Source organism: Mytilus trossulus, chromosome 13 (genome assembly GCF_036588685.1).
Source record: "Mytilus trossulus isolate FHL-02 chromosome 13, PNRI_Mtr1.1.1.hap1, whole genome shotgun sequence".
Taxonomy (NCBI): Eukaryota; Metazoa; Mollusca; class Bivalvia; order Mytilida; family Mytilidae; genus Mytilus; species Mytilus trossulus.
In genome coordinates this window covers 27731748-27875926 of record NC_086385.1, presented here as the reverse complement: position 1 = coordinate 27875926, position 144179 = coordinate 27731748, and the positions used below count along the sequence as shown (strand labels likewise).

Below are 144179 nucleotides of genomic sequence, written 5' to 3'. Positions count from 1 at the left end.
TTTTTTTTATTGTTATTCGAGGCAAAATGAATAATCGTAATAATGAAGCATTGTCAATTTGTATTGCCAGACAGCTACAATGTATTTGTTTATAATTTTTTCTAATTTTTATATCCAAGCTGTGATATAACTAGAAGAACAATATACAGTTTTATCTCATTCACAATGATTTGTTTGAGTATTATCAACTTGTACTTTCTCTCTCATCTGAAATGCCCTTTTTATTTCATTTTTCTTTTTTAAGTTATTAAGGTTAGCACATTTGTTTCCCTTAACTTATAAGTTCTTCTCTTGTCATAATCATCCATATTACAGGATATTTTATGTACTAAAAATATATGTACGTTGTTCATCATCTGTAACGCACTTTTTGTGTTTACTTTATTTTGTGAGATATTCAGACGTCGATCATTCTTTATCTTTTTAATTATTATCATTCATTTGTAACATTCTATAATCTGTGTTTTATCTATTTGTGTCTTCTCTCTCATCTTTTTTTTTCTTTGTTTTTTCGTTAGGTAATAAGACTTTTACATACATTCTTTTATAATATTCATTACTATCATTATTTTGTGTTGATATATATTGTAACAATCTTCAGTATAAATTACATAAACAGCTTCGCGACAATGCCACTGTTCAGTTAATTAAAGATGTTACACATGAACGTTAAAACATATGTATACATATAAACATTTCCAACTACATTAATTATACAAAATAATTCACAGAAGAATAACAAAGAAAAACAACCGTACAGTCATATCAAACATATAGCATTACAGGTAAAAAGAAAGATATATCTTAAGCAATCAAAATTTAACAATAATTTTTAAATTGACGCTTTGGCGCTTTCGTATTGATTAAGCGAAAACGATGATGATTGGAATCTGATCGGACGATAGTTTCCTTAATAAATAAAAAGAGAAATAAATAGACTCGAATTACCTGCGTTCATTTGTATGAAATTATTTCTCTTGTGAAAACATTCAGTCTGTGATATTTACTCCAAAATTACTTCAATGCAAAGCGACTGCGCTGCCAAATAAAAGACAAGATAGTTTATAAGACTAGGAATTTATACAAAAATAAATCTAGAGGCCTACATGATTGAAAACTTAGATTTTGTTGGGAAATTATTCCCAAAAGAAACTTATTTCGCAGTTTCCTGTTTCCATTGTCTATGTACTTAAAGCGATATATCCATCATATCCAAAAGATTTCAGTTTTACAGATTCACTGGCTCTCATACTAGGGAGATTAAATGATTTGATATACTAGTACAGCCCAAACAAAGTGAATTGATATACAATGCTCATTTTTGCTTGTATACGCAAATGATATGTTGTCTTTACAGAAATTAAAACTATACTTGTAAATCTATTTCGTCAAATTCCAATTTTTTGTTAACAAGTATCAAAAACAATCTGTTTGATTATAATTCATTTTCAAATTTATCTTTGAATTTTTTACGTGCCCCATGTCAAAGACTTAAAATGCTATTAATAAAGGTAACAGTAGTATACGTTTCCCTTCATTAAGTGGCAAGCGACAATTTTCGTTTGAACTTATTTTGGTTAATTGAGGATGTTCGCTTTTCTGTGTCATATTAAAACGCGTTTATGAATATAAAAAAGAAGATGTGGTATGATTGCCAATGAGACATTATCCACAAAAGACCAAAATGACACAAATATTTACAACTATAGGTCACCGCACGGCCTTTAACAACGAACAAAGTCCCTACCGCATAGTAAGCTATAAAAGGCCTCGATAAGACAATGTGAAATAATTCAAACGAGAAAAATAACGGCCTTATTTATGTAAAAAATGAATGAAAAACAAATATGTAACACCTAAACAAACGACAACCACTGAATTACAGGCTCCTGACTTGGGATAGGCACATACATAAATAATGTGGCGAGGTTAAACATGTTAGCGGGATCCCAACCTTCCCCCTAACCTGACACAGTGCTATAACAGTACAACATAAGAACAAAATCTGTTAATGACACTACATGGATAAAACCTGAGCAGTCCGAATATCCGCAAACATCCAAAAACAAGAGGAGCGAATATATATCCCAAAAATTCTTACTGTCTGTAAATAGGTCTTTCCATTTTTTCTGTGGAAAGACCTATTGTTTTTCTTCTAATTATTAGGTCTTTCCACTTTTCTGTGGAAAGACCTATTGTTTTTCTTCTGATTATTAGGTCTTTCCACTTTTCTGTGGAAAGCCTATTGTATTTGTTCTGATTATTTTTTTTTTTCTTCCGCCTAATTTTGTTCTTGCGATAAACATTTGTTTCGCAATATGTCGCTTAGATATTTGGTATATGATATCGAACAGTTTATGCGCTTTTGAAATTACCCTGCGTAAACGAATACTTTTCTTTGTAGGAGTTATCTCCCCAAACACTGTTTTCCTTGTTAGCTCAACTCCTTCGCAACCGTAAAATATTATGACAAATTTATTTTACAAAATTGCTCGTTATATCCTTCGCATGATTTGTCCTATTTTGACCGAAGTTTTCTCGCTTCTTGTATTTAAAAATACACGTATGGTGATATAACTGATTAACCAAATATAATTAAGACCTATGGTCTTTTGATTTGAGGTCCGTGGTTTATGACCTTGAAATTGATCTCAAGGTCATAGATTAATTTGACGTTCTAGTTTTTGATCTTTGCTTTCAGCTCATATGTATACATGATATAGCCATGAGACTTTTGGCGAAAGGTATCAAACCATTTAACCTTGAAAAAAACAACCGGAAGTGACATTTTGTAAACCGGAAGTAGCTATTTTTTTAACTTTATTAATAAAAAAGTATTTAGAACCAGATCTTTTTGAAATCAGTGTCAATTAAATATTCAAATATTATCGAAAGTAACATTTTTCGAACCGGAAGTAACAAATTATCGCCCTTATTTAAAAAATATTGTATAGAAACCATATATTTCTGGAATCAGCGTACAATAACCTATCAGTTGACGATTGAAATGACATTTTAAACTTAATTTCATAACTTTCATATTAAGATACATTGTTTTCAGTGGAAAGACCTTCAATTGTTCTCTGAACAATTGGTTTTTAATTAGGTCTTTCCACTTTTCTGTGGAAAGACCTATTGTTTTTCTTCTGATTATTTTTTTTTTTTCTTCCGCCTAATTTTGTTCTTGCGATAAACATTTGTTTCGCAATATGTCGCTTAGATATTTGGTATATGATATCAGACAGTTTATGCGCTTTTGAAATTTACCCTGCATAAACGAATACTTTTCTTTGTAGGAGTTATCTCCCCAAACACTGTTTTCCTTGTTAGCGCAACTCCTTCGCAACCGTAAAATATTATGACAAATTTATTTTACCTAATTGCTCGTTATATCCTTAGCATGATTTGTCCTATTTTGACCGAAGTGATATGAACGCTCCATATGAGAGTTATTTCCCCTTATGCATTTGATATAAGTGATATGCATTTCTATCTTGTAAACCATAAGTGCTTGAGACCAAGGATCTTTTGATTTGAGGTCCTTGGTCCAAAAAATGAAAATTAGGTCAAGGTCAAAGGTCAAAGTCAAATTCTAAATTTTGATTTTGGCTTATTTTCACTCTTTTTCATTAACTTTATAAGATTTCGACAAATTATTTTTACTTTATTGTTAGTTGCAACATGTCGTAACTGATAAATTTTGATTGGAAGAGTGCGTAGACAATAAATGGGAGTTTTTGCCCCTTTTATATTTAGAATTATGCGTAAAGGGATATTACTCATGAACCATACATAATACAGACCTAGGGTCTTTTGATTTGGAATCCTTGGTTTATGACCCTAAAATTGAGGTCAAGGTCATAGGTTAATTGGACGTTCTAGATTTTGACCTTTGCTTGAAATTCATATTTATACATCATTAAGCCATAGGAACTGACATTTTCAACTGAATTTTAATATGTTCATATCAAAATAGATACTTATTGATGGAAAGACCTTCAATTGTTCTTTGAACAATTGGTTTTTAATTTTTTTTTTCTTCCACCTAATTTTGTTCTGGCGATAAACATTTGTTTCGCAATATGTCGCTTAGATATTTGGTATATGATATCGAACAGTTTATGCGCTTTTGAAATTTACCCTGCGTAACCGAATACTTTTCTTTGTAGGAGTTATCTCCCCAAACACTGTTTTCCTTGTGAGCGCAACTCCTTTGCAACCGTAAAATATGATGACAAATTTATTTTACAAAATTGCTATATCCTTCGCATGATTTGTCCTATTTTGACCGAAGTGATATGCACGCTCCATATGAGAGTTATTTCCCCTTATTTATTTGATATAAGTGATATGCATTTCTATCTTGTAAACCATAAGTGCTAGAGACAAAGGATCTTTTGATTTGAGGTCCTTGGTCTAAAAAAATGAAAACTAGGTCAAGGTCAAAGGTCAAGGTCATATTCTTATTTTTGAATTTTGCTTCTTTCCACTCATTTTCAGAAACCGTATAAGATATCGACAAATTATTTTTTCTGAATTGTTATTTGCGACATGTCGTAACAAGAAAATTACAAGGGTACGTTGAACGTAAAAGGGAATTTTGTCCCCTATTGTATTTAAAAATATGCGTATAGTGATATAACTCATTAACCAAACATAATCAAGACCTATGGTGTTTTGGTTTGATGTTCTTGGTTATAGCTTAATTTGACGTTCTAGATTTTGACCTTTGCTTTTACCTCATGTGTATACATGATAAAGCCGTAAGACTTTTCACAAACGGTATCAAACCATTAAACCTTGAAAAAAACAACCGGAAGTGACCTTGTGTTAACCGGAAGTAGCTACTTACTGTACTTTATTGATATAAAAGTATATAGAACAAGATATTTTTAGAATCAGTGTCAAGTAAATAGTCAAATATTATCGGAAATAGCATTTTTAAAACCGGAAGTAAGAACTTATCTCCCTTATTTAAAAATATTGTATAGAAACCATATATTTTTGGAATCAGCATACAATAAGCTATCAATTGAGGAAATGACATTTTAAACTTAATTTTACACCTTTCATATTAAAATACTGTTTTTTTGGTGGAAAGACCTTCAATTGTTCTCTGAACAATTGGTTTTTAATTATAATTTGTGTTTCTACAATGTCATTATGATTCAAAATTTTTAGTGCGTGTTTAAGGAGTTTTAAATGACTTTGGTCATGGCTGATTCCTTTTGAAACAAACGACACACTGTTCACGTATTAAAGGAATAACGTGACTTTGTGAATGAATAAGCTACTATAAAAGGTAAGTTTATGTATTTGTAACATTATATCAAAGAAATTAATTGAAAAACTTGTGCTTCACTTTAAACGAATATTTCTGTCTTAACTTTGTACTTGAAATGGAAATTTGAGTGACAAATATTCTCTTACAATTTCTTATTTGATCACTATATATAATCATTCAAATACAGATGTTATAGTCTCTTGTACTTCTGTACAGAATGGCTCTCTTTTTATATTTATATATTTTTTACATTTAATGTAATGTTGTATTAAATATTATTGAGAGATGAGACTTAAATAAAATATTGAATTGAATTGAAATTCAATATACAGAATTTGTAAACGCGTTAATTTACTATAAAGAATGTGATAATGCTTAGTTCTAATGAAATTGAATTTAAACATGATCATAGTTTGTGTCTAAATGTAATATGTATTGCTAATTTAATTTTTACAAATATAAGTTTGATTTATCTCAAATCGAAATTCAGTCATTTAATAAAAAAAGATCATCGTATGCCTATATTTAATATGTATCGTAACTTGTATTTTAAGAATATGATTTTGTTTTATCTGAAATCTAAATGCAGTCATGTAAAACCTAATGTGTTTGTACTTTAGTCCTGCTGTCATCAGATAGCACATAAATGTCGTACCTTCCCGAGGTTAGATATTATTGACTTATTTTGTGAATGCAATAACTGTGTAATTTAGTCTTAGTTATTTTGATTTTAAAGGTATTTTCTTTTTATTTACACTACACTACACTAACACATACAGTTTGTTCATCTATTTCTAAATAAAATAATCACTGTTTTGCAATATAAAAATTAATCGAGATTATATTTAATTTTCTCCATGACAATGCAATATATACAGGTAAAGAATTGCCACACTGTAACCATGGTAAAGTTACATTTATATTTGAATTTTTATGACACGATTTTATTCTCTGTATTATAAATCGTTGTTTACATTTAATACCAGATAAAACACACAATATGTGCATTTGTTGAGAACCTTCCCATGGGAAATGTTTTGAGTTATAAGTAATAATGCCATATGTACTGACTTCAAGGATTTCATGTAATACCGTTTTAAGACTTTGTTTACTTAATATTTACCTAGTACATTTTTGTACATGCATAAATTGATTGATATCACTTCTTATGTATTTATGTCATTGGTTTATTCAGTAAATTATGTCTTTTTTTTCTAGTTTCGCATTGTAATAGATATAAACACGTGACGCCTAAAAAATCTTGTCAACATTGTTTCTGATAGCTTTTACATTTACTGACGAAGAGTTATGCCCCTTATTTAGCTTTAGAAATAGCAGTGTTACCACTGGATCAAACCAGTTTTAACACACTGATTTTGATTTTGATGATATTATGAAAGTTTAAACTTAATTTTCTATAGTAACTATGGCGTTGTTAGTTGTTAAGTAAAAGGAGAATTCCATTGAGTGAAATCTTTTCAAGTTTAATAAAATGAGATGAAAAATAAAAAAATATATATAAATCACACTCATTCGGAATTTAATGTGTTTATTTTTGTGCTTTAAAATTTGTAAATGATTATTGGAAATCAGTTTTAGGTTAAACTCTATAACTATAGCGTTCATTGCTCATGTGACTATAGAATGCAGTACAAAAAACACGTGTTTGTTATCTAACTATAGATTCTTTTTTTTATTGGAACTACATTATTTATATTATTTCCCTTGTAGAGTTAATCATGCAGTTATCAAAAGAGGAAGACGATGGCAAAATAGAAGATATTGATATAACAACTTGGGAATCATGGACATATAAAAAACTCCGGCAAAATTACAAGCTGGTAACGTTTTGATAAAACTAGTATAGATTATAAATTGGAACAAATTCAAACAAATACAGATTTTTGTAACAAATTTATTCATAGATATTCATAAATACTCTTGAAAATAAAACAGATTATAGATATAGCGAGGAATGCAGTGATACATGATATCAGTACTACATAATTGAAAAACATATATTGACGTCGTTATATGTCCTATTTGTTACAAAATCGCTGTATTTTGCTTGTTTCATGACATAAATGAACATTTTGAAATAAATTCCTGGGTCGATCTCGAAAAGCTTTTAATCGATATCTGCCTTTCATGCAATTTCATGTGGTAAGTCGTTTAAGCGAGTGAAGTTTATATTGCCCATTTTCTGTTTTGGTGAAAAATAAACACTATGCAATATTGTAAGTTATGTATAAATAAGGATATGTGGTATAATTGCCACCGAGAAAAATATCACCCAAAGAAAACAACTGACTTAGGAGGGTAACATCAATGAGTCATCTTACAGAATTCAACAATGATAAAAATGCCAGTTAAAAAAGGCTCCGAAATGGCAAATTGAAAAATATTCATAAAACTAACAAACTGATTTATGAAAAATAGAAATAAAACGAAAAACAAATCCAGTAATTAGCATTAGAACAGTGAATATTGATTTAAAACACTGCAAAATGACACCACAGATGACGTCCTCTTGTAGCTAAAACTGAAAGTAGTCCCCCCCCCAAAAAAAAAAAACGAAGGGTGTACGGTTACTATTAAATTAAATCAATCATGTGAACAATTTTTTTTAATAAATTTGGTAATGATCTGTACTGATGTAATCCGTCTACACACACATTAAAAAATAAAAAAAGGAGTGATTGTATGATTGCCAATGTGAATTACTGTAACGAATACGGGAAATCTAACCGAACGCATGTAAACATCTTTTTTCAAATGTAAATTTAACTATTGATGAACACGGAATCTCCACGCTATTATAAATGTAATACTAGTAAACCTCTTGCACTAACCAAAAATAACAATAAATCAATAGTAACCTCATTGAGGACGTTTTTTTAAATGTTTTCAGTATATGAAAAGTGATGACAGCGCGGGGATTCTTTTAAGGTCAAGACTACAATATCATACAAAACGGGTATGTATGCATACCTATTTAAGTGACCTATTTGCGACAACTGTTCGCCATCCTATAGCCTTTGGTTATTCGGGACTTAAACCCTGCTTAACATATAATTCATTTTTTATTTAGCACAACTATGAAAAGCTGCAAATAAGCAAATGTTCCTCATTATCTTAAAGGGATTGTACCCCAATAATAAGAATTCTTGGCAATACCACCTAAACCAACTAGATTAATATGGATGTTTATCAGTCGGCGTTATATATGGTTGTAACACGAATTATCAAGCATAAAGTAGATACCTTGCAGATCAGCTGATTTGTGTATTATGTCAAGAAATATGTTATTGTTTGCCATGCCATCAAATTTAATTAGTATATGGTAAACCTGCATTGCGCCAATCTGTCTATCATTTCATTTGACGACTTGCATTTGATTACCAGTTGACGCAAATGTCATATACATGTTTCGCATATCCCGTTTGTTATCACATTTCATTGGCATGTTCTTGTATTAAAACATTGATCTTGTCATGGATGGTCTATTAGATATCACATCTCCCTTTTAGAAAATGCCTGTACCCATTCAGGAATATGACAGTTTGTGTCCATCCAGTTGATGTGTTTTATCATTTGATTTCACCATTTGATAAGGAACATGCCGTTTTGAATTTTCCTCGAAGTTCAGTATTTTTGTGATTTTACTTTTTTAATTGTAATAAGAATAATAAGTGGACATTCTGACTTTAAATTTATTTAATTTCCATTCGGCCTATTTCATATTTTTCTTAATCAATTGCAGTAATATAGAAATGCACAATTATCATTTAAAAATGCAAATATATTTTAAAGCGGAATGATGAAGTAAGTCTGAGCTCATGGCAGTATGTTTTACTTGGTCAATGAGGTTAAAATAAGATTAAACACAACTCAAATACATTATTCACTTGCAAGTCAATATTTGAACCTCAGTTGCACCCGTTACTATACCACCTTTATCGTTTTTAACATGTTCAGACCATGATTTACATAATTTTTGTTTTAAATCAAGCTGACCTGGTTATACAACCTTTAAATCTATGAGATGAGTTCAAACTAATCATGGATCCAGTTATTCGACGGATATTGCTCCTTTAAGTAATTCGCGCAACGTCAATGATCTGGAAAGTTTCATCCTGTCACAAAATTTTGAATTTTTCGAAAAACTAAGGATTTTCTTATCCCAGGCATAGATTACCTTAGCCGTATTTGGCACAACTTTTTGGAATTTTGGATACTCAATGCTCTTCAACTTTGTACTTGTTTGGCTTTATAAATATTTTGATATGAGCGTCACTGATGAGTCTTATATAGACGAAACGCGCGTCTGGCGTATTAAATGATAATCCTGGTACCTTTGATAACTATCATTACCTCAGGTAATGTATGTATTTATTCAGTTCGTCAGTGTACTATATACGAAACTATACAATATATAATCAAATGATTCAACCCTTTTCAGACAATTATATTTTGTAACATTAAAGTATTACAAATATGCATTTTTTTTCAAAATAGAAATGGTGTTGCGGGCGACACACTCGAGATATGATATATTCTGACCAAAAATGTGTAAAACGTTTTTTTAGAGACATTGGTAAACTCCTGAAACGTATCTTAAAGGACGAATCGTATGATGTTTACATAGGTGAGTAGCCGTTTCAAACTTAGTCTAATACTTAGCATACAATTGTATTGGAATTTTACTATAAACATGGTATTCCAGTATTTTGATATTCCAGTGTATTGTATAGAGTTTACGAACTGTACGTGTATATCAATTATCTATCATCAGTGAAACCACCAATAGCACGTAAGGGGGCTCGCGGGTCTAAATCATTTTTTTTTTAATTTTATATAGGATTTCGCTATATTTTTCACACAACTAACACAAATTCCCAAAAATTAGGGCATTGTAATATATATATGTTATATGTAACTTATTCATTAGCGGTATTCGTTTAAGAGAAAGAACCTTATACAACAACGACATATAACATTATGTCAACTCACAGTGCCTTTACAAAAAAATCAATTGTATATCTTAGAAGGTGTGGTATGAGTGTCAATGAGACAACCCACCTTTCAAGTAGCCATCACGTTTAAAACGTTAACAATTATGGATCAAAGTATGGTCATCAACGAGCTACAAATGTTCCAAAACGACTAGTGTAAACCAGTTCAAACATAAAAAGATAAACTATTAATTGGTATATACTAGTTGTTTTGATGATAACAAAGTATAATAACATATGTAGTTAAATACAGATATCTACATTATCAACAATAATGATAATGCCCTAGTCCCACTAGACGACCGCGTCACGCTCACCGCGATTTGAATTAAATTGAGATCGTGGTGAGGTCGCGCTATGAGCGGCATTCAAGTGTAGATGTTCATTGTTTCGACGATGCTACTACGTCTGCATTACGATTCAATAACGATCCTGCTACGATTATACCACGTTCAAACCATGCTTATTATCTTGCTTCATTACGATTATCATCATCTTCTAACTCGATCTTATCACGCTGTTACCATGATCTTACCACGTCCAAACTGACCGCGATCTAACTACGCTCTCATAAATCACGACAACATAGTGTTCAATATAAAATACTGTTCCAATCTTTCTACATGTCATTTATACGTAGTATTATCGAAAACAACACAGGCATGCCATTAAATTCTATAAGAACTCGTGGGCGTGGTGGTAGGGGTAGAGTCAGATTGGCCTCTGATACAAATCTTGATCCATTAGAGATGTTGGATCAATCAATCCAACTTGAATCACATTGTATTGCTGATCCATCAAGATCAAATGACGATATCTTATGAAAAAAAACATGGTGGGAATACTACAGATATGATTGAACTGTTGGAAGTCATGCATGGACATGAGGTCCACATAACATACAAACAAAAAACCTGGAGAGCTTTCATTTAATTATTGTGAAAATAACAATGAGCAAAACTAGAACTCTACATGGTTGTGGAATGAACGTAGTAAGGTCATATTATGAGCGTGTAAGGAAAGCATGGTTGTGCAAGAATCGTTTTATGGTCTTTAATAGTAGTAAAGTCGTAGTAGGAGCGTTATAAGGTCGCGGGGAGAACGTGATGGTCGTAGTGAGGTCGAAGTAACGTCGCTGTGAAATCGTAGTGCAATCTTTCCGACAAGAATCGCGATTTGACTACGATTGTACTTTGATCTTACCACGAACTTGATACGACCTCACTGTTATTCCCCACAACCCAATTTCGCCACGACAGCACCACGATTGTTTTGTTCACAGCTGGACACGCTCAAAGCAATCAAAAAGACCAAACCTCGCCCGTACACTAACCTTACTGCAACCTATGCGATCGTTCTACGATCGTCAAAATTTGCATTTTTTTTAAAGATCGTTGTGTGATCTTGGCCTAGTCTGAGTGCGGTAATTAGCGCGAAAACGGAAAATTGTTGTTAATAAAAAAAAATCCAAAATTTACATGTTTATCAGTATTACGAAGGTATATATCAAAAAGAAACATTGTAAAAGTAACATGTTCTCAATCAGTCTCATTTCATTAATATCGTTTTGAAAGGGCATCGATAAAAGTACTCATATTTTAAAATTTTACCACAAAGTTTCAAATATTGACCTAGTTAACGTTTCATTAATTTGCATATTTTGAAAAAAAGAAAATAAATGCATTCGGTTTCTCTCATATACAATTGATTTTATACTTCAATAATGAGGCTGTTTATAGCTTAGCGTGTGGTTTGGACTTTTCTCTTTGCGAAAGGCTTTAAGGTGACGTATAATTTCTTACTTCAATATAATGTGGTCATTGAAAGCAATGTATCACATTAACAATCACACCACATTTTCTTAGTTCTATTTTGTGTGTGTAAGAGTGTTCTGAAATTCTAGAAGTACTTCAAGCCATCAAAGATTTGAATAACTTTACAGAACTTTTGACAAAGTGATTGATGTTTCGAAAAACTATACCAACACAGTTTTATCAATATTACATTTCAATTGTGAAACAAAAACAACACAAGGTAAATATTTCATATTTGGTCTAAAATAAATTAAGTTCAATTGTATTTACAAAATAGATCTGCAAGGCTTATACGCAAAAAAAAAAAAAAAAAAACGCCGACAAATTAGCATCGATCGCAAATTGTCTTTCATTGTGCAAGTTTCGTCTTAATCGGTACAAGAACGATAGTGACCCGAATTATTGATTTTTTTATATTGATTTTCAATCTTTTGAAAGCACTTCCCAAAAAAAGGTCAGAATTAATTACATTGAATTTTTCTATTCTTTGTTGATAATTATCAGCATATATGATTTATATTTCCATTTTGTTATTTGTCCTCTTCAAAGATGACATCAAGTAAACATCATTAACCTTTTGCAGATATAGAAGAGAGCGATGAAATAAAAAGAAGAGACGTAATTATTTGGTCTGTCATACTTAATAAACGTGACGATGTAATGTTTTTATTGAAAAATGGATTGACAGAGGATGCCAACCATACCAAAGGGACATGTTTATGTAAGTATGCTTAAATATATTCAACATTATCGGTGCAATATAGATTAAAAGCATCGTCAGTTTTCTAAAACAAAAACAAAAGAGGTTGATGTGGTACACAATATTTCACCCTGAACCGTAGCAAACCAAAAACACATGAGGATGGAACAATAAAACTGACCCCAATACAATTGAGAATCGACATGCGGAATGTGTCAAAGCGACAACAACCCGACCATAGAATAGACAAGCGGCGAATTTATTTTTAAGACATGATCAGTCCTTGTTAAACCTTTTCGAGTGCACAACCCAGTAGAATACATCTGAAGGAATTGCAATAACTTCCTATGATGCCAAACCATGCACATCATCTATCGATATAAATACATCAGAATTCCAGACAACAAATGTCGCGGTAGCAATTAGCGAGTATAGTAAATGGAACATCTCATGAAGTATTATGTGTTTTGATGAACAAATCATTTGTTGTTTACAAACAATTTCGAATGCAAATGGGGATTTGGTCAAAGAGACAACACACCGACCAAAGAGCATATAACAGCCGAAGGCTAACAAGGTACGAAAGAATGCACAGATACACAAGTGTGTATATGTATATTGTAGTATTCATATATGATTATCATTATTCGCTTGACTTTTCATGATCAGTGTATTCTAAAACAGATGCAGCTTTGTTTGCTAGTGCGATGTTGAAGGTGTTATCCAAGCTAGCAGATGCTGAAGAAAACATGGATCTTGGAGCATCATTTATGGAAAATTCGAGGTAAATTAACAGGCTTTGTTTAGTGAGTTTCTTGTCATTAGTATAATCTTAATTAAAAAAATACAGTGCAAGCTGAAATGCTTGATTATGTACATGTACTTTATAGACTGCAATGACACATTATAAAAAAGAAATAGTTGTTTTGATATTTCAAATCCATTTATTTGTGAAATGAAGCCGATACTCAAATTTGTGTTATTCAATTTTTTAATATATAACAAGGCCACGCACAACTAAAGGAGCTATTTCACAGCTTTTTGTTGAAACTTTGCCCATTGTTTCGCCTTAATTATCAAGATTCTGGTAATACGTTTATGCTACAGCATATAGTGAGGTTATTCTGTAAAATGTTCAATGAATAATAAAAAACATGACAGTGTTCAGTAAAACAAAAAAAAATACAGGGTCAGCTATAAAGGAATAACACTATATAAAGCTATTATCATTTACTTGCTCCTTCATTTAGGTTTTCACATTTTAAGATTCACAGACAAAAAACTGTACTTGCAAATTTTTCAGTTAATTGTAATATTACAAATTGACTATCTACCTGCATTGCCGTTTTTTTTTATTAAATCAAGGTTTTTTGAGATTTTAGCCTGCAATGGTGTAGCACAAATGTATTCGAATGACAGAGTCCTGACACAGAAAATACTTACTCAACCTGTAAAGGAATATGGTTGTTCAATGAAGACTGTAATGAAGATTTCTGCAAATAATGAGCTAATGCAGTTTATGGGTACAACTGCATGCCAAACGAAACTTAAAAGTATTTGGAGAGAACACATGTCTATATTAACGTCTAGAGAAATGGTTTGTGTACATTTTGTTTTATGTTTATCTTTTTTCTTCGTGCAAATAAAATAAAATGATATTCAGACATTCATTATGTGTATCTTTAAAAACTGGCAGGACAAAAATTATATCGAAATAGGGTTATTTTATATAATTCACAACCTTGTTAGAGTTTTAGAATTTCACAAATGGGGCTGTGATTTGCATTTGTGATCGCATAAATGAGAATGACACACATAATCCAACAGATTTATACCGAATACAATGTCATCACAGTGATAGATAACTTGATCAATAACATTATTTGTTAATATAAAAAAGAAGATAAGTTATGATTGCCAATGAGACAAATCTTCACAAGAAACCATATGTCACACAAATAAGCTATACGTTTTTTATTTTAACAGACCTATTTTTTAGTATTTAGATACGAAACCTGCATTGCCTAAAGGAAAAAAAGAACATCTGTAGATTTTCTTTATTTTCTCCTTCAGTTTTAATGATACGCAATAACACATAATTCAGAGAGTGATTGAATCAATCGTTTACATAGAGCAAACTTGATTTTAACTTGGTTAAAGATTGGACACGATTGTTTGCTACATACCTTGCTCTTTTCTTTGGTATTCAACAAGAGTCGACTTTCACTCTTTTGATTGTAATCAGCATCAAGATATAACATGGCTGTATCTTAATTTGCAATTGACATGCATCTTTTAAAAACAAGAGTAGGTGTTAGATTTGGGAAACGCATAGTGGGTGATGCATGTATATCAAACTCGCTTAATAGTAAACGTATGCATTACCGCTACATCTGGACTTCATGCTATTTCCGCAATGTCTGCTTCCTTTTTATCTTCGAAATCGATTTATTTGATATGAGCTTTATTAGCTTTATTTAACTACTGTTTACTCGATTCAGTCTCGTTGACTCAACTAAATATTTTTTTTCAACAGAAGAGTTTCAAAGCAATTTTGATTACTTCATGCATCACTGAAATAAATAGACAAATAAATGTATATCAAAGAAATAATATAATACAGTAATAATACCAAGAAACGTTTTCGTTTAAAAAGAGATAATACCTAAGATCTTTTTAAGCAGGATATGTGTAGCCTTTTCACTTACTCGTTTTATGGAAAATATTTCTGTAAATGATTTCATTTTTATATAAATTTGTATGTTATAATTTCAGATCCTTGCCTGCATTTTCTTTCCTATTTTCATACCATGTATTAAATTTGTTGCAAACAAAAGTAGAGACAAAAATAATTATAAAGAACCATTTTTAAGAATTGACTGGTTGGGTTGTAGAGACTCATCAGAGGATAAAATGTACTTGATAAAGGCGTTGTATTGGTTCTATGGTGCACCTGTAACAAAATTTTGGACAAATTTGGTAAGAACTCATTAATATTTTATTAATTCATGATAGTTATACATATATATTTAGAAACACTGATTAAAAAGAATAACATGACCAAATGTCTATTTTAAAACAAAATCGTGTCTACTAATTCGCTTAAATTGAATAACGAAATCAGAAATCAATCAGTGAAATTTTTGACAACGAGCAATATTTATGATAATTTAATGCAATTTTAGGAAATGAGTCATGTTTTTAACACACACATCATTAAGGTACGACATGATATATCCAATAATTGTGATGCTGTTTTATATGGGAATTGTAAAGATGAAATATCGATTCAATTGATTTTTTGATTTTGAACGGATTATATTTTCCAGAAATATTCAAAAATAAAAAATACATCGAGAGGATTGCGTATTCCTACAGTGTATGTATACGTTTTAACAATTTTTATCACTATGTTCATGATGTAACTTTCATTGCTATTTACTTCATATCTATTATTTTACAAGAGCGGACCCTGAAGGAATAATTTTGACACAACTTAAGTAAAGTTCTTGTAGAATCTGAACCAAACCATTGAACTCTTTTTGGAATTTTTATTAAAAATTAATGTTTTTTCGTTTAAAATTGTATTTATTTCATCAATGTTTAAATGGAATTTACCGTGTAAATTCTTTCACAAAGCGATGACATTGATTGTTAACTGTTCTTGGACTTAATATCTTTTATCTCATATTTCGATTTCACATAATATAAAAACTGGTTTCGAATATTCGTTTCATGCGTTTGCCTGCATGATGAAAGAATTAAATGGATCAACATAATCTTTTTTATACGATAAGTTAGAATATTTGTTTATTAACATTGTCAAATGTCCTTGTCTTGATTCATAATTATAATTTATTTGTAATATCTTTTCTAGATCTCCTATCTTTTGATGCTTTGCTGCTTCAGCTTCTTCGTTCTTACAAATCTGCACCCAATTTCTGATGGTAAACTCTCGTCTATGGAATTCTGTATTTTCTTTTGGATTTTGACTTTGTTATTAGAAGAACTTCGACAGGTAAATATATCAATATACACAAAATGAATAAATAAATACAATCGAATTGTCCCTTTTAAAGCCTACATGTTGACCAGGCGCATTTTTGGTGGTGTTACATCTTACGAAAGGAGTGGGTTCAGTAAGACCCCTTTTTGGCCCCAAAATATAGAGTTTTACAAAATTGTGATAATGTAATCATGAAGCTATTCATTGGAAAGTAGAATGATTCTGCTATATAAATGTTGGCTGTTTTTGACAATACAATGCACATATATCGGATACTAGCATTATAAAGTCATGCTAAACGACTAAAATCTTCACAAAATTAGAATTTATTTAAATTTTAGACGGTTTATGTCTAAAATGAAAGTGGCCGCATTCGTGTTCATTCATTATATTGAAATGCAAGTTGTATTTGACGATAATACATAACATATATATAGGTTGAGGATGAACGCGGATGCGGCCACTTTCATTTTTGACAAAAATCATCTGAAAAGTGACGATTTTTTGCAAATTTGATAGATTTTGCATATTTAAGCTTGAATCGGAGCGTTTTTAATTACTTAATCAGATAAAATCTTTCACAAAAACTATTTAAAACAATTGAAATAGACACTTGAGTGTTTAATAAGTGTCTAAAATATTTCGTCAAATGAACTTGAAAATTGAGGCCAAAATCGGCCCTTACCGGACCTACTCCTTTAATTTAATTATTTTTGCAAAGAATTCCGCTCAAGCTTGTGCTAGGGGACACCTTACATTTGCTGTAAGGTGAATTATGTTATAGAAAAGATATGCAACATTTGTAGAGGCTGACCATTTGTTTACCTTACTCACCATTGCGTCGTTATTTATAATTGGTTACTTATGATTAAGAGTACACATAAATATAAATCAATAGTCAACTTGATATCGAATCAGTCTTTGTTCGATCGAGAATGTATTCTGATTAAAAAATCGGTTTCAATACATAACGTTGATCAAATATGTGTTTTCCAGATATGTCAGAGAGAACAACGCCTCTTATGGCACAGAATATGTAGCTGGTGGTCAGACAATTGGAACAGATTTGACGCAGTCATGTACATTATGTATTTATTGTCAGTCTTTCTAAGATTTTCAATGAAAAAGGATGATTTTGTATGGGCACGGATGGCGTACAGTGTAACCCTTGCCTTCTTTATCTTGCGCACATTACAATTCTTCTATGTTGCAAAAAATACTGGACCGAAGATTATCATGATAGGTAAAATGGTAGGTAAAATGTACTTGACATAATGTTTATTACCTAAAGATGTTAGTATCCTAAATTTGTTATGTATGCATTTATGTGTACTATTATCCGGTCATGCCATGTAAGCGAGAGGTTTTGCTAGCCATCGAACCAAGTATAACCAACAATTGCTTTCTGAAAACATCCCGTACCAAGTCAGAAATACGGCAGTTCTCATCACATTGTTCGTTTATATGTATGTTGGCTTTTATTTTTGTAGCAGTTTAGTGGTACTGTTGTTCCGTGTTTTTTCATCGTATCGTTGGTGTGTTTCCCTTGGTGTTGGTTTTGGTTTTGACTCAAATTTGTTTAGATTTAATGGATTAATGAATATTTAACAGCGGTTAACTACTATTGCCTGTATCTATATATATTTCCGATACACATATCCTTTATCCGTCATTAATGAGACTTTAGGATTACACGAGAGTTGTACGGGTTTTAAAGTATAACAGTTACTGTAAATATATTGAAAAGAAATAATAGACGACGACATCCTGAAATATCGTTCGTGTTGTTTTCATACTTTTTTGGATGCACTCAGCAGGATTTAAATTAATCAATTTGCTCTCAAATGAATAAATGTATACGGACGCCATCACAAGTTGGTTGACCGTTATGTATTAAACGTTTCACAAATGTATTAGTCGATTATAACTCACAATGAAACACTAAATTGTGAGTTTACTGTATAGATCTATTTCTTTCAGATGACTGATTTGCAATTTTTCATCATGATTTTTGCGGTTGTTCTTGTGAGCTTTGGAATAATTACACAGGCTAATTTGTATCCTAATTCGGAACCAACATTTCAGCTTTTAAAAAATGTGGTATATCTACCATATTGGCAGATGTACGGTGAATTATTTCTTGAAACAATAGAAGGTAACCACTTGGAACATTCATAATCATTATAAAGTTATATTAAATAACAATATGATGTTTATATCTTTATTCCTTATAAGTCGATTTGCATCTTTACACAGTTGTTTAACAATGTTTTATGAACAAACAATTGAAAAGTTCAAAATATCAATTTAAAATAGACGTTTATTTTTGTCAAATGAGTAAAGCCGTTTATTCCTCATAGCCTCTAAATAATTTTCCAAGTGAATTTATTACCCACAAGATAAGCACAGATCTATGTACTTTATTTGCCCTTAAGAACTGAAATATGTGTAACTATAGAAATATAAGAACCAAAAATCTACATTTGCATAGTATATGATACTTTAATACTTACATGCGTTGTATGGTTACGCTGATCTTTTTTAATTTTTTTTTAAATTTCTATCGTGCATATAAAAAGTGAAAAACACTTAGAATTGTTCAACATGATGTTATTTTCTTTTCTTTTCTAATCTTATTTATGGAAAGTTTTCTTTAAATGTTTTCCACACGATGTGCTTATAATGGTATTATAACAACATGTTTGTATATAAACCTGTATGGCAATGGTTTTATTGGTTTCAATTGAATAAGCATGAACACATTCACTAGTAATTTATAAATCAAATACGTCGTACAACAAAGCTATATTATTTTTAAGTCCTTATAGCAAATGACTATTTCTTTATATTGATTTACCCTTATTTAAAACAACGTAAAAGTCTAGTAATTTAGTTCAAATATTAAAACACATTAATCAAGTTGGATATATAGTTATGCAAATTGTATGATTGATGATTGAAATACATTTCTTGTTTATTTTTTGTTGTTGACAATTTGGAACTGCGACTCGAACAAATGTATGTACTGATTATACATCTCCCATTCCATAAAAATGTATTCGAAGTACGTTACACACATTTATCATTTACTTCTAGTGTTCATCAAAAGCAAACTAAATATTACTAGTATGTCATATACATATAGACATTCATGGATCTACAATCGATCGATACCTGTAACTGGCATTGCACAGGTCATGTTTTTCTCTGACTATTTATGTCTTTACACTAAATCCATGTGATGTGAACGGATTGATAATTTTGTCTTAGATGCTTGATTTTTAATTAGTTGTTAGTAGCTTTGAACTAGCTGTTAGATAACTGTGAGTACTCTCAGATATGTTCCTAGTGTCTTTGTATTTCCGGAATGTACAAGTACCCGGTCACATCCACTTGTATTTTTGTCCATATGATTAGTTAAGCCTTTTTCAACTCATTTTTAAAGTTCGGTCTTATTTAGTACTAATATACCATTGTCACAGGTTAGGGGAGGGTTTAGATCCTACTAACATGTTTAACCCGCCACATTATTTATATATTTGTCTGTCCCAAGTCAGGAGTCAATGGTAATTCAATGGTTGTCGTTTATGTGTAACATATTTGTTTTCCGTTCTTTTTTTTTATTCAAAAAATGCCGTTAGCTTTCTCGTTTAAATTGTTTTACGTTGTCATATCGGGGCCTTTTATAGCTAACTATGCGGTATGGGCTTTGCTCATTGTTGAAGGCCGTACTGTGACCTATAGTTGTTAATGTCTGTGTCATTTTAGTCTCTTGTGAATAATTGTTTCATTGGCAATCATACCACATATTCTTTTTTATATTATAATTTGATATATGAATATTTAGTTTTAGCAAACTGAAAGTTTAAAATTTAGCCCTCTCAACTATAATACTTTCGCAAATTGTCAAATTATATCACAAGGAGAATAGAGCTACTGTTCACCAGCTATGCTTGTGGTTCATCGGGAAGTTTGCAGTGTCCGACCATAACGTATTATCAAACTTCTGAATGGCGACCAACAATCCATTGACGGACTCCAAAGGAATATCTTATGTTTGTTCAGCCTTTTTTCAAAATAAGGAACTTAAATAAGTTTAGTTTGAAAATTGAGCTTTCAATTGTGACTGTTTGTGTACATAGAAATATAATGAACCGTGGTAATAAAAAAAATGCTAAAAACAAAATGATATTCGCACAGGAATCTGCATATGATGTGCAAAAGGAAAACATATTAAGGTGAACACATACATTTTATCAACGTATGTAACACGCAACTAAACTTTTGGTATTACCTTAACCTTTTTCCCCTTGAATACATAGGCTATAATAAAACAAAACAATATATTCATATTGCCGATAACCCAGACAGCTAGACTGTTGGGTAGAAAGTGAAGGCTTTCGAAATATTTTCCCGCACATGAAAATTTTCACGTGACTAAATAAGAAAATTCATACGCATCGTTAATACAAATGTTTCCCGCTATTCGTTGAAACGCGGGAACATGTAAATATTTTCTCTTTTACACAGGTCAGGAATCATCAACTTGTACAACAGAATCTTCAGTTTATAGAAATGGTACTTTACCTAGATGTCCCGAATCAACTGCAATAGTTCCTATTGTGCTAGCTGTATACATGGTGTTAACCAACCTTATGTTATTGAACTTGCTGATTGCTATGTTTTCGTGAGTGATACTTGAAGTCTAATATCTTTCGGTCCTCTTTTACACGTATATATATATACGTATATGCAACTCGTCTAAAAATCAACCCAACAATGTGAGATCTGTAAATTTGCTTTCGCAAATTTTTAGTTCTTCCCTCGCCGGGATTCGAACCCATGCTACTGTGATAACGTGACACCAAATCGCCTGCACTGCAGCCGTCCCGCTAGACCACACGACCACCTGGGCTCTCAAAAAAAAAAGCTTTCGGTGGGCATGTGTTACCTTTCCACGTCAGTTTTAATCTAGCGTACTACAGTACATGATATATAAGGTATGAATATCTTATTGTTACAGATCAGCTAAATTATCTATAGTAAAGGATCCTACAAATAAATGTAATATACAGTCACAGAAAAAAATTATATTCATAAGTACGTCTGAGTCAGTGACAACTCTAAAACAGGTGTATTCATCGGATCGCCATCAATGGTGGTGATACATGGCTGTGTACATAATGTATATACAACTCGTCTAAACATCAACCCAACAATGTTAGATCTGTAAATTTGCTTACGCAATTTTTGTTTTGTTCTTCCCTCGCCGGGATTCGAACCCATGCTACTGTGATATCGTGACACCAAATCGCCTGCACTGCAGCCGTCCCGCTAAACAACAATATATACGAGCCCAGGTGGTCGTGTGGTCTAGCGGGACGGCTGCAGTGCAGGCGATTTGGTGTCATAATATCTCAGAAGCATGGGTTCTAATCCTGGCGAGGGAAGAACCAAAAATTTGCGAAAGCAAATTTACAGATCTAACATTGTTGGGTTGATGTTTAGACGAGTTATATATATATATATATATATATAAAAACGAGTCTAAATTGAAAACTACGTTCAAACCTATGATTGCGTTGGATAAAAACCGCAATTTTCATACGTGTGCATGTTAAACAAATTTCGTTGTAGGAGGGTCTAAAAACAGCACAAACAACATTTTCCCAAAGACCAAAAAAGTGAAAAAGTATATTTCAACAAAACGCAATTGACTAACAGATCGAACAACTGATGTTCTTGAACCCTGCTGACTGCCATTGGCGATTGTCAAATAAAATTGATCACAAGATGTAACAAAATGGATCTTAAAATAAATTTAATACTAAACAGAAAAACTTTTAAAACTTGTGGCCGCGATGTTATGCCACAAACATACGGTGTCAATATATTTTAGTACACCAGATCCGGATTTCGACAATAAATGTCTCTTCAGTGATGTTAAGGATCGAAATGGGTATTTAGAAGGCCATATTAAGAAAATCCTCATTTTTAGAAAAAGTACCCTAATTTTTAGATACACTCTTGAATTTAAGAGTCAATATAGGATGAACGGATCATATAAACCGGAGGGAATATATGATACAAAGCCCAAACAAAAAAATATAAACGAGTCTAAATTGAAAACTACGTTCAAATCTTTGATTGCGTTGGATAAAAACCGCAATTTTTATACGTGTGCATGTTAAATAAATTTTGTTGTAGTATATATATATATATACAACTCGTCTAAACATCAACCCAACAATGTTAGATCTGCAAATTTGCTATATATATATATATATATAAACTAACTTTGATAATGTCAACAGAACTCACATTTACCTTTTGTATATTTTCTCACAAACTGTCATTAACTTTTATTGTCCGTAAAATTGTTCATAAACGACACATTCCTTAGTATATTAATTTCCCCCCCAGAATTTGATGAATTTAGCAAATCAGTTGTATTAAAAGATTTAATTGGTTGTTTTAACATGCTATTGTCACATTTTGAAATTAGCTATATGTTTTGATGGTTGTGTAAAAATTAAACTCAATTTCAACATGCAGTTTTAGATAAAACATGTCATTGACTTTTGACAAAGTTCCATCCATATTAAGTTTGTTTTACTTTAAATATATTGTATTTAAAAAAATCAAGTACAAGGAATATACATACATACTAAGGGATTCGGTAAATAAGGTTTCCCTTCTATTAGTCTGTCTCCTTCAGTTATGTTAAGTTGTTTTTTTAATAAAGTAAAAAAAAAAAAAAAAAAAAAAATTATTATCTCTTTACAATATGTACTGAATACGTGTTTTTTTGTTTTTATATATTGACACGTTTGATCTGAGTTTATATACAATTGTTTTACCTTCTTTTTCAATGCGGGTTTCAATGCGGTTTTGAAATATTCTAAACAAATAGTGGTAAATGTTTTATTAATTTATTGATTTTTTTCTCAATTGTGTTAGAAAAACGTATCGTTTAATGAATATAATACACAGTACACGTATATCTCATTGAAGAGGATATACAATGCTAATTATTTGCTGTATGCTAGTACCACTTTTGGGATATAGACTATCATATGCTATTGTTTCAGAAAAAGGGAGAAGGTTTGGATCCATTAAAACGTTTATAACCGCTGCAAATGTTTGCATCTGTCGTAAGGCAGGAATCTGATGTACAGTAGTTGTCGTTTGTTTATGTAATATTTACGTGTTTCTCGTTTTGATTATATAGATTAGACCGTTGGTTTTCCCGTTTGAATGGTTTTACACTAGTAATTTTGGGGCCCTTTATAGCTTGTTATTCGGTGTGAGCCAAGGCTCCATGTTGAAGGTCGTACTTTAACCTATATTGGTTTACTTTTTAAATTGTTACTTGAATGGAGAATTGTCTCATTGGCACTCACACCACAACTTCCTATATCTATCAATAAACACGATGTATATTTTCGAACGCGTTCTAAAACTTTCAGTGTACACATTTTGTTTCAGCAATACATTTCAGAAGGTTCAAGATAATGCTGTTTTGATTTGGAAGTTTCATAGATATTCGCTTGTTCATGAGTATTATGAAAGACCTGTTCTTGCACCACCACTGATTATGATAAATCATGTATACAGAGCTGGATATTTCATTTACCATAAATGGTGCAAGAATGACTGCAAACTTGACACTGCTTTTCAGGTGGATATGCCAGCAGGTACTAAAACATATTTACTGCGAAAACCTTCAACTAATTTATGTAGTTGAAAATACAAACTTACCCCTTATTCAGCTAAACCAGTAGATGCAAACATTCCAAAGAAAGTAAAATATGTATAAGACTCAACAATATACTTACTTAAAAAGTTAGTAAGTACAAACATCAAATTTAAGAGACGACAATATTACAAAGTCATTAGCACTTTAAGGATTAACTCACGCATATTAAAAAAAATGACGAAAGATACCAGAGGGACAGTCAAACTCATGAATCGAAAATAAAGTGAAAACGCCATGACTAAAATTGAAAAGGTCAAACAGACAAACAAAAGTACACACGACACAACATAGGGAACTAAAGAATAAACAACACGAAACCAACCAAACACTTAGAGTGATCTCAAGTGCTCCGGAAATGTAAGCAGATCCTGCTTCACTTTAAGGTGTTCGTTGGTAGTAAACCAAGTTTAAATTTGATTGTGTCCTGTTTTCGATGAACAAATTCACAACAATATAACTTATTACAGTATAACGAATTGAATATTTTTTTTCTGTATATATATATATATATATATAACTCGTCTAAACATCAACCCAACAATGTTAGATCTGTAAATTTGCTTTCGCAAATTTTAGGTTCTTCCCTCGCCGGGATTCGATATAGGCGTAAAAAATAATTTTCACATGTGCAGATATAAATATTCATTAAATAAAATAGTAAAAAAAAGTAAAAAGTTTACAGTTCCATTCTATCGATTTCATCCTTCCATTGGGACTCTTCGTGATAACTGATGTAGTGTCGCTATAGGCGACGTCGTCAAGGAGGTTTATGACGTTCCGTCATTGTTCATTATTAATAATTCTCTGGGTTTAATTTCGATCGGAACGTTGTTATGAAATAACGTTCCATCTCTTTCCTATATGCTTCATCCCGTCTACATTTAAAAATAGGCATAATTTGAAAATGTTGGGTGTTTTATTTGTTCTTCGTGAACTTGCACCCGTTCACAGAGACTATTCCAGGTCTGTCAAATATAATTTTCGTAACAGCCAGGACATGTGACGCAATAAATAAGATCTGTTGTCTTACATGTCATATTGGCGTTCACATGAAATTTTTTGCCATCTTTAAATGATTTCATTTTACCCTTTTCTAAATATTTGTATCTTGACCGCAAACACCGCATCTTGAATCTCCGCAAGACTTTATTTCAAAGTCACTAACCTTCGGTTCGAACCGAGCTCTGGTTAAGTGTTTCTGTAAGTTTTTAGGTTGTATTCGGCTGTAGATTTAGTTTTCTTCCGGTATCAATTTTTTCATAGTTTCACTTTCGTGTAGGATCGGAAGGTTTGATTTTATTGTATTAAAAACGTCTGGTAAACACGGGTCATGTGTACTAACAAACGGTATTTTCTTTAAATTTTCATCCGTGTCTTTCACTTTCGGGGTTCGTCATTCTTGAAGTGTCAATAGTTTATATTTTCGAATTCTACTTTCGATTAGACCCTCTGGGTATAACTGTTGTGTCAAAAAGCCTTTTAATTTCTTCAAACGTATATCCCGAATGTTAGGGTCAGATACTATAGCACAAATCCGCCTGGCCATACAGTAAGGTATATTTCGTTTTGTATGGGACGGATGACACGAATGAAAATTTAAGTATTGATGGGTGTCTGTGGATTTATGATAAATATCCGTTGTTTTATGACTGCCTGATTTTAAGATTAGGATATCCAAAAATGGTAGTTGTGTGTTACTGGTTTCCATGGTGAATTTGATCGACGGATGTAATGAGTTGATTAGATCTTTAAATTTATATAAATCTTTTTCAGATCTGCTCCGAAATATTCTACAGTCATCTAAATATCTTTTTCCAAAACTGAATGACATAATCACAGAAATGTTGATCGAATTGGATAGATATTTGTCGATACATCTGTTGTTCTAAGTATCCCATTACTAAATTTGCGTAAGTGGGGGCAACTTTAGTTCCCATGGCTATACCTTTAATTTGTCTGTATTTGTTGCCGTCGAAATAAAATGTATTTTCTTCCAGAACTATTTTGATAGCCTCTAGTATGAAGTTTGTTTCAAATCTACTATCAATTTCATCCCGTTTTTCTTCGATCCATTATTCTACGGCTCTAAGACCTAGATCATGGGGAATATTTGTATATAGACTTGTAACATCAAAGCTAGTTAATAGTGTTTCTTTTGGAACTATGGCAGGAATATGATATAAGAATTCCATATCATCTTTGACATAACTTGGAATTGACGGACATAGATGTTTTATAACAAGGTCTATAAAATGACTTAGTCTTTGAGTTAATGATTCCGGTCCAGCTATACTTGGTCTTAATTTCAAATCGGCGGGACGGAATGTTTCAACGTAAATATTGTTTTGATCGCGAACAGTATTTTGTATTTGTGCACTTTTATGTACTTTTGGAAGTCCATAAAAATTACTCTCTTTCGGATCAAATTCACACAAGTACGCTATTTCCTTCTCGGTCAGATATTGGTCGTAGTCTTTTATCAGTTTCTTTAATCTCTTTTTAGTTGCTTTATCCGGATTATTTGTTACTTGTTTGTAGTATTCCTCATCATTAAGCTGTTCCAAAATCTTTTCTTTATAAAAGTCGGTATAATGATGATGGCTCCTCCTTTATCTGCTTCTTTAATGATAATGGAGTCGTCATCTGTAAGACTCTTTCACGCATCCTGTTAATTTCGGGTTAAATTTTGTTTACATTTACGTGTACGGACGGGAAATTTTTTAATGGTCTCAATGTAAGTATCTAAATAATCATCTTTCCCCGGCCTTGGGTTGTAAGTTGATTTGTTTCTTACGAGAGATTTATCATGGTCCTTTTTATTTCCGAATTCTTCTTTTAAAAGGTGACGTCGAGAGAAATTGTTGATATCAGCATTTAATTCCGGAACATTTGAATATGGAACGGGAGCAAATTTAAAACCTTTTGATAACAAATAAATTTCATTTTCGTTTAATGTTCTTTGTGAGAGGTTTATAATTTTGGGGTCTATCGAGTGTTGGGTTGCAGTTGAAATCGGGTCGGGTGGTTGTAAGTTTTGGCCTCCCTCTTAAAAAGGCTGTCGCGCACCTCTTCCTCTTCCTCTGCTGTTTCCACTATGTTTGGTGATATATATATATATACTGTAAACCAACTAAATTTCGAGAGCGATTTATTTTCGCGACTTTCGCGAGTAGAAAAATAACGCGAAAAACAATAACTTAGATCAGGCCCTATCAAACTACTTTAAGTAAATAAGAAAATCGCAAAATGTAATCGACGCGAAGTTGGCTAGCTGGGTATAAACGCAAAAAAAAGTATCCGCGAAAATAAGATGGTTTCCAGTATATAAGGTCGAAAAGATAAGCAGTTAGGAATAAATCATATGTGTCGCCCCTCTGGACAACCATTACTAATATTTATCTAAGAAATGAGACAAACAATGTTCGTCAAGCTATTAACTGAACTTCGATGTATCATTATATAAAGTCTTTTAAAAAGGGTAAATATGATTGCCGTAAGTAAAATAACACCGTAGCCTGCCAATTAAAATATCTCAAACGAATCATTATACATTATACATCAACCGTGAATGGTATATAACAGTACTCACAAAAAAGGACGAGAACTGATGAAAGATATATAATTGCAGTTAGAAGACTCGAAAAACATATATCAATTAAAAAATATGACAAAATCAGTAAATTTTTAAACACTAGTAGTTACCTTAAAACTAGAAGTGGTGTTCGCTGCAATGTTCTATTTCTATCATTTTACGGTATTCCTAATAATTATGAAAATATTAAACATGACAAAAGCTGTTGAACGTCTGGTGCAAGAACATTGGTACCTTAAATGTTATTACTACCACTGGGTCGATGCCTCTGCTGGTGGACTATTAGTCCCCGAGGGTATCTTCAGCCCAGTACATCGGTACTGGCATGAAATACGGATATTTTTGTGTTATTAAAATTTGCTGTTACAAAATATTAGAAATTATTATAAATTAAGGAATGTATCTCCCTCATGCAAAGCTCTGATCATTTTCACGCATTTGGCTATACTTTTTGAGCCTTTTGGATTTTAGCTCTTCTCCATCTTTTTTTATAAGATTTGGATTTCAAATATTTTGGCCATGAACATCACTGAAGAGACATGTATTGCTGAAATGCGCATCTGGTGCAAGAGAATTGGTACCGTTAATGTTATTATACAGTAGTTGGTACCTTTTTGGTTCTTCTATATTGTCTGCTTACTACCTTTGCCTTTGGATAGGTTGTTTCAGTGAATATTTCAAATAAGGTGACTAGTATTGCGGTTGTTTTCGTTTGTTTAAGATTCAGATGTTGTTGCATTATTCTTTGTCGGTAAAGGCCTTACTATGAATACTCTTTTTCTTTTTACCCACTCTGGTCATGTTTACAAATAACATATCAAGTCAATGCTCGTAAGGATATTCCATTATCCTGTGTTATTTGCTGTTGGTTTTTCTTAACTTGCACAAAGAGACAATTTATAACATGAAATAATTTATGCAACACTACGAGATGGAAATAATGTTATTTGTAAATTAAAAAAAAAGTTAAATTATAGTATAAAAGTATTGTGTTGTTACACTATTGTTTCAGATAAAAGGGTGAATGTTTGGTACCATTACAACTTTTAAACTCGCTGCAATTATATCCACCGGTCCTCAATTAGGAGTCTGGGTTTTACATTTAGTAGTTTTGGGACCTTTTCATAGCCTGCTGTTCGATGGAAGTCAATGCTCCGTGTCGAAGACTGTACTTTGACCTATACTGGTTTACTTTTATAAATTATGACTTGAAAGAAGAGTTATCTCATTGGCACATCTTCTTATATCTATTAATTTAACGGACAACACAATATTCAAATCTCAAACGTTATGTCACACTTGCTTCTACATGTATAAAATCATAAATTACCATTAAAATGTTCGATAAATAAAGGTTAAATGCATGCTGAAACATGGTGTTTATTCATTTAGATCTTGAGAACGTTGTTGCTGAAACAAAAGCAATGAACGAATGTTTTAAATCACTTGATGACAAGCATGGATCAAACGTACCAAGGTATAATGAGCAACTATTAAATTTACAACAAAACATTGCATATCGTAATATTGTGGGATATATATTAAATGTATGGATATCTGATTTATTCCAGAAGGTCCATGCAGGAACTAGAACGATGTATAGTCTTACAGGTTACCACTGGTTATAGTCTCCCTTTAAGTCGACTTAAGCTACATGTATATTCTCGTTTATTTATTGGTTTTGTGTGTATTTGGTTTGTTTCGTCGTCTTGTATTGTTTTATTATTGATACCTCGCGGTAATTTGTTATCATAGTGATATGAAGGTAAAGTTGTTTTAAAGAATTCCAACTGACAGGTACATGTATGTTTAGGCTCCTCATTTGCACAATTGAAAATATTTACCGGTATGTTTTTTTTTTCAGGACAAGAAGTTATTATCATATGACAAACGATGACATAGAAAGGGATGACAAAATGAATGAAATTGCTAAGCTATGCAATCAAGTGAACCAGAAGTTTGCTGAACTAGTAGAGTCTTCAGCATAGAATATTATTACTCATTTCGATATAAAGATATTTATCATATAACTGTAGAGAATAATGGTAAAATTGTTTTCCTTGATAAAACTAATTAGTACACATATCTATTCATTCTGTTTGAAAAATTGCTTTAACCGTGTGATACGACTTTTGCTATCAACAGTTTCCAGTTTAAAGCCACTGCTTTCATTTTAGATCAACTGCTTCCGGTTATTATAGCATGCTATAACGTTATTGCATGACAATTCGACGTCATTCGGCAATTTTCATAGTGAAAGCCAATATCTGTCCTTTTAAATTTCAGTCGATAGAACATGAACATTGGCATGACACGGGTTATGTTCTTCTCATATATTTTATGATAGTATGATACTAAACCCATAACGGGAGGGATTGTGCCTGATATTCATATGATGAAGACATAATCTTTCAATCAGTTTAATTGAGGTCTGGAGCTGGCATGACAGTTAACTGTTAGTAGTCTGTTGTTATTTATGTATTATTGCCATTTTATTTATTTTCTTTTGTTACATCTTTTGACATTGGACTCGGACTTCTCTTGAACAGAATTTTAATGTGCGTATTGTTATGCGTTTACTTTTCTACATTAGCTAGAGGTATAGGGGAGGGTTGCGATATCATAAACATGTTTAACCCCACCGCAATTTTGCGCCTGTCCCAAGTCAGGAGCCTCTGGCCTTTGTAAGTCTCGTATGAGTTTTTATTTTAGTTTCTTGTGTATAATTCGAAAACTATTCTAATCTATAAAAAGTACAAAAAATCCAATGGCGGTCAATAATTTTTAGTAAAATATTTGCATTTTAGGCAACGCATACAAAGATTAAATATCTTTTTCCTTAATGTAAGCATATTTTATGAAGAACAGCCAATCTAGATGTACAAAAAGTACTCAAATCATATGACGGTTAATAATTTGTATCAAAATAAATCAACAACTGCATTCTTATTCAACAAAAAAAAAGTTTAGGTATTTAAATTCTCATTATATCTCAATTCTGATTAGAAGACTTGTCTCAAGATGGTAAAAATAACTGATTTCCAATAAAATAGCATCATTTTAATAAAAAGAAGACTAATTTTAGTTATTTTTAACAATGCGAATAAAATATTAGTATGATTTCTCTGACACTCTTTTAATTTCATGAAAAAAACTATTCTAATCTATAAAAAGTACAAAAAATCCAATGGCGGTCAATAATTTTGAGTAAAATGAAGAAATATTTGCATTTTAGGCAACGCGTACAAAAATTAAATATTTTTTTCCTTATCGTAGGCATATTTTATGAAAAACAGTCAATTCTGATGGACAAAAAGTACTCAAATGATATGACGGTTAATAATGTGTATCAAAATAAATCAATAACTGCATTCCTATTCCACAAAAATAAAAGTTTAAGTATTTTAAATCTAATTATATCTCAATTCTGATTAGAAGACTTGTCTGAAGATGGTAAAAATAACTGATTTCAAATATAATAGCATCATTTCAAATAAAAAGAAGACTAATTTTGGTAATTTTTAACAATGCGAATAAAATATTAGTATGAATTCTCTGACACTCTTTTAATTTCATGAAAAAAACTATTCTAATCTATAAAAAGTAAAAAAAAATCCAATGGCGGTCAATAATTTTTAGTAAAATATTTGCATTTTAGGCAAAGCGTACAAAAATTAAATTATTTTTTTCCTTAGCGTAGGCATATTTTATGAAGAACAGTCAATTCTGATGGACAAAAAGTACTCAAATGATATGACGGTTAATAATGTGTATCAAATTAAATCAATAACTGCATTCTTATTGCACAAAAAATAAAAGTTTAAGTATTTTGATTCTCATTATATCTCAATTCTGATTATAAGACTTGTCTCAAGATGGTAAAAATGACTGATTTCAAATATAATAGCATCATTTTTAATAATAAGAAGACTAATTTTGGTTATTTTAAATAATGCAAATAAAATTTTAGTATGATTTCTCTGACACTCTTTTAATTTCATGAAATAAAACCTATTCTAATTTATAAAAAGTACAAAAATCCAATGGCGGTCAATAATTTTTAGTAAAATGAAGAAATATTTGCATTTTAGGCAACGCATACAAAAATTAAATATTTTTTTCCTTAAATTAGGCATATTCAATAAAAAGAAAAAATCAAATTGTGGTCAATAATTTCCATTCAAATGAAGAAATGATTGCGTTCTGGTTCAACACAATTAAAAGTAAAAAGATACTTCTTCTTCAAATATTCAAATTTTATACAAAATTTGTCAATAAAAGGAATTGATAGCAACAGATTGAAATTGAAGTTTCAAATATGAGAAGAAAAATTTGCATTTTACGCAACGCATACATAAATTTAATATCTTTTTCCCTATAGTAAACATAATTTATGAAAAACAACCAATCCTGATGAACAAAAAGTACTGAAATCATATTGCGGTTGATAATTTTTATCAAAATATTAAATAACTGCATTCTTATTCCACAAAATAATAGTTTAAGTATTTTAATTCTTTGTATATCTCAATTCTAATGAGAATATTTATCTCGAGTTGTTGGAAATAACTGATTTCAAATGAAACAGTGTCATTTCTTTAAATAAATAGATTTGTTTTGGTAGTTTAAAACAATGCGGATGAAATTTAAATATGATTTATCTGACATTCTTTTAATTTTATGAAAAGCGACCTTTTCTAAACTATAAAAAGTTCAAAACTTCATTGGCGGATTATCGGCATTTTCGTAGGTAGAAGTTCATGTTAACTGAGACATATTATGTATTATATATGTTTCTAATGTTTACAATATTTAATACAAAACTATTAAGAAACAGAAACAATTTAACGCTTTAATTAATCATCTATATAACTGTTATACTATTTTTACTTTTTAATTGCAACCAAATTAACGTGTAAATAATGGTGTCTTCGTCGAGGTCCGCGTTCATGGATCGTAAACACTGTTGAGTTCGGCTTACATAAGAATTTGAAATATATACGTATCCGTCCGATCCGTGCATAAATTTGATTTACTGATCGATTGATAACCGTTGTCACGGTAACTCCCACATAGGTTATTTGACTTATCTGACGGATCCTATGGGTCACCGATCACCGATCAGTCATCGATCAGTCAAACATCCGTCACCGATCATTCACCGATCAGTCAAGTTCACGTCAAACAGTAACGCCTAAGGTTGCAAGTACTGTATGACGTCCATTATCACTGTACTAGTATACATATTTTAGGGGCCAGCTGAAGGACACCTACGGGTGCGGGAATTCTCGCTACATTGAAGACCCATTGATGGCCTTCGGCTGTTGTCTGCTCTATGGGGTCTATTCCCCATTTCCTTTCTCAATTTTATTCTTACATAATTAATAGAAGAAAAAAACGGTGAAATCTAGCATGTTATGCATCGTTAAGTATGTCATGCACAAGACACGGAGTATGCTGTTGTTGAATACACATGTAACCAATGAATATTGGAAAATTTCAACAAAACTACAACAAAGATATTCCCAAAACTTCTGGAAATATGTTTATTTGGGTCATTTGATCAATAAATATATTAAACAAATAAGGGATCTAGCAATATTTTTTGTTCTTTTAGGTTACCGCTGTTTAAGACAGTATTATGAAAGTAAATGTAATGTGAAACGTTCATTAGAAATCTGAAAAATAGGTCAACATACGATGCTTTTTAATAACAAAACATACATACTGACTACTGGTCTGTCATTCTCAATTCATATTTTCGACACGATTCCTTAGTTTCATATGATGCTATAAGTTTAGACATACATTATATTTAAAAGAACAATCATGAAATATTTCATGTGGATATGATATTTTGGCAAATGATGTAGAAGTCCTTTATTTTTTACCGACAACAGTGAAAACGGACATTTAAAAATATACATGTCTTATCAGGAGAACAAATTCAGATTATAATGATGCATTGCACTTGTAAATAGGCATATGGAATCTTTGGTTTTGATATGATAAGGAAATAAACTATCAAAAATACCAATCTCAAAGGACAGTTTAAATCGGAAAGTTCCTTATCAGATGGCAAAATCAATAACTCCGACATCTCAAATAAAGCGTTGTTTAGTTAAAATTTAAAGGTGTATTACTTTTTTTAACTCAACAATAAATTGCTATTTTAACAACGAGTAACTGTTGTGTCACATCTTTTGAACAGCTAGCCATAGATAAAGTGACATTTTCATTTGATATTCGGAATCAATTATTACGTAGAAAGTTAGAAAGGTAATTATTTATACTTATATTTTCATCATTTTTAGCTGTTTCGTATTTAAGTTATTTAAGTATCGAATGCGTTTTTTATCTATTCGGATGTAAAAGCGTTGACCGTAGTGCATGTTGTACAAATGTATGTAACACGGGTCATGAAAACACGATTTGTATCTAGTTTTTCCGTTCCTTACTTGTGCATATTATTTACGAAGCTTGTGTCATCATGACTGTTACATTTCATTTTCAAATCAGGTTTCATTTCTAAATGACGTGAGATTGCGTTAGACAATCAGAATGTCGTTATATAAGGAACCATACATGTAATTTAAAGTAATTATTGCTCATTTAATCATTGCTAATTGTATTCTCATTGCAAACATTAATTGTATTCGTATTCGTGTCTTTTAGTTTTATTGTGTGCTATCTTATTTGATGATTTTTATCTATGTTCGATTCAAAATAATACAACGTTGTCAATAATAACTGTATCATGTGTATTGAGCAAAACAGAACAAACAGTTTGGTTATTATCTAAAGATTTGTATTCATAAGTCAATCTAATTTATATTTTAGTTAAAAAAAAACCATGAAAATGTACAAAGTGTTTATTTAGCAAAACAGCACAAACCGTTTGGTTATTATATTGGAACTTTCTGAGTTGTATTCATAAGACAATCAAATATATATATTTTAGTTCAGAAAATGTGCAAAATGTATCAAATATCAGAATTATTTAGTCTATAAAAGGAAGCCATAATGGTCAAATCTTTCAGTGTTTGTTTGTATTTTTAATCGGAAAGCATCAATAGTTTAAATATCTTATATAGGTTAATTCAAATTCAAACAGGTTTTGAAGACTGAACAATGATTTTGATAATTATGATAAGATAGTCAGTCGTGTTTCAGACTGTTCACTGGTACAACTTTGATAACATTCATATTAACATTTCATTGATAGTCAATTGGAAACTATTTAGTTTTGTTTCGTAACATTTATTTGTTGTTGTTTTTTTTGGTTTTAAATCACACCGGAGTGAATACCGTTCAGACATTATTCCTTTAAACCGTTATCGAATTCTGCAAAGTACTAATTCAGTTGTTTTTAAAATAAGTAAGTGATAATCAATCGCATAACATCTTTTTGGACCTATTTTAAGTAACAATGTATTTTTTTAAATGAAAATGCAATCTACTTGTTCATTTCACAGTCATAAAAGGGTCATAAATCACATTTAAGGGCATATGACTTATTTCACTAGTATGTAACAATCGTTTGTTGCTATTGTATTTTAAAGATTAAAGGACCCACTGGTATAATATTTGCAACTTGCTTCCTTGTATTTTCTTTCGTTTTATGGCTTTAAATCGTTATAACAATAAATGAGACAAATAAATGACAGCTAATTGCACTTTTATTGCTCAATTTATATAAAATCTAAAAAAAAAAGTTAATTTACAAATGACATTTACGATTGTTGTTCAAGTAATGAGCAGTGATACAATACAATAAATAACATTTCAATATTTAACATACATAATTTGCATCTTGCAATACAAATGCAATATGACAGAAAACAAAATTATTTCATCTTGTATGTTACTGTTTTAATCACATTGTCATGATTATACATGATACTTCAAACCGTAAAACCTAAAATCGTAGATCTAAACTTCGAATAGAAATGTAAAAAAATATAAGATGCACTACCCACAACACTGCATGAATACGCTAAGAGATGGGACGTTCCGTATTTAATTTTCCTTGGAGTAAAGTATATTTTTGATTTTACTTTTTTCCTAGTCAATTGTCATTTGGTGGTGTATACCAATTTGATTTTCGTTCATTGTTTCATACATGAGTGAAGCTGTTTTTCTCTCGCTTGAATTGATTAACATATGTCAATCTTAGACCTTTTGTAGCGGACTCTGTGCTGTGAATTTTGCTCTTTTTATAAGGCCGTGTGGTAACCTATAGTTGCTCAACATCTATATCATTTGGTCACTGTCTCATTCGCAGTTGTACCACATCCTCCGTTTTCTTTAAAAGTTCCAACGATAGAAGTTCCTTCGCAGTTAAAATAATAGTAATGAAGACTATATTATTGATAACTGCGTAATTGAAATCCTTCTTTTTGTTAAAACATTCAATAACTGACCTACCTGAGATTGTTGAATATACCGAAATATTTTCGCCACACGGATTTCTAAAATTGAAATCTGAAACCCACTTTTTCAGTTTTTTTGTTCCTCTCTAGTGTAATATTATTTTCGGTCTTTACCTACACTTTACTCAGTATCAAAATGTTATATATAATCGATTATGAGTATGAAACATCGAAATAAGGCCAAAAGAATGTAGCAGTCAGGAATACCAAAACATAAAATTGAGATTGGAAATGGGGAATGTGCCAAAGAGACAACAACCCGACCATAGAAAAAAAAACAACAGCAGAAGGTCACCAACAGGTCTTTAATGTAGCGAGAAATTCCAGCACCCGCAGGCGTCCTTCAGCTGGCCCCTAAACAAATATATACTAGTTCAGTGATAATGAACGCCATACTAATTTCCAAATTGTACACAAGAAACTAAAATTAAAATAATACAAGACTAACAAAGGCCAGAGGCTCCTGACTTGGGACAGGCGCAAAAATGCGGCCGGGTTAAACATGTTTGTGAGATCTCAACCCTCCCCTTATACCTCTAGCCAATGTAGAAAAGTAAACGCATAACAATACGCAAATTAAAATCAGTTCAAGAGAAGTCCGAGTCTGATGTCAGAAGAAAATAAACAAAATGACAATAATACATAAATAACAACAGACTACTAGCAGTTAACTGACATGCCAGCTCCAGACTTCAATTAAACTGACTAAAAGATTATGATATCATCATATGAACATCAGGCACAATCCTTCCCGTAAGGGGTTTAGTATCATACAATCATAACATATATGAGAAGAACATAACCCGTGTCATGCCAACAACTGGTTTTAGAATAAGTGTGTTTAGTTCCGATGCAAAGACCCTATAAGTGAATCAATATTAACGCAAAAATGCTGTTTCGAGAAAGCTACTTTTACTGTCCCTATAGCTACGATACACGGTGACAAGATTCGTTGATGATCATTTGTGACCAGAATAATATGAGATGATAGCGTCACACATTTTGATTTGCGAGACTGTTAATCGATTTGTTGAAAACGATTACAGACAGATTACCGCAATGATTGGTTTGCATTAACTAAAATGCAAATGAATATATTGCAAAACAACATGTATTGGCATACAGTTTAAACCGTGTATTTGCTGAAACACACTTTAAAGGTAGAAACGGAAGCCAACACAGAAGGAATTATACAGAATTCAGAACATATAAAACATACCTGGCTGACATTTCTGTCAATCATATACGCATTGGTTAGAGTCAGTAAATTCCTTCGGCGGTGCTTTGGTGGATTCCACACGATTTAAACCTTTACTACTATTTCATTCGATTATAAAACTGTATTTTACACAATAAATAAAAAAAAATATATATGTTAATACATTTATCTTACAAGAACAACTCATATTATATATAAAGTAAAACTACTAAACAATTCAGTAAATAACGGCTGATTTTTTGTCTTGTGATATCAGAAGGGGATAACTAAACTATCAGTAACATGAAATCAGTTGTTGTTAATAAACTCATCGCAAATACCTCATTTTTGTTTACGCCAGACGTATTTTTTGTCTACAAAAGCATCGCCAATGACGCTAAAACCAGAAATGTTAAAAGTTTTGATATTAATTAATTGCTGTAAAGCTTCTAGTCACCAGTAATACATGGACAATAACTGTCGTCTTGGCACATTTTAATTAATATGCAAATGAGCAACCTACATTGCAGTTATAGTCAAAACATTCTGGTTGATACGACAAAGCCATTTGAAGAAAGAAGACATCAAAGAAGTTGTCATTGAGATAGATAAAAGGTAGAATAAAAAAAATATCCACGGAAAGTCCCGAATCAAATGATAAACTCAAAGACTTTCTTGAACCATCAACGGAAAGGATAACAACTGTCCATTTCCTCACTTGGTATAGCCAACGCTAGTGCAGACAATAATTGATTTAACCTGGTTGACTTTATAGAAACAACTCAATCATCGAACGCTGCCAGGAGACCACAGGAACGTAAATCGATTTGAACCAGACAAGTGTTATTTGACTATGAAGTGCCACTTAACATTCTAAAAAAAAAACACTTATTTACAGCTTCACACAAAGTTCAAATTCTTACTTTCGTTATAATATGTTATCCTTTTCATTCATTGAACAACCAATGCTCGTTAGCAGGAAAGGATGAAACTTTTTAATAATGTGACTTGGTGAGTTGAGGATTTGTTCACCTTTGACAGTTTATTATTATAGGTAAATGTGTTAAATGTGTATGTTAGAATTATGTCAAGGTACTTTTTTTATTTTATTGGTATTGCCAAATTCAATACAATAATGAAGCGAAATGGGGACGCTGTCATCACCAAACCGGTTGTCTTATAGAAATTAGTGCGCATAAGGCATGTCTAAGAACCCAAAAACACCACGTTGATGTGAAACGAAAATTCTTAACCGAAGGTATAGTAATATATCAAGAATTATTATTCCATTATACAAAATACCGATATGAATGTACAACGGGAAGTTTATCATTGGATAATTTGGATGTTTAGTCTTTTTATTTAGCTTTATGTTTTCAAAAATGCTGAAAACTTTTCGTGTTCGTTTTTAATTGGTCTACGGAACATCTGCATCTTAATGCTACACAAATTTATCGCGGAATCATCTAATAGTTTAAGCGTTAACTGTGCTACCGCTTAGCACAAATAAATAAAATCAATATTATATGTTGATCTATATTTTTAACTATTTAAGTAAATATTTATTTTAGAAACCAATTTGAGAAATGATTCCTTATTGCCTGATTAGCAACTAGTGTATGGACATTAACATAATTCATTAAGAATGACAAACTTACTAAAAGTGTTTAGTATTATTGTTCTACTTTCTAGAGGTAGGTAATTGTATTACACTTATATTTTACTTTCTAAATGATACCAATGTCTACATATAATCCTTTTGATGAAGTGAATATTTGCTTTGATTGATAGTTGTCTCATTGACAACGAAATTTCATCTCATTATTTAATAACATTTCAAATATATATTTTTTTTAAATAACTTACCTTTGTTTTTCTAGTTTGATATTACGTTGTTCTTCAGATAAAAGTTCATTCAAATCTACTTACGAAAACTTATTTTTAACTTTAAGTTATTCTTTTGTAGACACGAATTTTGATATTTTAATGACAGACTATATATTTTAAATCTACAAAAACATATAAAGTTATGTGCAAAAACATATTTCAAGTTAGGAGCTATGACAAAATAACAGGAATAAAAATTTCAAAATGGGGGTATTACTTCCTTACAATGTTTTATTATAGCATGATCAATGATTATAAAATCAAAGTAATAACTAACATTTAAAAAAACCCAATTCTTTTCGGAAAACAGTATACTCTCTTAAGATTGCATATGTGATCAAATATATCGGAGGAATTTTGTTTATACAGTGATATAATATGTATTTTATATAAACAAACAGCTAGTATGAACAATGACTGGATAATTGGAATATGTGTGTTTATATAGGAATAACTTGATTTTCACAATTAGGAAAAAGAGAGAAAAGACAATTTTAGCCAAGTCCAAGACAAGTAAAAAAATATGGCCTATACAAAAAATACAACACAGGCAAACATAAAAAAAACATCAGTCATAATATAAAAGAGAAACGAAATACTTTCCTTTAATTTTTTACCTACGGTGGTCTCAGAACAATATATCATTCGAATTTCAAGTAGGAAAAACGGTATTTAAACACTACCATCATTAAACAGGTTGCGGCTCATTCGTTAATTCATATTTCCATTTGAGTATAGTTTCGTATAATTTTTTTTATTTCAATTGAAGGAATATACAAGTCTTTGTATCGTTTTGCAATCGCTTCAAAAAAAAAAATGCACATTATACAGGTTTATCGTTAAACACCAAAATCATTAACAACGATTTGCAAAAGGTTTGCATTTGTTCTAAAATATATAGGTAGTAGTCAATTTGATCCTAACATCATCTGTTGAGTCACAACAACAAACATTGAGTCATGTTGAGTGTTATAGTCTAAGAATATTGTTTAACAAATTATCCTGAAGTCAGCACATGTTCAGTAGATTTTCAGACAATTCAATATAAAGTTGATACGTACAGATAAAACCCAACTATTATAAAGTTCGAAAAGAGACTTACAACATGTACAACATGTACTGTTTTTATTGAATGCCAGCGAAATTAGCGACGGATCTATCCCAATAGATTAAATAAAATTTACTGCAAGATTACAATTAATTTAGTGTGCGGTCTTTAACTACCTTTTCATTTTACTCCACTGTTAGTATTTTTTTACATTTAGCAATTAGGTCATTAAAAATTAAGTCTCTGAATTTAAGTAACATACCGTATTATTCGATATTTGACATGCATAATTAAATTGAACGTTCTTTCTTCTGAAAATCATATTCATTTATAGATACTGAGCAGACAACTACAGATGCAACATCAGTTCCTACTACTGCACCAACCATGACAGATGCAACATCAGTTTTTACTTTTGACCTAACGACAGAGCCAATTTCAGTTACTTCTACTGAGCAGACAACTACAGATGTAACAACAGTTCAAACAACTGAACAGACAAATACAGATGCAACATCAGATCGTATAACTGAACAGACTACTACAGATGCAACATCATTTCCTACTACTGAACAGACAACTTCAGATCCAACTTCAGATTCTACTACTAAACAGACAACGAATGATGCAACATCAGATCTTACTTTTGAACAGACAACTACGTGTGTAATATCAACCCCTACTTATGAACACACATCTACAAATGCTACATCAGATCTTATTACTGAACAGACAGCTACATATGCAATATCAGACCCTACTACTGAACAGACAACGAAAGATGCAACATCAGTTCCTACTTCTGAACAGAAAACGGCAGATGCAACATCAGATCCTACTACTGAACTGACAACGACAGATGCAACATCAGATCCTACTACTAAACAGACAACGACAGATACAACATCAGATCCTACTACTGAACAAACAACGACAAATGCAACATCAGTTCCTACTACTGAACAGACAACGACAGATGCAACATCAGATCCAACTTCTGAACAGACAACGACAGATGCAACATCAGATCCTACTACTGAACAAACAACGACAGATGCAACACCAGTTCCTACTCCTGAACAGACAACACCAGATGGAACATCAGTTCCTTCTACTGAACAGACAACTACATATGCAACATTAATTCATAATACTACACAGACAAAGACAGATGCAACATCAGTTCCTTCTACTGAACAGACAACTACAGATACACCATCAGATCTAACTTCAGAACAGACAACGACAGATGCAACATCAGATCCTACTACTGAACAAACAACAACAGATGCAACATCAGTTCCCACTACTGAACAGATAACAACAGATGTAACATCAGTTCATACTACTGAACTGACAACGACAGATGCATCATCAGATCCCACTTCTGAACAGACAACGACAGATGCATTATCAGAATCTACCACTGCACAGACAACGACAGATGAAACATCAGATTTAACTTCCGAACAGAAAACGACAAATGCAACACCAGATCCTACTACTGCACAGACAAATACAGATGCAACATCAGCGCCTGCTTTTAATAAGACAACGACAGATGCAACATTAGATCCTACTACTGAACAGACAACAACAGATGCAACATCTGTTCATACTACTGAACAGACAAAAACAGATGCAACATCAGTTCCTTCTACTGAACAGACAACTACAGATGCAATATCAGATCTATCTTCCGAACAGACAACGACAGATGCAACATCATATCCTACTACTGAACAAACAACTACAGATGCAACATCAGATCTATCTTCCGAACAGACAACGACAGATGAAACATCAGATCCTACTATTGAACAGACAACGACAGATGCAACATCGGCGCCTTCTACTGAACAGACAACTACAGATGCAACATCAGTTTCTACTACTGATCAGACAACGACGGATGCAGCATCAGATCCTACTACTGAACAAACAACGACAGATGCAACATCATTTCCTACTACTGAACAAACAACGACAGATGCAACATCAGTTCCTACTACTGAACAGAGAACGACAGATGCAACATCAGATCCAACTTCCGAACAGACAACGACAGATGCAACATCAGATCCTACTACTGAACAAACAACAACATATGCAACATCAGTTCCTACTACTGAACAGACAACGACAGATGCAACATCAGATCCTACTTCTGAACAGACAACGACAGATGAAACATCAGTTCCTACTACTGAACAGATAACAACAGATGCAACATCAGTTCATACTACTGAACTGAAAATAACAGATGCAACATCAGATCATACTACTGAACAGACAACTACAGATGCAACATTAATTCATACTGCTGAACTGACAACGACAGATGCAACATCAGTTCCTTCTACTGAACAGACAACTACAGATACAACATCAGATATAACTTCCGAACAGACAACGACAGATGCAATGTCAGATCCTACTACTGAACAAACAACAACAGATGCAACATCAGTTCCTACTACTGAACAGACAACGACAGATGCAACATCAGATCCAACTTCTGAACAGACATTGACAGATGCAACATCAGATCCTGCTACTGAACAAACAACGACAGATGGAACATCAGATCCTACCACTGAACAGACAACAACAGATGCAACATCTGTTCATACTACTGCACAGACAAATACAGATGCAACATCAGCGCCTGCTACCAAACAGACAACGACAGATGCAACATTAGATCCTACTACTGAACAGACAACAACAGATGCAACATCTGTGCATACTACTGAACAGACAAAAACAGATGCAACATCAGTTCCTTCTACTGAACAGATAACTACAGATGCAACATCAGATCTATCTTCCGAACAGACAACGACAGATGCAACATCATATCCTACAACTGAACAAACAACTACAGATGCAACATCAGATCTATCTTCCGAACAGACAACGACAGATGCAACATCAGATCCTACTACTGAACAGACAACTACAGATACAACATTAATTCATACTACTGAACTGGCAACGACAGACGAAACATCAGTCCCTTCTACTGAACAGACAACTACATATACAACATCAGATCTAACTTCCGAACAGACAACGACAGATGCAACATCAGATACTACTACTGAACAAACATCAACAGATGCAACATCAGTTCCTACTACAGAACAGACAACGACAGATGCAACATCAGATCCAACTTCTGAACAGACAACGACAGATGCAAAATCAGATCCTGATACTGAACAAACAACGACAGATGGAACATCAGATCCTACCACTGCACAGACAACGACAGATGCAACATCAGATTTAACTTCCGAACAGACAACGACAGATGCAACATCAGATCATTCTACTGCACAGACAAAGACAGATGCAACATCAGTTCCTACTACTGAACAAACAACAACAGATGCAACATCAGTTCCTACTACTGAACAGATAACAACAGATGCAACATCAAATCCAACTTCTGAACAGACAACGACAGATGCAATATCAGAGTCTACCACTGCACAGACAACGACAAATGCAACATCCAATTTAACTTCCGAACAGAAAACGACAGATGCAACATCAGATACTACTACTGCACAGACAAAGACAGATGCAACATCAGCGCCTACTACTAAACAGACAACGGCAGATGCAACATTAGATCCTTCTACTGAACAGACAACAACAGATGCAGCATCAGTTCAAACTACTGAACAAACAACGACAGATGCAACATCAGTTCCTACTACTGAACAAACAACGACATATGCAACATCAGTTCCTATTACTGAACAGAGAACGACAGATGCAACATCAGATCCAACTTCCGAACAGACAACGACAGATGCAACATCAGATCCTACTACTTAACAAACAACAACAGATGCAACATCAGTTCCTACTACTGAACAGACAACGACAGATGCAACATCAGATCCAACTTCCGAACAGACAACGACAGATGCAACATCAGATCCTACTACTGAACAAACAACAACAGATGCAACATCAGTTCCTACTACTGAACAGACAACGACAGATACAACATCAGATCCAACTTCTGAACAGACAACGACAGATGCAACATCAGATCCTGCTACTGAACAAACAACGACAGATGGAACATCAGTTCCTACCACTGCACAGACAACGACAGATGCAACATCAGATTTAACTTCCGAACAGAAAACGACAGATGCAACATCAGATCCTACTACTGCACAGACAAAGACAGATGCAACATCAGTTCCTACTACTGAACAAACAACAACAGATGCAACATCAGTTCTTACTACTGAACAGATAACAACAGATGCAACATCAAATCCAACTCCTGAACAGACAACGACAGATGCAATATCAGAGTCTACCACTGCACAGACAACGACAAATGCAACATCAGATTTAACTTCCGAACAGAAAACGACAGATGCAACATCAGATCCGACTACTGCACAGACAAAGACAGATGCAACATCAGCGCCTACTACTAAACAGACAACGGCAGATGCAACATTAGATCCTACTACTGAACAGACAACAACAGATGCAACATCAGCTCATACTGCCGAACAAACAAAAACAGATGCAACATCAGTTCCTTCTACTGAACAGACAACTACGGATGCAACATCAGATCTACCTTCCGAACAGACAACGACAGATGCAACATCATATCCTACTACTGAACAAACAGCTACAGATGCAACATTAGATCTATCTTCCGAACAGACAACGAGAGATGCAACATCAGATCCTACTACTGAACAAACAACAACAGATGCAACATCAGCTCATACTGCCGAACAAACAAAAACAGATGCAACATCAGTTCCTTCTACTGAACAGACAACTACGGATGCAACATCAGATCTACCTTCCGAACAGACAACGACAGATGCAACATCATATCCTACTACTGAACAAACAGCTACAGATGCAACATTAGATCTATCTTCCGAACAGACAACGAGAGATGCAACATCAGATCCTACTACTGAACAAACAACTACAGATGCAACATTAGATCTATCTTCCGAACAGACAACGACAGATGCAACATCAGATCCTACTACTGAACAAACAACTACGGATGCAACATCAGATCTACCTTCCGAACAGACAACGACAGATGCAACATTATCTCCTACTCCTGAACAAAAAACTACAGATGCATCATTAGATCTATCTTCCGAACAGACAACGACAGATGCAACATCATATCCTACTACTGAACAAACAACTACAGATGCAACATCAGATCTATCTTCCGAAGAGACAAAAACAGATGCAACATCAGTTCCTACTACTGAACAGACAATGACGGATGCAACATCAGATCAAACTTTTGAACAGACGAAGACAGATGCAACATCAGACCCTTCTACTGAACAAACAACTACAGATGCAACATCAGTTTCTACTACTGATCAGACAACGACGGATGCAGCATCAGATCCTACTACTGAACAAACAACGACAGATGCAACATCAGTTCCTACCACTGCACAGACAACGACAGATGCAACATCAGATTTAACTACCAAACAGAAAACGACAGATGCAACATCAGATCCTACTACTGAACAGACTACGACAGATGCAACATCAGATCCAACTTTTGAACAGACAAAGACAGATGCAACATCAGACCCTACTACTGAACAAACAACTACAGATGCAACATCAGTTTCTACTACTAATCAGACAACAACGGATGCAGCATCAGATCCTTCTACTGAACAAACAACGACAGATGCAACAGCAGTTACTACTACTGAACAGACAACGACAGATTCAACATCTGATCCTACTGCTAAACAAACAACGACAAATGCAACATTAGACTCTACTTCTGAACAGTTAACGACAGATGCAACATCAGTTCCTACTACTGAACAGACAACGACAGACGAAACATCAGATCCCAATTCAGAACAGACATCGACAGATGCAACATCAAACCCTACTACTGAAGAAACAACGAGATATGCAACATCAGATCCTACTACTGAACAGACAACGACATATGCAACATCAGACCCTACTACTGAACAAACAACGACAGATGCAACATCAGACCCTACTTCTAAACAGACAACTACAGATGCAACATTAGACCCTACTACTAAACAGACAACGACATATGCAACATCAGACCCTACTACTGAACAAACAACGACAGATGCAACATCAGACCCTACTTCTAAACAGACAACTACAGATGCAACATTAGACCCTACTACTGAACAAACAACGACAGATGCAACACCAGATCCTACTTCTGAACAGACAACAACAGATGCAACATCAAACCCTACTACTAAACAGACAACGACAGATGTAACATTAGATCCTAGTTCTGAACAAACAACGACATATGCTACATCAAAGCCTACTACTGAACAGACAACGACAGGTGCAACATCAGACACTACTACTGAACAAACAACGACAGATGCAACATCAGATCCTACTACTGAACAAACAACTCCACATGCTATAACAGTCTTAACTACTGTACAGATAACTCCAGATGCTTCATCAGTTTCTGCTACTGAACAGACAGATAAAGCTGCAACATCAGATCCTACGACTGAACAGACAGATAAAGCTGCAACATCAGTCCCTACTACTGAACAAACAACGACAGATGCAACATCAGATCCTACTACTGAACAAACAACTCCACATGTTATAACAGTCTTTACTACTGTACAGATAACTCAAGATGCTTCATCAGTTTCTGCTACTGAACAGACAGATAAAGCTGCAACATCAGATCCTACTACTGAACAGACAGATAAAGCTGCAACATCAGATCCTACTACTGAGCAGACAGTTTCAGATGCTACATCAGTCCCTACTTCTGAACAGACAACGACAGATTCAAGATCAGTACCTACTATTAAACAGACAGCGACAGATGTAATATCAAGGCCAACTACTGAACAAATAACTTCAGATGTAAAATCAACGCCTAGTACTGAACATACAAATACAGATGCAAAAGTGACGGCCACAACTGAACAAACAACTTCGGATGTATCATCAACAGCTGCTAACGAAAAGACAACTGTATCTGTAACATCATTACATACTATTGAACAAACAAATACAGATGTTACATCAAGACCTACTACTGAACAAACCACTAAAGATGTAACATCATTACATACTACTGAACAGATTACAACATATGAAACGTCATTTCATAATACTGAACAGAAAACAACAGATGCAACATCAATGGATACTACTGAACAGACAACTACAGATGTAACATCAAGGCAAACTACTGAACAGACAACTACAGATGTAACAAGTCATACCACTGAACAGACAACAACAGATGTAACATCAACACCTACTACTGAACAGACAACTACAGATGTAACTTCAACGGCTACTACTGAACAGACAACTACAGCTGTAACATCAACACCTACTACTGAACAGACAATTAGAGATGTAACTTCAACGGCTGCCACTGAACAAACAGCTACATCTGTAACATCATTCCATTCTACTAAACAGACAACAACTACAGATGAAACATCAACACATACTACAGAACAGACAACTACAGAGGCAACATCAGATCCTACTACAGATCTGACAAATACAGATGCAACATCAGTTCTTTCTACTGATCGGCCATCTACTCTTAAATACACAAAGACTTCGACATTAACTACATTTCAATCTACAAGTACTCTTATCACAACAACAGAAGAATCGTTGGTAAAAGAACCTAATACAGGTTAGTATTTTTAACACTAGTTGTGTTCAATATCATTTCTCCAGGGTTGACCATTTATATAATGTTGGTTTGAACCATTCGAATCCAGCAAAACGTGGAAACAACTGTTTTTATCAAACCCCTTTAGAGTCATTTTGACTGATGATTGTTCGTATTTGTGGTTTTTTTTCTGAACCCGTTTAGGGTTCTAAATGTACAACTTATTTTTTAAATGAGCTTGCCTGCGTCATATTTTCAAATGATAAATTGTGTATTGTTAATGTATTGAGAACCAACAGTTGAGAAAAGTTTCCACATGTTTGATACAGAAATGAAATATTAATGCATTTTGGGGTGATAAAATAATTTTATTAAAATTGATACATTGCATTGATACATTGGTTGTTTCATGTGTTTAGTGAATTCGGAACATATGAATGGAAAATTGGAATGTATTCATAAAATATGGTGAAGAAACTGTCAACGTCAGGGCAACGTTGAATCGATAATTTTGGATACATATTCCAATGAACAACGTACAATTGCACATTTGAACCGGTTTACTACTGATATGAACTTAATTGTAAATTGTTCTATTGCTATTTGTTCTTTATTTGTTATTCAACAATACAATGTATCTACAATTGCATACATCGAGAAAAAAAAAACGTATTATTTCATTCGAGTCTTTTTTTAGACGCAGAATTTCACGTCGATGTCAGACTTTTTTTAGAAAACGAGACGTTTCCTGATGCACTGAATAATCCAAAATCTGAAGAAGCTTTTAAACTAGCGGGAACACTACATCACCCGGTATGTATAGTGTTATAAAGTGACCGTCAAAATCTATTTTGGTTTATCCACTAACTATATTATTTTAACTGTGTAGTCCTAGTGTTTAAGCACAGTGCCGAAACATTCGTCTGGACGGTACTATATGTAGTTAATATTTATTGTTTACAGATAAACTCATCATAGATACCAGGACTAAATTTAGTATATACGCCAGACGCGCGTTTCGTCTACAAACGACTCATCAGTGACGCTTGGATTCAAAAAGTTAAACACACACACACACACAGAGAGAGAGAGAGAGAGAGAGAGAGAGAGAGAGAGAGAGAGAGAGATTCATCAAAATACTTTCTTACGTTATGAACAAAAACATAGTTATTATAATATTATAAATTATTGTAGCTTATTTGTAAAAAATAATGTTTCATACCACACTTTTTTGTTATAATTTCTTCTGGTTACCAGACTAATAACTTACCATAGCAAGTTAAAGTGATTATAGATTAAGAACTATGCAGTATTTACAAAGAGATGCGAAAGTTACCAGAAGGACATTCAAACTCATATACTAGTATCTATCTAAAAATAGACAACGCCACGGCTAGAAAAAAAGGGGGACAAAGGAATTTGATTGCAATTTTATTACAACCATCAACTCGAAATTTTATTTTGAGCTTATAGACTGAAGCAGATAATAGCAATGCTTTCATAATTTTTCTTTTCAAATTTCTTATAGATAACAATTTCTTAATTTAGGTAAGAACTATAACATCAAAATGTATTATGCCAATTTCAAAAACAGGAATAATCTGTGTTATAATGCATCTGTGTTGTGATTTGTTCTAGTTGAAACCGTTGCTAGATTTTTCACATTGTCAGCAAAAGCAAACCAATAAAACATTCAAACGGGTAATTGCCTATGACTGTTGATAAACAAGCATTTTCAAAAGTATAGATTCATAATGTGGAAAAAAATGAAACAACATATACACGATATTTATGAATTATATATATAATTAATAGTTCATTATAATACCATAATTGGTATCTATCCTAGACAATCATCATACAAGAAATTAACTCAAGCTACCATTCAGTAAACTGATGCTATATTTGTTTTAGCTTGTCGAGCAGTATAAATCTGTTGCTGGTTTCGAAGATATAGACACCTTTTCATTTCGGTAAGTAATGCGGAGCAAAATATTTTCTTTTCTTAAGCCTTAACATTTGATATCACTTTTTAAAAAAGTTATCAGTATTGAAGTAATATACGGTGAAGGGTTAACTGTCAATCATGTTTTCGCCTGTCCCAAGTCATGAGCATTTGTCCTGTGTTAGTTTTGAATGTTTTTTTTTAATTATAGTTCAAACTACATCTTTTGGAGTTAAATACGACGTCTATTTTAACTTAACTAGTAAAGAATTTTATGTTTGGGTCAACTGAGATCCACCTCCAGTTGTGGGGTTTTCTTGCTGCGTAGGAGATTTAATAATGGCCTTCCGCTTTCATCTGCTCTTTGGTCGGGTTGTTGTCTCTTTGTCATATTTTCCATCTCCATTCTAAATTTTACCAATGAATATTTTTTTTTCTCATCAAGTTAGTCGGTGCTGAATCAGTCTTGTGAACAAATTGAGCAGTAATAAGACTCTTCAGTCATGTCAGTTAGCTATTGACTTTAAAGAAGCTAACTTGAGATGTCATCAGCCTGCAAGTAGAGTTATGTAAATCGATCATAACCCTAACGTACCAATCAATGAGTCAGTTATCTTTGTTTTTTTTTTAAAAACAAGCACTTCCAATCATAATGTCACCTATTTCTACGGAGTTCAAACTATCGTTTACATTAATTTTGTTCTTGTTTCAAGTCTGCTAACTATGATAATTTTATTGATTATTTGGTTAATGGCGCAGCTCCCTATTCAGTTAAATGCATATCATAATGTCATAGAAGATCGTCTTATTCCAGAATAAGTAGCAAAAAAGGATCGAATTTGCATTAATTTTCGTACACATTTTAACCGTACAATTAGTTTGATTTGTTTTACATTTGTCATGTCGGGGCCTTTTATTGCTGTCTATACGGTATGGGCTTTGCTCATTGTTGAAGGCATACCGTAACCTATAGTTGTTACTTTCTGTGTCATTTGGTCTCTTTTGAAAAGTTGTGTCATCATACCACATCTTCTCTTTTTATATCAAAGCTATTCGTACGACTAACACTAATAATGGACAATTTACTCATCGAAATATAAATAAGCGCGTAAAACCACTTGTTCGTATTTGCTCATTCTTTTGAAGAGACATTTATATTTGATGGCTAATATAAGCTTTATGAAACAAAAAATGAACCAGTGCAGAGTTAAAGTTTTGCTCTAATGGAATGTATTTAAACTACTGGTTCGAAAAGCAAAATTATCAAAACACTGCAGATTTTACACCAGAACGTTTTCAAAATCAAGTAATGAATGGTTTTCTGTTTTACTTGTGACTATCGTTTTATCTATTGCAAAAGTATATGTAGAGATAACAACGAAGATTGTAGCGAGACTAGGTCAAGATATAGACGAGACACAGACGAGATGTAAGTCATACATGTATTTAGAAAACGTATAAATTAACCTTGGCATTAAAATCAATTATTTTAATTTTACTTATATATTCATTGATAAAAAAGTGAGAAAATATACAATTTAATCATGTGTGGGTTTTGAATGTCCTGATGAGGGTTCCGATTAGGAATATTTTTCTGATGTTCGGACTCCTTTTTTTTTCCCTTCAATAGAGGGTTGAATTTTTGTCGCCTTAACACCCATTTTTTTTTTATATAAAATTCAAATAGCTCATTGACGGTCATTTGCGACTTTTTACGCAGATTCTATTTTTCTCTAACTTATTTGAGTTCAGTAAAACATGTGATGTTTGTTTATAACTGATTCATGGGTTACTGAAGATACATAGTATGCAAAACACAAGAGGTATGTCATACCCATTATAAAGAGTAGCATCAGCTAAACCAGAACATAGCATTCGAGATCAGCATCGGTTTTTGGTTTTATTTTGTCTTTATTTTAATTATGGTTGTGGATATATGCATACATCAAGAAACAAATAAAAAGTCTTCTTCGTCGTTGTAACAGTTTTGATTTTCAAACATTCATATGTCATGATTTCATAGAATATTCGATACGCCATGTCTATATTGATTGCATATTATACTAAATATTCTATATAGATATAGGAAGATGTGGTGTGAGTGCCAATGAGACAACTCTCCATCCAAATAACAATTTAAAAAAAAGTAAACCATAACAGGTCAATGTATGGCCTTCAACACGGAGCCTTGTTTTTTGGTTGTTAGTGTAATTATTTCCCTATTACCTATCTTCAACGACATGTATGTATGTTTTCAATAAAACAAAATGATACAAACTATATCTCCCAAAACACATAACATATAGTGTGTAACTAGTTTTATTGAAAAGTTTACAGGTGGACTACAACATCAGAATATCCATTTTTAAAGCTCTGAACAAAACTAGGTTAATTGGTGATGTATTCAATAGTATATCTGATGCTACGCATGCCATTCTGGAAAATTCTACATTTGATGATCTAACAATTACCAGAGAGAACACAACATTGCGTTTGCTAGATGAAGGTACCTGTTTGATTGAGGGTTATTTCAGCCGTTTGTGTTATATACTATTTTCCACCTTATGATCGACATATTCATAATACTTATTTAAAACTTATTTAAAACAAATAAACAAACAATAGTGCGCAAACAAAAAACTAAAAACTAAAGACTGAGCACCACGAATTTTATAAAATCTTATATCATGTTATATATGCTGCTCCGAAAAAAGTTAGAAGATCTTGTTCCACAAGTGGCACCTGTACTTTTGCATGTGTTTGTCCCAACACGGTTGTAAGTCTAAATCGGTAGATCATATTCATGGAAAAGGGGACGGAATGGTAGTATTGATGATTTGAAATATATCCGATTTCATCTGTGAAATTGACATTCCGTAACATTCAATCTAAATGGGCCTATGTAAATCAAAGAATGAATGATTCAACTTTACCACTTGGAACACCTAGTTTTGATAGTATCCTAGTGAGCAGCAACTCTCATTTGAGGTAATCATGGTAATAAATACATGACCTAAAACATCGTATCAACTGTAAAATAGTTTATCCGTATATTCAAGAACTGCTGCAATGTTGCTACACAGACATGATAATTTACAATTGTGAAACTAAAATCATCTGGTAGATTTTGTTTTTAACTGACCCGTATTTTTTTCAATTTTAAAACGGTATGAAGCAAATCATCGTTATTTGTTGTATCAATAATTTAATGTTTAACGTGATAGATGGGTTCATCATTCAATGCACCACTATGTGTATTATTAATTGAGAAAACATCATCTATATAGCAGAAAGTAAAGTAAAGAAAACTGCCATGTTATGTTCTTTCTACCTACGAAATTCATGCATGAAGTCGCCAAACATAATAGAACACATTGGTAAGATGAGGGACAAAAGTGGTTTCATTTGACATTCCCGTTGCTTGTTGAAAATCATGTGTTCTAAAACTACCACTTATAGTGTCAAAAAGAAATCAAGCATCTTGATAATGTTAATTTCAGATACTGTTTCCTTTGAACCATTTTTTGCTAAGTAGGATTTAATCCTTCGCTAGAGAAGTTATGCTTGTTTCTACATTTTTTTTTATGAAACAACTCTTTCAATTATTTTTTTTTAAGTTTTGAATTGGGAATTAAGCAATATACCACGATTTTATGCATACACATTGTACATGTTACAACTATTTTTTTTTTCAAGTAAAATTATCTTTGCTGTTACTTTTAATCTATTGATCATATTGCAAAAAAGGTGAGGCTTCGTCTTGGCAATGATAACATTGATTGATTGATATTTTGTAGAAATAAAAGAAAAGAACGAAAGCAACATTTCACAACGACTTTGTACACTAGGATTCTTATTTGACTCCTTCATTTTTAAGTGTGTATCAGAATGTAAAGATTTTCAAACTAAATGTAAAAACATTGGGCGGTGTGTATTGAACATTGATGGAAATCCTGAATGCCGGTAAGTTTTCATTTTAAACCAAACTATTTGACAAAACTTAAATTATAAATCATGGCAAGAATCAGTTGTGAATTATAATTAAAAATAAAATATGCAACTAAACATGCAGTGTGTGAAATGAGGAGGGAAACAGTCAAATGCAACCAATTTGTTATTTGATTACACAAGAATACATGATAAATAATATAAGATATATTAAATCAAGCGACAATTGACCAATATTCGTATTTCTGTAATTGATTAAGGGGAGATAAACTAAAGTTGGTGTTTCTTGTATTCTATCGTGAGTATTTGTGTGTTTAAAGGTATTACATACTATCATTTTCAATATACATTTTACCCCAAAAAGATAAGAAATGAAAAGAATACAGCTTGAAGGAATTTTTAGTGAAATCTGAAATATGACGGATATTATTCTCTCATTCACAAACTATGTGTTCGAAACACATAATCAACAAATCAATACACAATTTATTTGAGAAAAAAACTAAGATATTCACTGAACAGATCAATATTAGTCATGTTAGTGATTCTGTTTATTATAGGATTAAACACATTTTTAATAGAAGTTATTGATGTGTGCAAACCGGGGCGATTTACTCACAAACTGAATAAAAGTCCGAAGGACTTTTATGTTAAGTTTGTGAGTAAGAGCCTCGGTTTACACATCAATAACCTCTAGAAGAAATGTGTTTAATCCTTATAATTCTTCAGCCAAACATTTCCGATGTTTAAGAAACAATTTTTGTTTGATGGCTACGATATTTACCATCAAATGCACACTGACATGTTGTACCTTAGGAGTACGCCGCCATCTTGACTTTCTAAAAACCATAAAGGTCCGATAAATGCAGCAGAATCTAAAATTATATAGCACCTACCTCAAAAACTTCATTTTATTTAGTTATTTTCCGAATTTGAAGCGTACGAGTAACGAAACAATCTTTCGTTTGAAAATTTTCCTTCGTATGACGTCGTATTTTGCCATGACGTGAATTCGCCAAATCATTCGTGAAATTTCCCGGAATTTTATATGAATTTAAATTTTATGTACATTTTTAAAGTTTAAAGGCATTTTTTTTCTTTTATGTTTTATATGCATTAAAATAGAAACAAGTAAACTTTTTTGTTTTTTGGTTTTCAATCTCAATTTGCTGAAAATTCCAGGATCCCTGCATGTATGTGTATTTGGCATGAATATATCACAGTGAAGTTTATGAAAATAGTTTTGGAGACATGGTTTATTGAAGTGTAAACCAAAGGAAAAATATGTAATTGACCAATCCAGTTCAAGTTTTTATAGATACGCAAATCATATAAGAATTATTTAATAGTTTTCAAATTTGAAATGTTTAACAACACATGAATGTATACAGAAATCATTGGTATTTGGGCATTATTTTGCAGATGTCAAGTAATATTTTGCACAATGAAAAACTTTTTCGTGTATGTTTCTAATAATATAATTAAGTAAATTAATGTTACAAAAAAGTTATAGCAAACCGCTGATCCCTTTTTGTAGTTGCCGAGAGGATGCAGATTTTGTATTTACTGGACAGTACTGTGATATAAAGATAGAAAAACTAGCATTGGAGTCTAAGTATATTATTGCGATTGCTACTTCGATTGGAAGCATACTAAGTGCAGTCATAATAACCACTTGCTTACTGTATCATATAAAGAGAAGGAAGGTGAAGCGTACAAAAACATTGGAACCAGCGTAAGTGAACTCCTGTTATGTCTAAAGTTTTACGTATTGATGTATATATTTTGTATCTTTGTTCGGTGTTAAGTGCATAGCAGATCTATACACACATGAGTTTTTTATATTTATATTTTATTATTTGTCAGCATATATTATTCTACCCTAGACTGCTAGATGTTAGAAATAAAAAAAAAAAGAAATGAATACTTGTCTAATGTCTTATAAATTTTTTTTATATTATCACTAGAAAACAAAAGTATATGTTAATTTTATAAATTTCTTACCAACAATTCCAAAATGAGAAACCAGGGGGTACAGAAAAAAACGGATACATGGATCATCATAAACACAAACATAAAGTTACTATATTTCGGTTTGTTAAATCAAATAGAAATGTTGAAAATACAAATATATTGCAAAGAATTGAAGGTTTCCTAAAACTAGAGGCTCGTAAGAGCCTTTGTCGCTCGCCTTGGTCTATGTGCATATTCAACAAAGGACACAGAGATAAATTCATGACAAAATTGTATTTTGGTGATGGTGATGTGTTTGTAGATCTTACTTTACTGAACATTCTTGCTGTTACCATAACCTCTATCTATAATGATTGGCCCAGTAGTTTCAGTGGAAAGTGTTAGTAAAAATTTACAAATTTTATGAAAATTGTTAAAATATTGACTATAAAGGGTAATAATTCCTTAGGGGGGCAATTGACAATTTTGGTCATGGTGACTTATTTTCATATCTTACTTTGCTGTAAATTTTGCTGTTAATAATATTCAAGATAATAACAAAAAACGGCAAAATTTCCTTAAAATTACCAATTCAGGGGCAGCAACCCAACAACCAATTGTCCAATTCATCTCTAATTTTTTTAAAGCAGATCGGTCTTGCCCTGATTAACAATTTCAACCTGTCAGATTTCCTCTAAATGCTTTGGTTTTTGAGTTATAAGCCAAAAACTGCATTTTACCCCTGTGTTCTATGTTTAGCTATGGCAGCCATCTTGGTTGATTTGCCTGGTCACTGGACACATTTGTTAAACTATATACCCCAATGATGATTGTGGCCAAGTTTAGTTTAATTTGGCCCAGTAGTTTCAGAGAAGAAGATTTTTGTAAAAGATAACTAAGATATACGAAAAACGGTTAAAAATTTACTATAAAGGGCAATAACCATTAAAGGGTTCAACTGACCATTTTTGTCCTGTTGACTTATTTGTAAATCTTACTTTGCTAAACATTCTTGCTGTTTACAGTTTATCTCTATCTATAGTAATATTCAAGATGATAACCAAAAACAGTAAAATTTCCTTAAAATTCCCAATTCAGGGGCAGCAACCCAACAACGGGTTGTCCGATTCATCTGTAGATTTCAGAGCAGATAGATCTTGAACTGATAAACAAATTAACACAATGTCAAATTTGCTCTAAATGCTTTGGTTTTTGAGTTATAAGCCAAAAACTGCATTTTACCCCTTTATTCTATTTTTAGCCATGGCGGCCATCTTGGTTAGTTGATCGGGTCACCGGACACACTTTCTAAACTAGATACCCTAATTATGATTGTGGCCAAGTTTGTGTTAATTTGGCCCAGGAGTTTCAGAGAAGAAGATTTTTGTAAAAGTTAACGACGACGGACGACAGACGACAGACGACAGACGACGACAGACGACGGACGCCAAGTGATGAGAAAAGCTCACTTGGCCCGTCGGACTATTTGAGCTAAACAATCTACAGCAAAATTATGTGATTGTTTCCTTGCACATGTCATTTACTCAACTATGCATCTTCAATTTTATTGTCCTGTTTATCTATTTCAATAGTGATGATGAGGATAATATCAGTCAGTACCGTCCAAGTAGTGTTCACAGAAGCATGCATGCATCAGCTGATTTATAATCTTCTGATTATAAAATATACGATGATGATTTTACAGAACAAAAACCCGTAGATCTCAGTAGCACAGTACGTTTATTATTTTTTAGGTTGATATAATAGCATCAGCTGTTTGATGCGACCTTACTCTTAGTCTGGTTTTATTTTCGTGTTTTATCAATAATGTTTGTAAATTATTTGAAGTGTGCTTGTCCTCCTCCATACATTATTATAATAAAATAATATAAACAAGCTATCCCGTCACACTTTGAGACGAGAATGGTCAGCAGTATAAACATTGATTTTGCACGCATCTAGCACCGTTTTTTTTATCCAATTATACAAATAACGACATATTTGGATATTTTTTGTTGTTGATTTAACATGATTGTATTCTCATTTGGTAACAACGATTTTGAAGTAAGCTATAGAGACATTTAACTGATCGACATCTCGTTTGTACTTTATTTATCTGTTTTGACCTGAGCGTCACTACTGAGTCTTATGTAGACGAAAAGCGCGTCTGGCGTATTAAATTATAATCCTTGTACCTTTGATAACTATTGTAGTCTGGTACTTGGCAATTTTGACCTTTTGATGATTCGGCTAAAATATCATCCACTAGATCATCTACTAGATCACCATTACACTTATATACGTCATACTTTTATATAAACAAAGATGTTACTTATAATGTGTTTTACAATAGATGACATTTTCTACTTATTCTGCAGATGCATACCTATAAACCATGGACGACAACAGAGTGCGATAACAGGTTTTCCCCATGGTATAAAAGTAACGACATTATCAGTGGAAAGGAGGTAAACGTATAAAGAAACCCTTTATACATGTTATATATAATGAAAAGCAATACAAAAAAGATATTTGTGAAAAAGATGTGTGCATTATTTGTAGTCCATAAAATGTTACCTGCTAGTAGTTTCCTTTTTTAAAAAGGAGTAAACTGCCATTATTGCAATTTATAATACGTTTTTGTGGGAAAAATGGCCACATGTATATACGATACACGTACTGTTTTGTTCATTGACGCGTAGGCAATTTTTTAATTGGCGTCAAACTTGCCATGTATCGTAATTTCCATAATATTTTCATTAACAATAACCCATCTAATACGAATAATATTTGTGAACCGTCCCCTTTTCGATCCTAATGGTCAGAAAGTTTTGTCAGCTTGCATAAGAATTGTAATTTCGACCTTATTTTGGTGTACCTGGACACAGTTTTTTAACAAACCTCCTCCAATTACATGAAGCATGTGTATATCCACTGAAAGCACTATAATTATATTTCTTTTAAAAATATACGTGATATGTTGATCCTATAATAATCTACAACGTCCTCTACTGTATTGTTTGAATGTGCATCATGGAAATCTGTAAGACAATGATACTTAGCCAACTTCTATAAGTATTATGGCTTTAAAGTATTTTAACAAAGAAAGAAACATGTTACGGTTTCCGAAAAAAAAACTCCCATAGAAACAACTTTTCCTCACCACAAAATTAGAGGTTGATAAGGTATCACTTTTACACATGTTGTACAGTTTTCCTTTGTTTCTCTCTTTTCAGTTTACAATTAAAAGACCAAAGATCATTCTATACAGAGCATCAATGTATGATTGCTGATGTGTTATTGTGGACGTAACGAATTCGCCAGAAAAAATGCGTCTCAACATCAAAGGACATATGTTTTAACATTTCTCATAATTCATCAATTCATCACCTAGATAATTATTTACGCGTTATACATACTGATTATGTTTGCATACATCGGACTAATGATAAACAGAGCATTACATTGTGTGCATTACGCAGCTGTCTGTTGCTATTGATATTTCATTGACTCAACCATATTAAAAACAAGTACATTTTTGGCATGATATCTCAAGTTGGTTTGTTCTCACTTATACAGGATTTGTTATAGGTATGAAGTTTATATCCACCCTGAATAACATAAGACAACAGAAAATAAAAAAAATAAATGAGGTTAAACTCTTAAATGCCCATGATTTGTTTGTGTTCTTTTGAATAAACAAAAGAACAGGAAATTATATATAAAACAATGTTCTTTCTTCTTGATCTTATTAGATTCGTGTATATCATATATTGCATTCATACAAGCCTTACTAAGCCATGAATAGTTGATATATTGTGTATTAAAGTACATAATTTGTTCATAATACTCTAACATCCCGATTTCCAGCTTTCTCTCCTTCCACACTATATATCTCGATGTAATATTGAAAGTGTAGTTCGTTATCATATGTTTATCATATGTACATGTACAGTAACATTGTAAATCTACCAATATATCAGTATAGGCATAACAGGAAAAACAATGCAGCTGTTATTGATAATCATAAAACAAAAGATGCTGTATGACTGCCAATGAGACAACTCTCCACAAGATACCAAATGACACAGAAATGAACAAGTATAGATCGCCGTACAGTCATTAACAATAAGCAAAGCCCATATCGCATAGTCAGCTATAAACATATTTTACATTTACATCATGTTTGTATTACACTCTTGAATATACAACAATGAACAAATGGTCAACATAACGTATTTCAATGTATCTGTTAATCAATGAACTTCGATTTATATATAGTTGTAACAGAAACTATCCAACTGTAATCAATGGAGATCTTTAAAAACATTGGACTTTTGCTGTAATATTATCTATAATAATTGCATCAGTGACGTCAATTTATCATATTTTGATCTAGTCATGCAACAACGTTCGTTTTTATATTCAAAATTGTATTACGGATGACTATACCTTATACAGCGGTTCTTTGTTCGGACTTACACGTCCTTTAAGATCGGCATGAAGAGTATTTAAAAAAAAACAATAATATTTTCACTTTTTTAGCAAATATACAGGTACTACATTGTCATCGTGAAAATTGAAAGGCAATCAAAGGTGTAGAATTCAAACTTAATATTTTGCAGTAGACACCAATTTGACAATAGTTTATACAAGTTAATCATGTTAATTCTCGTAAATTATAATTATGGTTTTTATGAAAACAATGCAGATGAAAAAATATATTTATAAACCAAAACATGACTTAACTGACACCATTCAAATACATGATTATATTTAATGCCATCATAATTTGTAACGTTTAAGTGACGGCTTTTTTTTAAATAAAAAAAAAAACAAAACAATTGTCAATCATAATGGTGTCCAGCTTTGCTCGTCTTCTTGCCGATTTTTTTTTTTATTAAAAAAGATTAAAAATAAATTAACATATATTTGACTTCACATTCCACTTTATGTATGATGTTCTATTATTGAATAAATCAATGTTCGGAGAATATGTTTAACGCTTTTATTAATTCTAATTTGATATAACTGATATTACAGATTTAAATAATGTTCCCTCATATCTTAACTTTCATCTCGAAATGGACAACAACGGGGGTCAGTGAAGAACAAACAATTACGACAGATAGGATGAATTGAGTTTCAAAATTGTTAACCCCTTAACATTTCTATGTATAACGAAGAAGCATTTCGTTACTCTTGCATATAAGATATTGGTTTCCTAATTCAAACAATATCCGAGTGTTGTGTTGTCCTATCAAGAGCATAGGATGCTGCTAACAGAACATGATAAAAAGACTATCCAATAAACTCATCTTTATTTACTTGAACTTACATTGTGTACGCAAAGCGCGTTGCATCTACATAGTCGTTGCTAAAGTAAAACTTTTAATCGGTATCAAGTATTATTTATCCCATTGAACAATTTCGAATTCATTGACTATCATGTAATACATTTGTAACAATTAAGCAGAACCCCATTCTGCTACTCGAAGGTAAATAAGGCAAAACGAGACGGCATGTCGTTTGAATTGTATATTCAAAATAAAGTTAGTCCTTGGTTAATAGTACATGTACTGTTTTTCTTTAAAAAATGCAAAGTATACGTATGATTATTCAAACACAGTCTTATCAACAATAAAAACACTTTACCACAGCAGTTATCTTAAATCAATTTAAATTTTAAATTTCTGAGATGTTAATAAGCATTTATAAAGGTGCAATGTACTGTTTTATAAAATATACAAAATACAGAGCTATAATTATTGATTTCTTATCTAAGCATGTTTTTTTTTCTTCTATATATCCTCAAATATCTGCCGTTTTAACTGTCACACAATGGCGCTGTGTCTTGATCTTTAAAGCCCGTAACGGTTTCCCCCGTGACGGCTTCCCCTTTGTTCTCTGAATCAGTTGAGGTGCAATCAGTTTCCATAGTAACTATTAAGATAAACAAGAAGACAATTTTGCAAAACAACACAGAAAAGTATCACTATGGCCGATACATAAATATATAAAAATTTTTGTTGTTGACTAAGTCCCTTTTTAAGAGATGAGAAGGACTTCAAAAATTACCTTTACCACATTGCAGTTGTACGCACAATATTGCAGAAAAAAAAACCGTATCGTTTACATTATAACAATGTATTGTCATATATTGTGTAATCTGCATTCGATTGTGTTCTTATTCTATGTATTATATAAATTACTATTGCTGTATCTGACCAATATGTATACACAACAAAAGTCAATTTTGGACAACTATAGCTTCCTATGGTTTTTGTTTTGTATATTTTGAGAAACATAAATCGACTAGATACATTTCGTAAGTCTCTGTTATGTGATATAACATTGTATAAGTTTATGGAAATAATGAACACAAACATATTTTCATGAAAACGCATTTCTTATAACGTATTATAACAATTTTAAAGACCTTATACGTATTACTGCCATTGTTTGCTTTTCATAGATACTCGAGGCCAAATCATTTTAAAATCTAAGTCCTTGTACATGTACATACACGTAGAACATATCCAACATTCTTGTAAGTTGGTACTTATATCTTTCAGCAAACTGAAGCTTGAAAGAATTGTGTGTGTGATATCAGATTCAACAAAATTACGTATCCCCGTCATATCATTATTCATGTTATTCTCTATTCGCGTTGAATAATTCGAATTGTACAATAATGTACTTTGTTGGTGTAAATTTCCCGTGAACACTTTTACTCATATAATTTGACGGAATATAACATAATTCAAGGCCTTCGTACCTTTTTCGCACTGATCTTGTTCCTGTTGTTTACAATTTTGTCGTCTACAAATTACACAGGAACACAACAATATACCAGCTCCAGCTAATTCTGCCGAGAAACCTTGTGATATTCCCTCTTTCATGGACTCTGAAAGTATAATAAAACATATCAAATCACAAAAATACTGAAATTCGAGGAAAATTCATAACGGAAAGTCCCTAATCAACTTGTAAAATCAAAATCCCAAACACATCAAACGAATGAATTACATCTGTCATATTCCTGACTTGGAGAAAATTATAGACGTTTGGTTATATAGCTTGCTCAAATGCAAGGAACAGTTGTATATTTTTGACGATGAGTAAGATCTGTTTAGCTAATGCTTACAAAAAAACATAAATTCAAGCTTACATTGTTGGTAAGCATTGTCTCTAGTACGATACAATTGAGTTTAGGTTATTTCTGACATATACAGCAAAAAATACTACGCTTTTCAATAATTAAAACTATATACAATTGTTTGCCACAAATGTGTTAGGATTCAAACATTGCACAGTTTGTCTTTGCTTCCATTTTGTTATTTCTAATTACGAAAAAAAAAGCGTCGTTTGCATTTACGGGTGTAAGTTATAACCTCAGCGCAATTATTCAATTTAGATTCAACCGTTTTCAGTCTTTGCTGTAGATACCACATAATGATGCATTTTTCAAGGGGACCACGTATGCAACCTACAGAAAGCATTACATGTCAACTAATAGTTATACTCTAGTTTTAATTTAAACAGGTAAATTTGATAATGTAAGTCTAATATTATTAACAGTCCATTGCTGTTTGAACATATGCCTTCTTTTCTTGGATCCAGACATATATATATATTTTGTAAAGGTCAATAAGGTATTTGCATTTGTTTTGGATTGTTAAGTGACCTATCTTTATAAAAATTTCGTCAATTGGTCTCTAGCTAGTTTTTCAACATCACATAAGGGAGATGATATGAGATTGGATCAGAAAAACTTGGTGAGTAAAACAATACATTCTTATATGTGTCTGTAAACCAAGTGTCATGTTATTGAATTCAGACAATTCGTTTTACTGTGCTGGTCCTAGCAATTTATAAATATATATATACAAAACATAAAAGAAATACACGAAAACGGAAGTTTAATTTTTAGTAGAACTATTGCATTGATTGCTTCAATAATGTTTGTTATTGTTCACTTGCATTGTCAGAATCCAAATGATATCACAGAACTTACTCGAGCAACTGAGTACATATGTGGGACATGTGCAGCAGTATCTTCCTGTTACTTGTTTCCTGCGGTGACAATTAATACACAAATAGATTCCTACTCCAGTGAATATACACATCCCAACAATGCCACCGGATATTCCTCCAATCATTTCATCTAAAATCAAATTAGGTGTAAATGATATATAAAATTCTTCTGAACAATCAATAATAGTGAAGTAACTCAAAACCAGCAGCACTTGTACTTGTGCAAATGCAATAAAATATGGATGAGCTGAATAACGAAATTATTAAATTCAATGAAGTTATAAGAAGCTAAATTAAAGGGAATTTTCTGTTTTTAAATTTTAGTTAATGCAGTATGCAGTTGACACATTGTAAATACTTAAAGTGTGCTAAACTTGTCTATGGTATTCTGATATGTATAGTGTCAAGTGTTATAATTTTCTTCATATTTTCAATTGGAATGTTGTGTTGTGTTGCTTTAAAGGCAAAACATACCGAAAGATTTAAATGTTTCGCATTGTTCATTTTATAAACATGTGTGTACCTAAACTTGATAGTATCTAAATTTTAATTATGTCTTGTATTATTGTCTAACAGAAGATTAGTATTAATAGTTGTACCACTAGTCGTACTAGTAGTAGTAAAAGTCGTAGTAGTAGTAGTAGTAGTAGTAGTAGTAGTAGTAGTAGTAGTAGTAGTAGTAGTAGTAGTAGTAGTAGTAGTAGTAGTAGTAGTAGTGGTAGTAGTAGAAGTAGTAGTAGTAATAGTAGTAGTAGTAGTAGTACTACGCGAGGGTATCACCAGCCCAGTAGACAACACTTCGGTGTTGACATGAATATCAATAATGTGGTCATTTTTATAAATTTTCTGTGTGCAAAACTTTGATTTTTTTTCGAAACAACTAATGTTACGGCCAGAAACCGCCTTTAAATTGTAGCCAACAAAAGACACAAATCAATACTAAAATTTAACAATATTTATTATACAAAAGTTTACAAGAAGTATTTTACAAATATTACTGATAACTTAACTGTCAAAATATGAGTCCACTCTTTTATCTTTATCTGTATCCGGAAATCTTTCGGAATCCAATCTGAATATTATGTTCACTACTAAGGTCACAATCCAGTATGATGTTGTTTGTAGAATAAAAGTGTCAATCCAAATGCCGTGAATACTAATGTCTATCAATGTCTAAGTCCAAGTTTAATTATGAGAGTTTAACTTTAGTGTCTGTATATATAGTGTTGTCATGGAAAATTCTAGAACACTCTATAATGGAACATTGTGGAAAATCCTGGAAAGTTACAACGGAAGTTTCTGGAATAACGTAGAAGTTTAAATTACGCATCTTTTATAAGGATCATTCTAGAAAGTTCCAATCATTCTGTGATTGTTCCAGTGATTCCTAAACTGCACAGTTATAAGATTATTTGGTAAACAACTATCAGGCCATACAACACAAATTAGGCCAACATAAATAAACATAATAATTACAATATCATAACACTAAGGATTTTCTTATCCCAGGCATAGATTACCTTAGCCGTAATTGGCAAAACTTTTTGGAATTTTGAATACTAAATGCTTTTCAACTTTGTACTTGTTTGGCTTTATAAATATTTTGATATGAGCGTCACTGATGAGTCTTATGTAGATGAAACAAGCGTCTAGCGTACTAAATAATAATCCTGGTAACTTTCATAACTATTTACACAACTGGGTCGATACCACTGCTAATGGACGTTTCGTCCCCGAGAGTATCACCAGCCCAGTAGTCTACATTTCGATGTTGACATGACTATCAATAATGTGGTTATTTTTATAAATTTCCTGTTTACAAAATTTTGAATATTTCGGTACAACTAGGGATTTTCTTATTAAGGCATAGATTACCTTAGCCGTATTTGGCACAACTTTTTGGAATTTTGAATACTCAATGCTCTACTTGTTTGGCTTTATAAATATTTTGATATATTAAATACATGAAATATGAGCGTCACTGATGAGCTTATGTAGAAGAAACGTGCGTCTGGTGTACTAAATTCTAATACTGGTACCCTTGATCTCTCTTCTTCAGTTGTTGTGTGAATAGATATTTAAAAAATAAATCACTCCTGCGATTGGGAAATGTATATTGATGTCATGTATGTTAAGGTTTGCTGTATCAGCGATGTTTAGTCTAAATATTAGTTAGATAACCAGATTTCCAGCAATACAATCACTTACAATTGAAATCCCATTTTGTTTCAATTTGAAACTTGAAAGTGTCATTTACATTGTCTGGAACCCCTTTCTTTGATTTTCTCAGCTCAAATGAAACATGGCTACCATCATATAAACACCGTGAGAACATTCCGTTTGCATCATATAAGCAGCCAACTCCTGATATCTTAAAAGGAAAAAATGAAAAGACAGTGTAATAATTGAGTACAAACACCTAATTGCAGTAGTTAACAAATGGTTCAATTTCTATTATAATAGGGTCAAAAATCGCATTTTCAGTTTATCTCATACTTACCTCTTTTTTTGTAGGTTGTTATGAAAGTGTAATTGTTATTTCTTACGTTTTTTCGTGTATTTTCCAAGAACAATTAGCATGTTCAGACGTGTTAACAGAAGCGTGCTTTTGGTCTTCAAAGTTGATATTTTTAGTGTAATAAATATATATTGCATGTATCTAGCAACAAAATTAACATAGCGGGAAGATCTCGTCCCAAAAGTTTGGCTTCAATTCGCCCCTATTTCAAAACGTGTACTAGTTTAGTAAAAATAAAGGTCCCGTTAAACTGTTAAACATAAAATCGAGCTAACATTAAAAACAACATTAGAAAAATAAAGATAAAAAAGTCCAGCGGCAGGAGGCATTGATAGTTGGCTGGCGATGGATATGAGTCTTTGAATTGATATTTAAAAAGAGGGCGAAAGACTCAAAAGATAGATTTAAAGTTTCTAATTATCATTTTCCGAAACAGAAGGATTAAAAAAATAAGTTATTCAATTAAATTTTTATAAAGGAATTGAATGGAGTTAAGAAAAAAATAAATTATTAAATTAAAGTCCAATAACATCATAAACACTAGAACCACTTAGATTTTACAGTAGCTGGTATAATTATGGACGTTTTTGTAGATCAAACTAAATATCACGGAAAGATTTGGGAAAATGGGATATCTGGTGATTTTAAGACATAGAGCACGAATGTAAGTGTACATGAAAAAGACATGTGTGCCGTTCTAATGCACTGTTTTGAAGATTCAAAATGTATCGTCTCTATATCTTATTTTTAAGTGGTGGTACTTATACAGACTCTATTTTTAAAGTGAAGCCCTCCTCATATTAAGGGACATATTTTGGATTTATTAAAGATGATAAGAGGAGGTATTTAGATTACAAAAATTTAATATCGCCTTTTGTTATTGTGCTATAGTCTTTTTCAGTCAGGGGCATTACTTAAACAAGTAACTTTTAAAATTACCTATATAAGTTATGTTGAAAACGAGGCTATTTTAAAAATTACTTATATAAGTAGCTTTTCTAAATATTAATTTTATAGGTCACCAATTATACAAATTTTACTAGTTTTAACAAATTTTTACAGACATCTGGTTATTTTTTCCCATGAAATATAAAATCTAATCCTTCTGAAACACTAATTGCTTTTCTGACGCACTTATCTTTGATATCGACGCTTCTTGTTCAAAGATTGGTCTCTTGGGACTATTAAAATATCGTGTTCCTTCAAAACCTTGAAGGTAGACAGATATAAATAGATAGAAACTTATGAATTAATTAAGACTTGAAGTTATTTATAATTTGTAACCCAAAACAATTACATATGTTCCTAAAAAAAGTGTTATTACTAATTCTTTCATAAATGTACAAAATAACTTATTCAAGTAACATTTTTGTCATTATTTTTAAAGTAACCCTTTATGTCTATTCTCCTCTCAAATCTTACAAATTCTTAAATTTATGATATAAAATGATGTAAAAATTCATGAAAACTACATTTAGTCCCTGCTTTTATTGAAGTTTAAAATAACTCTATTGAGTAATTTTATATTTCTTAAAAACAAAAATTACCTAAATAAGTAACTAAAAAAAGTTACTTGTTTAAGTAACGCCCCTAACTGTTTTTAGTATTGTTGTCCATCAGTTTTGCTAGAGTGCTTTTTTCTAATGTCTTTTTGTGTTTCTTTGTTGACATAGTTGTCTGTTTAATAGTGATAACTATTATAACACTATGTAGGTTGCTGTTCCACTATTTGAGTTTTTCATTTTTATTAAGCCATGATGTTGTCAGTTTATTTTCGATTTATGCGTTTGAAAATTTCTTTTCGTATATTTTGCCTCTCTTATGACATATATTGGCACTTTATACATATATGTAAAAACTTCCATAATGTCAATAAACAAACATATCATGTTTTCCGTCTCAAAGACCAAATAGATGTATGTCATCTGTTTTACAAAACAGGTGCACATTGGGTTATCATTGAAATATGTTAATGTGATTATAAAAGTAAGACTTCTTTTAAAAAATGAGATTCGTAAATCTCAAATTGCGGGAAAACATATAAGTTAAGTTTTTTTTATAGCTCTGTTGTTTCTTTAATTGTTCTGGTTTTTGTTTTCTTCTTCATTTCCCGTATCTGTATAATATACAATATATATATATGGTATATTACCTCTTTGCTATTATAATAATCATAACTGTCGATGTAGTCGTAGTCGTAGTAAGACCAATACCAACGTAAGTAAACTTTACTCTGACATTGTGGGCTACTGAAGTAAAGTTCTTTCATACACAACGTGTATGAATAAAAGGCAGATTTTGGAGTTGTGAACGACATTTGTCTACATTCTTGGCTGCCTATATCGCCTTCAAACTTCATGATAACCATAGTGTCTTCATCAACAAGATACGGATCAGAGACACAAGAATCAGTTGGAAAAGCATCTGATAACATATATAATGCTTTATTTTGTGACTATACATTTACTGTGTTCTCATAGGTTTATAGCATAAGAAATAATCTTTGAAAAATCAGTGTATTCACCGCAGCTACGAGAGGTTAGTATAAGTTTTGAAACAACATCATTTCACCTAAATAAAGATTGTCCAAAGTAACGTCAATGACGTTGTGTTTTAACATCATGTAGATTTCTTTGTTTTTTCGATTTTCTTTTCTTGATATCGGTGTAATTTTCTCCTCTTTATATCTTTAGAGGGTTTTCGTTTAGTAAATCACCTTAGAAGCAATATACCAACTTCACCTGCATATGGGATAAATATTTCCCAACTTTTTCAATATTCAAGAGCTTGCAGCTCCTACTCAGACTTTGTAAAACGTCATCAGTGTCTGAGTAGAAAGTTGATGAACCGGGGGTATGTCAAAGAACGTCTCGTCCTATTTCAAAAAAAAGTTCATCGGAAGGTACCAATACCTTGTTGATAAATATATATATAACATTAGGCACATTAAAATTCAGATTCAGTTCTAGAGAAATCCGAGTCCGATGTCAGAAGATGTAACCAAAAGAAAATAAATAAAATGACAATAATACATAAATAACAACAGACTACTAGCATGCCAGCTTCAGACATCAATTAAACTGATTGAAAGATTATGTCTTCATCATATAAATATCAGGTACAATCTCTCCCGTTAGGGGGTTTAGTATCATACTATCATAAAATATATAACCCGTGTCATGCCAACAACTGCTTTTTTTTCAAATAAATGCGTTAAGCTCCGATGCAAAGACTCTATAAGTGAATCAATATTAAAGCCAAAATATGCAATTTTCAATGACCTGACAACAGCACCGTAACTATATCCCTTCTTAATCTGTTTAACGGTTTTGAAAGCTTTTGTAGTGAATACTGACATTTTTATGCTTTGTATCGAATATTACCATACAAGATTGGATGTGAAATACCTGAACGTATAAGATGTCTGCATGTTGAGTTTTATTTACGAATTATTTATATTTAAAATGCCTAGTTATTAGGGATGTGATGTTTTTCTGAATAAGAATATGAGGCAAAGTGGTAGAAAAATCAAAACTTTGAACAGATTTTTCTTGTTTGTGTTTGTTAAAAATGTCGTTTTTTTGTAAATGAAGTCAGCTGGAATGTTGGTGAATTCGTGATTTCCTTTTGCAGGACCTCAATATAAAATTTACGTCAAACAATAGTGATATTATTAGCAGCTTTATCAGCCAGGACAAAAACAAATTCCTTGGCTAGTTTTTTTAAGATTATGTTTGATATGCAAAATAGGGTTTTTATGGTTGTTGTTAAGAGTAAAATGTATGTCTGTTTGTTCACGCATCATTGTAAATATAACGGGATTTTATGATACTGTCATCAAAGTTAGAGAGGGTTAGCGCTATAACACCAGGTTTAATCCACCATTGTCTACATTTGAAACTGCCTGTACTAAGTCATTAATATGACAGTTCTTTCCCATTCGTTTCTGATGTTGATTTTGCCATGTGATTATGGACTTTCCGATTAGATTTTCCTCTAAGTTCAGTATTTTTGTGATTTCACTTTTTGTTGAATGTTTAAAATTTGCAACAGCAGATAATAAATTTAGTAAGAAAAACAAGGACCAGTTTTAAATGTAGTGAGTATCTGAGAAAATTGTTGAAGGATAAACAAATCATATAATAAGCATTATAACATGATTGTTTACTTTTGATTTCAATTGATACTATGATTTATCATTTAAATGGTAATCTTTATAATTGGTTATCAAAGTATCGCCAGACGCGTGTTTCGTCTACATAAAACTCATCAGTGACACTCATATCAAAATTCTTATAAGTTTTATGTTTACAAATGCATGCATTTTTTGAAATACTAAGGTTTTTCGAATCCCAGGCATAGACTACCTTAGCCGTATTAGGCACCACTTTTTGGAATTTTGTGTCCTCAATGCTCTTAAACTTTGAACTTGTTGGCTTGATAACATTTCTGAACTGGGCGTCACTGATGAGTCTTATGCAATTGAAACGCGCTTCTGGCGTATTAAAATAAAAACACGCTACATTTGATACACAAAAGATATGACATTCTTCTTGGTCGTTGGCCTCAGTTAATGCCATATATTTTTGGTTGAAAAATCTTTGTATAAACCTCATCAAAAGCCAATAATTGTATAATATTGAAACACATTATACGTATATGAATTCAAAGTGGTAATTTCGTTCTATTAACAAGAGTATTGATCAGAGTTCTGAAGATCCCTTAACATGCTTAAGGCGAGGTGTACGTAATATAACCACTGAACAGAATGTTTTTAAATTTTACATGTGGATTCTGCTTGTAAAAATACATCGGAATATAAAATAATAAAAGGGAGTAACCGTTTTCGTTTTCCAGATACAAGCTGTTGAAACTAATAACATGATACTCCAGAAATACAAAGAATATATAGGGAAAATAAAAAAAATGCAGATATTTTTATTTTATAATGATTTTCTAATTTGTTGGTCAACAGAATTTTTTTAAATTCGAAATTCGATTAAAAAATAAACGACAAATCCATTGGTGCAAAGAAAGTGCTTAGCAACCGTGCTGGTTGTTAAGCTATATTATCTTGTAGTTTGATTTTTAGCAGAGAATTATAAAATATTCGCCGACGATATTGATGTCTTGTGTAACGTCACCACAAATTATACTCTATAACGCTATTATACCAGTTGTACTGTACAGTATTGTCATACAAATCGTAATTGTGGTTAACATATTTTCCTAAGTATTGGAAATGCTAAAAAGATAAATGCATAATTGGTTGATATGGTTGATACATGTAACGATACAAACTGAAAAATGATGAAGAACATTTCCGATGCCAAAATAATGCACATTGGTTAATGAATATACTGCAAGTGAAAGAAAGTTACTGTATAGACTTTAACTTGATTGGACAGTGTTCCATACCTTTTTTGAAATATTTGTATTGTTCTAATAATGTTAATCAAATATTGAGTTGTCTAGATTAGTACATAATGATTCTATATATACATTGTACAGTGAAACCTGGGTAAACCGAACCCTGATAAAACCGAATTTCAGTTTAAACCGAACAATTTTCAAAGTCCCACAAAATTTCCCTATCAATTAACGTTAATCTAACCTGAAAAACCCGAACCCTGTCAACACCGAATTCCGAACGATTTTTGAAGGCTCGATAGTAAATATGTAATTAAAAATAACCTGTCTAAATCGATCGATAGCAATCAAATCAAAAAAGTATTTTTAATTATTTGCATGATTTCATTAAACAAACACAGGATGACAGAGTATCCCCGAGGGTATTTGAGGTTAAATTAACTGGTGAGTTGTTATGACAAACAAATTAGCATGTCTGTGTCCATGTATTCAGTGATCAAATGCTTTATGTTGTAAAGAAACGTTACACTGGTCAGCTACCCCCATCGCCGAAAATGACAAGAAAGGAACTTTTCCTTGGATCAATTAAATGCAGGTTACTCAAATAATTATCGTGACTGTCATTCTGTAGCTAAACTGTTTAATTAAGTAATAGTTTTAAAGTTTTAAAGCCTTTCACTGGATTAGGAAGTCATGCAACACGACAAGGTCAATGGCTTTCGATTGCCGGATTCCCTTGAGAGGCCCTATATATTTGATTCGGTTGCTCCTGAAGACTTCCGTAAGCTATTTAACAACGATAAAGTCCGAGAATGAACTGGACACAACTGGACCCCTGCTGTTGTTTCACTCTTATCGTGTTGCGAAGTATCAGTCAGCGGGTGGCAAGTTCAGTCCGAGAACTCGTGTGTACAATGACGATCTCGACTCAACTACGGAATCGTCATTTGACAGTGACTTGGAATATGAATTGGTCAGTGAATTAATGGATTAGAAAATAATTATAAAAAGCAAAATTGCTCCACGTCGGACATCATTGAACGGTTTATACATTGTAGTTTCACAGCGACGAGCGTGATTGACGGAGTGGCGTTTGATTTATTAACAAAAATGTAGCCATAGGTCTATCTTTATCTACTTATATTTTTACGTTTAAATCTATATCATCACGAAAATAAATAGTCGTCTGTTGTGTCACCTATTATCCCTTGTCAGTAAGTGCTAAAATTATGTTGGTGTCGACTTCCGTTTACATCTACAATCCGAACACCCGTGAAAACCGATATAACGCAAAGTCCCGTGGGTGTTCGGTTTGGACAGGTTTCACTGTATTTGAAAAAATCGGTTTTAATATAGGGATCGCTTCTTTTCATTCTCATTATTTCCAGTGCTATTCATAGGTTATGCATACACAACCCATTGTATTTGTCAAGTTCACACACGTGCACGTGATTGTACAATTTAACTTTAAAATTTCCTTTCTCGATAGCTTTCCCTTTTCTTTAACTACACGACAAGGCATTATCATGGCATCAATGTTTTTGGGTAATTCATTAACAAAGAAAATAATTTCTTGTACCATTATTTCTTAAATTTCCACATGTAAGACTCGTAAAAAGTAAGAAATCTGCAAATGCATATCATGTTGAGAATGGCTACAATAAGGTCAAAAGAAGAACCCGTATAGGAATTTCAGAAAAATAAAACAAATGTTTTTTTTTTTATATAACTTCCCATTGCATATATCACTGACTGTGTTATGTCTTAGCATTGTGTATATGCGTATTGTTAAGTGTAATTTTAAAGCTTTGTACAATTACTGTTATATGCTGTAAATGTGCTGTTGTCATGATATACATGTACTGGTGTCATGTAATAAATACATACGTACTACGTAAGGCTATACGAATGTACGTCTGTAATTAATGGTATACTACTATACGAATTTATCAAGAGAGATGTAATGAGAATATATTCATCCAAGATAATGCTAAAAATGTTTCTAGTGTAAAGTCATTTGAATGTATCCAGTTTAATGTAAGTAGATCCCTTCTAAGCATTGATCGCAGCTCATAAACTCGGCAATACAATCAGGACCTTAGAAAGTTTTGAAAGGCGACAACCTTGCTTCTGAAGTTGGCAAGGAGACTGTTCATAATTCAATTCTATACGAGTTTATCTTCCGTATTGTGTCTGTATCCAATGCAAATAAATTGGTTTTGTTTATGTTATATAAAAATAAGGAGCTGGGGTATCATATAAATAGAACAACTGTTTGCCGCAGGTCGGATGTATATTATTCTGAGTGTCCTTTCTAATCACGTGGCGAAAATACTATTTGTTTTACAAATAGTTTACCAATTATCATTCAATATATAACAAAATACCTACGTCTTGAAATTCAAAGATTGAACTATCAATATATTTTTTTTCAAGAAAATTAAGCACGTGACCCTCTATATCATGTATATTTTTATAAATATTTCAAAAGTATTAAAAAAAATTAGCTCGTCGAAAACTGCATGTTTTATTTTTATCATGCATGTGTAGTTTCAGTTTCAACCATGGTTCTTAATTTAGATTTTACTTTCCTTAGAAATTGCGGACGGAATAGAAGACACCTGTTTATTTTCTGCTCCATGATAACTGAAATTTGGACGCGATAGATTAGATGATTTACTTATTCTGAGATAAATATCACAGTGCTAAATCCTTAGATTCTGTGTAATGTTTTGTAGACGGACTCCTATTATTTTGTTCGGTTTTTTTTCTCTCTGTAAGTTTTGTCCTTCTACTTATACTCCTAGCTGTTGTTTATACTTTACACAAATATAAATAATCCTAAAATGACAATTGCATAATAAACGGGACATGTCCACGCCTTTCTAGTTCAACACACATACTAACGGTCATTTTTAGTTACATTAAAGAATACGCTACAAGATTTCATTCAAAAAATATATTAGGGGGTCCATATTGGTTTGATTTCAACGAGTATGATACAACCTGAAGCAGAATTGTCATTTGTATATATGTTTATTCTTAATTTCTGTTGAAATAAATACGAACTATATTATGCACCCCGGCGGCCGCATTTGCATGAGGCTAGACGTAACAAAAACAGTTGCAGACTATAACACACCATAGATTTGTGATACTAAAATTTCTGATTGGAGTCTGATAATTTCTTTGAAATTTTGAGATAGCACAGGAATACTTGTTTGTATTCATGATAGATTGTCAATAAAATGATTACCCCCCCCCCCCCCAGATTTTCTTTCATGTGCCCATTTCCAATTCGTAGAGTAAGGGAGATAATTTTCTTAACTAACGACGCACGTTTTGTCTTCCGATTTCCGCTAGAGGCGTGCAATTACGTATACTTCGCCTTAAATCATAACACGCTGAATAAAATATCCTTACAAATAACCAGCAAGTAGAATACATATATACATCCATGTCACTGAAATCTTTCCATGGCAAATATGGACTGATACCATAAGCACAATGGCCAATGTAGCAGCTGACATTTTCAATACCGCCTTATCTATAAGTAGATGACACCGCACACAAATAATTAACAATAAAATAACAGAAAAACAAACTTGTACTTCACAACCCCTCCTACTTTGCATGTGAAATCATGTAAACGTTTAAGTTCCGTGTTTATGCACTGCCTTTAACATTTACTATTCATTTTAGTTTTATATCTAAATATATTATATTAGGTTGATAAATGACTGTTCTGAGTGACCGTGTAATACGACCTTTTTTCGCTAGAAGCATTTAAATTTTAAATCTTAAAGGCGATGACTACAACGTTTTTTTTTGTTTATCAATTTTGATTTTTACTTATAGTTGTAAAGAAAAGATATCGCATCATCGGAGATACGAGAGTTAAATCTGTTTTGATTTATTGCGCTTATGCATGATTTGTTTTTCATTTTCAATAATCTACAGATTAATATGTTCTATACATGTATATATATGGGCTTTGGGCACGGTTGTCTTGTATCGTGACATCAACATGTGTATACAAAGGGGTGCAAATAAAATGTACGAGGTAATTGAATTTTTATCATCAGAGAACTGAAATCAAACAAACCACAACCTTAGTTTACGTACATGAATCATCTGGTAACAGTATAGAAGCAAACATATACAAAGGCATCTGCGAAATATAATTGTCTATATATTTTTTCTACTCTTTCCTTATACTTTTTCTTCAAACTTTTCCTAAATATGCACATACTTTTTCTTCAAACTTTTTTCTATATATGCACATACTTTTTCTTTATATTTTTCCTTTATACTTTTTCTTTATATTTTTCCTTATATGCACATACGATTTCTATATATGCACATACTTTTTCTTTATAACTTTTCTATATATGCACATACTTTTGCATTCTACTTTTTTCTATATATAGACATATTGTTTTAAACGATCATAAACCCTCCCCATTCACGTAAAGATCTCAATTTTGACCGTACATTGTGTTTTGTATTACATGTATTTTGTAGAAAAAGAAAGTGCATATATAGAAATAAGTACATATAAGGCAGCTATGGTGTTCTATATGGACCTCTTCAGAAAAATATATGGACGGAACCTTTTTTTTATAGGCTAACCTCCCACGCATGCACGTTTATACTTTTTTCTATATATAGAAATCTTTTTTAAATGATCATAAACCCTCCCCATTCACGTTAAGATCTCAATATTGACCGTACATTGTGTTTTGTATTACATGTTTTTTGTAGAAAAAGAAAGTGCATGTATAGAAATAAATACATATAAGGCAGCTATGGTGTTTTATATGTACCTCTTAAGAAAAATATATGGACGGAACCTGTTTTTTATAGGCTATCCTCCCACTCGTACACCTTCAACACAGAAAATAAAACATATACACCATGTAAATAATATAATAGTTCATTACAACATGTAATATGCAGACATCATAAATACAACGGACATCAAGTAAATAACCTTATTTTAGTTACCAGGATTATAATACGGAAGGCACGTGTATCGTCAGAAACGGACAAATCGACAATCATATCATGTGGGTGGTGGAAGGGGGAGGACTGATCACTTATACATTCATAATTAGTTTCATATTTGGAAAGTTTTTTTGAGGTAAAACAATATGAAAATTTCAAATAAAAATATCTCAGATCACATTTTGTATAGTATTTTTTGTGTAGCAATTCTATAACCTAATGAGGGTTAACAACTTTGAGGAAAATTATTAATTATGACAAGAAAACACAAATAACAAATTACTAAAGCTCCCTTACCTTTTACTGTATTTAAAATCTAATGCTTCACTTCTGTATGTACCTTTAGAATAGTAATGCGTACAATGTAAACCTGTAACAATCAATACTTCGAAACGTAAATACCAAATAACGAATCAGCTACTGCTATTTGATAGTACCCGTATAGTTGTTTATTGGTCGTTAAAAATAAATATCATAAAAGGTAACAGTCACTAAAAGGAACCATATTCAATTTGATTACAATGATTCGTCTATATTTCTGAGGACAGGAAAATATCTAAAGAATACGATAAACAAGAGAGTCATGTGTGCAATATTTAAATATAACTTATTTCATGTCCATTTTCATTTGTTTACTGTTATACCATCCTTAAAGAAAGGCATATTATGTAACATTTGATTTATTTCTTTTCATGTCTGTAATCAAATTTTGTTTTAAAATATGTTATACGTTGTCTTATTTCAATTATGTCATATCAAATTTCTCTTGACTCGTGATTTTACAGGAATATCTACTTCTGTCATGTAATTTGTTTTGTAAAATTGCCCCAACTACAAGTTTTGCTAAATAACAATCTTACAATGATTACTTTCATATATATATATATATATATATATATATGAGTCTAAATTGAAAACTGCGTTCAAACCTATGATTGCGTTGGATAAAAACCGCAATTTTTATACGTGTGCATATAAAACAAATTTCGTTGTAGAAGGGTCTATATATATAACAATCTGTCAGATAATAAATAGTGTTTATTCAGAAATTATTGCATACGTTTATCGCTACAATCATTAGACATTTGCGGAAACTGTTACGATTAGTATTACAAATACGCTTACAGGATGCATTTAAATCTTTGGTCGTTTCAAAGTGTAATTATCCACCGTCAGTACAAAACAAAGACTAACTACTGATGTTTTTTCTGTAATTAACAACGAGCTTTCAACGAAATATCGGTAAACGATGGCTTCTTGGCAGCTTGTTGTGGAATCTCGGACAAATTTAAATACAGCTCCGTAAGAGGTGTCAATTATTCAATCATAACCGTTATAATTGGAAAAAATATGTCATGATTCGTCAACATCAGTTGATTTTTGTTAATGTCATCAAGAAATGAACACTATGACCATGTTTACAATTGTTAAAAAGAAATGAGTCTAATGTAAACGAGAACGATCGATCTTTAGTCTTACATCTCAGCTCATTTGTTATAACAGGGGTGATCTGAGCCGGATTACCACTACCATATCATCCCAGTTTGGGTTTCTTTGTTATGCATGCTTTCCTTTGTTCTGTAACATTGGTGCGGGGGGAGGTAAAATCCGCTATTAAACTTATAATTAATTATACGGAAAAGACTATCTACCAAAATTCACGTAGTAAATATCTAGTGTACATATGCTGGGATTCGAACTCAAGACCTTAAGCATATCAAGCCACGATTTTTTCTCTTGATAACATTTTATTCAAATATGTACAATGAAACATGCACCAGACAGTACCATGTATCACAAACAGTCAGTAACAAACAAATAGATATTCAATGTAAGTTCAGATACTAGTATGTTTATAATTAATATAATATTTCTGCATGGTTATCTGTTACTTTGATAAAGGGATTGTCCAATATAAAATATTTGTTCTATTACGAAATGTTCTTTTCTCTGATATAAAATATAAAAATAGTGAGAGATGTATTGTTCTTATAATATTTTAAAATAGTGTACTAAATTGAGTTTAGCTTAAGGATTCAACAAAATGACATTTCTTCTTTTATAGATACTTAATCTTGCTATACTCATAACAAATAAGAGAAATGAAAATTAAACCCGTTACTTCTCTTCAAGGCACCCATAATCATCGCTTGGTCAAAATCAAGCGTATTTACACGACTCATACCAATACACCAGGATGACTGAATACCAACTATCAGTTATTTAACATACTTAAAGGAAGCAATATATGTGTATAAGTGGGACGAGTTGGGCGACCTTTATTCAGTCGGGTTTAAACCCTTTTCGTTAATTTGTGAGATTTTACAAATTTTCAAAAATAGGGCGATTCGATAAACAAGAGTAGGGCGATTTTTTTTATAAAGTGGAGATATAGTGTGTGCCGATTGGCCAGTGGGGCGAGTTGACATTGTTTGATATCTATTCATCGTGTTCGGGGTCATAAAGGGTAGATACCATACAGAAATATATAAAGTATATTATAATGGTTGTGTGGATTTTATGAATTGTAAATTTGTTTTCGTCTAATCTAGAACAACTGGTATGTAAAATAGTTATCCCATTCAGACTTGGTGTGTCAGTGTTATATCACCCTCTGGCATCCGGCCTACAAAGGGGAGGGGATGATCTTACACTGACTCACCGCTTCCTCGTGGGATAACTATAACGGACTAAATGGTGGTTTTAAAAACATAGACCGGTTTGATTTAAGTTGCAGTGTAAACGCATTATACCAAAAAAGATCGATCTCGATCGGTCTTGTTTGTGCATATGTAAACGCGAACTGGTCTTTTTAAGATCGATTCAAATAAAGATCGCTTCAATTTTGTATTGTAAACGGGGTCAGTTTCTCTGTGGAGTTTTATTTGTAATTTCGTCATTTCAATTTTTACCATGGTGGAGTCTTTTTTTCGACTGATGGGTTCTAAATGTCCCTTTTCATTGTTTCCCCCTTTCAAAAAAATAAAAGTAACTTAAGTGGCATTAAAAAAATACATGCAATACATATTAATTTAAATCCAGCATTTGGAAGAATTTAGTTTAAATATTCTTCTAGCATCCGAATTGTCTTTAAACCCCACGGATGTTTGTGAACCCAATTTAAGATTTATTTCTTACATAAATTCATTAAATGATGATTTTTTCATTTACTTCTTTAGAAATACATTTGTTATATGTTATAAAATAAAGTTTTATGTTTGCTTGTCATGTTTTGAGAATTTTGTCAGATTTTCGTAATCCTCTGGTTTTATCCATTTGAAAAGAAATTGCCCATGGACCCCTATTTTCTTTTTATAAATCTTTTACATGTATAATTATAAGCCATTTTTGAAAGTCTCATAAAATTTCTTTATTTTTTAATAGTATTTGAGAACTTTAACTGGTTTGCAAAGTTATTGATGGGCTTTTAAAAGTAGGTTCACCAACATCCGTGACTTAAGAATGTTTTAAAAATATTGTGACTTTATAAATATTAATGTGTCTATTTTATGCACAGCGTGGACATAATTTTAAACTCTTCAAACTATCCAATAAGTTAAGATGAAGAACATATGGACATAAACCGAACATCGAATTTGAATTTTGAAAATTAACTAACAAAACAAAATATCTTTTTAATCAATGTTATTGATAGTTTGAAATAGGATCTCAAAACAGAAGAGAACGTGACGTTTATTAACTTTGTGGTTTGGGCTTTGCTCATGGTTGAAGTCCGTATGGTGTCATCTTTAGCAGTTAATTTTATATGTTATTTCTCTCTTTTGGAGAGTTGTTTCTTTGGCAATCATACCACATCTTCTTTTTTTATATTGTATTGTATTACGAACTACAAAAAACTAGTAAAGTATATTAGCAAGCAATCATATGTAGGCCTACATAGATACCAATAATAACGTTGCGCGAAAAAAAAATCTGACTCAGATTAAAACTGATACCCCATCCCCTTTTTTGAAGTAAAGTGGTTGCTTCTTTGTGAAAGCCATTTTGATGATTTGCAGTAGTTTAAATATACTAAAGATGTAGCGATTACGAATTAGAAAACGTAGGTTGTACCAACGTGCTTACAGACGGAAAAAAAGAATTGAGATATTAAGGATCACTGCATTTTTATCTTTTCTGTTTGTTTCAGAGGTATGTCTTCTCCGTGGAGTATTTAGCAGTAGTTTAAAGGATCTGACATACTAGACAAACATTTACCTCACACATTTTTTTACTAAATGCATTTATGCGTGAATCGTTGTTTGAGTAAATACCAGTGGCGAATATTTCTGTGTACGTCAAGTCGATTCTGGAAGACCTTTTGCAAATAAATTAGGCAGCAACTATTTAATTTTCGGGGGAGGGGGTGGGGTTGATGGGGTGCTATAGATTTTTTTAGGACACATTTTGGTGACAAGTCGAAAACAATTTTGTCCTTCAATTTTAGCTTACATATAGTGGCAGCCTCCACCCCCGAAAATCAAATGGTTGCTGCCTCCTGGGTTCGGCAATGATGCTGCTTTGAGTCTTGATCAGGGGTTAATAAAATAAGTTATTATTTCTTAAATAAATAAACATAAGTTTTAGACAACAATTTATGTAAAGGAATTTATTAATAAATGTTAAAAATATCATTTTTTTCAAAAATAGTTTCCTCCTTAAATATATACACGATAAAACTAATGTCCGATATGCCTAGTTTTGTATACACTTAACCTACAGAAGGCCTACATTGACTATCGACTGTGTGTAGACAAAACATTATTTAAACTTCATGTAAACATTGAGTTTTATCAATGGGAATTTAATTGTGTTTAGTTTACGTGTGAGTTACACTAATACAAAACCGAATTAAGGTCAATGTGAACACGGTCTAACATATGTATGTTTTTACACCACATTCCTTTTTATGTATGATGTTCTGCCATTAAATAAATAAATGTTCGTGAATATGTTAAACGCTTTTATAAATTCCAAATTGATTTAAATGATATTATAGATTCAATTGATTTTGCCTCGTATCTTGACTTTCATCTAAAAAGGAACAATGAGGGTCAGTGGAGAACACAAAATTACGACAAAAAGGATGATTTCAGTTTCAAATTGTTAACTCCTTATTTATATGTATGTTTTAGTAGCACTCTATTACTCCTGCATGTAAAATATTCATTTCCTGTTTGAAACAATATTCAAAAGTTCTGTTTCCCTTTCATGAATAATGGATGTTGATTAATGGACATGATGAAAACACTATCAAATAAACTAAATTTCATTTTTCCCTAGAGCTAAAATTGTATACGCGAGGCATGTTGTATCTACAGAAGATTTCATCGATGGTTATGTCATGTAAGTCCAAACAGTTAACTGGTGCCCAACTAAGTAAAGTATAATTTATCCCAATTGATTGAAAAGCGTGTAATATATTTGTAACAGTTAAGTAGAATTCCATTCTCTTCACCTCGAAGGTAAATCAAGCAACATGAGAATGTCGTTTAAATTGTATACTCGAAATAAAGTTCGTCCTTGGTATATTGTACAGTTTTCTTCTAACAAACTATATAAGGTATACATATTATTATTCAAAAACAGTTTTATCAACAATAAAAAAAAAACACTTTGCCACATTAATTATCGTAAATCATTTCAAATTTCTAAAATGCTGATAGGCATTTATAGAGGTGCATTGTACTGTTTTAAAAATATATATATAATACAGAGCTATAATTATTTATTTCTTATCTAAGCATGTTTTTGTTTTTCATTATCCTAAAATGTTTGCCATTTTAACTGTCACACAATGGAGCTGTGTCTTGATCTTTAAAGCCCGTGACGGTTTCCCATTTGTTCTCTGAATCAGTTGAGGTGCAATCAGTTTCAATAGTAACTATAAAGAAAAAAAAAGAGAACTTAACAACTATCAATATAGCATGAATCAATAATTTGTTTGTTAACGATTGTTGTGTATTGTCATGGATGCAATTTTGGAATGAATTAAACTAACCAGTTAACTGCAATACATCTGATATGGAAGAATATGGAACGCCAACACTGTCTTATTATGCCCATTTTTCATTATATGTTGTGCACTTACCTTTATTTTATGTGCATTTACCTTTATATGATGTGAACTTGTCATCATATGATGTGCAAACACCTTTATATGATGTGCAAATATCCTTATATGATGTACAAATATCCGTATATGATGTACAAACATCATTATATGATGAGCAAACATCATTATATGATGTGCAAACATCATTATATGATGTGCAAACTTCATTATATGATGTGCAAACATACTTATGTGATGTACAAATATACTTATATGATGTGCAAATGTTCTTATATGATTTGCAAATATACTTATATGATGTGCAAATGTTCTTATATGATGTGCAAACATTCTTATATGATGTCAAAAATACTTATATTATGTTGAAAGATCCTTATATGATGTGCAAATATACTTATATGCTGTGCAAATATACTTATATGATGTGTACATATCATTATATGGTGTGCAGTTTCCTTTATATTATGTGCAAACATCTTTATATGATGTGTTTGTGTCATTATATTATGTGCGTGTAATCTTATATTATGTGGTTTTATTTATTTCATTATATGATGTCGAAACGTCATTATATTATGTGCGTTCATCGTCGTTATGGTCAATGAACATGATTACGATTAGAATGATTACTTCTACGTCATAACTGATTCCGATCTGCTTCTGTGGAATAACCGTTACTACTACTAGTAATTAGGATCAAATATGTAGCTACCGTTTGGAAAATGGTTGAGACTTGAGATAAACCTTGGCATGTTAGTACCTCGTTTTAAGATGCAAAAAATAACATCTGATATAGTTGGAAAATTGAAAAAAATATATATGAATTGCAAAGTTTTGTTTAAATCGACGGGTCTTTAATAATAAACATACGAAGTCTACAATACGGTTTAGGTTATTAAATTTAATAAATAATACTTTTATGTCATGCTCTATGATCGTTTTAACGAGGGAAGGCATTATATTTGTCAATTTCGGTATACCTAACGTTAGCATTTTTTCTATTAGAAATACACGAAGTTTAGTATTGTCATTTATGTTAACATTACCTTTCAGGGGTGGTGTTCTCGAAGCTATCTTAGGATAAGGACATGTCCTAAGTCTATCTTATGACAAGTCTTTGACCTAAGTCGTGTTCTCGAAGGTCTCTTAATTTATGATATATCTCATTTTTCGTCCTAACTTTAGGACACCCAACAAGGTGTCTTAAGAGCATCCTATCTTCATCCTAGTGTAATAAAGTTTGGATTTCGCTTTTTGATCATTATTTTACGTGAAAATGAACATGAAATGAAACGCACCATCGGTTATTAACTCGTATTTAAAGAAAAGGTGCGTAATTTTAAACTTTGAACTTCGTGTTTCACGATACGATTATACTAAAAATTTAATTCTCTTTTCAAACAAATTGTTTTCCAGTTTAAATAACAATCTTTTTTTATATAATTACATTGGTAATTATGCAATTTAGTCAGTACATGTTATTATAAAATCAATTTTATTAACTATTTTCGTCATTAATAAATGTTATATCAACAAATATCTTTAACGATTTAAAATTTCGACTTAGGATATGTTTAGGACGTCCTAACATAAGATTCGTCTGAGATAGCTTCGAGACACAACTTAAGAGTGTCCTAAGTTGATCTTAAGTCCATCCTAAAATTGGTCTTATCTATGACTTAGGACGAATCTTAGGATACTTTCGAGAACACCACCCCTGATCATTTTAGCTGTTCGAGTTTCTCTTTATATATTCTCAAGATAGACACAAACAATTCGGAAAAAATCCGACTCTGATAGAGTAATGGCTCATATAAGGAACCGGTCATTTATAACCAAAAAAAAAAGAGGGGGATAGGAAGAAATAAAGGGGGCCTTTCATTTTATCATTTTTGGAATGGAAAAGTGGCATTCAATTTTATATAGTTATAAATTTGCCGCGGTATAATGTTATGGCGAATTCTTCGTCAACCGTAGGCATCAATCTTTACGCCTCGTTTCGCTCATCTGAATTGGTATAACCTGAAAAATTAGTTTCAACAATTTCTTGTACTAGCAGAGAATTTTTCATCTGATGCAATTATTGAATGAAGGTGTGGTAATTATTAATGAAACCACAAACGGCAAATCCAAACTTAGTTCCCTGAAGTCGCAAACAGCTTTCATACTTCAGTATTTTGATTATAAATGTTCTTGTCTATACCTTGCAAGAAAAGGTTTCTCTATTATTAGTTATCAAGATATTAGCAAATAAAACAACACATATCTGAAAAGCCAAAAGTGTCCAAAAGGAACCTTTACTATAGAGTATAATTCAGACACATTGCACTATTTTTTTTTTTTAAATCTATTATGTTTCCAGGATAAACGCAAAATATTAAAGGCCGCTGTCGTAAATCTTCACTTTGAAAAATTCAAAACATCACTCTCTATCTGTAAGAGAACAACATGTCTCAGTAAAAAATAAATAAATGCAGTGATTTAAGTTCATTAAGACACCAGATTAAAAACGCTCAATTCTCTGCTTTTGTTGGATTGATACACACCTTCAAAAATTTGAAGGCTGAAATTTCATTGGCTGATATAATATACACAAGGAATGAAAATAAAATGACGTGTTGTAAGAACCTTGTATCCAAAGCTTAAACAGGTGATATGTACATTATATATTAATAAATAAATGTGCTAGACACCGACTCTAGTTTGAGGGAAGGATCACGTGTATTTTCTTGTTCGAAATTAATAATAATATTTTTTTTTTTTAACTTTCATCATTGTTTTATTTTTACCTCATTTTAAATGGAAACAAACTATCTCGCTTCCCCTCTGAAAAACATAAAATCTCTTTCAAGAAATTTAGATTCAAACATTTACAAAACATCTTGCCCCCACCCCCACTCACATGATAAAAGTATCAATGGTCGTAACCTGTTTAATTGAGTCTAGAGGTGTATACTAGTATATGAGCGGCTTCCCACGAAACCTTTTATATTGCGGGTTACTGCATGTCTAGTGGTGGTACTTTCGTCGTAGCATGTTCGCCTTGAGTAAGGGAGGTCGGGTCAAAACCAAAGACTTTAAAATTCATATTTACATGCTGCTTCCCGGCTGATTATATAAGCACGCGGGATTAAGGATTAAGAGCAAAAGCTGGTCGGCTCGGATTCAGAAAAATGTGTCTGAGTAAGGTGATATAAATGTCTTCCTTCGGAATGCTACCTTTTCAACTAACATGTTAAAAAATCCGGCTCAGGGTGTCGGTCTAGTACATGTACAAAACAGTGTTAATATTCATATCACATTAACATGTTCTTGTACGAATATGCATATATCAATTTGCCGCTGGATGTCAAGAATCCACCCATAATCATCTATAGTTGAAACTGTGAAATATATGCACAAAACCATGATTAAAAGCTGCACGTAAATTTAATGCACTGAGTTCAGGTTCATTCCATATCTCCTTTAATCCAATTCGGTGAAAGTGATGGGCGCTAGGTGGTCGAGTGGTTACATTGTCATTTCGGGGCCTTTTATAGCTGAATATGCGATATGGGCTTTGATCATTGTTGAAGGTCGTACGGTGACCTATAATTGTCAATTCCTGTGTCATTTTGACCTCTTGTGGAGAGTTGTCTCTTTAGCAGTCATACCACATTTTCTTTTTTATAAGTAGTCGAACTGCTGTATCACTAGTATGTCAACACTTAGGTGTGCGATTTCAAATCCCGCACGTGGCAGGTAAGCTCGATTCCAATCTTAATTGACCAGAATTGTCTGTTTTCCAAATGAAGGTCAGGGGGTCTCTCCGGGCACTTCTGCTTTCTCCACCAATATAAACTCACCGCCAAGAAATAGCACGAAAGTGTTGAAAGTGGCGCTAAATAACAGTCGATCAATCATCCATACCGGTATACTTAGGGCCTCTTAATCTATATATTTAGTCTCACAAAGTCATTGTTTGACATCAGTATACAGAGATAAAAATGATAACTACTTACAGTATATACAAAACAAGAGAGAGAGGTTTCAAAATTACAAAGCCAGCTGGAGGACAAACGCACGTGAATATATTTTTTTTATATAAACGAACAAGCTGAAGTTGCAGAAATCTTTGGAATTGAATTTGGGATTAAATTTGGGATTAAACATTTTTGGGATTAAACAGAAAAAACATCCTTCCTGTTTTCAAGTTTTCGTACATGGCTTAAAGCCTTATCGGATAAATGTTTTTCTCATATTAAAATTTCCCGTTTTAGAAACAACAATTTCCAAATAGTTATATTGTTTTATCATCTCTTTGTTAGTATCATTGTAAGAAAATTGGAGATTTTTTGGCTTCCGTCCATAAAAAATACCCCACTAAGACTTTAATTTTGTCAACTTTCCTTTCAAGTTCCAAGCCTTACAATAATCATGGAAAGCATTGAGGTGAGTCTGCAGGTCCTGTGCTGTTCCATCCAACAACACCGTGTCATCTGCAAACAATATAACAAAAAACTTAAGATATATTTCTAATTCTCTTTCAAGATCTTCTGGTATAGTTCGGTTAAGTCCTGTAATATTTCTAGTCACAAAGAAATTATTTTAGTCAATCAAAGTATAAATAAAATAGGAAAGGTGATAAGTTTTCTCCTTGTCGAACACCATTGTCATAAGCGAGCAAAGTATTCCGAATTATAATTACTACCGTGTATCATCGGTACAGCGGATATAGCTTTATAGGTACTTCGAAGCGTGAAAAACAATATACCGTACATTCATTTAACTATGCACCGTACAGAAGGATCCATGTGGTCAGCTATACACAACGCTTCTTGTCGAAATAAAATATCGAAAAATTGCGGGGCGCCGAATTGGACTCTTGTGGTTTTGTACTCAAAATTCAATTTTGTACGGACAAAAGTGACTTTTGTTCAACAAAAATAAGTTCAGTTTAACAAAATTTGTATCATACTACAAGTTTAAAATTTTGTCATACAAAATTATCTATCAGCGGACAAAAGTCACTTTTGTCATGACAAAAATCATTTTTGTTACACAGACTTGAATTTTGTTACCTAATTTGAAAATTGGGCGACAAAAGTCAATTTTGTATTCAAATTAGTTTAGTTTGGTTTCTGTGAACTAATTTGCATACAAAATCGACTTTTGTTACACAAAATTGACTTTTGTCTCAACAAAATTGACAAAATTGACAAAATTGAATTTTGTCTCAACAAAATTGACAAAATTGACAAAATTGAATTTTGTCTCAACAAAATTGACAAAATTGACTTTTGTCTCAACAAAATTGACATAATTGATTTTTGTCTCAACAAAATTGACAACATTGACTTTTGTCTCAACAAAATTGACAAAATTGACTTTTGTGAGACAAAATTGACTTTTGTGAGACAAAATTGACTTTTGTGAGACAAAATTGACTTTTGTGAGACAAAATTGACTTTTGTCTCAACAAAATTGACAAAGTTGAATTTTGTCTGAACAAAATTAAAAAAATTGACTTTTGTCTCAACAAAATTGACAAAATTGAATTTTGTCTCAACAAAATTGACTTTTGTCTCACGAAAGTCAATTTTGTCTCACGAAAGTCAATTTTGTCTCATAAAAGTCAATTTTGTTGTTACAAAATTGAATTTTGTCGTCACAAAAATTAGTTTTGTCGTCACAAAATTGACAAAATTGACTTTTGTCTCAACAAAATTGACAAAATTGACTTTTGTCTCAACAAAATTAACAAAATTGACTTTTGTCTCAACAAAATTAACAAAATTGACTTTTGTCTCAACCAAATTGACAAAATTTACTTTTATCTCAACAAAATTAACAAAATTGAATTTTGTCTCACAAAAGTAAATTTTGTCTCACAAAAGTGAATTTTGTCTCACAAAAGTCAATTTTGTCTCACAAAAGTCAATTTTGTCTCACAAAAGTCAATTTTGTCTCACAAAAGTCAATTTTGTCTCACAAAAGTCAATTTTGTCTCACAAAAGTCAATTTTGTCTCACAAAAGTCAATTTTGTCCCACAAAAGTCAATTTTGTCTCACAAAAGTTAATTTTGTCTCACAAAATTGAATCTTACCTCACACAATTGACTTTTGTGATTTAATTTCCATATCAGGTAACAAAAGTCAATTTTGTATGCAAATATGTATAATTTGCATACCTTTTAGACAAAATTGACTTTTGTCATGACAAATATGAATTTTGTCTACAAAAATGAATTTTGTCATGACAAAAATGAATTTTGTCTACACAAATTAATTTTGTCATCACAAAATTGAAGTTCTCACAAAACAAGTCTGTAGCACATAGTTTTGTAAGACAAAACTGATTTTGTTATGACAGAATTGAATTTTGTACAAAACCACAAGAGTCCCAATCGGCGCCCCGTAAAAATAACATATGTACAAAATATTTCAATGCCAATTTTTGAAACAGCTATACTTATTAAACAGAAACAGTGGCCTTCTATCAGAAAAAGAGTTGCAATGAATATAGAATCATATCGGATGAGACGAACACCAGCTTCTTTGGCAAGTATTTGCACATGTTTTTAGTAAGGGTTCTTGTTTTGGGCAAATAGTGAGACTTCTCTAATCACCAACCCGGCACGACCAAATCATTTCTTAAAACAAAAAATATGTTTAGATTGAAGTAAACATTGATAAAATGTAAACAAAACCAAGATTTTCGTACCGTGTCAGAATAAAAATCGATCACGACCCCTTGGTTAGTACCTATATTCGCTATACTGATGATTCACGGAGATGCCAACGAATGGACAAGAGTTGAAACAAAGAGAGATGACATAGTAATGACAAAGTTAATGCTTTTATTCTATTTTTTTTTAAAGAGACGAAAAAGAGGAACAAAATACAAAAGACGGGCATCACCCCATTCATCTCGGTTGGAAAATAAAAATATTAAATACCCTAAATTGGAAAAAGTGTGGCAAAGTGTGATTTCAGTGGTTCTTTTCCCCCTTTTCACTGAATAACTGTATCGTCTACGTAAATTCCGATGCCATTACCGAAAAGGATCAAAATAAGTACCACAAAGGGAAAATCCGATCTAATCGGACGAAAAATTAAGTCTAAAACACTTCATCAGGAATCAACCCCTTGTATCTCAAAAATCATTGACGCTACTTCAAATCTGTTGACATACTAGTACTCATGTTTCAGAATTTTATTAGCAATTAAAAAAATCTCCATTAAAATAAGTTGAAAATAAACAATCTGTATATGTCAATATGTTCTCATAGTTGAAGACCGTATGGTGACATATAGGTATTAATTTCTGTGTCATTTGGTCTGTTGTGGAGAGTTGTCTCATTAGCAAAGATACCACTTTTTCTTTTTCTATAATTACCCACATAGCCATTTCATATTTCGCGGGCACTACGTCGACTAAGCTTGCAGTCTTCGAAATTGGGTACTTTCTCACATAATTGGCGTTTTCTGTGGAAAAAAGATTGGTTCAAAGACAAATTAAAAGTAAAAAAAAACTACATGTAAACGACATATCACAAATATTTCCGACTTGGTATGGTTTTAGAGGAGTTGCGGCTCAATGAAATCGGTCTACTCCTTTAATAGCATAGATTATATGATATTCTAGATTTAATATCATTGTACATATTCAATACTTCTTTATACATCTTACCATTTACAGATTAATATTATTCAATAACATTTTATAAAACAAATCATCTCGCCATATTATGCATCAGTAGATAATTTTATAGCTATTGTTATGAAATATTTTTGAAACAGACTGGGATTTCAATGGTGTCTTTTGCAATGAATAGAAATAAGCAGATGTGGTATGACAGCCACTGAGACAACTCTCCATCCAAGTCATAATTTGTAAGAGGAAACAATTAAAGGTCATTGTACGACCTTCAACACGGAGCCTAAAAAGCAACCTATAAAAGGCTCTTAAATTTTGTTATAATATTCCATACCTGTCAACCTGTGACGATGAAAATGCAGGTCATGACCTACATTGAAGAATCAAATATCAGGTCATAACGCGTACGAACTTTTTTTAGCTGAATTTCAGTATTTATGGTACATTTTCTTATAATGTATATCAAAGATACCAAAACATCATTCAATGCATGTTCACTTGGATAAGTCATTTTAAATCCTATTAATTATTAAAGGATTTTTATAAATTTGTGTAACACAGTCTTATGTTCTTTACTTTTTGTTAATGAATTTATTTTCGAAATGTAATAATTTAAAATGTTTACTTTTTGTCAATACAGAATTTATTTTTAATTGTTTGAGATACTGGCTTAGTAGCTTTCGAACATACCAACACAAATCATTACAACAAATGGAAGTTTTTAACGACCTTGACTGGCTATACAGCCCTTGCACGGTCGGCTTAAATACAAATCATTAGGAAATTAGAGTATCATAATGATAAAATATAGTAATACAGTTAAAGGAAGTATAAATGTAAAAATAATTTTCATTTTTTTTTTTAAATATTGTATAAAGGTATAAAAATAATGAAAAGTTATGTTTCAATATGTATTTAAATTTTATATTTTTATGATTTTACCTTTTTCACCCATAAAACGTAAATATAAGGAATAATTTTGAATGGTGACAAATAAGGGGAAGTAACTGTCTAGTTGAAATATGTTTATATGGGTCAGTTGACAGGTATAATATTCTCCACAGCCGGGAATTTCTTCAATTAGCTCCTACACTGTCAACATATAAACTGATCTTAAACTTCAACCGAAATTTTTGAAACGTTGATTTTGTTAAATTGCTTTGTCTCATTTTCCCTATAAATTGCACTTTCGCTAGCGATAGACATATATTTAAGCCGGGTTAATAGTTTACAGAAGCAGATCGGAATCAGTTATGACGTAGACAGTAATCATTCTAATCGTAATCATGTTCATTGACCATAACGACGATGAAAGCACATCATATAATGACGTTTCGACATCATATAATGAAGTAAACCTAACCACATAATATAAGATTACAAGCACATAATATAATGACACAACCACATCATATAAAGATGTTTGCACGTAATATAAGGATATGTACACACCATATAAGTATATTTGCACAGCATATAAGTATATTTGCACAGCATATAAGTATATGTGCACAGCATATAAGGATCTTTCAACATAATATAAGTACACTTGCACATCATATAAGAATGTTTGCACATCATATAAGAATGTTTGCACATCATATAAGTAGCTTTGCACATCATATAAGTATATTTGCATATCATATAAGTATATATGCACATCATATAAGTATGTTTGCACATAACATAAGTATGTTTGCACATCATATAAGGATATTTGCACATCATATAAGGATATTTGCACATCACATGAAGTATATTTGCACATCATATACAGGTGTTTGCACATCATATAATGACAAGTGCACATCATATAAAGATAAAAGCACAGCATATAAAGGTAAATGCACATCATATAAAGGTAAATGCACATCATATAATGAAAATGGTCATAACAAGACAGTGTTGGCGTTCCATAGAAGAAGATACAAAAATGTTGTTTATGTTGAATGAGTTACGATTTGGGATGAGATAAGGACTTCATCAATTAAGATCACCTAATTGCCGTTTGTACGCGCAGTATTACAGAAAAGAATATCTTTGACAATAAATCGTCTTGTATTATGAAATCTGCATTTGATCGTGTTCTTATTGTAAGTATTTTTTAAATTACAATACATTCCAATTACTTTATCACTTTTAGACGGTTTTAGCTTTCTTTGGTATGTGTTTTCTATATTTCGCAGTATGTAAGTCTACTACAGAAGTCTCCGTTTGGTGATACAGTGATTTCATTTATTTTTGTGGGTATTAATTTTTGTTGAATGAGGAAAACTTGCAGATTCGTGGGTATTTGACTGCATGGTTTTGTCAATCTCTGAACACAAAACCTATAGAAATTTTGCCATTCGTTTCATATTTATTTTTGTTTTCACCTGCACCCACGAAACTCACGAAAATCGGTTTCCAACGAATATTTATGAATCCACAGTATACGACTGTTAAAATTGGTGGAAAAGATGAAAGAGAACAACAGTTCGTAATACAAAATTCTGATATCTTATAATAATATTACACTTTTTTGCGTATTACTTACATTACTTGCTGTTATTAGAGATAATCGAGGCCTTACTATTTATAAACTAAAAATCAATATTGTTGAACAAATCCAACTCTTTTGTAAGTCTCTCTATTAGAAAATTGTCTTTGTAACAGTTGTGTTTGTCACATCATAAAAACCTATTTCCCCCATATTGATAATTATTATTCGTATAACCCGTATGGTAATTCAGTGGTGTAAATTTCCCTTACACTTTGGACTCATATGTGTCTGTAAAGAATATTACATCATTAAAGAGCTGTGTACCTTTTTCACATTGATCTTGTTCCTGTTGTTTATAATTTTGTCGTCTACAAATTACACAGGAACATAACAATATACCAGCTGCAGCCAATTCTCCTGAGATGCCTTGTGCTAACCCTTCTTTCATGAACTCTGAAATTATGTTCGAATTATAAGTTTATGACGATAATTCAATCGTTTTCAGTTTTAGCCTACAATTTAGAGAAATTGAAAAAAAGTAAAATCACAAAAATACTGAACTTAGAGGAAAATCAATTCGGAAAGTCCATAATCACATAGCAAAATCAAATAACAATTATGAATGCCAGACTACTGTAGACATTCATAATTGTCAACTATTTTCTTTATTATAATACATTTGATTCTAGGTAATTTCGTATCATCACAGCACAATGTACTACGCTTTTCAATGTGCGATGTATTTGCGTTCAATAACTTTGCGATTGAGGCATTTTCTATTGCAGTTCCAATTTCTTATACAATTGTTTTTTGTTTTTTTTTTAAACCTGCGAAATATTTTGCTACGTATATGGTATTTTTTATAAGAGCAATCACATGTAAAGGGGAAAGTAATAGTGTAACTTATTTTCTTAGCGCATTAATGCAATTTAGATTCAGCAGTTTCAGTCTTTGATAAAGTGCACGATGATGCGTTTTTGAAGGAGACGACAGCACTGCAACAAACTTGTGCAACCAACTAATAATATACAACGGTTACAAGTAAATTTTATAATTTAAGTCTATTAAAACCGGTACATTTTTAGTAATAACCATATTCCTTCTTTATTTAATTCGTTAAACATGTTAAATGGCCTATATTAACTATATTCCGACATTCGGTCTCCTACATTAGTTGTCTTCTATTCTATTATCAACGTTTCATATATTGTATAGTTGTACAGATGATACAAAATGCGATCTGTGAAACTGTATATTCGTGGCATTATTATGTGTGACTGTAAACCTACATGTAGTTAACTGTAATTAAATTCATACAGCTCGTGTGAGAGATAAACACCCGAAAGAGCAAATTCGTTTTCTTCTTAGTAAAATTGCATCAATTTATAAAATAATGTGGGTTTATCGTTTATTTGAACCATAAAAGATCAAGACAGATAACAAAACTTACTCCAGCAACTGTGTATATATGTGGGACATGTGCCACAGTATCTTCCTGTTACTCGTTTTCTACGGCGACAATTGATACACAAACAAATTCCTATTCCAGTGAAAATACACAGTCCAACAATGCCACCGGTAAGAACACCAATCATGTCATCTAAATGAGGTGTATATCATATAATATGAATAAATTTGAACAATCAATAATTTGACGAAACACGTCTTCTGATTGGCTGACAGTGTTTTGTCTTTCAGCTTATAACATAATTTTATCATGTGGTCGTGACGTAATCAACGTTTTTCCTGTTTTTCTCCGATTTCAATTGGAATTTAACATTACATTAAAAGAAATGTCTGTAATAGGTTTTCTGATTTGAATGAAGATTTGTTTTTAATCATTGTATAGTTCAATTGACATGTGTTGATGAACAAAGATGTGCTTAACTTGTCTACAGTAGACTGGCATTTAAAGTGTCTCGTATAATATCTTGTGTCATTTTCGCATTGTGCAGTTTAATTGAAATATTTTCATTTTAAAACAATGTGTGCATCTGAATGTGTTCAATTTAATTGATTATGTCTTTTGTTATTGTGAAGTAGAGGGAGAGAAGAAGTAGTAGTAGTAGTAGTAGTAGTATTAGTAGAAGAAGTAGTAGTAGTGGTATTTGTTGTAGTATCGGTTGTAGAAGTAGAAGCACATCATCTGCAGTCACTGTGACTTCATTTAATTTCCGTATAGTTATCAAGCGTTAGAAAAAAATCACTTCTGCAGTTGGGCAATATATATATATTGATGTCATTTGTGTGCATGTTTCATTGTATCAATGATGTATAGTTTAAAATATTCCATAGATAATTAGAGTTACAGCTATAAAATTACTCACAATTGTAATCCCATTTTGTTTCAATTTGAAACTTAAAAGTGTCATTTACATTGTTTTGGACCACTTTCTCTAATTTTCTCAACTTAAATGAAATTTGAAGTTGAGAACCGTATAAACACCGTGAGAACATTGTGTTTGAATCATACGAATTTCTTGAGCAGCCTTCTCCCGATATCTTGAAAGAAAACAAAATATATTATAGGCATTATATTAATTGAGGACAATCAACTTATTACAACAAAAAGCAAAACCTACAATTTTGTCCCAAGTCAAGAAAATGGCAGTTTTCATCAAATTGTTCGATTCTATTTTTGGTGGTATTCATTTTGATGCATTTATATGTTCCTGTAGTTTCTTTGTTTTCGTCTTATTGCTTATAGTTTATGTTTTACCCTCGATTTTAGTTTGTAGCCCGTATTTTTTTTCTAGCAATCGATATATAACTATTTAACAACGGTATACATCTGTTGCCTATAAATGTATTTTTGTCCTTCATGAATGCCTATGAGCAATGTCTATAAGTCATTTTGTTATTCTTTGCTGAAATAGTTGTTTGTTTGATATTGATTGAACTTATGACACACAATGTAACCTGCTGTAACCCAATTTATGTTGTTCTTTTTAAGATATGACGTCGTCAGTTTCTTTTTCGATTGGACGTGGCACAATACAAAGATTTTTTCACTCCGAATCAGACGACTTTAAACTGATGTAATTCATTTAATCTTTTTTTTTATATTTCATAAATGAGACACGGTTTTGGAGGTCAAACTGTGTTGTGCAATAATCTATAAAATATGTTGGGATGCTATGAATAACAAAGAAGCTGAATTCATTCAAGTATGTACATCACAAAATTGCAACTAATTACATAACAATTTAGTATGTAATAATTATGTGATAATGAAATTATCACAATTTAAAAGATCAATCCTTCTTCTTTCGTTTTGGTACCTAATTTATAAAATTTAAAGAAGGATGAGTGGAATTACATCAGTTTAAAGGGGTCTGATTGAGGATGAAATATCTTTGTATTGTGCTACCTTAAGAGTTTGAATTCCTCTTCGTACTTTTAACCTCTCTTATAACATAAAGTATCATCTTATTTTGCGTTCTATAGATATAAAGATGGTATGAGTGGTAGTGAGACAACTCTCCATCAAAGTCACAATTTGTATAGGTCAAAGTATGGCATTCAACACAGAACCTTGGCTCAGTGTGTTTTAACCATTTGCAAATCTTTTTGGGATATTTGATAAGGTCTCCTCTAAATAGATCAGATTCTTTAACAGATTATTATTGTTTTTTATTCAGATTTTCATTATTTGTTTTAGGCTTTTCAAAAAATGATGGTCGCGTAACCACTAAAGATTGCTTTCATTTCATATTTTAAAAAAATATTTACATAGCAAATATACAGTATATGTTTAACATACATTAAATGTATCAGAGAAATAAAACAATACAATCAAATAAATAAACGTTTTGAAAAGCATTAATTGTTTTGTTGTTTAATCTATTTCATTTTTCGTACCCAGCACAATACACATTATAAATTACCTGTTCCTCATTATAAGCAGCATTGTCGTAGTCGTAGTCATAGTTAACCCAAGACCAAATTTTACTCTGACATTTTAAGCTACTATAGTATAGCTCCGTCACGCACAATTTATATGAATAAAAGACAGATTTTGGAAATGTGAATGACATTTGTCTACATTCCTGGCTGCCGAAATCCCCTTCAAACTTCATGTAAACCATGGTATTTCCGTCAACAAGATATGGATCACTGACACACGAATCAGTTGGAAATGAATCTAATAAAAGATAAAAACAAATAAAAAAGGTTTATTAAAATAATATACAGGTTTTGATCAAACAACGGCAAATCTTAAAGAAGGGAAAACAAATCAATTCAAAGTGGTAGTTTCGTTCTATAAAATAAATAATTTAAGGTACTTTTCGTAAATGTAGTAAGAAACAAATTATTAAACGTCTAGTAGGGGCCGATTGGTCTTAGAAGTTTCTACTGTAATAACTAGCCATTCAACACGGAGGTTTTGAGTTCAACCCCCACTTTTTGGGTGCACTCGACTCCAATCCTAATTGACACGGATTGTCAGTTTTCCTATCGAATGTCGATTGTTTTCTCTGGGCACTCTGGCTTCCTCTACCAATGAAAAAATGGCCGCAACGAAAGTGTCTAAATGCAGTGCTTAAAAGTAGCGTTAAAACATAAACAATCAATATAATCGTCTTATCATACTATCAGTGTTGAATCTGTAAGAGATCTGAAGATCCATTGAATCATATTGAGTTGAATATAAAATATTTACAAATAACCAGTGAGTTCAATATCTATAAACTTACATGTCACTGAGAATTTTCCTTGACAGATTTGGACTGATACCAAAATCATTATGACAATAGCTTCAGCCGACATTTTCAATGACATGATCTCTATAAGTAAAAAAGACACACACAACTTACAATTGTATCATATTAGAACAACACAAACGGGTTATGCATAACATCTTCTAATTTGCTTAAGTAATAATGCAATTCTTTAGTTCTATGTCAATTACATTGTCCAATTCATTTTACTATATGAATAAAATACATTCAGTCTTTAAACCACTGTATCGAGTGACCGTGTGATACTATGTTCTTTTGCTAGAGAAATATAAATTTTGATATTTTAAATGCGATGACTACAATGTTTTCATGTCCCATTTATGGGCATTATGTTTTCTAGTATTTGTGTTAGTTCGTCCGTTCGTATATATCCAGGCTTATGGAGGTAGAACGTCATTGTGAGAAAAATGCCGCTAACTATATGTGACAAGCCATTTCCAGGCTTAGGAGGGTACATTGTCTAAAATTTGCTTTTTGTATATTTACCTAGAATATTTCGAAACAAAACTCTCTGTCATGGTATTATGACATATTAGTTGTAATAGCAATGAAACGAGTCATTTCGAATACCGGTATGAAAATGAGACTGTTCTATGACGACTTTTATTTAGAAGGCACTTATTTATAAAATACAAAATTATTGTATTTATCGGCTCTTAGTGATGTTCAATAGCGTATTTTAATAAAATTTCAAAGAGTTAAATTTACTACAATACAAACAATTCTTAGCTCTATTTTAGATGTGATTTAAACTTGTTGAAATGAAGTTAGTTTAAAATTTGTGAAAGTAAGCTTTAAGAATTCCTTTTTTTTAATTTAGATTTATTATGCATGTCTCTAAACATAGTATGCGACGTGTACCAGTTTATAATTAGGTGTTCTCATATATGTATTTGATACAGTGCATTTCTTATGGATATATTTCAGACTTCATTTATGAAAGAAAATCTTTAATTTTGTTTGTTTGTAGCACTATTTTAGAACACGTAATTTAAACGTGTTGAAATGAAGTTAGTTTAAAATTTGCCAAAGTAAGCTTTAAGAATTCCTTTTTTAAATTAAGATTAATTATGCATGTCTCTATACAAAGTATGCGACGCGTAACAGTTTATAATTAAGTATTCTCATATACACATTTGATACGGTGCATTTATTATGGATATATTTCAGACTTCATTTATGAAAGGAAATCTATAGAGCAGAAATTAAATTTTTTTTTGTAGCAATTTAAAATGTAGATTCAATTTAACTTCAAACGATAAAGTAAAACTTCTTCAAAACTTATTTATGATGTATAATAGTTCGACGTCCGCAAAAAAGAAACCAAGAAAAGTGTTTATCTCTTCTTCACAAATACGTATTTTATTGAATCTCGATATTTATCATGTTTATAATTTTTCTAACAATGACGTTCTACCTCCATAAGCCTGCAAATGTCATGGCGGGTCACATATTTGTTCGTCCGTCTATCCCTCTCCAGGTTAAAGGTTTTGGTCGTGGTAATTTATCATGAAGCAGAAGTTCAATCAACTTGAAACTTAGTACACATGTGCCCTATAATATGGTTGTTCTAAATGTAATACCGAATTGGATTTTTTTCCCCATTTTGATAGTCCAATGAACATAGAAAAGTGCGGATGAGGTAACCACGTACTAGGGACACATTCTTGGTTTATTGATTTTGACTTTAAGGTTGAAAGAAAAGATATCACAACACCGGAGATACGACAGTTACAACTAAGCTTGATTTATTTTCTCTTCTGCATGATTTTTTTTCATTTTGAATTATCTTTAAAAAAAATGTTCTATAAATGTATATGTGTGGGATTTGTGCAGAGTCGCCTTTTATCGTGACATCAAAATGTGTTTTATTGGGATGTAAGACAATTTATGTTGTAACTGAATTTTGCTCATCTGACCTGATATCAAACAAACAAAACGTTAAGTAAACGAAACTAAATCGCATACATTTTGTAACACTAAAGACGCGAAAATAAACAAAGACATATGTTAATCATAATAAGGATTTGTAAAACAGATGCACTGAACAATTGTATTTTATCGTTCTTTGTGTTTTCTATATAATCCTGTGTGAATTTAAAATACTGAAAACACATCCAATCAGTATCTAAAAGGAAGAACATAAACAGATTTAATGATTAGGTTATTTGTTTTGTTATTGATCATAAAAGACGTCGTTGAAATAAATGTAAGTAAATATACCGAATTGAAAGGCAAATTTACAAAGAAGGAAGTTCATAACACATGATAAAGTCATACGTTCGACTTTATCAACCAACAAATAAAAAAGAATAAAAAACAACCCTCATATTTCTGACTTGATATGTGCATTTTATGATTACATTGGTGGGTCCAGTCTTGTTAAGCATGTTGATATGGCTAGATTCATGTATATAAAACTGGGTTATGATGAAATAGGATGAAGTAAGTGAGCAAGTAATACAATATGTTTTTCCTATAATAAAAGTTTTTTTCCGGGATATTTGGCTGAAATTGGGGAATTGCACTAGATGCAACTAGGTATATTACAGAGGGAAAAAATTAGGCCTATTTTTAACAGATTTACGATACCCTTAAAAGTTATTACAAGGAACGAAAACGTAAGGAATTTTTGACATTTCATTCTTAATGATACAAGTTGTCTCATTGGCAATCATACCACAGTTATATTTCGATAAACAGAATCTGGGTAACAAACTTAAAGCAACTATTCAAAGAAACAGAAGAAACAATAGAACCACTGAGCTACTCAAAAAAGAAAACGCAGATAGTCATCAAGCTGGAATGTCAAACTGCCTTATCTCTGAATTTGTCAGGACCTCCCAACAAAAAAGTTGTCGGTGGAACCTTGTTTTTTTTCTAGGCAAACCTCCAACGCCAGGCATTCAGCACAGACAAATGCAAACATACATGTAAATAGTATATCAGTTTATTACAATATGCTGAATAACAATGGTCAAAAAGTAAATAAACTTATCTTACATAACAGGTATAAAAAAGAATACAAGACATCAGAAACACACAACTCAAATCATATAATGTGGATATGGACTCATGGTTTAAACATTGACAACTAGTAGTATATTTGAATCGTGTAGAATATGATTATTTGAAAGTTTTAATAGGTGTAAAACAATTAAAGACTTACTTACACAATAACGTTCCTTCTTAGACTGGCATTATTTTTAAATGTGTAGCAATTGTATTAAATAATTAATGTGTGCAACTCTACGGAAAATGATCAATACTGACAATAAAACATTAAGAACTAAAAACTAAAAAAATCCTTACCTGTAACTGTATATCAAATCTAAATCTTTATTTTGTCTGTACCTTTAGTAAATTTGTTATTCTTAAAATATCATCCTGTCAAAGAGGGACAAAAGATACAAGAGGGAGAGTCAAACTCATATATTGTAACAAATCAATACATAGAAATATAAATATTAGATAACGAATCAGCTAATGCTATTTTATAGTACTCGTATAGTTGTTTATTGAAAGTTAAAAATAAATATTATAAAAGGTAACAGTCACTAAAAGGAGATCATATTCAATATTTATCGAGTATTTAAGGCAATGATGATTGTTATGTTTCGTTTATGTATATTAGGTAACAAAAATGTCAAAACAAAATAGTCCAAATAAGAGAACAAATATTTGCAATATTTTTTTTAATGTATGTCATGTCCATGTTCGTATTATCTGCATATGCTTGTGTACACTGTTTATAGACATGCATAACAATGTATAACATTCTTTCATTCTCATTCCGTCATGTTTGTATTCTTTTTGCCAAAACAATAATTTCACACAAGAACTTTGTTATGTTCATTTGCACATATTCATAGAATTTTGATAAGTACATATCGGGGTATGTATTAGATTGAATGTGTAAAGCTATATTAAAACTGACCATCGAATAGGTATCTATAAACGATCAAACGGAGAGGTTTCAACAGTACAGGTTACAAACCATATCGTAAGCTCTATTCGGACCTCACATACAAACCAAGTCTTAATTGTAGTACTCGATATAGGTCAGAACATTGACACTCATTGGCAACATAACCTGTAGACAATATGTTTGTGAGAAAATCATATCATGCACATAATATTTTAAAACATTTATAGAATATGATCTTACCTCATTGAATAAACATTTATTTATTTCCACTGTTTTGGGGGGTTTATATACGTACGGCATACACTTTATTTATTTAAGCCAATCTACACCGATCAGGAACAAAATAAATGTACAAATATAAAAATAATTTATTTTGTTTATTTCGTCATGTCATGTGATCTTCAGGAAGAAGTTAGGCGTATCAAGTACATACTGTGGTCATATTCTTAATGTTGACTAATTTAACTAATTGAAATTAAAGAAATAGGTAAACAGTAACTTAAGACCTGGTTAATTAGAAATACTTTTATCTGAATATTGAATTGTCAGTTTATTTTTGACAAGCGTTTACAAACGATAGTATTTTCAACAATAATATAATTGTAATGAAGTTAGTAATAATACGTTTAACTACATTAAAAAATATGCTATAAAAGGAAAAAGTAAAATCACAAAAATACTGAACTCAGAGGAAAACCAATTCGAAAAGTCCATAATCACATGACAAAATCAAATAACAAAACGCATCAAAAACGAATGGACAAGAACTGTTATATTCCTGACTTGGTACAGGCATTTTCAAATGTAGAAAATGGTGGATTAAACCTGGTTTTATAGCTAGCTAAACCTTTCACTTGTATGACAGTCGCATCAAATTCCATTATATTGTCACCGATATACATTTTCAAGTTTGCTTTTAAAGTTACAATTAAGGTGGTACCTAACACTCCAGGGAAATAACTTTGTAAACTCAGCTACACAATTTAACTATGTTGTGTTATTAAAGGGATATTTAGATTCTCATTAATCAAAATTAGTGTTTGTCAAACTGCTATATAACCAGTGTAATTATTCTGATAAAATGGTGGTTCAAAATTCTGGAAATTTTTATATTTTTGTCATAGGGTCAAAGTATATCATTTGTTAAAATTTTATGAAAATTAAACAGGGCAAATACATTTTAGTGAAGGTGTTGGGTACCACCTCAAATTTGAAAAGAAAGCAAACGTTGAAGACAATGCTGTATATTCACGATATATCTATAATACTAAAATTACGAGGTCCAATTTGTCAGCCGTCATCACGTAAAAACGACGAATCAAAGAATTCAACTTTATATATAACTAATATAGTACAAAGGTGTAGATTAAAAATTATACCACTCCATGCCCTTTTGTTTTCCAAGTAATTAATATTGCCAATAATTGAGAAGTTCCGGATCGAGTCCGATACCGATACCAATAGTATATTCACCTGTTACCTATTACCTTATCTGTACGTTCCGCATCTGACAGCGCACCACCAAACGGTGTATTCAGGATTAATATGCTATACACACGGGTCATAATGACAGGATTGACACTACTAAATTGTAGTATTTTAATCAGTAAGACTTTCTAAGATAACAATACGAATACTAAACATCTGGACTAAAAATAAGGCGTATAGGACGGTACAGTTTTCAATTTGTTAGCGCGCATGACGTAAAACAGCGAATCAAAGAATTCAACTTTATTTATAACTAATATAAGACAATGCTGTTGATTAAACAATACTCAAATCCAGGACCTTTTGTTTTCCAAATAATTAATATTACCAATAATTGATAAGTTCCAGTTCGACGGGTTCAAACAGAAAGATTTGAAAACAGAGAAAACTGTGTATCTTATAATCGGCATGACTTTATCAGATGACAATACTAATACTAAAATAAGGCTTGCGCAAAGTTATATACTTTAATTCAGTCACGGACCCGCGATATCACGGGTGTGTTCTAGTATATATATATATATATCATACTAACATTGCAAAAACGAAAGAACGACAGCAGTTGTCGACAAAACACACTGCATGAAAAATCATCTTTTGATTGACTTTTGGATATAATGAAATACAATCAAAAGACTACCTTCTTCTACAGATACTATTTCGTCGCCTTTTTATTGACAAAATACCATCTTTGACATTTTGATATGTTGAAATGTATACAAAAGACCATCTTTGACATTTCGTGAACCTTGAAATGTAATCGACAGAAAACCTTTGACATTTTGTGTATATCAAAAGGTATAGAACAGACAACCTTTGACATTTTGTGCTTATCAAAAGGTATAAAACAGACAACATTTGACATTTTATGCAAGTCAAAGGGTATAGAACAGACAACCTTTGACATTTTGTGCAAGTCAAAAGGTAAAGAACAGACAACCTTTGACATTTTGTGCATATCAAAGGTATAGAACTGACAACCTCTGACATTTTGTGCAAGTCAAAAGGTATAGGACAGACAACCTTTGACATTTTGTGCATATCATAAGGTATAGGACAGACAACCTTTGACATTTTGTGCATATCAAAAGGTATAGAACAGACAACCTTTGACATTTTATGCAAGTCAAAAGGTATAGGACAGATAACCTTTGACATTTTGTGGTATGTCAAAATGTGTAGGAAAGACTTTCTGTGAAATTTTAGGCATGTTAAAAGGTATAGAACAGACAACCTTTCACATTGTGCGTGTCAAAAGATATAGAACAGATAATCTTGGATATTTTTTGAATGTCAAAATGTATAGGACAGACTATCTGTGACATTTAATGCACGTCAAAAGGTATAGGTAAACTATGTAGGCACCCCTGCACCCCCCCCCCTTCCCCCAAACTGTAAACTGAATGTAAAACCTGAGCGGGAAGTAATCGGTAACTTTTTGTACATGTAACATTGTGTAAATACAGAGGACAAGAACATTATACCCCACATTTTGTTTTCATTTATATGGGATGACATACAAACGTGGCACTGTGTGCATGTTGAAATATATAACAAGGAACATGACTGATTCACTCTGTATTCCTTTTGTAAATAGTCGTGTCTATAAACCAATCTCAGCAGAATTCACTACTACTATTGTCTACATGATGTTTCGCTGAAAGAGTATATATCTACTTCACTGTCTTAAACTGTTGAGAAAACATTTGACCTTTTTGCGATACTATGTTTTGTGATAAAATTTACACATCTTTATATATTTGAAAGATTTTCGCTAAGGAATGATCTGCAGTGACCAAATAGTTTATGAAAATTTTGTATGATTCGATGATACATGTACATGTATCACACCTGGTTATTAGAACCATAAATGAACTCAACCTTTTTTGCAATTTGTTAAGCAAACATAAATAATTAGCAGTGGTATATAAATAACAACAATAATTGTAACGAAATTGTTTATTTTATAATAAACTTAATGTTTAATGTGTTTACATTTTACTGTTTCAAAGCAAGTACTGGCATGTAAGTTTAGTATAACACACTACATTAAGACACATCTTAATACCAAATACAAAAAGAATACTCATAACATCATAAATATCTACAATGATCAAATACACTCCATAGAAAGTACTTCTTTTAAAAAACACATACAAAGTCATGACACATTCATGAAATTAAATAAAGGAATCATGACAAGAAAATATTGTAATTTTGACGTTGTCAAATAATCAATTTTTTAATAGTTGTATTTTTTTGTACGAAGTAAAACAATATGATTACAGATTGTATCCTTATAACTGGATCCAGATTTATAAAATATGACGCTCTCTTGGTGCAACAATTATTACATTTCTGCAGTAAAATTTTGCTTTCGAATGAACAAACCTACATTTAATTCTGTGGACTGGTATAAATAATGCAGGCCCTTCTTGAACAAATAAGTCTGAAGACCGTATTTTAATCGGTTTACCATAATAGTGCTGTACAGAAGCAGGTAAATTCTTGTACCAATTGACTTTTGCTAAAAAACGTGTCTGTGTTTTTCCATTTACAATAATACTACGGATATACATTTGTACAATTTGTCCTGGATGAGGAGATAAATCGAAATTGTCAGTGTCAATTGTCCCTTCGTTATTACACCAATAAGCTGTAATATAGGACGATCTAACACTTCTGCTCATTTTGCAACCAAGCATTGCTCGATTTAAATACAAGCTTTTGCACACTTTGACTTTGACTCTTCATAAGAAACCAGTTTACTCAGAAGTAAACAACTACAGGTCACTGTACTGTCTTCAATAATTAGCAAAGACCCTACCGCATACTCAGCAATAAAAGGCCTTGAACACGTTGAACAAACAACAAGGCGTTTAAAGTAAAATTAATCACCATATTCAAGGAGACCCCAGTTAAGATTATTCAGATGCAACAATATATTAAAAACTTGCCATTGGACAGGTGATTACGCAAAAGAAACTTAATTCAAATGCTTCATTGAGGGTTAATTCCTGAACACATTAAAACAGGTAAACAAAAACAGTACACACATTATACTACAGGATAGACCACTGAAGAGGATATAGGAGAATATTGAAGCAGGGAACATTATTAATTGACTAAGATATTAGGTTTGCATTTGTGATATGACTTGACCCCTTAAGACGTGCAGAAGTACAAAACGGCTGCATTCTGGTGACTTTCTTAAAATTCAACACTCTAGAAAGCTAAAAATTAAGGTCTCTTTTATGTCAAGAATTGCTTTGAACTTGCTGTGTTACCCAAACATAGTTTCTCCCTGCATATTTCATCAACAAAAAAGAGGTGCCATGCATATGGAAATCTTGCCTACCATGCAATTCTTTTGTTCAAATTTTATCAATATTTTGTTTCTAAATATAAAATTGTTATTTTTTTTTATGAAAAAGGTACTCTTTTGAGGATCAAATTTAATCAAAAGTCAAACTTCTGTTTGATATCGACACATTTGGAGTAACTAAAAGTCCATCTTTGATATAACTATTGTCTTCTTTTTTAAATACTAAAAGTTGCCCTTTTATACCCCTTATGACAAAAAAAGTCCATCTTTGATATAACTATTGTCTTGATACGTTGTATCTAATTTTCAATTCGCTTCCCTTTGTTGTAGATCAGAAAAGTTTTAAGTTCTGTAAATTGACAAATCATTTCATATAATTTCCTCTTTCTGGTGGTGTTTATCTTATCAAGTGTTAAATCGGAGAGATAAGTATGCGTGCTTGACAGGAGAATGTTATCAAGGAGACACATCCAGTCGTGGTATTTGGAGATCAGATGTTTTAAAACAGTGAATTATTGATTTTTTGTGCAAAACAATATCAATATTTTTTGTCACTATCAAAGTTTTGGTCTGGTGAACCGTCTTATTTTCATACAATTTTTTTTTCTTTCATTTATTCATTTCTATTCTATTTTGCAGAAACCCAAGAGGATTTAATATTTATATTTGTTTTACTGTTCTAATCACGAAATTCGCATAAACAACATTAAAAAATCGTCGCGAAATGAGTTGGTTTAAATTATATACTATGCGCATAATCTTGTAAACTAAGCATTCTAAGCGATGTTGACAGTTCACACCCTTCCCTTTACTGTACTTAATAATGACTTTCATTTCTTAAATAATGCAAAATATTTTTTTAAGTTTTCTAACTTTTAAAGAATAGTGACAACAGAATTTTTGTTTGTCTGATACTCCGTAAATACGTTGATTATATTGTAAACAGGTTCAGGGTGTATCTTAAAAAAACACTCTGTGCTGGCAATTAACGTGTTAAGGAAAACAATCATTTGATACTGCAAGCCAGATGAAAATGGAAAGCGTCAGACTATCTAATTAAATAATTAACTTTTGTTCTGGTCATGGCAATGGTTTCTAGAGATAACCGATAATCTTTTATTTTGATACGATGTTGTTATTGCCAAACTGAGTGATAAACTTTATTGTATAAAACAACCTGCATTTTAATTACAATTCTCGTTAAAATGTTGTGTATGCGTGTGCTAATGGTTCTCTACAGATGGTTCTAACTATGTTGTGAATTAGTATGTTCTGACATTTCTGTTTAATTATTGTATTTATGTACATAGGAGTTCTGTAATTGTACAGTAATATACATTATGATTGCATTTATACTTTGTTTTGGACTACTTGGGCATGGATTAGCTTTAAATAAAAATCCAGATACGGAAGTTGAGATGCCACTTATTAGTAACGATGATGTTCCATTGGTTGCTAAGCTGGATACCAAAAACCTGAATAAGGCAATAAAGACCTACATAAATAAAACTATGGAAAGGGTAGTTATGGAGAAATTTTCCAAACTAAAATCGGATATATCGTCTAAAATTATGACAGGTAATTTTGAATAGATTTAGTATTTCAGTATGCTAAAAGTTTAGAACTTCAATGAAGTTTATTTTATTAAAGAATTGAATGATCAATGTCATCAATATGTCATCAAGTGAATATAATTGTCACCATTATTTGCAATGAAAACAATATTGTAATTATCTTAATCTTGTTAATTTATCGCAATTACGTCTCTAGCTGAGCCTTACTTTTGCTTTTACTTTTTGGGAGGAATTTTTATGACCTATCTCAACAAATTGTTGCATGTGTGAACGGATCTTAAGGCAGCAAAAATGTGTATTCCCTTAGTTCATCAAAATTCAGAAATTCGCATGAAAATTGGCAATGTGAAAGAATGAATTAAACACATTACGATTTTTTACGGTTTGTATCACATATCTATTTCTTCAAAATGTTATATAGAGCAATTAATTGTTTTTGAGAATAATTTTTGTTAGAACTTCACAATGTGTACCTGTTTTTGCACAATGTGTAATAAGAGGTATCGCTTACCAACATCAATAACGACCATGCGCGTCGGACCATATGAGTAAAATACTCGTTAGGTTATGAAAGGGCCGGACCATATGAGTTTTTGGACCATATAGGTTTATTTTTAAATTACATTATAAAAGTTTCAATAATACAAAAACTTTATCTATAAAAAGTAATATGGCTTATTACAAAAAAGAAATATCCACATAAATTTATTTTGAAACATTTACCAGGCATGCGCCGGAAAGTAAACATGAGTACGTTGATGGTTTTCTATAACAAAAGAAGAAAAAGAAGACATTACAATGTATTATTTTCATAATTCAAATACTACGTATACAAATCAAACATTGATGCCATAGTTAGTTTTGTATCGCTAATTACATTCTTACATGTATGCTTGAGTTGACATTTACTTCTACATGGTATCATAGATTTTTTGCATTTCCAAGTCTTGGTTGTCCATGATCCTTTTCATTTACATCTTAATTTTGTATGCGTGTGAAAAGATAGCTTTTTTGTAGCTGCGTACAGTGATACCGAGGTCTTGGGCCATTTCGATATGTCAACGGTGTTTTAAAAAACTCTATAATTCTCAAATATCGTAACATGATTGCAATACACCATATTTAAAAGACAACTTAGATAAACTATGTTAGTTTCCAGTGACGTTTTTAGAAGCAGTTCATTAATAATTTTTTGGAATTTATTTAATATTTAAGTCGACACATTGCCATTCACTCGTAATATCAAATCGGTAATGACAATCGATCTAAAATATTTTTATTATAGTTTTGACAAGTAAGAACAATTACATTGTAACTATGTGAAACTTCTAATCTTTATTTAGCTAATCTTTTTATAATTAAATAATAATACAATTACATATATGATAGCGTATTTTTAATGAACGTTCTTTCCGTATGAAGACTTTCGAAGTATTAAAAGGAGACTGTAACATATTGTTAATCCCCCCGACCATATCAGTATAAACCCATATGGATATGACCATACGCGTATGGTCATGTCCATATGGTTCCGGAACATATACAATTTTTTTTTAAATGATCCTTTTGTAAATAGTTTTGTTCTGAATAATGACAGTTATAAATGTTTCTTGTCAGCGAGTTGAAAGGCGACTATGCGATATGAATTTTCCTCAGTATTGAAAACTGCTCACAAATTTGTATTTCCAAATGTCAAAGGTGTAGAATCTTCTTCTTTTTGTTTGAGTGGTATTAAAAACTGGAATGAATTACCAGATTACGTTGAAGGTATTAAATGTGAATTCAAAAATATTTTTTTTGAATATGAAGTAAAAAAAAACAAAAACGCCTAATAAGTAAACTCAGGTCAACATGGTCAATGTTGGATTCAGATTTTATATTTTACTAGATTATTCGTATAAGAAAAATTCAAGCTGTGATTTTAGTATACTATTTATTGCTGTACAATTTTTTGCTAAATTAATTAATTTATCATCAAGATTATACTGACCATATTAGTAGCATTATGATTATTATTATTATTATTATTATTATTATTATTATTATTATTATTATTATTATTATTAGTATTATTATTTTTATTATTATTATTATTATTATTATTATTATTATTATTATTATTATTATTATTATTATTATTATTATTATTAATTGTCTCTTTGACAATCACATCAAATCCCTTTTTCAATATATATCTTCTCTTTTGTTATGGAATAATTATTGATTTTTGTGATATATAACCTTCTATTGCATGTTTAGCCATCTTAAATAACAAAAAAAGTGTATATTCAGAATGACGTCGTTCCAATGAAATATAAACAAGTAAACAATAAAATTGCCATATTGATAAGTCAAGTAACATCAATAAATCAATGATTTATTTCTGATATATTACGACGAGCCTCACTATTTTCAATCGATATAAAAGATATCTCTAATCGATAACAGACCTGAATCAATGAATATACGATATTAGAACTTTGATTTGATATTCGTAATATTCATACACGTTAATAAATATTGATTTAACAGAACAAGATACAAAGTCCAAATTCCATAGTTGACCATAGCAAATAATATCACAGTTTAGATCTCCATTTTTAATATTTGTTGACACCACTTCTTTTTAAAATTCATTGTTGAAACAAGTTAGCAAAAATTGAAAAGAGATACATTTAGTTAACTTATGTAGCAAGTAATATTTGAACTCATAGTACATATTTTTTTTTAGAACTAATGGGAATAGAGTACTGTAATTTCATAATTTATTGAGAGGTCCTCATAAATGAGAATAATTCGACTATTATGATATCTACCCGTATGTATGAAGGTAGTTTTCACGAAATTCCAATACATAATCTCGCATTTTGATAATTCTTCAAAAAATATCAGTAATAAATGCCATAAACAAAAATTGTTTTTACTATATCAAGGCCATACGAAATCTAGTCGTGTACTGATTTCGCCTACAAAATTCAGAAACCCGACTTTACTATTGAATGTGAGAACCCTGCTTGGGTTAATAAAATAGTAGATTTGATGTTAGTTGACTATATATTTATGATTTATAATGATCATATGTATTTCATTCCTTGAAAAGTTAACAAACACTATGAATAAATTGTAGACTGTAATTTAACATATCTTGTGTATTTCTGTGCAGATTATCCCAACTAAGTCAAAGTAATAAATTTACTATTCCATCATTCTTATACGAGTTTTATATACTGTGGATTCATTATTATTCGTTGGATACCAATTTTCGTGCGTGTCGTGGATACAGGTGAACCACGAATTCAAATGTTCATCGAATACACTTATGAAATAGGTTTTGTAAACATGGATTGGCAAAACCACGAAATTAAATATCCACGAATATGCAATTTTTCAGCAATTCACGAAAATTGATTCCCACGAAAATAAATGAATCCACAGTAATGAGTATCATTTATTACCGGGATTGTACTTGCATGAACAACGACATATGTATGAGAATGTTAAGTGGCGACGGGTGCCACATGTGGAGCAGGATCTGCTTACCCTTCCGGAGCTCCTGAGATCACCCCTAGTTTTTTAGTGGGGTTCGTGTTGTTTATTCTTTAGTTTTCTATGTTGTGTCATGTGTGCTGTTGTTTGTTTGTCTTTTTAATTTTTCGACATGGCGTTGTCAGTTTGTTTTAAATTTATGAGTTTGACTGTCCCTTTTATATCTTTCGTCCCTCTTTTAAGCTTTTCAGAGAAATTAGTTACTTTATTTAAATATCTGTAAGTATATCGGGAATATTGTTAGTGTTGTTTGTTATTCTGTTTAAATTTGGTACCAGCGGTTTTGTAAGGTTTTTTATTTCTCTTTTCTGAAATGAGTACTCTCTGTCGATCTACTACTAATAGTTTCATTTGCTAGTATCTGTTATTAAAGATACGAGTATTTGTTGATTGAAATACGGTTATTGATTGATGGACTGATTAACGAGTGTTGACGCAGCTTTCATCACTTATGTCTTTCCGGTTGTTACCAAATGTTATAGTTGGAGGCAGTTGACGTGATCAGAAAGACATAGAACTGGAAAACTTTGTCAGTCGAACGCACCTGACAAACAACTCAGTTTGAAGAGGGTGATTATAATGTTGATGAGCCACTCAAAACACCAAACACAAAATAAATGTTCCAAGCACAAATACTTATACGTAAATTTGAGATATATGAAGTAACACCAATTGTAAAATGTCATCTACAGATACATATCCAAGGGATTGCGAAGATATCACAGAGTCAAAAAGTGGGATATACCGGATATATCCCTCAGATATAAGGGGATTTGAAACATACTGTGAAAAGAACATCGAAGAAGGTGGTTGGTTGGTAAGTTATTTAAGCTGTTTTTACACCACAGGTTCGATGCAACTGCTGTTTGACGTTTCATCCTAGAGAGTATCACCGGCCAAGTAGTCAGCACTTAGGTGTTGACATGAATATCAATTATATGGACATTTTGATTTTTTTTTGAAAGACTAAAGATTTTCCTATCCCATGAAAAGAATACATAAGCCGTATTTTGTATAACATTTTGAAACTTTTGGTCCTAAATGCTCTTCAACTTTGTACTTGTTTGGCTTTATAAGTGATCTGAGCGTCACTGATGAGCCTTATATAGACGAAACGAGTGTCTGGCGTATCAAACTTTAATCCTGGTACTTTTGATACTATTTTTTTTCGACTGAAGTGACATATGTTTCACGCATTTCCAAATGTGTTTACTTTTTTCTGATTTTCCTATTATAACAAAACAGACGTCCATGCCTATTGAAGTAACATTTTTCTAGTCAAAGACCTTATAGGCAACTATAGGTTATGCACACATCTAATTGCTTATCCTTCAAAAACAATTTCGCGTTACTGTTTGAAATCAAAGGTTGTGATAAGAAAATAACACTATGTAAATATTAGACCAATCTAGGAAGTATTTAGCTTGTTACTGTGTATGCAATTTCGTTATATTTGGATCATGATTTATCTTGTATCTCTTAATCGAGTGTGCCTGCATATCGATAAAAAGATATTAGAGAAACATCTCACCACCAAATATTGTGCAATACGATATTCAACCACTCTTGACAATAACATTTTAAATATTGAAGTTTTAAATTTTGAGTTTGAAAAGTTGACCGTCACGAGTGGATGGATATCCTATAACACTTGATTTAGTGGTGGAATCTAAATATATATATATATATATGTGAGAGATCTCACAAACATGTTTAACCCCGCCGAATTTTTGCGCCTGTCCCAAGTCAGGAGCCTCTGGCCTTTGTTAGTCTTGTATTATTTTAATTTTAGTTTCTTGTGTACAATTTGGAAATTAATATGGCGTTCATTATCACTGAACTAGTATATATTTGTTTAGGGGCCAGTTGAAGGACGCCTCCGGGTGCGGGAATTTCTCGCTACATTGAAGACCTGTAGGTGACCTTCTGTTGTTGTTCTTTTCTATGGTCGGGTTGTTGTCTCTTTGGCACATTCCCCATTTCCATTCTCAATTTCATATATATGTAAATCACTGGTTTGACAATTCAACAATATAGCGTCACTGAATTTTGGCAAAGGCGAATCCCGTCCTCCTTGTATTCCAAAAAAAAAATGGATGATTACATAGGGAATCACTAAATGATGACTGGAATGGGCATCCACTTAGAGTAGAAGGTAGGTCCCCCTTATTAGTATTTCTGAATCCACCAATGTTTGAATTGAGTATAGTTTATAGTGTTATTTTTCTTATTAAATCACCTATACAATTCAGCACGTTGCTTTTCTGCTTGTTATTCATATTCTATGTCAATCCTTTAAATAAAAAAAAAAATGTATCCGTGTCTTGCCAATCACAAAGTTTAAAACAAATGTTCAAAATAATCTTATAGGTTATGTTTAGATTCGTGAATCCAAAACAAACCGATAGAAACATATTTCCAAGGAGCGAGAATATTGACAATTCACTTGTTAGCTCTTTCCAGAAAAAATGACATAATGTCATTAGAATGTTAAAAGTTAAGAAAGATACAATATGATCGGGCTATTTTTAAAAACCTAACTGAAATAATTCAACTGCAATTGCAGGTTTTTCAGCGGAGGCAAGATGGCAGTGTTGACTTCTATCGGAACTGGACGGATTACAAGAACGGATTCGGTGACCTGACAGGAGAGTTCTGGTTAGGTAAGCCATCTTATTATCTGACTTCACATGCTTTACATGAAATAGGCTTTATTGTTTTATAGGTTATATGCCATCTTAGTCAATCAATTTTGGCGTTGCGCATTCCGCATTAGTAATGAAATATTGGTCATAGAGAATATGCAAATCGAAAACTTGACTTAAACAGTTTTCAATTTCAGACAACTTAAAATGTGTGATTTCACAAGTAGAATGGTATTGATATGAAACGTAATTACTATACTTATTGTTGTTTAAATTATGAGACTTCTGACAATCTAACACTTACCTTAAGGTAACTCCAAAATCCATGAAATCACATCAAAAGATGAATATGAACTGTACATACTTATGGAGGATCTTGAAGGAGAACAGAGATATGCGAGGTACAAGACGTTTCATGTTGGAGACGTACAGTCAAAATTTACCCTACAAGTTGGAGGATACAGCGGGAATGCAGGTTGGTACCTTGTGTGTTCTTTTTTTTAAATATTAAACATGTTAAAGCACCAAAACATACCCAAAAAATACAATATATGAATTAATCGGTATGCCTTTTTCTGACATGCATGCAACCATGACTATAAATAAATAATCATTGTACTTAATAAATTGATGAGTTGTCTGCATAACAGTTTTCTCATTTTCTCATTTCTGTTATTTATAAAGGTAAACATTTATGTCATTGAGTAAACTATTTTACCTTAAATAATAGAAGAGCAAGGAGTGCGAACATACAACAAACAATTTATAAACCTGATCTAAGTCCATCTTAAAATGAAACATTATTGACTCTTGCCTTGAATTATTTTCTCCATGTACTTTGGAGGTAAAAGTAAACAGATTAAATTCCAGATCTTATCATTTGCATATAAACATCATTGTTTCGTCTCGATCTGATTGTTGTGGTGGGAAATCAACAAGTCTCACATTTTCCACCGTGAAAGAAATACTTTTAGAAATAAACAATATCAAAGCAATGAAAAAAAGTATCTAGAATTAAATACAATCAAAATTTTAAACTGATAATACTTTTTAAATATTAGGATAACTTGATTCTGCATAAATTGAAAATAATGATTTCCAATATCATTAGGAAAACATTCTGAAAACAGGAATTAAGTTAAACTTTTGAATATTTTATCGTGATTGTCTTTGCCTTTGAAGTGGTTTCTGAGGAAAATTCCTGACCTAAATATTGCATGTAAAATAAGATGTAACTCAAATTTGAAATTAAATTTTTACTACAAATAAACAAAAAGATAAATCTGTGCTTAAATGTTACACGATTAACATTCATACTAACAATTGGTATACATTTCTCACCATTTCACTTATGTTGTGTCGTCTAAATTTTATAATACAATATCTCATAATTTAAATTGGGATGTAACGCGTCTTCTGATTGGCTGACGTCGTTTTGTTTATCAGCTTACAGACACAATTTTATCATGTGACCATGACGTGATAAATGTTTTTTTCATAATTTACTCAGGTTTAAGGAAGCTCCCGACACTAAGGGAGATAACAACGTTTTATTGATGTAAAACTGGTTCCCGTTAAAAAATTAGGATATATCGCCTGTATATATAGGTCACGGTAACAGTTCCGATGTCGTCTGTTGACAACGTGTGTAAACAACTTCTAAGTTACAGCTCATCGCTCAGAAGAAAGGAAGGTTTATCATAAAGGATAAATACATGCGTTCTTTTAAAATAAAGAATATGAATAGCTTCAGCCTGAAAGTTCACACAGTATTGAATGATTCTCAACTTATCAGGTCATATGATATAAGTTTTCGGAACTGGAAGTTGGATTAATTCGGCATCCGATCACAGTGATCTTTCGTATGACGAAACCTGGAAAGAAGGTCGACGGCTAGCTCTGGCTGATCACCTACAACAGAATATGTTCGTTAAGAGTAAATCCCCTGCGGATACTGTCTGTGAACGGAAATACGAACTTCAAAGCTTGAACCAGGAGGGCATTTTGTCCATACCATATCGTTGTAGCTGCAGTGCATGTAACCTGCATATCATACACGTTTAACAGTGTAGAAACGAGAGAAAACATGGGACTGGTGAATTTGTTATCAATTCAAAAGCTGTACATGGTAAGAGTTCAATTTTCTCCTTATTATATATTCTCTTTAAACATTTTACTGGGTGGAGAAGGTGTATGGTTTCATGTCTTGAATAAATGAACCTGCCCCACACCTCTCTTTTTCTTTCTTCAATACCCCTCTATTATGGTCTGGGGTTTATGTGGTTTGAGGGTAAAAAGCTTTATTTTGAGGGGAAGTGCTGCCCAAATTTTTTATGAAGCTGAACTTAGTAATTTTTCTGGAATTTTGCCCCTGGAAGTTATTTATCATTTTTGCAATGAACACAAAGACATCTATACATAAGGGGCTTTTTAGTTTTGCATTCAAAAGGGGAGGATTAATTTGTAAATACTTATTTGGTAGCAATTATATAACCATAAATAAAATTAGAATTGAAAAAGTAAACAAATGCAATCACAATGATTCATTCACAAAAATAATGTTTTACAAACTTAAAATATTATTAGTTTTCTTTATTTTATAATCAGAATTTTCATATTAAGTCATCTTTTGCATGTGATCAGAGACCAAGTGGTCTGATAGTCATACCTTACATATGTAGTAATTTAAAAACACCTAGAATGATGTGTATGCAGGATAATCTATAAAAGCAAAAAAGAAAATTAAGAAGGGGGGCACCCACCCTCATTCCACATTATTAGAAATGAATATGAGTCTGTGATCTACATTGTATATGTATAAGAATAAAAGTAAACATGAATTCACAATCATATTATATAAATATAAATTGAAAAAATAATTGAATATCCCAAATAAAATTATGAACTCAAGTCTGAATAGTTTATAGTTTGTCTAATTAACCAATACAGATGCAAACTGACATTTCATATCATATTTTTCAGGAATGATACATGCAGGAATTTGTGCCACACATTTCAACAATTTCCTTAATGGATTGAATGTACTTTTTGTGAATTCATCAGACATACTTAAAGAAAAAGGAGAATGAAACTGGAAAGAAAATATCGGCAGTTGCAAAAGAATCCTGTAAATAAATTCAAAACTCAGCAAAAGAAGAAACAGTTTTAAACATGGTTAATTTAATGAATAATTGGAAGGTAATTAAAACCTTTAGTCATATACATGTGTAATTTCAAAGTATTTTTTTGATAAGTAGATATAAAGTATAATGAGGACCATAATTATATTTATATTTGCACTTACATGTAAGCAGTCATAAAAGTGAATTAACAGATCTTGGTAATAATTTCAAGTTTAGGGTCAATATTTCGAAAACAATTTTGTGGTAAAGCATTGTTATATATACTTGAAGACTTTCATGTATAGAACATGACAGAATGTATTTCAACAAAAATATTGAACTAGAATTATTACATTCAAATTTATTAAATGAAATCTATATTAACAGATTAATGTATAATTTCAACAAATTTAAGGTAACCTATTTGGTTTTGAAAGCCTTTATACATACTAATATTACAAATTTCATTGTTAACAGCCTGAGTTTCCAGTTAATTTTAAATGAATATGTTTTAGCTATAGTATTTGAACACTGCATGCACTTTCATTTATATATATATTATATATACATTTGTTTATTTAATTTTTGTTATATTTGTTATCAATTGTAGGTCTCATTGTCATCATTTAACAGCAGGTTATTAGCAGCAGTTTTTCAGAAAAATGAAGGATAGCTGTCAATGGTAAATACATACATTTTAGGATAATTACATGTAGTTACCTTTGAGAAAAAACTTAGGTTTCATTTGAGACTTTTTAATCTGATAATGGTGTTTTTCAGGCATTTACAACCTTTTTTTGTTTGGACAATATATTTAGTCCACTCAACTATAAAATGTAGGATCATGTAAATTTGTACACAGATCTCACTGACCTACATTTTCCACTTCACTGACTTTGGTAACATTAAAAATCCAATTTCATATACAACAAATGTATATCTCAGCAACTAAAAGGTGTCAGATCATGCAAACTTATATATACTCTCAGAGTCTCAGTTAGTAACTCAGCTTCCAGACAAAAGAAGGTCACAGTGATCACATTTTACACTATTGATTTGTACTGTATTTTATATCTTAAATACAAAGTATATAGTCAAGACTGCCACTGGTTCTTATGTGCCACAATTATGACAATGAAGATAACTTTGTGATGTAGATAACTTATGTTTATCACAAACTTGGTCGCATGCTGCATATATGCAAATTTATACCAAAAAGAACAGTTCAACTGTATTGATTTAAGGTAGACAGTAAAGGTCACACCTATTAAATATACATGTAGACCTTGAATTTGCATTGGACACTATAATGCTGCCTATAGCATATATATTGTCAATTATTGCATGCCAAAGTGTCATTGTACACAAAACAAAAACCACTCAAAAGGATGTCCATCATATGCAGAAGCAATATAAAATGCATACCCATCAGCTGACCTAATTATTGCAATCACTTCAAAAACCTGGCCATATATCATATTATAAAAAGCTTAAGGAGTACCTTTGTTAGTCAGGTATAATACAATCTTTTTAAATTGATGTTGTAATGCATGATTGGATTAATTTTGCACTCACTGAAATAATATATTGATTTAGTAGTTTATTTGTATATATTACACCTTTTCATTACAAATAATTTATATTTCAGGTAAATGCAGCATCAGAATATTCCCCAGGAAAGTTTACTCAGATAGTTTGGGAAAGTATGAATAAGAAATTAGGGAGGGAAACAGATAACCAGAAAACAAAGATTTTAAAAGAAAAGAATTGCCACTATTAGTAATATGATATATCTGACTGGGAGCAACATGTACTATTCAATATGGAAGGATTGACAATTTTGACTGAGAACAAAGTGAACTCTAATAATGCTATGACTATCAATCAATACTTGACTGAATCAGAGGAGTAAACTATTTACATATTTGTAAATATAACAGTTATATGTTTGCTTGATTATTGATGCATAGAAACAAAATAAATGTTCTCATTTCATTGCCTTGTGAAACTGTATTATTCTGTGTTAGTTTAACAAAGAATGTGACAACATATGTCACACTTTGGTGAAGTTTGGTCACCGATGATGAATGATATACAAAAAACTGCTGTTGATCACTGTTTCGTTAGGGGTCACAAAAACGTTTTTGGGGCAAAAAATAGTCTGGTGACCCATATTTTTTTTAATTTCTTTTCAAAGCTCATTGTAATGACCATCTTATGTCAAATTAAAAAAAATATTCATTGGACCATTTTTTTGGAAATTTAAGAAAAATAGAAATTTTTAACAAAATCTGTGTTTTTTTTGGTGGTGCAGTGTTGATGAAATTGTAGCCGAAATCAATTAAAATGAATAAAACTGCCATTATTTGTGTTTTATTTTCATTTTAAATAATAATTTTGTAATAATTGTAAAACAAACCTTTCAAAATACTTTCAAAGGCTTAAACAAAATCCAGAGTTTCTACATCAGGTATGTATTTATGCATACACGTGATATACCAACTTTGGCGACCGTTACCATGGAAACGAGTCTGGTGACATACTATTTTTAACTCAAATTTTTATAGAGGCCATTGCATAGTATATGTATGCAAATTTAAAAAAAAATTCAATGGGGGAAAAAAAATTACTATATCTGTAGGGTGCCACCTTAAAATGGATTTATAAATTAAATTATAAGAAATGACTGTAATATTTTTTTCTGCATGAAACATGAAAAATGTGGTGCACACTTTAAATAACCCGCTACACGGGTTATTGAGTGTGCACCACATTATTGATGATATTTCATCATAGACAGAACCAAATGTTACAGTCATTCCTCAAAATTATAAGAAAGTCCTAACACCACTAAAACTAATCCATAAATGAATATGTCTAAAAAGGAAGCCACCATGCTAAAACATTGCACTGACAATGATAATTATTCTTGAAAACAACCAGTCAAGAGATCATTAGAGCCTTAAGCAATTTATAATATTCAAGTTTATGATTATCCCTTTATTCATGATAAATAGTCGCTAATACTCGTACGTGTTCATGAAAAAGGGATTATCATTCTTTCACATATACCGTTGAAAACAAACTGACAATGTCAGGACAGAGAGCAAAAGATAAAAAAGACAAAGGACAGTGTATAAAGCTATACATTCTAAACATAATAGACTGATAGATATAGAAAAATGTATGAGTGCCAATGAGACACTCTCCATCCAAATAACAATTTGTAAACGTAAACCATTATAGGTCAACGTACGGCCTTCAATGCTGAGTCTCGGCTCACACCGAAAAAAAAGCTATAAAGGGACCCCAAATCACTAGTGTGAAACCATTCAAACGGGAAAACCAACGGTATAATCTATATAAAAAACGAGAAACACCTATAAATAACATAAACAAACGACAACTACTCATACCCAACTATATCAGTCCTATTCAGGACCGATAACTCTGTCGATAGATATTATCGGGTATATAATATTGTTAAAACCAGACCAATCGTATTATACGTCTCTGTTGGAAAGTATACAATAACTCTTTTTTTTTCTTTCACAATTTAAACTTTATACCGATTCATTGCCTGGATTTAACTTTAAATATTGAATTAAAAAATAAATAACAATAAAATCATATTCAATGATCGAAATTCATTTAGATTAAAATTTGAATCAGAATATTTCTTTGAAATAATTATAGAAACATATAAATATTTGAATGCCTTTTAAGCAAAAAGTATTTTTTTAAAGAAATTTTCATAATATTCATATTTTCCTAAAGTTTATTATGAAACATACTTCTTCTGATTTGACACTGGAAGGAGAAGATATTTATTTGTACATTTATCATGTTTATGAAAACTTTTGTATATCACAATATTAAAACTCTGGTAATACATGTATACACACTGACAGGATGTTAAATATCACCTGGTTGCTTTTGGTTTGCACGTCTACCTGACAATATATTATGATGTAACATTATTACCCAAGTTAGATTTCACCTGTTCGGTCAAGGAATGAAATTTTAAAGGTATAGAAAATTAATCTATTATAATTGGACATTGTTTTTTTTTTCTCTTAGGATGAAAACATTTTTTTGTTCTGACAAGAATGTATAAATATATTTCTAAAGAAATATAAAATATACAGAAAACTTGAAAAACACCTTTAAAAAAAGAAGAGAATTTGTTTTCTTATAGATATTGTAAACTATTTTCTGGTAACAGTATCTCCTGGATGAATATCTGTCAAAATAAATGTTCCCGTGTCACACTTAAAATATTTTTTTTTATTAAGAAATTTTGAAATCAATGATATCGAAATATCACTAAAGGAAAATGACAGAAACATCAGAGATTCTTTATGAAAAAGTAAATATAATCTAAGAAAGTCTTACTATAGAAATCATTGATTTGATGCAACATTTCCATATGATACATCAGCCGCCATTTTGAAAAATTTCTGAAAATTCCCTTTTTTAAATCGATGTTTGACCGAATTTGCCCTGAAATTAAACTGTTTTAAGTAGTTTTCCCCGCCAGCTTTATGTTTGAATATACTGAATCGATTTGCAAAGTGTGTGTTTTATTTACAGAATTTCTTTATTTGTTGTAAAAGTAGACATGGGTATCGGTAATTTAGCGTTGAGTCAACGGAGAAATGACGAGAAAAAGTGCATGTTTTACGATTCCGATTTGACCGAAATTAATCAAAAATTAAACTGTTAGGACCAACATTGTTTGATAGAAATATGTTTGAATATCAAGGATTGATTTGCAAAAGTAAGAAAACGGATCAGGTTTATGAGAAAATTAAACTTTATTGAAGCATATATGCATTTTATATGGGGAAATATAATACAAAATGGCGGCTATTATACGTCACAAAAGTCACGTGATGTCTGACTTAGTTGGATATGGTACATTAGATTCCTGACTTAGGACAGGTGCAAACATTTGCACCAGGATTAAACGTTTTAATGGTACCAAACCTTCTCCCTTTTTTCTGAAACAATGGCATAACATCACAACATAGAAAAACTACACGATAAAATATCAATTTAAAGGCTTAACTCAATCAAAAAAAAGTAAATTAACACACAATGAACGAATAACTTTGATCTGAGATTAGACGCAATGACACATATCCCTTTGCTGACAATTCCAGATGCATCAACAGGGTTGTCATATCATGCCCTAGATGTAGCATATGTCGATTTGTTTATATATTGATGAATATTTATAATATACAATTAATTACTTTTGATAAGGTTGATATTATGATTTATCAAATTTAGAGATGTGATATTTACCGACGTCAATGGTCGAGTGTGAATATCATATTTCTGGCGTTGATAAATCTTTGTAAAAACTGAGATCAAAAGTTAACAATTGTTTTATTATATGACTTTTTATCTTTACCCATCTTTTTAATATTTGCCAAAGATATTTTCAAAACTGCTCCCTGTTTTTATATTTAACATAGCATAGTTATGTTTTTGAACTTGTTTAGTTAAAGTACTCGTTAAAGTAAACTCAAAAGAAATACACAAAAAAGAAAAAAAGAGAAAAAAAACCACCGAAAATATGAAAAAAAAACCTTGGACTTTTCTTGACGTCCTGAACAGAGGTCATTGGTGTTGCCCTACACTATTTATATTATGGTCGACGGACGCTTTTCCAACTCTTATATTAACCTCTTGGATTTTTTAGCGCGGTAAATATAACGTGTTATCAATAATAATTTACTATGCTTTAAGCCAATAAGAAAACAGAAAGTGTTTGTCCTATAATAATCAGTGTTATTCGGTATATGTCATTGCGAAGAAAAGAAAGGGATTGTGGTTATGACAATTGGATCACATGTGTCGTCATATTTGTGAAACATTGCGATATTGTAAAATCAGTCTATTTTCGATTGATGAGTTCGTACCACTTTTTCATATACATGCCCAATGACGCAATTTTCGAATTATTGACTATGCATCCATTTTTTCTTCATTTTCACAGATTGAGACAGCTCATGGAAAGGAGAAATTGTATGCAGGCATATACGTATGAACATGTTTTTTTCCCATTTCCACAGATTTCCACAGCTCATGGGTAGAAGAAATTGTATCCAGGAATAAATGTATGAACAGGGTTTTTTTTCATTTCCACAGATTGACACAGCTCATGGGTAGGAGAAATTTCATCCAGGCATATACGTATGAACAGGTTATTTTCATTTTCACTGATTGACACTGCTCATGAATAGGAAATAATGTATCCAGGCATATACGTATGAAAACATAGGTTTAAAACATGTATTCTATAATCATATATGAAAATTACGTATAAGTGTAATGTTTTATACTTTGTTTTCTTTTTTTATAGGAAATTCGTTGGACACTGGTTCCCACAATGGTCAGCCTTTTTCAACACTAGATAGAGACAGTTCAAGTAATTGTCCAAAACAATTTAAAGGTGCTTGGTGGTATAAAAACTGTCAAAACTCTAATTTAAATGGCTTGTACCTTAATGGTTCACATACGTCTTTTGCAGATGGTATTGAATGGCAGCATTGGAAAGGTTACTATTATTCCCTCAAGAAGACACAAATGATGATTCGACGTCGTCGTTGATATGATATCATATGGCATAACTGACGCAGATTACGAATTGCCATAAAAAACAAATAATGCTTCTAGTTATTGGATGGATATATATTTATTTTCTCTTGTTTCCAATAAACAAAATAGAATAATAAATCATAAGAGTACTATATATCCCTCTTAATCTTGTTTTACAAAAACATTTAGCAGTTCCTAGACCAGAGTACATGTATACTATACATTTTGCATTGTCTAGAGCAATGTCGAGTCATCATGTTTTTCTTTTGTTGGTGTACATGAGATTTCAGTTTATTTTGATTAATTCTCATCACCGTAAGTGTTAAAGTTCGTCGCTTGTGATATTTTTGTCAATCAAACAGATAAGTGTATCCTATTTTCCAATAGTGGTACTTCATGAACACACTTTAATTTTGGGGTACTGTTTGTACAAACATAAATTGTGTGCTTTATTTTTTAATTATAATTCAGATACTAGGACTTTGTTTACTGGGTATTCTTAGAGGCAATAGTTATCAAAGGTAACAGGTTTATAACTTATTACGCTAGACGCGCGTTTCGTCTACATTAGACTCATCAGTGACGCTCAGATCAAAATAGTTGTAAAGCCAAACAAGTACAAAATGTACTTCATTGGTTATCAGTAAAATCTATAGAAGATCAGACCTGTGAAAGAATCATAGTAACAAACAATTTTCACAATTTCATTTTTAAAAAGCATTTTGTTATTAATATCAACTACACACTGTTTTCTGTTTACATCTCTATTGGACTTGCTTGTATGTTTTGTTTAGTTATTTATTTTGGTAAAGCTGTATCATGTGTATATCAGATTTTTTTTTAGCAAGGTTTGATCAATTAGGTAGCTTGTTTTCTGTTTTGAATGGTTCATTCTTAAAGACCCCACGCTCTCCTTGACTAGTGTTACTTTGTACGTAGTTACTACAGTGAATAATTGTCCCATTTTCTACTGTACATGTACATGTACCACATCACACTTGTATATACGATATAATTCCCGTGGTTCTATTATAATATCTTCTAATCATCAAAATTATGCATTAACATATAAATGAATTTCAGATTTCAAGTATTTATCTGTACAACGATTTTCAATCAAAAAATATTCGGTGTAATTAAACAGATACATCATGTTATGGAGGGGTATTTGTGAAAAATACCAGTCGTTGGACCGAATTTCTCTCGCCCAGCGGCTCAGAAAATTTCACAGTCACTTGACTGGTTTTTTTTTCAAATACCCCTCCATAACATGATATATCTGTTCAAAAACCGTATTTAGAAATGACAGGTATTTTTTTCTGTATATCAAGAAGTATTTTCGAAATATGTGGTACCCTCTGAAAAATGATATTTATCCACTCAAGACAGTTAAATTTTCAAATTTAAAACACAAGGCGTGCCGAGCGATTTAAATATTCATATATCTAACCTAAGATAGTGGATGCATATCGTATTCTACGATATTTGATGGTGAAATAATGATTTTAAAACAAGACGTAGGCAAACTTATTCCTTATTATCGAATGATCTGCAAAAAGATGTGTTTTTTCTATGTTACGTCATCAGGCATGGTCGCCTTTTTTCATGCAATTTTAGAGAAAATAAAAAAAATGTCGACGTCACAATCGGATTTAACCAATGAAGAACTGAGATCAATCAACCGACACGTTGATTAATTTTTTTAGACAATGAGTAGAAGAATTTTCGAAGAATAAAAGATAATCATGTATACTATTAAATGTATCAAATAGTGTCTGATTCTTTAAGCGAGTTAGTTTTAAAAAGGATAAAGTAAAACAACAACAATTCCAAGAAAAATTCAGCCTGGAAAGTTCATGATCAAATAACAAAATTTAAGCTATATAAAAACTATTGAACAAGTTCGGTTTAGCGAAGAATTTTAATATACATAATTGAAATTTCCTTTACATTACAATGTGTAATCTCCGTAAACTCATTTATCATGATTTGAACATAAAATCAAAAAGGGAAAACGTTTATTTAAACCGCAGTTTAACATTTCATGTTACGAAACAAGTAAAATATAATCGACTCACAGTATTCGCATGACTGACAGTTTACTTATTTTTTTTTGATTCAATTTTATCTCAACTATAAACTTTAAGAAATCAAACTTAGCAAGCAAAGGATAATCGAAGTACGTGAGATTTTTACCATTATAAAACTTATAAAGGTCAATTATGATCTAAAGTTATCAAACATTTAAGCCGTTTAATCGACTTGATTAAGCTAGTAAACATATGTAAAAAGTAGTGCGTTGGGTGTATTACAGAGGTTTTTAAAAATAAAATTAAAAACATATATTCAAATTCAGCATTATGGCGCTAGATAATAATATTAACGAAAGTATGTATTTTCAATATATGACGTCAACTAATAAGATGTCAAGTCAAGTCAAATCACATGCACATAGTTATATACTGAATATTTGTACAAATTGAAAACAAACTTCTTTCTTCATTCCCTCCTTGACAATTAAACCACCGCAGTATGTAAACCTTAATTCCAATGTCAATCAATTATGTATCGTTTTCAATTCTATTATTTGTTCAAGTGCACTTGTATTCTAATGGAATCGGCTCTGAAAATGTGAGTAAATTTGATTTTTTACAAGGTACTATCGCAGTTTGATTTACCTATATTTTCCATACTTTTTACGAAAAAATATGTTAGATTTTTTGAATTTTAAGCATGGGGGTCACTTGAATATGCCCCTTTTAAAAACTTGAATTTGGTATTGAAAAATTTCAAGTTACTACATCTTATTAAAACTAAGTTATGTTATAAAATAAAAGAATGCAACGAGTGATTTATAACTGCAGCTTTTGTCTGCTCTTTGTTTGGGTTGTTGTCTCATTCTAAATTAGAATCTTACCTTTACCAGAAGATGTATCAGACGAATCAAAAATAGCATAATCTCTTCAATGAGTATAAATGCCCCATATAACTTTTGGAGTTTTCAAAATGAAGTTGTTCATATTTTAAGCTTATCAGAATTATGATGTTGTTTATGTGTTTTTCGCGTCGCATATTTTATGTAACAGCTTATGTTTGTCAAAATGCACTACCTTAATATTTCATCAAAAATAAAATGTCTTTGTCCACATTACTTCTTTTTCTCCAGTTTCTTTATTTTTAATAGTTTTGTACTTGTTACATCATATATTGAACTCTATAGGTAATAACTGTTAAATCAATAAGATGTTTTATATAACATTTATTAGTGATTTAGATTTGTACAATTAGTTGTCAAACACTAGCAATGAAGTCTGTGTTAGCAGTGTTGATTCTCACTTGCACAATTCAAGCTTGCAATCCTTACCATAACAGAAAAAGCAAGGTAAGTGTATTAACTGATTGTCTGATTTTTAATTAAAACCTTATTTAGGAATTACTGTATTTTTTTTTCTCTGTATATCAAGAAATAACATCAAAATATGTGGTGCCCTCTGAAAAACCCTCGAATGTTTTTTTTTTCAAAAAGACAGAACAAATAATACTTTTATTCTTAAACATATTATTTTAAACATCATTTTAATTGGATAATCATAAAAACGTTGACGGCTTCACGGTCACATGAAATAAGTATGTCTATGAGCTGAAAAAAGCGCTTAGCAAATCAGAAAATGGTTTTGACTAAACTTAAATCATTTGCAATCATGTGTTTCACTTTTACATTCTACTATCTGTTAATAGAACAAATATTGACAATAACAAATATCTGATGCCGATATACAATTATCTTATAATTCCAGAAAGTCTACAATAATAATAAACTCATATATTCCAATAAATGTACCAATATGTGCATTACCATTGTTTCTAGACATACGAAAACAAAATATGTTTGCACATGAATCTGACAAAGACGACAACAACGTAAAAACACATGTCAGTGAAATGTTGTTTAAGTGGTTCTCTCGTTTCTCATTTTTTTTATAAAGATTAGATCGTTGGTTTTCCCGTTGGAATGGTTTTAAACTAGTAATGTTGTGTGGCCCTTTATAGCTTGCTGTTCGATTTGAGGTAAGGCTCCGTGTTGGTGATCGTACTTTGACCTATACTGGTTGAACGTTTGAATTTTTTGACATTTCATTTTAAAAGGATCATGTACCAGTCCGGCATACCCAAGTCGTCGCCACACTTTCGCATTTTTTTTATGCTGGTCTGAAGAACACATATGGACGACAAATTTCCTCAATAAACCTTTGAGGTTTCAAATAACTATTTTAAGTAGTCGAATAACTAGTATTATCCCGTTAAGATAGCAAATGGCTATGCTTTTATCAGGAATTGTTTAGTAACAAAATACGGGTATGAACTGAATCGAGAGAAACACATCAACTATTAGAGGAAAACAACGGCACAACAGTAAAACTTAACTACTGTATGAACTAATCAGTTTTTTTAAAACAACTCTTATGACAACGATCAATTCTGACATTTAAACATTAATAACAAAAATAACTAAAGCTGTTTTACCTTATATATCGTATCTAAACTATAGTTCTCTACGTTTTGCTTGTATTTTAAGTTTGATTATAATGTTTAAAATATTGACACGTAAAACATCAATTCATCGAAATGTAAATAGTAGATAACAAACCAGCTATATATACTGTACTGCTATTTTATAGTACTCGTAAAGTTGTTTATTGGAAGTTCAAGTTAAATATCATAATAAATTAACCGTCATCGTCACATTCAATATTTATTGAGTACCCAAGGTATTGATGACGACATTTAGTTCTTTCATGCATTTCATGGTAAGAAAGTTTTTTGGAAATTTTATAAAAAAGAGAAGACATATTGCAATATTATGCATGGTTATTTTATGTCCATTATCCTGTTGTCTCCGTATACTGTCATACAATATTTAAAAAAAAAAGAACAGTTGATAACTTTTTTTCAAACTCATTAATTATCTTTTTAAAAAAGATTAGATTATGATACTGTTTTAATTTCATTATGACATGTCTATTTCTAATGATTCAATCGTGATAACACTAAATTAGTCAATCGATTGATTGAATATATTAACCTTGAATGGCGAATACATTGATCAAACTGAGTACTTGACCGAGGAGTTCCAGATGTATAAGGGCGGGAAAGTGATTGTTAATAGTTTAGATTCTTTCGACGTGTGTAGTGCCGTCATTCGAGGCAAATACTATCCAAAATATGACCACCTTTTAACATAATAAGCAGATAGGAATTTTATGCTTTTACACGAGAATATACATGTCTAGCAGGAGACTTAAGGAGTCGCTCCTTTTGGATGTCCGTGCGATCCTATTCGCTGTTTCAGAAACAAGCAAATCTGGGTAATAATCTAAAATATTATGCTTGGTTTAATAATATGAGGCAGGCATTACCTGTAATGGGGACGAAGTCTGTATGAATTATTTTTTTGTAACTTAAATATTTGTTAAAAAAAGAGAAACGGAAATACCGTAACGTTTCCGATTTTGTTCTGTTGTTAGGGATTTTAGTGGGGACGCTATTTAAGTTATGACGTCATATGCAATATAAACAAAGAAACACTATCATTAGGTAACATTTTTTCATATCAAGGAATTATTAAAAATGAAATTGATATTGCGTTCCTTCCTATTTTATACTAGACTGATAAATATATGTTTTACTCAAAGTTTCATGTAAACGAGACCGGAAAAGGGAAGTACATTGTAGATTCCTGCGCAGATGCGGGAAATAAAAGAAAAAATTGAACGATTTTGAGTTCATTAGTAAAATGAAAATTTCGTGAAAATTTTCCCTATTTTTTTTTTTTTTATTTTCTACTGTTATTTGGGACTTCGTCACCATATAAACTTAACAATGGAAATTTAACCAATGATGTAACGTTATTTTCATTTTGGTGTACGAACAATAAGATTACTCGTCGTCTTTTAGATTATACAGAGGCAACTTCAAATATCTCTTTAGAAGAAGATAGGATATAAAAGAGGGACGAAAGATACCAAAGGGACAGTCAAACTCATAAATCTAAAACAAACTGACAACGCCATGGCTAAAAATGAAAAAGACAAACAGAAAAACTATAGTACACATGACACAACATAGAAAACTAAAGAATAAACAACACGAACCCCACCAAAAACTAGGGGTGATCTCAGGTGCCTCGGAAGGGTAAGCAGATCCTGCTCCACATGTGGCACCCGTCGTGTTGCTTATGTGATTACAAATCCGGTAAATAATCTAATTCGGTAGGTCACATTCATGAAAGGGAAGGGGATTGTAGTTACGACGTAAGGAACATATCCGATATCATTTGTGAAACGGTTATTCCATAACGGTCAACCAACTCGTGATGACGTCCGTAAAATTTACGAAGGGATGATTTCAACTTCACCATTTTGAACTCTTGGTTTAATAGATTCCTTGTGAGCAGTAACCCTCTATCAAGAAAATCATGATAGGAAATGCAAGCACGGGAATATCGTATCAATTGGGAGATATATACCCCGTATGCAGGTGCTGCTGGAATGTTGCTACTTAGAAATGGAAAGTTCACAATTGGAAAGCTGAAATTATCTCTTTTGTCGTAAAGTTTTGTTTTCAACCGACCCTCATTGTCAATTTCTAGATGTAAGTCAAGATATGAAGCCGACTTAACTGTATCTGTAGTATCCTTCATCTCCAAGTCGATGGGATAGATGCGTTCCACATAGTCACCAAATTTTGAATTGTTTAGTGAAAGAACGTCATCTATATAGCGGAAAGTAGAGTTAAAGGATATTGCTAACTTCTTATCTTTCTTTCTAAGAAGTTCCTGCATGAAGTCAGCATCATAATAATAAAAAAAAAACAAGTCGGCAAGTAGAGGGGCACAGTTTGTTCCCATTGGGATGCCGACAGTCTGTTGAAAAACACGTCCTCCGAACGTTACAAATATGTTGTCAATCAAGAAATCAAGCATCTTGATAATATCGGTTTCAGAGAATTTTTGGTTTGAATCAGAGTGATTCTTTACAAAGTATGATTTATCCCTTCCTAAGACAAGATACTTGTATCTACGTTGGCCATTCTTTTTTATGAAGCAAAGTAATACCAACTCTTTCAATTTGTCTTTTAGTTTGGAATGTGGAATACTTGTGTAAAGAGTAGAAACGTCAAATGTTTTAATACTGTTACAAGATGAAAGAGAGTTAGATTGTATGTACTCGTAAAGATCTTTGGAATTTATAAGTATCCACATCTGATTCACGCGACCTCTAGAATAGGCAGTTTCACAATAACTTTGAAGCCCGTCTTTGATTGCTGATAAAATAGATGTTAATAATTTAGAAAGAGGTTTCGTGGAGCACTTGGAAGACCCAGCAATATACCGTTGTTTGTAAGGACACTTATGTAGTTTAGGCATCCAATACAGTAATGGAAGATCCAGTTCTTTATCTTTGGTTGAAATACCAAAAGAACAAAGAACAGACCTATGATTATCCAGGATTTCCTCTTTGGTAAGTGTCGTGAGAGTATATGTTGAGTTTCCAAGTGAATTGCATTGTCTATACCTAATTCGTTTATCAAGCAATTAATGTAGTGACTTTTACAGACAAAAACGATGTTATTTGGGGCTTTGTCTGCGGGGACAACAACATATTTATCATGGAGGTTGGATAAGTGTTTAGCAACATTTGGGTCTTTAAAGATTGACGTAGCATGGGCATTGATGGACCCATTCAGTTTCTTGATGCTGATTTGTATTAACGACCTCACTACCTTAATCCATTCGGATAGAGTGTCTACATCTTCCTTTTCACGTTTAGCCCATTGCCTGGCATAATCCTCGACTGAGTCCATCAACATTTTAAAGTTGTATTTCCAATTGATGGATTTAGCCTCACGATATTTCGGACCTTTCGATAACACATTTCGTAGAGAAGTGTTATTAACAATGCAAGTTAAGGTCACCGGGAATAACATGGCCAGCAGGATTATATATGCATTGGGAACTAGCACAAGTGCAATCAGGAGGTTTAGACTTGAAGTCGTCAATATCGAGATTCTGTAAAACGCGTTTTTAATTGAAAATTTTTGTTGCAATAGGTTTGGTATAGGTATAAGAAATTATTGGTACAGACTGGTCTTTGACATAAGGAGGTATTTTCGATTGAACTAATTTATGATGAAGGATATTGCCTAGGTTGACGCCATCGAGACCTTTGTTGGCAAAGAAAAGATTTAGAAAAGATCTTTTCTCTTTTTCATCTTTTCCAATGCGAACTGGCTTGAAAAGTCTGTGACTTGTAATATCCGAAATTATAGCTTGAAGTTTGTATTGGTTTGAATGAGGGTTTGTAACAGTGGATTCCAAACATAAATTGAACAGAGAATGAAGTTTTGAAAGGGGTAATGAATAAAGTTTCGTGCGAATGTGATGAATACCTAACGGCTTTTGTATGAATGACAGCAGGTCATTAATAGAGACATCATGCAGAGAAGGTGATGTATAATGACGATGACCATAACTGCGTCTACATCGAGTAGTCGAGTTGAAAATATTCATCACATTCACCGAGTTACACGAAGGACTAGATAGAATACATATACCATCAATTTTGTCATTGCAGCCATACGGTGTTGCAGTTCCCAATTGTCTAATCCAGTAGTCTTCTTTTTGTCTACGAAGAGTCGTTGAAAGATTAGGATTGTTAGATATAAATAATACTTAGTCCTAAATACTATTGTCATTACGTTCAATCATAAGTTTAGCCTTGAAAATCTAAAATACATCGGATCAGCTTTGTATTCCAATAAACCAAATCATTTCGTGTCCGAGTAACTTCTGTTTTCTTTTGTTATCACGTTTAATTACAATAATTCCATAGAAAATAATCTGCTGCTCTAAATTTTGGATAAAAAGCCTATAATTTTTCTCAGCCAATCAAACTGTTTATTACTTTGATAACAGTTATTTAAACATGCTAAGGAGGATAGCTTTATAATTGAACAAAATGTTTATAATATTTAGCCATCTGCAATGTCAAAAAATACATGTTTTCTTTTATATATTTATTTCATAATTTAAACAAATTGTCCTCTCTGGGTCTTAACACTTGTAGTATATAAACAATAGTCAACATTCCATGTTAGAGGACAGATGTAGTTTGATGACAGTTCTACATACTGTTCTAGAACAGTTCTCCTGACAGATTCTGACAGAATTTATGAGAGGTTAGAACTGATCTCCACTGTAGGTTTATCTTGTAAAAAAGAATACGCTAAGATAGTGCTGTTGCACTGTAATTACGAAACACCCGAGTCCTACCCGGTTTTGTAGGGAGTTCCTGTTGCTCAGTATTTAGTAATGCTTCTTTATGTTTTTTTGTTATTTTTGTTTATCCTTTTGGTCGTTTTAATCATCAGCCCTGGTATCGACTGCTTTTATTGTAACATCATGGTTCAATATATAAACAAAATAAAAGATCAAGTCAAACATGTATAAAAATTGAAATAAATGTTAACGAAAATTCGGTCCAATATGACGACTTCACTATGTAAACAATATAAAAAATAGTTGCTCCCTTCCGGTATAAATAATTTAAAGAAACAGGTTGACTAAAACAAACCACTTATTCCAAAAGAAGAATCGGAAATCGAAGTTAAGACGTCATTATTAGAACATACATTTAAAAAACACTGAAGTTTTATTTACTTTAATGAAGTCGATTTTATGGTCGATATCATTTCATCGGTTACAATCTGTCAACAATTTCTGTATATTGTTCTTATACCTGTATGAACGATAACAAAAAATGAATGGATGTAGACTCTATTTATAACCCATCCCTTGCATTGTGGGAGAAGATGCAGATGTGCCCAAACCATTTTAAACCATAATTCAACTACGTATCTCTATTCCATATTTAATTCATGTAAGCTTGTCCAATTATTGTTTAAGTGGCAGTTGTTTGATTAATATACTAAAAAAAAGTGAATTCTTTCATCGTCGTTATTTAAATTGAAAACAATCAATGGTGTTTAAATGATACTAAAATGTCATTGTTATAAGAATTGATTTCCTTTTAAATGTGTCGTTCTTTAAATAATACCAACTGGTTTTATGCAATTCCCCAACGATTCAGGTTTTCGACCTGTAATGGCTATTAGTTTAGGCAAATGAAATAATGCATTCATCGCTTGGCAGGTAAGAATTTTTAACCTTCACAATGAAGAGCTATGTTATTATTTTTTTTGTATCTTCATTGAAGAGGAATTGAAGATAGTGTATTTGTATAATCCCTATAGTAAAGATATATACAGATGCTTTCAATGCATCGTGTGAAACACTCTCCTTTAGACAGTTATATAATTTTAAATTTGGTAAATGTTACACTTTTATATTATTCTAGAGTAAAGAATATAATTTCAGTGGCGGACCCACAAATTTTCATAAGAGGGGGCCCACTGAATGCCTAAGAGGGGGCACGATTTATTTATGCTTCAGTGATTCCTTATATAATCAACCAAATTTTTTTCTCAAAAAGGGGAGGCAGGCCCCCTGAAAACCCCCTCTGAATCCGCCTCTGAATTTTACACGACTTAAAAAGTAAAATCTGCAACTTTCACATTATGTCAGAATATCAAAACATAAGAGAAAGGCAAGGCAAATCGCCAAATAAAGATATAGAAAAAATCTTCCACAAAAAGATTGTAAAAACAATCGTGATATTACTATGATGACTGCGAATTGTCTTTTTTGCATCCTACTGTTTTTTTGTAGCTATCTACATATATGTTTACCCCACTATTCTCTTTTCATATTTATATATGAAAATGAAAACAGATACATGTACATGTAGTTGTGTAACAGCTTCTTATTACTTTGTGAAGGTTTTCTCTTTCATGTTGACAATAATCATCACCCTCATAAAAAAAAACCAAGTATGATGGAGACATTTTATCGAATTTCGCAGTTTTAGAATCTAGTGCATTCTGGGTAATATTTTCAAAAGCGTACAACAAAGCGTTATGATTGGTTAAGAACGTTCTAAAACAATGGAAATTCAACCAATGATCTGACGTTATTTTCATTTGGTGTACAAACATTGAGATTACCCATAGTCTTTTAGATTCTGAAAAGGCGGATACGATATGGGCTTTTCTCATTGTGGAATGCCTAACGGTGACCTATAATTGTAATAGTTGCCTTGAGCTTTGTCATTTGAACTCTGGAACTACGGCCAAGTAATCACATACGCAATAAAAAAAAACATGAGAAGGCTCTATGGTATATCAATATACTTTTTGAATGGTAGTTATACATACAGAGTCTTGAGATAACATTAATGTATTTTGTTGTCCCACTCCAACTCATGATTTGGTATTGTGCTTTGTATCTCTGTATCCTTTCTTTGTTCACACTGTACAATACCAACCTTTTATTGCTGAATAAACGGCATTCGTATTGCTCATTGTTAAAGATCGTAAGATAACATATAAATGTAGTTGCTTATACCTCGTCATTGTGACAATTTTGGATAGTTGTCTGATTGTCAATCATACCAAATTCCCCTATGTTTTTGTAATTTCTACCCAAATTGTAAGTTTAACTGTTACTAGTAGTTCAATTACACGAAAAGACTACATGTATATGAGAACAAACTAAATAAATGAAGAAACTTGTTTAACATCAAAATATCATAAGATCATTATTATCAATATGGATATTATGATTTTTATTATTATTGTGCAATTGTTCCTTAAAAAGGTAGACTGAGTTGATTTTCCCGTTTGAATGGTTTTACACAGTGACTGGTCATTTTGGGGGTCCTTTAAAGGTGTCTTGTCTGTTCGGTGTAAGCCAAAGCTCCGCGTTGAAGACCGTACATTGACCTATAATGGTTTACTCTTAAATTGTGGCTTGGATGGAGATTTGTTTCAATGGCACTCATACCACATCTTCTTATATCTATAAACATGTTAAAAGGGTCATTATTCTTTTTCTTTTCTTTTTTCCTTTTATATCAGATATGTAAGATTTTAAAAATATATCCATTGATATGACTGTACAACATATTAGCTACGTTTCCAATCAGTTCTTTCTCCATCGAACTACACCTTCTTCTTTACGTTTTATGACTTCAAGCTCTCTTCCACAAGTTATGTTCATTTGAATGTGGGAAATTCAAAAGATTGTATCCAATTTCCCTTATTCAACCTACATAAATGGACTTTCTGTCAACATATAAGATGTGTTCATTGTCCATTTGATGTTATTATTGCGCTAAATGAAATCACTCGGAACATTTCTGATGTTATTATCGCGTTGATTCAAATCACTTGGAACATTATGAATTGGAATGAATCGTTAATCACACATATAAGACCGTTTTAATTCTTTTGAAGCAATATGCAAATGCCAATCTACAATTTATTCATAAACTGCTACAGTAATTGTATATCGATCGTCTGCCATCAGTAATCTCTTAGCTCACTTCCGGTATGAGTACAGGTTTTGATTAGTTGTAGTTATTATAACAACAAAAAAGTCTGTCCCACCAGTAGGGTCCGTGTATATGGTCCGTGTAAATTTGCGTCCATTTGTTTTTCATTTTGAAACATCAAAAACAAAAAACAAAAAACGAGAGTGTTTTCATTCTTCGTTTTTTGATTTCTTGAAAACCAAAATGAAAAACGAGAGTGTTTTCATTTTTCGTTTTTGATTTCTCGAAAACAAAAATGAAAAACAAAAATGTTTTCGTTTTTCGTTTTTGATTTCTCTAAAACAAAAACGGAAAACGAAAGTGTTTTTTTTTCATTTTTTGTTATTGATTTCTATGTATGTGAAGTTAGCAGCCGGTTCGTTATTCGTTATTCGATATTCAATATCCAATCGGCTGCTAGCAGCCAGTTTGATATTCAAAATTTAGTGAAAAAATTACAAGATAATTAAATACTTGATAACATAAAAAGCATGATTTTCATATTTAAAAAAGATTGATAAGATACGTGTGAAATCGTTAAATAACCTTTTCAAGCTGTCGTAATTTCTCGTCGTCCTCGAATATAAACCCTTTTCCATGTTGCATATTTGTCTTTATGTAATATAGAGTTTTGTCAATAAACGACTTCAAAGATGTACTTTTGTGTATAATATTTCTTAAGACAAAACGAAAAACCCATAACTCTAGAAATATTTATAACTATAAAAAGAAATATATATGGAAAGCCAAAAAAAACAAAACAAATCCTTCGAAAAATGTCAAAATCTTAGGACAAAGGGCACAGGGTAATGGTGAGAGCCCCCTGATCTCTCAATCTTTCTAATATTTGACAGACATTTAGTCAATAGATAGATACAAACGTGACTTAAAGGAATTTGGGTACACTTCCTGTCTTCTATGTTTACGGAGCGCCCAAAGTGCCAGTTGGATATTCAAAATATATAGCGAAAACCTACCCGAGACCGCTTAAATGAGGTTGAGACCCCCCGGGTCTTTCAATGTCCATAAAATTCAACCAAATCATTGACTCAGTATATATAAAGGTTGTATTAGATGGATTTACCAGAATAGCGTCATCTTCTATATCTACGGAGGGCTAAGATTGTCACTTTTCAGTCGAAAAATGTCAAAATCTTAGGACAAAGGGCACAGGGTAATGGTGAGAGCCCCCTGATCTCTCAATCTTTCTAATATTTGACAGACATTTAGTCAATAGATAGATACAAACGTGACTTAAAGGAATTTGGGTACACTTCCTGTCTTCTATGTTTACGGAGCGCCCAAAGTGCCAGTTGGATATTCAAAATATATAGCGAAAACCTACCCGAGACCGCTTAAATGAGGTTGAGACCCCCCCGGGTCTTTCAATGTCCATAAAATTCAACCAAATCATTGACTCAGTATATATAAAGGTTGTATTAGATGGATTTACCAGAATAACGTCATCTTCTATATCTACGGAGGGCTAAGATTGTCACTTTTCAGTCGAAAAATGTCAAAATCTTAGGACAAAGGGCACAGGGTAATGGTGAGAGCCCCCTGATCTCTCAATCTTTCTAATATTTGACAGACATTTAGTCAATAGATAGATACAAACGTGACTTAAAGGAATTTGGGTACACTTCCTGTCTTCTATGTTTACGGAGCGCCCAAAGTGCCAGTTGGATATTCAAAATATATAGCGAAAACCTACCCGAGACCGCTTAAATGAGGTTGAGACCCCCCGGGTCTTTCAATGTCCATAAAATTCAACCAAATCATTGACTCAGTATATATAAAGGTTGTATTAGATGGATTTACCAGAATAGCGTCATCTTCTATATCTACGGAGGGCTAAGATTGTCACTTTTCAGTCGAAAAATGTCAAAATCTTAGGACAAAGGGCACAGGGTAATGGTGAGAGCCCCCTGATCTCTCAATCTTTCTAATATTTGACAGACATTTAGTCAATAGATAGATACAAACGTGACTTAAAGGAATTTGGGTACACTTCCTGTCTTCTATGTTTACGGAGCGCCCAAAGTGCCAGTTGGATATTCAAAATATATAGCGAAAACCTACCCGAGACCGCTTAAATGAGGTTGAGACCCCCCCGGGTCTTTCAATGTCCATAAAATTCAACCAAATCATTGACTCAGTATATATAAAGGTTGTATTAGATGGATTTACCAGAATAACGTCATCTTCTATATCTACGGAGGGCTAAGATTGTCACTTTTCAGTCGAAAAATGTCAAAATCTTAGGACAAAGGGCACAGGGTAATGGTGAGAGCCCCCTGATCTCTCAATCTTTCTAATATTTGACAGACATTTAGTCAATAGATAGATACAAACGTGACTTAAAGGAATTTGGGTACACTTCCTGTCTTCTATGTTTACGGAGCGCCCAAAGTGCCAGTTGGATATTCAAAATATATAGCGAAAACCTACCCGAGACCGCTTAAATGAGGTTGAGACCCCCCGGGTCTTTCAATGTCCATAAAATTCAACCAAATCATTGACTCAGTATATATAAAGGTTGTATTAGATGGATTTACCAGAATAGCGTCATCTTCTATATCTACGGAGGGCTAAGATTGTCACTTTTCAGTCGAAAAATGTCAAAATCTTAGGACAAAGGGCACAGGGTAATGGTGAGAGCCCCCTGATCTCTCAATCTTTCTAATATTTGACAGACATTTAGTCAATAGATAGATACAAACGTGACTTAAAGGAATTTGGGTACACTTCCTGTCTTCTATGTTTACGGAGCGCCCAAAGTGCCAGTTGGATATTCAAAATATATAGCGAAAACCTACCCGAGACCGCTTAAATGAGGTTGAGACCCCCCCGGGTCTTTCAATGTCCATAAAATTCAACCAAATCATTGACTCAGTATATATAAAGGTTGTATTAGATGGATTTACCAGAATAACGTCATCTTCTATATCTACGGAGGGCTAAGATTGTCACTTTTCAGTCGAAAAATGTCAAAATCTTAGGACAAAGGGCACAGGGTAATGGTGAGAGCCCCCTGATCTCTCAATCTTTCTAATATTTGACAGACATTTAGTCAATAGATAGATACAAACGTGACTTAAAGGAATTTGGGTACACTTCCTGTCTTCTATGTTTACGGAGCGCCCAAAGTGCCAGTTGGATATTCAAAATATATAGCGAAAACCTACCCGAGACCGCTTAAATGAGGTTGAGACCCCCCGGGTCTTTCAATGTCCATAAAATTCAACCAAATCATTGACTCAGTATATATAAAGGTTGTATTAGATGGATTTACCAGAATAGCGTCATCTTCTATATCTACGGAGGGCTAAGATTGTCACTTTTCAGTCGAAAAATGTCAAAATCTTAGGACAAAGGGCACAGGGTAATGGTGAGAGCCCCCTGATCTCTCAATCTTTCTAATATTTGACAGACATTTAGTCAATAGATAGATACAAACGTGACTTAAAGGAATTTGGGTACACTTCCTGTCTTCTATGTTTACGGAGCGCCCAAAGTGCCAGTTGGATATTCAAAATATATAGCGAAAACCTACCCGAGACCGCTTAAATGAGGTTGAGACCCCCCGGGTCTTTCAATGTCCATAAAATTCAACCAAATCATTGACTCAGTATATATAAAGGTTGTATTAGATGGATTTACCAGAATAACGTCATCTTCTATATCTACGGAGGGCTAAGATTGTCACTTTTCAGTCGAAAAATGTCAAAATCTTAGGACAAAGGGCACAGGGTAATGGTGAGAGCCCCCTGATCTCTCAATCTTTCTAATATTTGACAGACATTTAGTCAATAGATAGATACAAACGTGACTTAAAGGAATTTGGGTACACTTCCTGTCTTCTATGTTTACGGAGCGCCCAAAGTGCCAGTTGGATATTCAAAATATATAGCGAAAACCTACCCGAGACCGCTTAAATGAGGTTGAGACCCCCCGGGTCTTTCAATGTCCATAAAATTCAACCAAATCATTGACTCAGTATATATAAAGGTTGTATTAGATGGATTTACCAGAATAGCGTCATCTTCTATATCTACGGAGGGCTAAGATTGTCACTTTTCAGTCGAAAAATGTCAAAATCTTAGGACAAAGGGCACAGGGTAATGGTGAGAGCCCCCTGATCTCTCAATCTTTCTAATATTTGACAGACATTTAGTCAATAGATAGATACAAACGTGACTTAAAGGAATTTGGGTACACTTCCTGTCTTCTATGTTTACGGAGCGCCCAAAGTGCCAGTTGGATATTCAAAATATATAGCGAAAACCTACCCGAGACCGCTTAAATGAGGTTGAGACCCCCCCCGGGTCTTTCAATGTCCATAAAATTCAACCAAATCATTGACTCAGTATATATAAAGGTTGTATTAGATGGATTTACCAGAATAACGTCATCTTCTATATCTACGGAGGGCTAAGATTGTCACTTTTCAGTCGAAAAATGTCAAAATCTTAGGACAAAGGGCACAGGGTAATGATGAGAGCCCCCTGATCTCTCAATCTTTCTAATATTTGACAGACATTTAGTCAATAGATAGATACAAACGTGACTTAAAGGAATTTGGGTACACTTCCTGTCTTCTATGTTTACGGAGCGCCCAAAGTGCCAGTTGGATATTCAAAATATATAGCGAAAACCTACCCGAGACCGCTTAAATGAGGTTGAGACCCCCCGGGTCTTTCAATGTCCATAAAATTCAACCAAATCATTGACTCAGTATATATAAAGGTTGTATTAGATGGATTTACCAGAATAGCGTCATCTTCTATATCTACGGAGGGCTAAGATTGTCACTTTTCAGTCGAAAAATGTCAAAATCTTAGGACAAAGGGCACAGGGTAATGGTGAGAGCCCCCTGATCTCTCAATCTTTCTAATATTTGACAGACATTTAGTCAATAGATAGATACAAACGTGACTTAAAGGAATTTGGGTACACTTCCTGTCTTCTATGTTTACGGAGCGCCCAAAGTGCCAGTTGGATATTCAAAATATATAGCGAAAACCTACCCGAGACCGCTTAAATGAGGTTGAGACCCCCCCCGGGTCTTTCAATGTCCATAAAATTCAACCAAATCATTGACTCAGTATATATAAAGGTTGTATTAGATGGATTTACCAGAATAACGTCATCTTCTATATCTACGGAGGGCTAAGATTGTCACTTTTCAGTCGAAAAATGTCAAAATCTTAGGACAAAGGGCACAGGGTAATGGTGAGAGCCCCCTGATCTCTCAATCTTTCTAATATTTGACAGACATTTAGTCAATAGATAGATACAAACGTGACTTAAAGGAATTTGGGTACACTTCCTGTCTTCTATGTTTACGGAGCGCCCAAAGTGCCAGTTGGATATTCAAAATATATAGCGAAAACCTACCCGAGACCGCTTAAATGAGGTTGAGACCCCCCGGGTCTTTCAATGTCCATAAAATTCAACCAAATCATTGACTCAGTATATATAAAGGTTGTATTAGATGGATTTACCAGAATAGCGTCATCTTCTATATCTACGGAGGGCTAAGATTGTCACTTTTCAGTCGAAAAATGTCAAAATCTTAGGACAAAGGGCACAGGGTAATGGTGAGAGCCCCCTGATCTCTCAATCTTTCTAATATTTGACAGACATTTAGTCAATAGATAGATACAAACGTGACTTAAAGGAATTTGGGTACACTTCCTGTCTTCTATGTTTACGGAGCGCCCAAAGTGCCAGTTGGATATTCAAAATATATAGCGAAAACCTACCCGAGACCGCTTAAATGAGGTTGAGACCCCCCCGGGTCTTTCAATGTCCATAAAATTCAACCAAATCATTGACTCAGTATATATAAAGGTTGTATTAGATGGATTTACCAGAATAACGTCATCTTCTATATCTACGGAGGGCTAAGATTGTCACTTTTCAGTCGAAAAATGTCAAAATCTTAGGACAAAGGGCACAGGGTAATGGTGAGAGCCCCCTGATCTCTCAATCTTTCTAATATTTGACAGACATTTAGTCAATAGATAGATACAAACGTGACTTAAAGGAATTTGGGTACACTTCCTGTCTTCTATGTTTACGGAGCGCCCAAAGTGCCAGTTGGATATTCAAAATATATAGCGAAAACCTACCCGAGACCGCTTAAATGAGGTTGAGACCCCCCGGGTCTTTCAATGTCCATAAAATTCAACCAAATCATTGACTCAGTATATATAAAGGTTGTATTAGATGGATTTACCAGAATAGCGTCATCTTCTATATCTACGGAGGGCTAAGATTGTCACTTTTCAGTCGAAAAATGTCAAAATCTTAGGACAAAGGGCACAGGGTAATGGTGAGAGCCCCCTGATCTCTCAATCTTTCTAATATTTGACAGACATTTAGTCAATAGATAGATACAAACGTGACTTAAAGGAATTTGGGTACACTTCCTGTCTTCTATGTTTACGGAGCGCCCAAAGTGCCAGTTGGATATTCAAAATATATAGCGAAAACCTACCCGAGACCGCTTAAATGAGGTTGAGACCCCCCCGGGTCTTTCAATGTCCATAAAATTCAACCAAATCATTGACTCAGTATATATAAAGGTTGTATTAGATGGATTTACCAGAATAACGTCATCTTCTATATCTACGGAGGGCTAAGATTGTCACTTTTCAGTCGAAAAATGTCAAAATCTTAGGACAAAGGGCACAGGGTAATGGTGAGAGCCCCCTGATCTCTCAATCTTTCTAATATTTGACAGACATTTAGTCAATAGATAGATACAAACGTGACTTAAAGGAATTTGGGTACACTTCCTGTCTTCTATGTTTACGGAGCGCCCAAAGTGCCAGTTGGATATTCAAAATATATAGCGAAAACCTACCCGAGACCGCTTAAATGAGGTTGAGACCCCCCGGGTCTTTCAATGTCCATAAAATTCAACCAAATCATTGACTCAGTATATATAAAGGTTGTATTAGATGGATTTACCAGAATAGCGTCATCTTCTATATCTACGGAGGGCTAAGATTGTCACTTTTCAGTCGAAAAATGTCAAAATCTTAGGACAAAGGGCACAGGGTAATGGTGAGAGCCCCCTGATCTCTCAATCTTTCTAATATTTGACAGACATTTAGTCAATAGATAGATACAAACGTGACTTAAAGGAATTTGGGTACACTTCCTGTCTTCTATGTTTACGGAGCGCCCAAAGTGCCAGTTGGATATTCAAAATATATAGCGAAAACCTACCCGAGACCGCTTAAATGAGGTTGAGACCCCCCGGGTCTTT

General features: G+C 32.1%; 5 protein-coding genes and 2 long non-coding RNA genes across 8 annotated transcripts; 5 read left to right on the top strand and 2 right to left on the bottom strand.

The window, feature by feature from the left end:
• Nucleotides 1-10961: 10961 nt before the first annotated feature.
• On the top strand, nucleotides 10962-24566 carry LOC134694213 (transient receptor potential cation channel subfamily M member-like 2). The gene is made up of 10 exons (XM_063555210.1): nucleotides 10962-11082; nucleotides 12697-12834; nucleotides 13498-13597; nucleotides 14179-14410; nucleotides 15589-15792; nucleotides 16691-16831; nucleotides 17816-18070; nucleotides 18800-18974; nucleotides 21350-21506; nucleotides 24308-24566. Exons 1-10 carry the CDS (start codon nucleotides 10962-10964, stop codon nucleotides 24564-24566), a joined length of 1782 nt encoding a protein of 593 aa, XP_063411280.1.
• Nucleotides 24567-39445: 14879 nt separating this feature from the next.
• On the top strand, nucleotides 39446-49286 carry LOC134694212 (mucin-2-like). Its single transcript, XM_063555208.1, has 4 exons — nucleotides 39446-39494; nucleotides 41070-44560; nucleotides 44627-48476; nucleotides 49153-49286. Exons 1-4 carry the CDS (start codon nucleotides 39446-39448, stop codon nucleotides 49284-49286), a joined length of 7524 nt encoding a protein of 2507 aa, XP_063411278.1.
• A 6611-nt stretch (nucleotides 49287-55897) lies between these two features.
• LOC134694046 (uncharacterized) lies at nucleotides 55898-59898 on the top strand. Its single transcript, XR_010102553.1, has 4 exons — nucleotides 55898-56083; nucleotides 57894-58035; nucleotides 58680-58769; nucleotides 59538-59898. It is a non-coding gene; the product is annotated as an uncharacterized LOC134694046 (long non-coding RNA).
• A 1415-nt stretch (nucleotides 59899-61313) lies between these two features.
• LOC134695512 (uncharacterized) lies at nucleotides 61314-69277 on the bottom strand. The gene is made up of 5 exons (XM_063556790.1): nucleotides 69009-69277; nucleotides 66547-66709; nucleotides 64319-64468; nucleotides 63080-63208; nucleotides 61314-62244 (listed from the first exon to the last, which is right to left on the bottom strand). Exons 1-5 carry the CDS (start codon nucleotides 69222-69224, stop codon nucleotides 62129-62131), a joined length of 774 nt encoding a protein of 257 aa, XP_063412860.1. The 5' UTR covers nucleotides 69225-69277; the 3' UTR covers nucleotides 61314-62128.
• Nucleotides 69278-81851: 12574 nt separating this feature from the next.
• Nucleotides 81852-102443, bottom strand: LOC134695508 (uncharacterized). Of its 2 annotated transcripts, none has more exons than XM_063556783.1 (8): nucleotides 102341-102443; nucleotides 101485-101559; nucleotides 98128-98217; nucleotides 97318-97574; nucleotides 95758-95932; nucleotides 94881-95030; nucleotides 93755-93883; nucleotides 81852-83117 (listed from the first exon to the last, which is right to left on the bottom strand). In XM_063556783.1, exons 3-8 carry the CDS (start codon nucleotides 98210-98212, stop codon nucleotides 83017-83019), a joined length of 897 nt encoding a protein of 298 aa, XP_063412853.1. In that variant the 5' UTR covers nucleotides 98213-98217; nucleotides 101485-101559; nucleotides 102341-102443; the 3' UTR covers nucleotides 81852-83016. The 2 variants fall into 2 exon arrangements, with proteins under 2 accessions (XP_063412853.1, XP_063412854.1); XM_063556784.1 differs by lacking the exon at nucleotides 102341-102443 and adding an exon at nucleotides 102110-102320.
• A 5670-nt stretch (nucleotides 102444-108113) lies between these two features.
• LOC134695511 (fibrinogen C domain-containing protein 1-like) lies at nucleotides 108114-124532 on the top strand. The gene is made up of 5 exons (XM_063556789.1): nucleotides 108114-108491; nucleotides 112726-112850; nucleotides 114600-114696; nucleotides 114989-115153; nucleotides 124174-124532. The coding sequence occupies exons 1-5, from the start codon at nucleotides 108254-108256 to the stop codon at nucleotides 124419-124421; spliced, it is 873 nt and encodes a 290-aa protein (XP_063412859.1). The 5' UTR covers nucleotides 108114-108253; the 3' UTR covers nucleotides 124422-124532.
• LOC134695513 (uncharacterized) lies at nucleotides 117788-119756 on the top strand. The gene is made up of 3 exons (XR_010102781.1): nucleotides 117788-117876; nucleotides 118411-118482; nucleotides 119449-119756. It is a non-coding gene; the product is annotated as an uncharacterized LOC134695513 (long non-coding RNA).
• Nucleotides 124533-144179: the final 19647 nt, after the last annotated feature.

Bases quoted from the DNA above. Each gene is read 5' to 3' on its own strand.
- LOC134694212 (XM_063555208.1), top strand. From the start codon at position 39,446: ATGACAAACTTACTAAAAGTGTTTAGTATTATTGTTCTACTTTCTAGA. The intron at 44,561-44,626 runs GCAACATCAGAT...ACTACTGAACAG, and splicing joins CCGAACAGACAACGACAGAT to ACAACGACAGATGCAACATC. The intron at 48,477-49,152 runs GTTAGTATTTTT...GTCTTTTTTTAG, and splicing joins GGTAAAAGAACCTAATACAG to ACGCAGAATTTCACGTCGAT.
- LOC134695511 (XM_063556789.1), top strand. From the start codon at position 108,254: ATGATTGCATTTATACTTTGTTTTGGACTACTTGGGCATGGATTAGCT. The intron at 108,492-112,725 runs GTAATTTTGAAT...TGTCATCTACAG, and splicing joins ATCGTCTAAAATTATGACAG to ATACATATCCAAGGGATTGC. The intron at 112,851-114,599 runs GTAAGTTATTTA...CTGCAATTGCAG, and splicing joins TCGAAGAAGGTGGTTGGTTG to GTTTTTCAGCGGAGGCAAGA.
- LOC134694213 (XM_063555210.1), top strand. From the start codon at position 10,962: ATGCCATTAAATTCTATAAGAACTCGTGGGCGTGGTGGTAGGGGTAGA. The intron at 12,835-13,497 runs GTAAGTATGCTT...ATTCTAAAACAG, and splicing joins TACCAAAGGGACATGTTTAT to ATGCAGCTTTGTTTGCTAGT. The intron at 14,411-15,588 runs GTTTGTGTACAT...TTATAATTTCAG, and splicing joins TATTAACGTCTAGAGAAATG to ATCCTTGCCTGCATTTTCTT.
- LOC134695508 (XM_063556783.1), bottom strand. From the start codon at position 98,212: ATGTCATTGAAAATGTCGGCTGAAGCTATTGTCATAATGATTTTGGTA. The intron at 97,575-98,127 runs GTAAGTTTATAG...ATCTTTTATTAG, and splicing joins AGGAAAATTCTCAGTGACAT to ATTCATTTCCAACTGATTCG. The intron at 93,884-94,880 runs GTAAGTTTTGTT...ACATAATTTCAG, and splicing joins ATATATACACAGTTGCTGGA to AGTTCATGAAAGAAGGGTTA.
- LOC134695512 (XM_063556790.1), bottom strand. From the start codon at position 69,224: ATGGTTATCATGAAGTTTGAAGGCGATATAGGCAGCCAAGAATGTAGA. The intron at 64,469-66,546 runs GTAAGTGATTGT...ATTTGATTTTAG, and splicing joins AACAAAATGGGATTTCAATT to ATGAAATGATTGGAGGAATA. The intron at 63,209-64,318 runs GTAAGTTCTGTG...TTATACTTTCAG, and splicing joins ATATGTACTCAGTTGCTCGA to AGTCCATGAAAGAGGGAATA.